This window comes from Maylandia zebra, linkage group LG4 (genome assembly GCF_041146795.1).
Source record: "Maylandia zebra isolate NMK-2024a linkage group LG4, Mzebra_GT3a, whole genome shotgun sequence".
In the NCBI taxonomy this organism is placed as follows: Eukaryota; Metazoa; Chordata; class Actinopteri; order Cichliformes; family Cichlidae; genus Maylandia; species Maylandia zebra.
In genome coordinates this window covers 15,182,921-15,327,099 of record NC_135170.1, presented here as the reverse complement: position 1 = coordinate 15,327,099, position 144,179 = coordinate 15,182,921, and the positions used below count along the sequence as shown (strand labels likewise).

General features: G+C 41.0%; 5 protein-coding genes and 1 long non-coding RNA gene across 14 annotated transcripts; 2 read left to right on the top strand and 4 right to left on the bottom strand.

The window, feature by feature from the left end:
- Positions 1-42,464: 42,464 nt before the first annotated feature.
- On the bottom strand, positions 42,465-52,354 carry LOC101486144 (NACHT, LRR and PYD domains-containing protein 3). Of its 4 annotated transcripts, none has more exons than XM_012921701.3 (12): positions 52,287-52,354; positions 51,807-52,173; positions 51,585-51,607; positions 51,256-51,492; positions 47,790-49,659; positions 47,004-47,186; positions 46,217-46,384; positions 45,920-46,093; positions 45,022-45,183; positions 44,307-44,480; positions 44,169-44,218; positions 42,465-43,573 (listed from the first exon to the last, which is right to left on the bottom strand). In XM_012921701.3, the coding sequence occupies exons 2-12, from the start codon at positions 52,067-52,069 to the stop codon at positions 43,062-43,064; spliced, it is 3,816 nt and encodes a 1,271-aa protein (XP_012777155.3). In that variant the 5' UTR covers positions 52,070-52,173; positions 52,287-52,354; the 3' UTR covers positions 42,465-43,061. The 4 variants fall into 4 exon arrangements, with proteins under 4 accessions (XP_012777155.3, XP_076739154.1, XP_076739155.1 ...); XM_076883039.1 differs by having other exon boundaries at positions 47,790-49,656; XM_076883040.1 differs by lacking the exon at positions 45,920-46,093.
- A 21,425-nt stretch (positions 52,355-73,779) lies between these two features.
- LOC101486435 (NACHT, LRR and PYD domains-containing protein 3) lies at positions 73,780-126,606 on the bottom strand. 3 transcript variants are annotated; one of them, XM_024802171.2, is made up of 12 exons: positions 126,466-126,606; positions 125,968-126,336; positions 125,805-125,842; positions 125,451-125,687; positions 123,112-124,981; positions 122,315-122,497; positions 122,063-122,230; positions 121,318-121,491; positions 84,237-84,410; positions 82,461-82,634; positions 82,296-82,345; positions 73,780-74,821 (listed from the first exon to the last, which is right to left on the bottom strand). In XM_024802171.2, the coding sequence occupies exons 2-12, from the start codon at positions 126,207-126,209 to the stop codon at positions 74,289-74,291; spliced, it is 3,843 nt and encodes a 1,280-aa protein (XP_024657939.2). In that variant the 5' UTR covers positions 126,210-126,336; positions 126,466-126,606; the 3' UTR covers positions 73,780-74,288. The 3 variants fall into 3 exon arrangements, with proteins under 3 accessions (XP_024657939.2, XP_024657938.2, XP_076739153.1); XM_024802170.2 differs by having other exon boundaries at positions 125,968-126,254; XM_076883038.1 differs by lacking the exon at positions 122,063-122,230.
- On the top strand, positions 92,039-108,138 carry LOC143418344 (N-lysine methyltransferase KMT5A-A-like). 2 transcript variants are annotated; one of them, XM_076883037.1, is made up of 5 exons: positions 92,039-92,128; positions 92,895-93,038; positions 94,070-94,232; positions 94,320-94,512; positions 107,827-108,138. In XM_076883037.1, the coding sequence occupies exons 2-5, from the start codon at positions 92,930-92,932 to the stop codon at positions 107,941-107,943; spliced, it is 582 nt and encodes a 193-aa protein (XP_076739152.1). In that variant the 5' UTR covers positions 92,039-92,128; positions 92,895-92,929; the 3' UTR covers positions 107,944-108,138. The 2 variants fall into 2 exon arrangements, with proteins under 2 accessions (XP_076739152.1, XP_076739151.1); XM_076883036.1 differs by having other exon boundaries at positions 92,125-92,263; positions 107,827-108,136.
- Positions 101,941-105,357, bottom strand: LOC143418343 (uncharacterized). Its single transcript, XM_076883035.1, has one exon. It carries the CDS (start codon positions 104,152-104,154, stop codon positions 101,941-101,943), a length of 2,214 nt encoding a protein of 737 aa, XP_076739150.1. The 5' UTR covers positions 104,155-105,357.
- Positions 109,788-116,567, top strand: LOC101480133 (uncharacterized). 3 transcript variants are annotated; one of them, XM_076883032.1, is made up of 7 exons: positions 109,788-110,151; positions 110,823-110,867; positions 111,783-111,836; positions 112,015-114,004; positions 114,121-114,186; positions 114,635-114,949; positions 115,445-116,567. In XM_076883032.1, the coding sequence occupies exons 1-7, from the start codon at positions 110,038-110,040 to the stop codon at positions 115,657-115,659; spliced, it is 2,799 nt and encodes a 932-aa protein (XP_076739147.1). In that variant the 5' UTR covers positions 109,788-110,037; the 3' UTR covers positions 115,660-116,567. The 3 variants fall into 3 exon arrangements, with proteins under 3 accessions (XP_076739147.1, XP_076739149.1, XP_076739148.1); XM_076883034.1 differs by having other exon boundaries at positions 109,789-110,118; XM_076883033.1 differs by having other exon boundaries at positions 109,789-110,151; positions 114,635-114,943.
- A 2,119-nt stretch (positions 126,607-128,725) lies between the features above and the next one.
- On the bottom strand, positions 128,726-130,673 carry LOC105941139 (uncharacterized). Its single transcript, XR_001167763.3, has 5 exons — positions 130,622-130,673; positions 130,430-130,500; positions 130,140-130,271; positions 129,863-130,018; positions 128,726-129,032 (listed from the first exon to the last, which is right to left on the bottom strand). It is a non-coding gene; the product is annotated as an uncharacterized LOC105941139 (long non-coding RNA).
- Between the last annotated feature and the right edge of the window lie 13,506 nt (positions 130,674-144,179).

Here is a 144,179-nt window from a genome sequence, read left to right as displayed (position 1 = left end):
TGCTCTAAAAGAACGTACGTACCTGGGCCCGCCTACTACGCTTGCAAAGGTAAAATGATTGGCTAAAATCCAAAGTGTATGACATCTCAGGAAAAATAAAGCACCGAAATGTGCACTGCTTTTCAGTCTGGTTACTACCGTTTATGTCAGAACCGGTACCCATCCCTATTCTTGAATGCGTTCACATGCCTCGTCAATAAAACTAATATTGATTCGCGCCATGTTAGTAGACGTCTTTAGATACTGCACGTATGTTGGTGCAAAAAAACTACAATTACTAAAACAAATTCTTAACACACATTTAAAGCACTGTTGCAAGATTGTTTCATCAATTCTTAGTCAGCCAAATCTAGAATTGGAAAACATTCTCGATTTCTGTTCCTCAGTAGATTTTCCTTTTCTCATAACATTGTCATATCCCAGTGCTAGCCTTATTATTGTGTCATTATTATTGTATGGGTTCTTTAGTAATGGCTGTAAAAAAAAAAAAAAAAGTGGGAAAAGTAACAAAGACATTGACCTTTGATCACCAACGTGCAATCAGTCTATCCTTGAATCAAAGTAGCAAAATTTCCATCCATCCATCATTACCTTTGAAAAGGGAGAAGCAGGAGGAATCAGAAGTTTATGCAGCAGAAGAGTGCAGAAAGTTGGGGAGTTGGTGACCAAAATAGAGAGAAAAAGGGAAGGGAGTCAGGTAAGGATAAGAAATAGATGAGATGCAGATGTCTTAGCTAGGAGACTATTAGCATTCACACCCTGATGCCTTCCCCTGATTCTACCATCGCTCCCTCTATCTTGTCCATCAGTTTCCATCTAAGCCTTCAGGGCAAAAGATGCACTTTCACACATGCATGCACACACACACACACGCACACATAGTGAGCAGTATACTAATTTTGTATAACAGGAAATCTCCTCCTGGAATTTCCTAAGTGGAATTGTGCTATCGTTTTCTATATATCGGTTTTGATTCTTAATCATAAATAGCCCTCGTGACTAGCCTGGAGTGTTTTTATTTGTTTACCAAAATATACTGTCAATCTCAAAACTCCAGTGTGTTCCACTGAAATACTTCATGTGCCTCTTTTACAATGTTGTATTATATTTATTATTTACCTTTGAGACTCAATCTCTCATTGAGCAATAGACCATATTAAAGATTTGTATTTAATCAAAACAAAATGTTCCCTGGCATGAATTTAAATTGTACAGTTGTTTTCTTTTTTGCTTCGCTGAAGTTTTTCCTCTGATGGACGAACACATTTTCTGTTAATATGAAGCCTAAACACGCTCAGGCACAGTCTTATCTCACGTGTTTGTGGCAATTACACCAATATCTCAAAATAGAAGCAGTGACAATTTATTAATTACCACCTCACCTGTACTTACTGTATCAGTAGCAGCTCATTACACTGACACTACGTAAAGACTATGAGATGACCAAGCAAATCTTTTGCAGTTGTCAGCTTCTCCATTAAACTTTTATACTTCACTACTGTAAGATTACTGGGCTTCAGCTGGACAGCTGATGAGTGATGAAGCAGTATAGTGTAAATTTCACACAGTGAAAAAATAATGGAACTGTTGGAATTACCTTTTAGTTCTGCTCATGCATGGCAGATAGTAGGACACAATGATCAAATGGGTTAGTCCCTGAAACCTCAGTGTGGAAGGTAAAAATCTCTGCTTCTCTAAGGCAACAGTCACACGGGCATAGAGGCTAGTCATTGGCCCCCTGGCAACCTCTTTTGGCAAGTTTCTGGAGACTGCCGCCAGATGTGAAAAAGTTTCCTTGTCATTGCTTTGCTCATTGTTGCAGTTGTTACTTCAAAAAATGCAATGTATTATGCATTTCTCATTGCTTTGTTTAAAAGTAATACAATATGTTACTTAATTACTCAACTGAAATGCATTGTCACATCGTTACCATTTAACAATATAAACTGTAGGCTACAATTCCACGGAGGCTACTAGCCTGACTGCTCATCACTGCCTGGCTGTCAGGTTCTGCCTGCTGGGCTGGGGTCAGCATACACTCATCTTTATCATCAGTCTGACTCCTTTGCTAGCTTTGTGTTAGCATCCTGTCTGCAAAACCCCAAAGTTATGTTAGCAGCATAAGCAGTTGTTTCTGTTCTGGATACAGTTTGCACTTTACCACCATTTTCTTCCACACAAAAACTGAAATCAGCTGATTTGCTGCATAAGCGCATTGGTAGAAAGAAACAATGTTTGATTGATTTTTTTTCTTTCTACCAAATCTGCTTGCAGATGACTGAAGAACCTTTAAAACACAACTGTAACATATATTGCATTACTGTGGTACTGATAATTTCTAAGTAATTATAATAATGTGTTGCTTTCTAACAGATTACACCTTACGCGGCCTATGGTTGCATGGAAGATGCCAACTTGTTAGCGAATCCTCCCTCACTACTAACTGAGCTGAAACTTGGAAACATTTGACAAAACTGGAAGTGAAGAGCTTTTACCTTCAAAGTAAAAGCCGTGCCTTATCACTCCATCTAACATATTTCAAAATATGAAGGTGAACAGTTTCCATTTACTGTTTCTGGCCTTAAATAAAAAATTTATAAGTAAATGAAATCTAAATGTAGCATGCATCGCCAGCTTCTCTGCCACATTACCCACAATATCAGCATTATATCAGCAAATATTGTTTGAGTGTAATAGTGCCACTATTACACTCAAACAATATTTGTCTCACTGCATGGGGCAATAAACACGCACATCTTTTGCCTTTGGTTCAAATTTTAATCTTTAGTTAAAATCATACACACAAACACACCTACAAGATGTAATAACTATAACTGGTAATGACTGTTAATTGAATAATCGGATCAGTGTAATTAAAGAGGAGTGATAACAAGGTTACATATTAATTTCATTGCTGGCACTTTTACAGCCAGACTGCTGATTTCAGCCAGCTGTGAACATGAAGCTCTTGATGCTGGCTAAATGCATTTGCGTGTGTTCCCGTTTGTGTGTGATTTGTTTCTGAAGGAGGAGAGGAGAGGAGAGGAAAGGAGAGGCAAGGAGACGAGAGATCAAACAACAGAAGGCTAAAAAGGGTGTAAGTGAAAAGGTTAGAGGGAGAGTCTGCGGAGAAATCAATACACCAAATGTTGACATAACCTTCTACTCATCCTACATTAACCACACCCTTGTGGCCTGTATTTGGGGCAACACACACATGCTCAAATGGTCGAGTGCACTCTGTAATGTATCATCCTGGAGTTCACAAGGGACTGCTAGAGGTTAAGAGGAAACATATGTTGCAGCTTGGTGACTGCTGTGTGTGTGTGTGTGTGTGTGTGTTTGCATGTGCATCCTCCTTTGCAAAATGCAAATATATATTGCAGTAATTAAAGCTTTTCTGTTTATTTCAGCCCCCACCCCTCCATTTACACATGGCCTTGCCTTAACCTTCATATGTACACGGATCCTGAAAACTCCACAGCCATTGTTCAAACAGTACTCATTATGCCTCATACTTAGAGGCAGTATGTGAACCTCAGAGTGCATGACTAATGCATATTGTGTATGTCTCCATTATATTGGAGGTGCATAATTTAAGAGAGGCGTGCAAGCTTAAATCACAAGTGACGAAACAAGAAAATCTTTCCTTTAGGCATGTCCCCGGACATCATACTGTTGCAAAATATATACACACATAACATATGTTCCTCTAAACCAGTGGTTCCCAAACGTTTTTTGCTAGGCCCCCTTTGTTTTACAAGAAACATGTTCGCGCCCCCGCGCACGTGCACACGCACAAACACATCCTCCAACCACACACACCCATATTTTGTTTTCAAACTCCATTGCAGTTTATTTCACACCTTAAACATTAAGTAAACAATTTAGCAAACACAAGTAATCTGGAATAAATTACAGGTAGTAATAAAATAAACTACTAACTCTTTTATGCTACGTCCACACCTACATGGGTATTTTTGAAAACGCAGCTGTTTCGTCCACACGTAAACTGCGTTTAAAATCGCGGAAAACAGAGATTTTTAAAACTCCTTTTTTGCGTTTACGTGTGGATGAGGAATACAGAGTTCGTCACGCAACGTCAAAAGTATGTGCCTTTTTTCACGTCACACTGTGCAAATGTTATTGTTTACATGAAAAGAATTGCAGAATGGCAGATAGAGACAGACAGTTACTGTCCCTCCATTTAGAAAGACATGGTGTGATTATTTTACGTGTAGTTGTTTTTTCCTGTGTAATAATATTCAACATTGCTATCAATACATTTTTCAAAAAATGCCTCTCTGTGCAAAATGGATTCAAAAACATAAACAACTGTGGGATCCTGTTTGTCCGGGATTTGAACCGGGGGAACAAATCGTGGCAGGATCAGCCTGATATTATTTGTATCCCGCTGTAACTTTACTGTATAAAGAGCTAACATCTCCAAAATGTCATGTAATGGAGTCATTACAACAAGTGTTTGTGAACTAAGATGTGCTTCACCATATTTTCTGGTCTTTGGCTTAGAATGAGGTTGGTTTAAAAACATATACAGCTATGCCTCATCTCCTGCTTTGCGTTTGTGTGGGTGGGTTTTTTTCCTTTTCATACTGCCCCCCCGCAATGGCTCCATGCCCCCCCCCCCCCCCCCCCCCCCAAGGGGTGGGCCCCACACTTTGGGAAGCTCTGCTCCAAACAAACGCAGAGCGTTAGTTGCTGAGACATTTAACTTTGAATGCATACAACTAGAATCAAAGGTTCTAGATAAGGTATCAGTTAGCTTATGTCTCTTTAAACCGCTGACATCTGGGTTTTGTAGTTGTCTTTCATTTAAAAAAAAGAGGTTGTTCATACTGACAAGTGTGGCAAGGAATGTAAAAGATCTCTTTATCATCTGAAATTCCACTGTGAGTTTTATATCTCCTATTTGTGAAAGAGTGTCCGCTGCAGCCAATTAAAGCAGGATTTCATGCCAAAAGCAGTCTGAAAGAACTGCCACAACTTTATCAGTGGACCTGTTTGTAGCTTTTGCAGCAGTCAGAAAGTACATCTTTTGCTGATATTTTAACAACTTCCTGTCTTGGGGCATCATATAATACCATAGTTGTTGGGATTCAGCTGATTGGGCTTTGAGTTTCTCTGACCCTTCTGCTGTTTGTCCCAGGTGGAGTTGCCGGGCTGACTCCTTTCACTGGGTTCACCCTTGGGAGTAATTACCCCATAGTTCCATCCTTGCTCCACGTGTGATAATGAAGTGTTGGGTATATCAAGGCTGGAGGTTGCAGTAGTCCTTTGCCAGACTGTCATCACAATTATTGTGAACATTAGCCCACCTTTGTTACCTGTTGTTTGCAATCGCCTGTCTGTAGCAATCCGGTCTCTCCTCGCCTCTCCTAGTTACCTGCTCCGAGCTCTCTCAGAAACCTTGTCACCTTGGAAACACACTCACCTGCTGTTTGTGGAAACCTAAGCTTGTCCTCTTCATCACCCATTCTGTTTAACCAGCCAGCCTATTCAATCTCTGCCATCTTTTGGTTTGCCACCAGCCACCCACAGACCCCTTACTTGATTACACTCTCCTACAAAACAGGTAAAACTGACACTGTTTATCTTGAGGACTTCTGTCTTATCTCCTTCCTGGCAGAGCTACCGTGGGTGACACTGTTGTGCTGCACAACCTCCAATCCTCTAGATTTTTCTCAGGTTTTTCCACTTTTTGTCAATAAAATTCTTACACTTGCTAATGTTACGTTTTTAGTCTAGGCAAGTAATTAAACGCAACAAGAAGTTTGCCCATTCACACCCCACCCAAGCAAGAACACCAACAACGATACCTTTTAAAGTGCTAAGCAGCCATTTATTTACTTTGGCAGTGAGCAATGCCAAAAATAACAAACAAAACTCCCTAGTGGTCCCTACGCTTCCCTACACAAAAATGAAAAAAAAACCAAACAAAAGACAATTCACTTACCTAGCTTTCTAATGAAAAAACAGGAGAAAACTTATTCAACAAAAATGGCTTCTCACGCCTACTACGCTGCTGCAGTGAAGGATATATACAAAGTGAACAAAGCGTACGATCGCTACTTGACAAATCTATTTACAACTATTTACAAAATGGACATAATAACGCCAGACATACACACGAAAACTCTACACTGCAATAAATCAACACACAGGTTCTTGGTTAAGTGGTGGCGGTTCGGGGAGAGGGGCCAGGTGGCTGTCATCCGGTAGTTAAGTACTGGAGGTGATCCATCAATTATCCAATCCGAGGATAGGCAGAGATTCCACCCAGATACCTAGCAGCCACGCCCAGGTGTCCACCTCCTAGGAGAGAAAAGGGGAAAGATACCCACAGCTATCCTCTGGTGGGAGGAGTAACACAAAACAAACACATCACTGGATCATAACACTAAGTGTTGTATAAGTCCGATCTTTGGGCCCACTGTTTGTCCAATTACAGGATATTTCATCCAAGTTTTTTTTTTACAAAAACATATCTGCGTCATCTTCACCCTCCTAGCACTGACTTATTTAAGGAAAAGCAGAGCCCTGGATTTTGTATCGGTTCTCGGGATTTGGGGCAAAATACTGTGTCTATTTACAGTTAGACCTGCTGTAGCAATTTAGAGACAAGAACCTCCACTATCTGCCAGGATTAATAAATATATAGTTTGCTGGTGACATTGCTGCAGGAAAAAACATGACAAGTCCCAGTGACATTACTGACACACTTTAACAAAACAAGAGAACTTTGCATCCAGTGGATGGAAACAGCAGACTATAAATATCAACCTACATTTTTATATTGAACAAATTGTCATCATGTGTATTCATGCAGTGTGCCATAACTATAGCAGATTCTTCATCTAGAAAAACACAGTTTTAAAGACATCTAGGCTTTTTTCCTCTGGAGATAAAGTCAAATTCACCTTTGTTTCTTTGGATAAATTAATGAACTAGCTTAATGTAATAAAAACTACAGATAGCATAATAACTTCTAATAACTTCATAATAAAGTCACACTTGTAAGCATTTCTAAGGTAATGGCAAGTGCTTAATTCATCATATATACAATATAAATTAATCAATACATAACATATTCTTATGACCATGATTATGATTATAATTGATCATTATGATTATTACTAGCAGTGATAGCTGTGAAATTTTGTAACAGTGACCAATGGATGAACATATTTATTTATATGTATTTATACATGGCATGCTAAGGAGGAGTAATGGTATATATGATTAATTAAGCACTATCTAGTACCTTACTAATGCTTAATAGTATAACATTTTAATATAAAATGCTACCAAACTACATTGCAGGCTATTCCTGTATTTTATTGATATCAGGTTTTTTTTTCCCTGACTGGTTTAAAACAACTGTCTCATTACTGTATACCACTGTATAATATTGGGGTTTTCCGGATAGCAACAGAAAGAAGATAAGCTGCAAGTTCAGTATAGCTTGCTACAAGCACATTATACGATGCTAGCAATGCTGTGGTTGGTGCATTTTCCTAATACACCTGTGAAGATATATTAAAGTCATTTAAATGCTCTTAAATTATGCTGTCAAATGCAACTTATGTAACATAAAAGTAACTTATTTGCAATGTTCTTTTCTAATTATTTAATTAATTCATGCCATTATATGACAGTGTATTAGTTTTGTTATACATTGTGCAGTGAGAAGGATTAATTCATCCATTCATTAATTTATTAATTCATGCATTCATTCCCCAAAATCTCATTAGGAGTTTGTGTTTCATGGTGTTAAAATTGCAGGTGGTACTGCTCATGTAATCTTCAGAGATAATAAAGTTAAACAGGATTCCAGGAAAGATGTGAAAGATTCCCCCTCACTGTACTCAGAGATAAACAGCAAGAGAGTGATTTGTAGCATTACTGTTGCATGGTAGTTTCTGGAAGGCTGCTGCTTTTCAATAAATAACAGCTGCAAGAGCCTTTTATAATGAGGGGCTCTCTCACACATAATTACTTGCTTTACTGTTGCACATACAAGAAGGCACACACATATGCACACACATCTTCCAACTTCAGGCCAATTAGAGATTCAACATTTAGCCCCTCTTTCTCCATCCCCAACTCTCTTACTTCCTCTTCCCTCCTCTCTTGCATTTTTCTTCTAATTGGTCGTCTTGGGTTCTGCGTCCGTCTGTGAAAATCTGCCATTTATTCTGGTTTCTAATGTTGAACTTTTAGCTTTTATTGCTTATTTACATGGCGCCTTGTCATACCCCGCGGGCTCTAACACAAAACGCTGTCTAACGCTTATGACTCACCCAGTATGTGATGTATTATTCGGCTTCCAAACCAGCAATCAAGCTGGTAGAACTCACTTCACTGAGATCAGCTTCCCATCAACTGTGCTGTTCATGAATGTGCTAAAAGTGTGCATGCTTGTATTTGACTCACAAAAAACAGCTTAGGAGAATAAAAACTGAACACTTTCAGTATGCTTAGTAAGAATCCCATTTGTAAATCTTAAATCAACTTGAATGGTGCCAGTGCAAATGAGGGTCTAAAAAAGGCTCTCAAAGAAAAAAACAAACTCTTGAAGACAACCTCACAGCAGTCATAGAGGAGACTGAAGTTGGGGCAATTAATAGTGGGTTGACATGAAAGCTAACAACCAGATTGGGAATGTGCTGCCTGTGTGTGGAAGCAGGTGAGGCAGAACGCATGTGAGTGATGTGTGTCCCAGTTCCAAAAAAGACAACAGAATATTCTCTTACACAAAGTCTAGATCTTACTTAAAGATTTATAAATTCTTCTTTCACACAAATTTGAACATAAATTTAAAGATATACTTCAAAATGATTGCAAATGTGTTCTTAAGGCCCCAATCATGTGGCATGATATGAGGGGGAGGTTGTGCCTAAGGAGGTAGAGCATGTCATCCACTAGGAAGGCTCGAAGTTTGCTGCTCCAGTCCTTACACTGAAGGCTGGGGAAGATACTAAACCACAAAATTGCCATGAGGCATAGATATAAAAACAACTCTCAGTTCAGTCAGCAAACCTTTTGCTGCACAACAATATGCAGGAATTACTTTTGTTGGTTTTTGTTATAATAAAAGGTTTCCTCCTGTGGCCTGGATTCAACATTACAGAAATGCATACAGCCAATACACATGAGACCAGCCAAAAAAGCCATTTCATATATAAAACCTTAACATTTGTTCATTGTATCTGTTTTCTTCTAAAGGCTCGAGAGTTTCTGAGTTGGAGCTTTTATGGCAGGCATTGAGTCACTGATTTGTTTATACATGTTGAAGGTCATTTCATTCATACTTGTGCATAAATAGGGCCCTTGAAAGTCTTTCTTAGGTCTCTGATATTTAAGGCCCTAATGGACTGTTTCACTCGGACACTTGTGCTGTGCGGCAGACTGCTGTGTTTGACCTTTCACAATTAATATAAAAACATGGAGAGAGGTAAAAATATTCACCTGGAAATGAAGAAACAAACTAGAGAACACTTTAATAATGTCAATGAAATTTAAAACATTGCCTTAAAAATATGTTTTTAAAGCCAGCTACAAGCAGAACTCTGGTTTTTAGGAATTTGATAATGCACTGGCTATGGTTTTCTCAGTCTCAATGTATCTGTGTAAGTTTTCTCCAGGTCCTCCAGTTTCCCCCGACAGTTCACAGATGGATAATATTTGATCGTAGTTGTGAAGGTGAGCACCAAGAGTTGTGTCCCTGCGCTCTGTGTTAGCTTTGTGATGGACTGGCAAGCTGTTCCCCACCTCTCGCATCATACTACAAACTTGGTTAGCCACCCCAGACCCCAGCAACACTTATCACCAGTGTGGTGCTGTGCTTTAGCCTATCTGCCTCAAAGTTCAACCTGTTTTGTATTTAGAGATGATCTTCTGTACGTCTTGGTTGTAAAGAGTAGTTATTTAACCTTTGGCATAAGCAAAATCATTTTCACTCAGAAAACAGCAGCTCTCTTTTTCAGTCTGTTCTCTCTGAACCTTAGACATGCTTGTCCAAAGCAATCTCAGCAGATCAGCAGTTTCTGAAATACTCAGATCGGACCACCTGGCAACAACAATCAAGTTACATTCAAAATCACCTAAATTACCTTTTCCCCAATTTTAGCATTAGAATCAGACTAATTTATTACAAGTGACTGGCCAGCACATCATGGAATGGGTGGGAGGTATTGTGCAGCATTGTCCTTAACTTAAGACAGTATCCATCTATCCAACACCACCTTCAGAGAGCCCAGTTCCATCCTCACAACGTTACTAGCCTAGCAAATCAGTTTATTGCTGTGCAATTGGCTCACTAGCTATTTAGATTAGCAAGCAGCTGAACTTATGTGTAACTTATAAAGTTCACATTTAACATGTTGACAATTTCTGTTTGTAAAAGCTGTGCATTGTGACAGTGTAGAAGGAGTTGTAGAGCCATAAGAAAGAAATGCATTAAATGAATTAAATGCATTTCTCCGTAAAATGCCACCATTCATCTATCCAGCCATTTTCTGACATTTATCCAGGTTTAGGTTGCATTGACAGCAGTTTGAGCTGAAAAGCCCAGACTTTTCTCACCCTGGCCACCTCTTTCAGGTTATCCAAGAGGACGCCAAGATCTTTCCAAGCCAGCTGAGAGATGTAATCAGCCCAGCAAGCCCTGGGTTCGAACCAGCTCAACTGGTTCCATTCGATAAGTAGGAGCGTTCTGCATGGCCCATCACCCAGGATCAATTTACCATCGGAAACCCTACGGCAGCATAGCTCCTGGGATCACTGGAATGCACAAACCCTCCAACGTGATAAGGTGGCAGTTCTTGGAAATGCCTATAGACTTAAATTGTTTTTTCATGGCAATCTGCTGACCTACATTGACATGTATCTGCATTTAAACACAGTCTTGAATAATCTCAATATTCCAAATTAAATGTTAGCCGATGACAGTGCACTCCACAGCTTGTTTTAACACAGTTGTTCTTATTGTACTGTTGCACTTTGGAGAACTTTTAATTCACCTTCACGCAAACTGAGTCAGCCCCCCCAAAAAAACAAACAAACAAACAAAACACACACACACAGCCACTTCTTTCCACTATCGATTGTCTTTCGTCAGCTCTGCATTGCATTTAAGCCACACTTTAGGCAACTAAATGGTTCAGAAAGCTCACTTCTGTGGGCTGTGGTTTTAAGTTGAAAAAAAAAAATCTGACTCTGCAATCTGCTATGGCCTCGGGAGTGGGATGAGAAATATCCCAATTAATCAGTAAGGGGGGATGGGGAGAAAAATACAGCCTTGAGTCAGGTCCACTCCGTGTCCCCTTTAATCAAATCCACCCCAACCTCACTTTAATCAGGGCACTTTTTTCCAAAGCTAAATACTAAAAAAAAGCCTGGAGGGCACGAGGGGCAGAGACAGTGGAAAAAACCCCTGGAGATGGTCTGTCATCAGATGAGCTTGTTACTGGAGTGGAAAATTAACCTCTTCAAAGACACCTGACACAGTAACACGTGAAACAGTAACAGGCATGTCCATTGAGTACACATAGTACATAATGTTATATGAATGCATTCAACATATTCCCAGTTAAGAATCAACAATCTGTACAAGTGTGGTTTTTGTTGTTTTTGAAAACCCGAATCAAAAAATGACATATTAAGTGTTCAGATACTCAAGTCTTTGGTTTTCTGTAAGGCTCAATCTTATTGATGAAAGCTCGAGCTCTGGCTATCGGCTCTTCGTAGCGAGTGCTCTCTCTGTCCCTATCTCTCTATCCTACACACCCACATGGACACACACTTGCCACCAGTGTCCTCATTAGGGCTTCCTGCCATTTCAGCACTTTGCATCCTGTCTGGTTTCAGCACAGCCAATTTAAATGATTTGAGTGTAGATGTGAATCATTTATGTAAACCATTGCAGGATTTTCCACGTAATGAAAAAGTTTATCAAACTTTTCTTGATTCTGTTTCCTGCTTCTGTGTCTTCAAATAAATGTGATACTAAACTTCTGCTGTGAGAAGACTTCAAAGCTATAACTGATACTTTAAGCATAATGAATAGTCCCATCAGGCTTTGTCATCTCTTGTGATGTCGATGATGATGCCTAGCATTGGGGGTGATATGATCCAACCACATGGGTCCTAGTAATAGGAAAAAAACAAAAACAAGGCCTTAGGCACATAAGCTTAAAGACTGGTGAGTGACCCCATGGCAACCTCCTGTCACTTAGCAAAATCATGTATTCACCAACCAGTTGGCCAAGTGGTTGTTGGAGCTTGTTGGCAACTAACATGGGAAGCTGATTGTGAAAAACGTGCTGGACAAAAATCTCCATGTAATTAACTAAAGCAAGATTCTTTGGTGGCCTGTACCACCTACTCACCAAGTAGTAGTGAAACTTCAAAAAGTAAAGTAAAAAGTAGAGTTCAAAACACAAATGGAGGACATTCAGCTTTGTGAAGTTGTACCTTAGTTCTGAAATCAACACCTTAGAAAATGTGCAACCTTTACTTTGAAGGCCAGTAGTCTCTTTTTCTGGTTTGCAGTTGAATTAAATTGAATTCAACTCAATTCAGTTTATTTATACTGTATATCCCCAAATCAGAGCAACAGTCACCTCAAGGCATACTGTAAGGTACAGACCCTACAATAATACCGCAAAACCACAACAATCAGACAATCCCCTATTCGCAAACACTTTGACAACAGTGGGAAGGAAAAACTCCCTTTTAACAGGAAGAAACCTCCAGCAGAACCACACTCAGGGTAAGGCAGCCGCCTGCCACAACCAATTGGAGGTAAGAGGAGGAAGACAGGACAAAAGACATGAGGGCAAGTATACATCTTCTATGCAAAATGACCACAGCAACCTGCTAGCAAGTAATCACTTGGTGGTTGTCAGTGAAGCACCATATACCACTTTGCATCTAGAGACTTCCAACACCCTCCAGCAGGAACTTGCCAGCTGGTCAGGGAATACACTTGTTTTGTGTCACTGACCAGTTCCCAGGCTTGCGTCACTTGGGCTTTAGTGATCAGCTTCACAGAAAGCCGGCAATCTTCACTACCACTTGCTAACCAGTTTGGGAATACAAATTTTATAATACACACTAAAAACTGTTGGTTCTATCACTTTTAATTTGAAATGTACATGAAAAACCTCAATTTGCTAAGAGTTATACTTCACTGTCTAAAAGATGTCTGGACGAGAGGTTCCCTGTACTTTTTAGACTTTTTAGACTTCTGAATTTCTCTGCTTTAAAGAAACTATTGCTATTGCTCTGTCATCCCCCCCCCCCCCCCCCCCCCCCTTCTCTCTACTGCAATATGAAACTCTGCCCAATTTTAAGATGTTTTTATTAATGTTTATACAAACATCTGGTAATTTATGCTCATATATGTTAGTCTACAAGTACAATTTCCCTCAGGATGAATAAAGTATTATCAATCAATCAACACATTGCAAACAAACCAACAACTAGGTGACATTAAAACCTGCCACACCTGACCACACTTTTAATTTTTTTTTATTCATAAATTTGTCTTAATAAAATTTAAGCATGTATTATATTTTAATCTCAACATATATGCTGTAAAAGTGTGAACATCGGTCACAACTGTACAGTATGTGGACTAACACACTGGTGAAGCTAGTCAAGTATCCCTATGAGGAACAGCAGCATTTACTGTAAGATTTCTGAATTGTCTTCATTTTCAGCCACAGAGGGTGGATCTCAATGATGACTCACACGCTGCATACACAAAAAAATAATCCCGATAATATATGCAGACAACCAGATAATTTCATCTATACCCTACTTGTCATAAAAAATGTGTGTCCTGTGCGTCTGTGTAAAAATCAGCCTGTCATTATGGATTCTCTGTGTTGACATGTGTGATACAGTAAATTTGCAGAGTGCAGCTTTAATTTTGTCTTCCTGCTGTGAACATGTCACACAGGTTTTTCTGACGCTGTTTGGGTCTCTGTCGGAGACTGTGTGAGAGTATGTGTATGAACGGGGCTTGTTTAATCTGATGAAGCAAATTATGTTTGACATTAATGAAATGTTTAATGAAGCCACGGCCAGAGGGCCGCTGCAGGGAGCCACTTGCACATAAGCACACACCTATGTGCACGAATACAAGTGTTTGCATGCATAACAATACAAAAACGGGCATGTTCTAACATCCATATGCACATTTACAAACAAAGTGAATGCATGTGCGGACGTGCATGTGCATGCACTTGTGTTAAATTTAACAGAGGGACACACTAAGGTGTTATAAAAGGTCCAATGAATCTAACTTTAATTTCACCTATACATCGCCACGATGATGTCAGGTGAGCATCATCGTGGCTCAAGAGTTGGGAGTTCGCCTTGTAATCGGAAGGTTGCCAGTTCAAGCCCCAGCTTGGACAATCTCGGTCGCTGTGTCCTTGGGCAAGACACTTCACCCTTTGCCTGCTGGTGGTGGTCAGAGGGCCGGTGGCGCCAGTGTCCGGCAGCCTCGCCTCTGTCAGTGCGCCCCAGGGTGGCTGTGACTACAATGTAGTTTGCCATCACCATTGTGTGAATGTGTGTGTGGATGGCTGGATGTGTAAAGAGCTTTAGGGTTCTTAGGGACTAGTAAAGCGCTATACAAATACAGGCCATTTATACCTCCATCTTGGGACCATCCCTCTGAGAAAAACAACAGCATTTGTTGTTTGTTCATGAACTATGATCAAACAATGTCACCCCTGCTAACATATTTACATTACTTGGGGATATTGGACTTAAATGCAAAGTTATTTTACTAATATTTACTTACTTCGGCAAAAAATGCAGTTAATACAGTTAAGTCATGTTCTGCTTTACTACAATTTTTTTTTAATAGGTGTCAAGTTGTCAAGCATACACGTTACAGTCTGTTGTGTAAAATCTACAAACAAGAAAACTCTGTAAGATTTTAAGCAAGATTAGGTATGCACAACGGGAGTTGCAGTATGGTCAGAAGACCCTTTATTTACACATAGCGGGAAAGGTCTGAAGTTTAGCTTTTTCTGGTTCCTGTGAAAATGTTACTTTTTAGAACATTCAAAATATTTTAAGCAAAATCAGTGCAACAATGGATAATTATTAACATAAGCTGATGCACTGTAACAATTGTAGGGCCTGTGTGCACCTTCAACAGACTTTTCAGTGTTTTGTAATGTTATTTTGATGGCTATTCTTACCCTGCAATCTGCAGATATACAACATGTGCCTCGTTTTCTCATACTGCCCTTTCTTCTGTTTCTTTTTCTATATTTTTCTCTTTGTGTTTCTCGCTTTTCTATTCATGATTTCAGCCTGTCTCATTTGAATATGTTCTGTTAGCTTGTTATATTTATCACCATTTTAACCTTTCACACTGCCTGGGTTTGCAGGTTAGAGTTCTGTGATTTGCAAAGACCTGAACAGCTGGAGAGCAGCCAGGGCTCCCTAGGCAAACCACCTTTATTTTTTCTGAGTCACAAGCCTGTAGAATAGGTCCTCAAGGTCACAGTGCTGCTGGGCTTTTATTCTGCTGAGTTTTATTCATTTCGGTTGTCTAATTAGGCGCTGTTTACACTGGACTGCCAGAACACATGAATGGAATTAGCCATGTATCACAACAGAGAGCTCAGAAAACACCACAAAGAGAATTAGTCACAGGTTCTAATGACTATGGCTAGTTTTTACTTTTGCATTCTTAAATCAACTCTATGCTCTTGATTTAAGAGTTTGCTTTTTCAAATTGAACTATTCTTTACCTACTTGGTGAGATATGCATAGGAAGTAACAGTACTGAATGGGCCAGTCATAGCAGTCCACTGACATGTAGTTACATTTTTTAGGAAGGTGTTTCCAATTTGACTTAAGTTGTGGTGTAGATTTAACACAGAGGCATAATGTAACCGATCACGTTGAAATTGATCTTTAAAGCATTATTATTGAGTTAAGTAAAAATAAAAGTGTTTTACAGTGGGGCAAAAAAGTATTTAGTCAGCCACCGATTGTGCAAGTTCCCCCACTTAAAATGATGACAGAGGTCAGTAATTTGCACCAGAGGTACACTGCAACTGTGAGAGACAGAATGTGAAAAAAAAATCCATGAATTCACATGGTAGGATTTGTAAAGAATTTATTCGTAAATCAGGGTGGAAAATAAGTATTTGGTCACCTCAAACAAGGAAAATCTCTGCTCTCACAGACCTGTAACGTCTTCTGTAAGAAGCTTTTCTGTCCCCCACTCGTTACCTGTATGAATGGCACCTGTTTGAACTCATCATCTGTATAAAAGACACCTGTCCACAGCCTCAAACAGTCAGACTCCAAACTCCGCCATGGCCAAGACCAAAGAGCTTTCGAAGGACACCAGGAAAAGTATTGTAGACCTGCACCAGACTGGGAAGAGTGAATCTACAATAGGCAAGCAGCTTGGTGTGAAAAAAATCAACTGTGGGAGCAATCATCAGAAAATGGAAGACATACAAGACCACTGATAATCTCCCTCGATCTGGGGCTCCACGCAAGATCTCATCCCGTGGGGTCAAAATGATCATGAGAACGGTGAGCAAAGATCCCAGAACCACACGGGGGGACCTGGTGAATGACCTGCAGAGAGCTGGGACCAAAGTAACAAAAGTCACCATCAGTAACACACTACAACGGCAGGGAATCAAATCCCGCAGTGCCAGACGTGTTCCGCTGCTGAAGCCAGTGCATGTCCAGGCCCGTCTGAAGTTTGCCAGAGAGCACATGGATGATACAGCAGAGGATTGGGAGAATGTCATGTGGTCAGATGAAACCAAAGTAGAACTTTTTGGTATAAACTCAACTCGTCGTGTTTGGAGGAAGAAGAATACTGAGTCGCATCCCAAGAACACCATACCTACTGTGAAGCATGGGGGTGGAAACATCATGCTATGGGGCTGTTTTTCTGCCAAGGGGACAGGACGACTGATCCGTGTTAAGGACAGAATGAATGGGGCCATGTATCGTGAGATTTTGAGCCAAAACCTCCTTCCATCAGTGAGAACTTTGAAGATGAAACGAGGCTGGGTCTTCCAACATGACAATGATCCAAAACACACCGCCCGGGCAACAAAGGAGTGGCTCCGTAAGAAGCATTTGAAAGTCCTGGAGTGGCCTAGCCAGTCTCCAGACCTCAACCCCATAGAAAATCTGTGGCGGGAGTTGAAAGTCCGTGTTGCTCGGCAACAGCCCCAAAACATCACTGCTCTCGAGAAGATCTGCATGGAGGAATGGGCCAAAATACCAGCTACTGTGTGTGCAAACCTGGTAAAGACCTATAGTAAACGTTTGACCTCTGTTATTGCCAACAAAGGTTATGTTACAAAGTATTGAGTTGTATTTTTGTTATTGACCAAATACTTATTTTCCACCCTGATTTACAAATAAATTCTTTACAAATCCTACCATGTGGATTCATGGATTTTTTTTTTCACATTCTGTCTCTCACAGTTGAAGTGTACCTCTGGTGCAAATTACTGACCTCTGTCATCATTTTAGGTGGGGGAACTTGCACAATCGGTGGCTGACTAAATACTTTTTTGCCCCACTGTATATATATTTTGTACTCTAAACAAGCTAAGAGAAGAGAAAGTTACCTTTTTGGCTATTCAAATTCAACCAGACTATTCAAAACAAATTACTATTGTTATTCATTTTGATTCAGCAAAAGCTTCTGGTCTGTTTTTAGGCCAGGCTATAACACAGATGATGTGCCCCATCGCTAGAATCCTCAAGTGTGTCAAATCCACCCTTTACAAAATTCCACATTTACATATCCAAGAGTAACTTCCAACGATTGCAATAAATACTTTCCAGCACCAGCTGAGGCAAAAATCTTTGATGGCAGTGAGGAAGGGTTAGAGGTAGAAGATAGAAGGAAAAACATGCATAAAATTTCGTTAACAAAAAAATCAGACAATGTACGACAATGTGATCTATTATCTATTTTCAAATAAAATAAAGCTGTTGCTTTTCCTCTGCTCTCGCCTTTTAAATCAGCTGCACCGTCTTTCAGTGCTAATCTTTCTCTTTTATTGTTCCGCTCCATTAATCAATGAAAGTTGAACTCAAAAACGCCACTTGGAGTTGCACAGCTTTTTTTCCCCTAATCCTATTTATTGATTGGTTTTAGCGCATCACATGATTAGATGCATGCGTTAGCAATCGTGAGCCATTGTGTTGATGACAACGACGCAGTGGTTATTTTTAGTTATTTTTAACCATTGTTGCATGCAAGCGACACTTTGCAAGTGAGTCACAAAGCAGAAGGTGTTTTAGCAGCTCAGAATGTGTTTCGAGTTTTGCACAAAGGATGAAATAATAATCTGGAAATCGTGCTAAGCTAGTTCATCAACTCCTGAATGCTGTTCCAAAAGTGACTGGTTTAATCAATAAGCACTGTGGATTATTATTATATAGTGGTCTCTTCTTGTCACTGTCTTGTAGCCAGGATTTTGTAATCACATGTGGTCTCTACGGAGGAAAGGGCTATGTGTGTGTGTGTGTGTGTATGTGCGCACGTGCAAGCAACGCAAAAAAACGTAAAAAACTGTTGCTCATCTGCTGTTTAGGAGCAGTCTGATGGTATTATGCGACCACTACTACATCTTAGATCTAAATTTGCTCGACACATTCCTGCCGTTTGTGTCTCCTTTAAATGAGTTTTCATATTTGTTATTGGGTTAAGTTTCGTGCCTCATCATATTCTCGCACAGTTAATGGAGTTACACAGCAAAAATGGATTTCCCATCATTAGGAACAAGGATATTGAGAGGAGGGAGTATTTTATGAGCAAAAGCTTCTTCTGTGCAATCAGGACGGTTTGAAGAGCACTACACATTATTGCTTCACTGAATAAAACTCATCAATCATGATGCATAAATGATAATAGATGATAACAATTTAAGAGGCCTCACGGCTGTTTTCACAAAGCAGAGTGCAACGTATGATTATAGGTGTGCACTGCTAGCTTGAATCAGGTATCAAGTATGTAAAATATAGCCCAGTCGCTGTATCTTTTCACAGCTTCTCCTTTTAGGAGTCAACACAGTGGATTATCCTCCTCTTTAACACCAACCCTCTGAACATCCTCAGTGTTGTTAATATATTCGTTAATATTAGCTGTTTGCCAGTATTTCAGTATTGGCTTGTATAACATCTGATAAAAATTTTAAAAGTAAAGAATAAATGTGACAACATCCATCCGCTATGGTACAAGGGTTAATGTTGCATAGTTTGTCCATCAGAGGGCACTCTGCAACTTCCCCGTGTTATAAAATCTTTGGCACAATGACAAAAAAAGGGTATAGAATTTATCTTACGGTAATCTTATCAACATAAACTCTCAAATCTTGTATAACCATGACCTGGATGACTAAGAATCTTCACAAGAAAAACTCACATCTCTGTGTCACTGTACGACTTTGACGCACACTCGCACAAAACAGCAAGCACCATCCAAAGACAATGAGTGTGAAGTGACAGGCAGTAAGAATGTGCTGGGAGAGCACAAAAAAGAGCGAGCGAGATAGCAAAGCGTGGCGGTAGAAGAAGAAAGATAAGACGAGCAGAACAAAAAGTAGTAAAATGCATGCAGAGAGAAGTCATTAATCTGGGATGCCCGCTCCTCTCTTGTTCTAAATTGCCTGCTATTTATAGGCTTTCTTCAGAACTGCACCCAGGCGTCTGGGATGTTCTCATAGGTCCAGAAAGAGGTCAAAGGTCAAGTGATTTAACTCCAATCACAGACTCTGTGTCCCCTCTGCATGAGTGTGTGTGTGTGTGTGTGTGTGTGTGTGTGTGTGTGTGTGTGTGTGTGTGTGTGTGTGTGTGTGTGTGTATGTGTGTGAGATAGAGAGAGAGAGAGAGAGAAATGATTTAACTCTGCTATGAATGTTGGTCTCTGGCGGCTTCATTATCCAAGTTGGAGAATCATACACTGAGGCAACAGAATCACCTTTTAATGGGACTTTTTTCAGCAAAATGGAAAAGAATGAGATGAGGCAATACACACAAACATGAAATAAGATATTTGCAATCAGCAATAATGTGATATTCAACAAAGAGTGAGTATACTCTGAGGAACCAACTAGTGGATGGTGGAAATTCATTTTTTCGACAACTTTAGCCCCAAACTGGACAGGAATTGAGAGGACTTTGGGACATTGAAAGAAATCAGAAGCTTTAAATCTTCCAGATTTCTGTTTTTGGAACACTTTCTAAAAGCCTTTGTGGACAAATGGTAAATTAACAGCTGATTAAATTATAATTAAATGGAAATCCTCACGGAAGCTCAAAAAGTTTCCATCTCCCTCATCAGTGTCATGGCTCAGTTCCACGTCGAGCTCAGGCTGCCACTATCCTGCAGGGACAGCCGTTGTCACGATAACCAGAGTGCATGTGACAGCCAATCAGATGAAAACCCCCGGCCCACGTCAGGTCCCATGATGTCTCCTTTTTGCTCGCAATAAATTGTTCCTGAGTGTGTGTTTGTTGGGTAGCAATATGCCTGCTAGCTGTGGTGTCCATCTTGGCTGTGTCATCGTATGCTGACCTGTCTATGGTGATGGTATGTGACACCGCTCTGCCCTCTGCATGTGTCTGTATGTCTTCTGTGCTTTCTCTGACAGTTTTATATTTCACGTGCATTAAATTGTCATGGTGCATGGTTCTCAAGATTTGAATGTGTGTGTGTGTCGTATGTGTGTGTGTCTGTGTATTTTCCCATTCCTGCAGGACCCATGGATACTGGCTGTCTCTTTGCCTTGTGTATGTTAGTGATTATGTGGATGATAGTACTGCTTTAATTGCATCTATGGAAGTGTATAATGACAGCATGACCAACATGTACTAAGAATTATTGTTTTCATCCATGTTCACATGTGAGTGTGTGAGCGTGTGCATGTAGCAACACATGCATATGTGTGTGTACTGTGCCTGTGGGAGGGATTCTTCTTTACATGATGCAGAAAGTTTGCTCCTTATTTGACCTCAAAGACTGCCAGGCAAAAACTAGGACACCACAGGAAGTACACATTAGCACAGACACACACACACGCATACACACAGAGTCAGCGGATTCTTATTAACCCACCCAAGCACACTGAAATATGTTTTCTAAATGTTTTATGTTGTTCATATGGTTAATAAGTGATGTTTGATGCTTGCTGTCAAGGTTTCAGTTGCTTGGTGTTCACATGTAAAAGAAATCTTATTATGATGTAAAAGTCTGCGCACTTTTAAGGCTCCTCACTGAAACTTAATGCTACATGTTCCCCATGCAAGAGGTCAGAAATGAGATTTCTTGAGGAACGCTAGCAGCGGCATTTGGCTGCTATATAAATCCACACCAAGTTCCCTCCATTTAATCCTGTCCCCTGCCACATACTGAGCTTGCCCCCAGGTGTAGCCCATCTCCTGTAGCTGCACTTAAAGCATCACCATTACTCAACCAGCTGCAGTACTCCACCATTCCAACAGCCCCACTAACCAGCATCTTTACACCCTATAAGAAGAGTAAGGCACACCAGCCACTCTTCTTGCATCCATCATCAGCTGTATATATAAATATAAGATGCAGATAAGATATTCACTTGTCATACTTAGAAGCTACGTCCATCTTTTATTTACAGTTGATGAGTCCACTGTGTTGAAAACATATAAAGAACGGGAAAACCTGTAAAAGCTAAATATCAATGACATCAGTAATTTGACTTTATAAAGAACAAAAACACCAGACTATCCTGATGTGTGTAGAGGTATGTATTTATATTGTCCTACTGCTATTTATTTAATACATAAACAAAAATAACAACATAACATTTGTTCAGCAGCTGGAACTTGAAACTTGTCTATTGGCATGACTGCTGCTCGAGATATCTTTATTAAAAAGAGGTGAAAAAGTCAGATGATATGAACTAAGTTAGTAAATCTGTTCCAGCAGCAAAGCTCCCTTTATTCTAAACTCAGCTCCCACAGTCCAAAGACACGTTGTTAGTGGCGTCTGTGATTCTAAAGTGGCAGTGGGTGTGAAAGGTCTGTCTGTCTGTCTCTCTCTGTGACAGACTGGCAGCCTGTCCAGGGTGTAGCCCGGCTCTCACCCTACGGCAGCAGGAAGAAAGTGGATGGATGGATATTTGGGATATAAAATTAAAATTGTAATCATTAATACAGGAAGCTTTGAAGATTTGTCTTTTGCTGCTTAAATTAATTGCTGTAAAATCTTAAAACATCTGTTAGGTGTGACTTCAGTTTTACGGTTATGTGTAAACAGCTGTGCAAGGAGACTGTGAAGATGTTCTGGGGGGAAGAGTACTGTCTAAAGATTAGGTTTACATACAAGGCCCAGCAGTCTTTCACTGCATTAGCACAGTCCCGTGACACAAGCACACACACACCAACACACACACATACACACAAAGTGAAAAGAAGTAGTTAAAAGCTAAAATCACTGCCTCTGTAGAGGCATTATGAGTGGCAAATATCATAATGTTACATATTCCAAATATACAGGTGAGATTTTTGTTGGTGGGATATGAGATTCTGATACACAATAGAAAGTACCTTGTGTACTGATCAGAGATGGGCAGTAACGCGTTAAGTAACGCGTTACTGTAATCGGATTACTTTTTTCAAGTAACGAGTAATGTAAGGGATTACTATTGCAAAAACGGTAATTAGATTACCTTTACTTTCCCGTAGGAACGCTGCGTTACTGCGTTACTAAAACCGTGAACTTTTTGCGAGAATGTCTCATGACAATGACGCAAGCGAGTGCGACGGCTATGGTAGCTCGTGTGTCAACAATAGAAAACATGGAGCGAGGGATAGAGTACGATCGTGCAGCATTTACTACTTGGAAATACCGACATTATTTTGAATTTGACTCTTTAAAAAGCGACAAAAACATAAGCGTACGTTGTACACTCTGCATCGGAAGAAAACTTCTTTCTACGTCGAAAAATTCCACTTCCAACCTGAGCAAGCACCTAGCACGCTGCCACAAGAATGTTAAATTGACAGAAAACCCCCAGGATCCCCTCACTGACGTGACCGCTGTGGCTACCACATCTACTTCCACCGGGCAAACCTCAGATGGACCCACTCCTGCTAAACAGGTTAAACTAGACGTAAGAGCGACAGGACTTAGTGCCGCTGAACTGAAGAAGCTTGTCGCTGCCTATATCGTCGAGGACATGTTGCCGATTTCCACTGTTGACTCTGAATCATTCCGACGCATCGTAGAAAAAATACCAACTAAAAGTGGTGTCAAGCTGCCCCAGAGAAAGTCATTTGTAGGATACCTTGAGAGAGAATATGACAAAATGAATTCTAACTTGAAGGCTACACTCGAAGAGGCAGAGTTTGTTTCCACCACTGCTGACATCTGGACGGTAAATAATAAAAGTTTTATGGGTGTAACAGTTCACTGGATTAATTCCACATTACAACACAACAAGGCCGCTCTAGCATGCAAGAGAATTAGAGGCAGCCATACCTATGATGTAATTGGAGCAGAGATTGAAGAAATCCATTCATCATATGGACTACAAGGCAAAGTTGTTGCCACTGTAACGGATAATGCATCCAATTTTGCCAAAGCATTCAGAGTATGTCAGCCCTGTCATTTGGAGTCTGAATCTGAAAATGAAGAAGGTGATGACGAGGAACCGACCTTTACTGATGTCATAGAAGCTCTTTCAGCTGCATCTGGTGATGCACAGTTCAGCCTCCCTCCACACTACAGATGTGCATCGCACACAATTAACTTGATTTCAACAAGCGATGTTGACAAACATCTAAATTCCTGTGCAGACACCAAGGCTCTATATAGGAGTAGCATTGCAAAATGTTCTGCTCTTTGGACTAAAGCAAGTCGATCAACATTAGCCTCTGAACAGGTGGAGGAAGTCAGTCGGAGGAAACTAATGGTACCGACATCCACAAGGTGGAATTCCCTGTATGAGGCCATTTCTAGAATCATCACAATTCCCTTGAATGAACTTAATCCCCTGTGTGTAAAACTGGGAATCAAGTGCCTTAATGAAAGGGAGTACCAGTTCTTGAAAGAGTACTGTACTGTGATGAAGCCCCTGACAGTGGCTCTGGACATCTTACAAGGGGATGAGTGCACCTACGGGGCTTTACTGCCAACACTCACAAGCCTGATGTCAAAGACCCTTGCCCTGAAAGATGACCTCTCTAGAATGACAGCCAGCCTTCCAGATGTCATTGTAAAGGTAAGATTATTATTAATTGCTTTGGGTGGATTTGTTAAATTTATTATACCATTCACAGTGGGTGGATGTTATACTTTGTTTTAAGCAGTGGGTACAATTATTAAAATGATAGAATAAAAGACCAAGTATTCACCCCTTGTTAAATATCAGGGACATTGATCATCATTAATCATGAATATTAATCATAATATCAACAAAAGCCTCAGCCAAAATTAAATCTCATACAGTATTGATAATAGAAAATATAGATGGTTTAGAGCTGTAAAGCCCACAAAATATTGACAATAGGTAATTAAACAGTAAAATAATTTTATTCTTAGTTGCATCATATTGTATGTTACAGGCCATCAAGACTCGTTTTGATGCTGTTCTGGACAGCCAAGAAGGACTTCTCGCAGCGGCCACTTGTCCCAAGTTTAAACTTCGTTGGCTGAGAGATGAGCGTAGGAGAGAGTATGTGAAGGAGCTCCTGATAACAGAGTGTCGTAAAGCTGCTCCTGCAACTGAGAACACTAATGTGTCCCAAATCCCAGCCAGCCCAGCCGAAATGGACTTTTTTGAATTTCAGAATCAGCCCACAGAAAGCTTCTCAGCAGAAAAAGAAATAACTGACTTTTTAAGGTCAGGCTATGAGCTTGAGATTCTGAATCAGTTCCCAAATCTCAAAAAGATGTACATGAAATACAACAGTCCAACTCCATCCAGTGCACCAGTGGAACGGCTGTTCAGTTTAGGTGGATTGGTGCTTTCCCCAAAAAGGAACAGAATGTCTGATAGAAGGTTTGAGAAGCTTCTGCTGATGCGATATAACCACTGTTTCAGTCCAAAAGAAAACAATAAAACATAGGTCTTTTTCAGGGTTGCCACAAACTGAGACTGGATTAACAGCCTGAATGTAGCATGCAATAGCATTTTCTGTTTTTGTAATCTCAATATTATGCCTCTCTGCACTTTACCAACTGTTAAAAGATGTTTTTGTTAATTTTATTAATTTTATTTATTTATTTTTTGCTTTATTTATATGAAAAGATGTGTGTATACACAAAAATAATTTATGTTATATGCTGGAGTATGCAGAAATACAGTTTAAGCCTTTATTTTCTTAAAATATGGTGTAATGTGCAGAAATATGTTCAAATGTTAAACAAATTTATTAAAGTCAAAGACTGTTGAATTTAATTTAATTTTTGTTTGATGCACTGTTTATAAAGTTAAGATTAAAAGTAATAAACAATTTTTTAAAAAGACACTTTTCCATTTGATTCACTTTTATATGATGGATTATGCAGAAAAAATAGCATTGGCCCAAAAGGTCTATTGCTTTATCAAGCATTCAGGTAGTGTATCATGTTTTTTAAAAGTAACTAAGTAACTAAGTAATTAATTACTTTTGAAAACAAGTAATCAGTAAAGTAACGGGATTACTTTTTTTGAGAAGTAATCAGTAATCAGTAACTAATTACTTTTTTCAAGTAACTTGACCAACACTGGTACTGATCGTGCTTATATGTCGCATTTTCATCTTGTAACTTGACAATATCTTCTGCTGTGCTTCCTAGATATGGGGATCTTCACAAACCAAGTCAATGTTAGTCTGTCCTTTGTGGAAGCCGTTTCTGAATGCCCTCATTGTGCAGCCCACACACAAGCCTGTCACTTGTGCATCTGACAGCTTCTCCCCTCACTGACAATGCTCCACTAATCTAAGGAGCTCTGCCACGTGCTCAGGTATAGATTCAATCTTTGATTCATTCCTTGTGTGAAACCTGACACGTTCCACTATCACTGGTATCAGATATAAATGCGTCTTTAGTATTTCCTTGATCTCATCAAAACTGTTATCAGCTGGTTTGGTTGGGGCAATGAGACTGCAGAGTAAAATGTAAGTGTTAGCAACTATAACACTGAGTAACACAACAACTTGACTGTCATCCTTTAATTTGCTTGGCAAACAATACTGCTCACCTTTTTTTCTTTACTCTGCTGTCACTATCAGCGCTGCCCAGCTTTTTAGATAGTTTTGCTTATGCAGAATATCATTTTTTTCCCTTGGCTTTTGTTTAAAATACACATATTTTCACTTCCTGTTACATTCAGTTTGTTTATCGGTGTAGCATGTGGAGTCCCTGTTCTCCTTACTCCTCACTCATCCTTTTTAATGTTTTCCTTGTACGTTTATATGTCCTCCCTGTTTCAAGTGCGTATTAAAGTCATACAGGTAAGTTAGCAGTTAGTGATATGTTAGGAAAGTTATGCTAACCATTGTATAAGTAAAGAAAGAGTATTTGCTTTTTCAATTCATTTCATTCATTCTCATAAGTACATCACAACATATATCTACTCTTGTATAGTTATGCATGGGGCCTTGCATTACTTTTTTCTTGTCTCGTAAGAGCTAAGCGCTCTGTTCTTTGAAGCAAGCATTACTAACACCATTTTCCAAAAGCATACCACCACCACACCTGATCCTAACTGTCACTCCTCCAAAATCCCAACTGCACTGTACGCTGACTGGCTGACAAGTGGGCCAGAACAGTGCAGGGGGTGACGGCAGAGTTCACCAGGAATAGCAGAAGCAGAACAAACAAAAACATTAAAGATAAAAATAAAAAATAAAAAAACAATACAGGTTTCTAACATTTGATTAGACTTCAGCTATTCACTTCACTCTTCTCTGAAAGACCACAGTATGATTTTACAAGTTTTGACACTCCCCCCCATCCAATAACAGACATTCTCTGCAGGTAGATGGCCAGTCTGAAACTGCCCACAGATGCTAATCCACCAGCGTTGTTAAACCATAATTTACCTGTAAGTCTTTGCTATAAACCAACCAATATTTTCATGTGACTTTTAAGGCTTGAGTCTAAATGTAATTTCTGTATGTCCTTATGTTGGAGGTTAGAGCTGATAAATGTTATCCTACAAGGTGCGTGCTAGTCAGGTATATGTAAGTTTTATCATTCAGCAATGTTACTTTGTTTCCTTGCATATGATTTTTCATCGTGATCCACTTCAATTTGTTGCTTTAATCTCAAAAGGTGGTGTTGCATAACAGGATTCTGAAAACTCTGATGTTAAAAGTGAAGAAATAAAGGGTTTCTTTCTACTGAAATGCTTAAGGACTTCAAAATTATAATGTAAAAAGAAAGTTTTGTCTTTGCATTCACAGAAGTGATGTAACTGGGCAGTGGAAAGAGATCTTGAAGTTTGGATATCTAGAGATAATAATGTGAGAATCAGATGTCATTTTAGCAGGTAAATATGCAGTATAATTGGCTAAGAATAAGAACTTTATCCATAAAGCTTACAATATAGATTTCTATCTTTTCTTCCTATCCTTTGTCCTCTTCTTGTGACTTTTTTCTTTTTTTCCCCCCCCCATCTTCCCTCTGCAATCTTCACCTTATACTGAGCTTTCTCTCTCCTTCAAAGACCAAACACAATAATAAAATGTGTGGAACACAAAATCTTAATGTGTGTACTCACACACACTGCTTTAGGAGGAACAGCAAAGACTGCTTAAGTCATTCTGCCCTCTTCACTATCTCCTCTTAAGCTTTTATGTTATTATCTAGCTTCTGCTGCAGAGCTTTTCTTACCTCATGTTCCTTAATTTTCTCAGTGTATGTATATGTGGTGTGTGTGAGTGTGTGGTGTGTGGATCACAACTTGCATGTGCTTTTTGCTATACTCTTCAATTTCATATTTCAGTTTTTTTCAAATTTAGCTTTTTATTTTTTTCACAAAAGGCTAACTAGCAAGAAAATTCAACAATATTACGTAACACCGAAAAATCTCTGTGAGGCTATACGGTGATTGGGCGCATGTTCCCATATTGGTTGCTGCTGTTGTAGTTGTTGTCGATGCTGTTTTAGCTTTCATTTGGAAAGAACCTTCTGGGGATGGTGAGCTGGATTAAATATTCATGAAAGCAAAGAAAGGAAACATCAAACTCTACAGGCCTACTTCTACCACCACGGTGTTCACACAAACGTACTGTTGTTCAGAAACAGAGAAAGAAAAGTAAAGGATCCTTAAATATATGTGTGTTAGCCATGTTTTAACCCCTATAAGTGACGGTTTCCAATGGGAAAGGTTTTTACTCATCAGAACTACTGAACTCAATCACTGCTTCCTCCACTGTGTATTATCTGTCAAGAAACCCAGCGTGACCTTTTGTTTTCCAAGCCAATCTGCTCAGGGAGCCTGACAAAATGAGGCATTTACATGTAACATTTACCTTTGAAAGCTTGCTTCCTGAAATATTAAGGCAAGATCTTGTCAAACAAGGATGTTGCATTAACATTCTTAACAGAGCCATCTTACGCCGCTGCAGCCCACCGGTACTGCTTTTTCAAAGTACTGTACGGAACGAGTAAAAATGGACCGCCAAATGATTCCCCGTGGCACCTGAAGAGCTTCATTTCAGAACTAAGACACAGGCCAAAAACAGGGTGGAAAAACACTCAGAAGAGGGGTTTAAATTATTTGTAAGATTTACAAAAGTAAACAGAAAACAGTAACAGTGTGAAACTCAAGTAGTTAGCAAAGTAAATCCAGCAGAAAAGGGGGGTAAAGACAATATAATGAGAGAAAATGCATGCTTGGTTTGTACAGGCTCATTATAACATACTGTGTAGTGTTATTAATGTCATGTTTCAGACTGATGGCCATCCTCTTTGCCTTATCTGTCTTTTCCTTTGAATCAGCAGCTGTCAGTGCTTCTTCTGTGTGTTGTTATCTTCTTAGTTCCACTGGCTGAAATAAGAGCTGCAAGGCTCTGTGATAAATGCACCTGTGGAGGAACATAATACTGTATATAGCCTCAGTCTCACTACTGGATAATCTGTCCCTTTTTCTTTTCCACATGTGGATGTAATTCATTATCACCAGTTATGTTCGGTTTGTGTTGTACACACAGCCGTGCCAGTCACACGTAATCTTAAACTGGCAAGTCATAAACGGTTTCTCCAGCAAGACAGGAGTGTTTCTTATGCATTTGTCTGTCCCTTTGACTTTGTGTCTGATTATTGTTTAGGTTCTGTTGATTTTATAGCAAGATTATGAGAAAACTACCAAATCCATGACACTTGGTAAGGAGTTATGCAAAGAAAGAATCCATTAAAGCTTGCATTGCTTTGACTTGAGCTCTCTGAGCACTCTCCATTTGTGATTATTTATTGGCCCGTCTGACAGCGAGATTAGGCAAAAACTATTCCATGAAACATGGTGGAATAATGAAGCCTGAGCAACAGGAGAAATTTTTCAATTTTAAGGCAGATCCACATCATTTGCTTTGAAATTCTGGCACATAGCATTAGCCTTGGCCCCCTTTTATCATTAATCTCAGTATGTGGAGGGAAAGTAGAATACATAAGTAGAAATATATTTGCTACATCCATCCATTTCCATAACCGCGTATCTATTTCCGGGTGACAGTGAGGCTGAAGACTAACCCAGCTGTCATTGTGTCATGGTTCCTGGGTTGTTGACTCTTGGATTGTTAAGGTGTTTTGTATTATCTGATATGTTCTGCATTGTTTAGATTTATTCATTTTGGGGATTGTGTGATTCTAATATTCATTTTTGAGTATTAATTTGTTTACCCAACTCGTTGAGTTTCGTTCCCCTTTCTGTCCCGTTTTTCTTGGTTGCTTCTGTGTGTCCTCCCCACCATCACCAGTGTGTAGTCAGTTGTGTATGGTTTCTGTCTCTAGCTTGTCTCCATGTCTTATTTTGGGTTCTAATCCTGCCTCCCTCACACATGACAACTCATCACTTTATCAATGGTGTAACAAACATAAAAACTATCCAGATCTAATTCATTACCTATGTAAAAATAAATAAACACTATTTAGACAACTGGCAATTTAGCCATGGTCCCTTTTGAAGCTCTTGTATAAGCTATAAGCCATTCAACTTTTACATGTAAAAGAAATGTGTGGTTTAATTTCAGTAAGATCCAATACAGCCTAGAGCGTACACCTGCTCATTTTTTCCCCTTAGAGTTGTGAGTAAAGATTTAGAAGTTGAATCTAGGCCTTGATTTATTTGAGGGAAATAAATCAAACATACAGTCTTGCTCTTAAGTTCTGGGTTATGATGTAGTCTTTTGAGAGGTAGACTTTTTTCAGGGTTTCATGGATTTTGCATCAGGACCGAATTTCATGACAAAAAAAATTGCTATGGACCCATCTAGTCACTGAAACATTCATTTCTGTGTGACTTTATCAGTCTCTGTCACTTTGGAATGGTTGCAAAGATAAAGCTTCTTCTCTTTAAAAAGAACACGGGAGCAGGTTGCATCTGAACAAACAACAAGACCTCTGGAACAATGTCCTTTGGTCAGATGAGACCATAATTGAGATGTTTGGCCATAATGCACAGTACCATGTTAGGAGAAAACCAAACACAGCATATTGGTACAAACACCGTCAGAGGGTGGTGGAGGGTCAATGATTTGGGCTTGTTTTGCAGCCACAGGACCTGGTAACCTTATGGTCATTGAGTTGATCATGAACTCTTGTGTTTACCAAACTATTCTAAATCAAATGTGAGGCCATCTGTCAATTTTGGCCTAAACCTTGGCCCAAAGTGGGCCATGCAAAAGGACAATGATCCTAAACACAGCAGCAAATCTACAATAGAGCAGTTGAAAAAAAAATCAAGTTGTTGCAATGACCAAGTCAAAGTTCAGAACTCAACCGACTGTAATGCTGTAGCAGGACCTTAGGAAAGCTGTGCAAAAACCTGTCCACAAACCTCAATGAACTCCAGCAATGTTGTAAAGAGTGGGCCAAAATCCCACCATAATGATGCGAGAGATTGATAAAATCAGACATCAACTTCTTGCTGCTAAAAACTATTAAGTCATGGGGTGTACTTAGTTTTTCACACAATGCTTCTGTTGTAGATGTTCTATTTATTTAATTTTTTTAACTCGTTATGAACCAGATAATTTTGTTATGTTCTCATTCCTAAACCATCAGCACACAAAAACATACCTCTCTTTCTTGTGCAGTAGATTGGTATGACCCCCAATGCTGCATGACTATGTAGAGCAGGTAACAAATGTGTGTGAGTTACCTATCCTCATTCCTAATTATGAATATTGTTTTTATTACAGCCTAATGCTGTAGCAGTGAATTAACTACAGCAATGAAAATCACATTTGTACTGCCAACAACCCATATGACTCACTGGGTGGCTGTGAAAACGTATAAAAAATTCAGAGTCCCGATGCATGCTCAGGAAAATGACAATTACCTATTTTACACACGCACCAGCGTACATTAACACATGTGCAAAAATAACATTAATCACCTCCCTACACTCTGATTGCTTTTTGCAGATCAGATAACAGATGATGATTTTTCATTTGTTCCAGGGTTTGAATGGTGGGGATCAACAATAACAGGGCAAAAAGAAATAAAAATTAAAATTAATTAGACATGACTTCTTCACTAAACTGAAGAAAAAAAATCTGTTGACAGAATAATAACCCTAACTTCAAATTAGTACGTAAATTTGCCCAGGTGGTGTGTGTATGTGTGCATTTTCACCATTTAACTGTTTGACAATTGACAGGAAAGAATGGAGAGTTTGGGGAGTGGTACCATGAAAATGGCATGGAGTGGACTAGAAACCAGACTCCTGCATGACTCCTTGATATGGGTTGCATGCTTAACAAAGTCAGTTACTATATCACCCACTTGCGTGTATAACTGAGAGATTCTATAGACAGGTTGTGTTGACAATGTTGTGTTTTAAATGGTCCTTCAAATTAATTAGTTTCCACATCTCCTAAGATGTGTGCATAAGACGGCTGGTGATCAAATCAGCTAGCCCCTCCGGCCTAAAAGAGACAGAGAGATAACAGTGAGATAGGAACTGTAAAACAACATCCATAAAAGATTGATGTGCTCCTAATTTAGCTGCCAGCAGCTCCTCTGGCTGCTCTAAACCAATTTCTGACTGCACATACAAAAGGCAGATGCACAAAAAGTCACGTTCATAGACCATTTTTAAGCTCTTAATAACAAAGAGAATTAGTCTGTGGAAATATAAAAGGGATTAACGGGTAAAAGGTGCAGTAACGTTATGGGTTTTTAGGTGTTTGTTTTGGGGGTTTTTTCAGCTGATTGTGAGTGCTAGCCTACAGGAAGCTAGCTAGTTGTCACATGCTAACCATGTATAAGCAGCAAAATATAATAGACTATTCAAGACACATTTAAAGTATTGTGTTTTAATACAGCTTAAGACTATAAAACGCATACCTTCACATATGTATAGTCTTTCCACTAAGCTAACTGCTAGCTGTGGTTTAATATTGTATCTCGTGGACTGGTAGCTAGCCAAAAACTAATGATTTAAGTAGGCTGTCTAAAACATGAGCTTCATGTGCTGGATTAATGTGCAGACCTAAAAAGTTTATTGTAAGTATTATACTAGATACCGTGGCATGCTAAAAGAGAAACCACATGAGAATCAGCTCGTTATCCTATTTATCATTGTGGGGGGTTTGGCTCTTACAGGCTACAGCACACTTTGACATGCAGCCTGTTTGAGCTACAAAAAAACAAAAAAAAAAAAAACTATACAATTTGGTGGCATACACAGAGTGTCTTAATGATTTTGGCCCTCCACTAACTTTTTAACCTTCTAAAACAGTAATAGCACCCTGACCTTTAAAACATATGGGTAAGTCAAGATGAGAATATGAATAAATAATATGCATACATAATCTCAAACAGAAGGTGACTCAAGCGTGAAGGATTTGGTCTTGTCTTTTCTAAAAGGGTGTTTAATTCCATTTACTGCTTCAGTTTGTGTGTGTGTGTGTGTGTGTGTGTGTGTGTGTGTGTGTGTGTGTGTGTGTGTGTGTGTGTGTGTCCATGTGCTACTGTGTGTTCTTAAAGTATTGATAGAAGAAAAAATGATTGCACACAGAAAGATTTCTCAGGAAATAACCCTGAAACCTTCACAGATGGAATTTTTTATAGGATATGTTTCCTTATAATCAGCATACAAATATGCAGCAAATATGCCTTCAAGTGCTTTAATTTTTACACAGACACACACATATGCTGGTCTACACACATACATCTGGCATGCCATATCCTGTTATGCATCACCCTCTAGTGTCATATTATTAGACTGCAGTGGAAGAAAATCAGAGTGCAGTAAGGCTATCCAACAAGGCCCTATACTACAAAACAAGTTTAATATGCCCACGGTACCGTTCCATTATATTTATTAACATATCATTTTATTTTTTTCCAATAGCAAAATCAGGAGGTATTGTTCTGGCTCCATAGGGTATTCAGGTGACAGGGCTGCTGTTGGCAGTATCTGAACAGTCACAGATAGTCCTGTTATATAATAATAGTGCTTATAGAGGAATACAATTATTATACAATCAAAAATCGTTGTTTGTAGCCAAAATTTAAAAAAATAAAATACCTGCTGATCTCTAATCTAGAACAAATCCTACCCTGGAGCAGGTTAATTTCAAGTTACTTGGATAAGCTACAATCATAGTTGGCTTCATAGTTAAGGCCATATTCTCTCAATCAATGTGTTTGTATTTGTTCATAATGCAAGATTACATCGGTTTAATATATCTGTGTTGATACATTTCATTTCTCTGGAAAAAGTATGAAAGTTGCAAAACTGTGAAAAACCTGTGAATATTTGCAACTGTATACAACAACTTTATTTATTCGGGTATACAATCACAGTATTAGGATACTGAATGCTTCGTTTGTGGTAAGTACATTATCTGTGAGTAACTGAAAACACAGCAGATGATTTACTATTTTATTCTTTTATAATGTTGTCTCTAAAAAAACTGTTGATACCACACAGTAACCAGGCATTTTTAAGGTTATATATTTGTTTGATAATGCAGAAATAAGGGGAAGGGGTGGGCTGGGAGGGGATTTATGTGTGTTTGCATAAACAGATTCTCTTAGCTTAGCTTAGCTTAGTGCAACCACCTGCAACAGAGACAAGCAGTTGGTTGTGTATATGTGTACAGATTGTGTTTCCATCTCCAAAACTTAAAAAGCACTCACTTCTCCTAACACCTCTGAAGATCCCTTTTACATATACATCCCTTTTACATTACATATACATATACATAAAACATAATATTTTCTTGATTAAAGTCGATAAAAGTAAAAAAGGTTTGCAGTTTTACAGGTGTTTAGTGCATGTACCGCAAAATGTCTTGCACCAGAGCAGATACCTTCTGCCTGCAAACATGAACCAACAAGGGAGATATTCTGTTAATTTTGCACAAAGCCACATTAATGTTTTTTAAATTGGTCATAACTGTATACTTACCAAACGAACAAGCATGCATGAAAGCATAAGTGTATTTATTTCTCAATATCTTCTGACTAATCTTTAATGTTACTGTGCATACATTCACAATAGGTGCCTAAGTATAAGATGAAGTATGCCTCACTATGTTGTGATACTGTGGTTGTCAAACCAAATAACTTGGAAAACTTTTGTAAACCTGAGGGTTCATACCAGTATGTGTGTGTGTGTGTGTGTGTGTGTGTGTGTGTGTGTGTGTGTGTGTGTGTGTGTGTATCTGTTGGTGCTGAGGTGTGTGTGTCAGTGAAACTCAGAGGGAGCTACGCTAACAAGGCTGCTGCTCTGCTGACAACTGAAAGGAACCATGGGAGAAACAAAGTGACAAAACAAACAGCAGACGGGACAATCCCCATGTGTGTCACACAGCTGACAGAAGGCTGCACATACTGCTTTAATGTTGTCAAATCAAGTTTTAAAGAGACAGATCACACCCTCAAACTGCACATCCCACCCAGGCTAACCCAACAACATTTGAACTCAGCAGAAAGAAATCCCCTCTTATATATTTGGATTCCACTAAAGATAAGGGAGACTAGCAAAGCACAGAAGATGTGGAAACCTGAGCAATATACACATATTTATACAAATGTCCACTATATAAGGTACACTTTCATAACTAATGTTATTCAGAAGGGCTTTCATCACAGTGCTGGAAACATTCTTTAGAGATTTTGGTTGATACTGACAAAATAGCATCACACACTTGGTGCAGACTTGCTGGATGCACATCCATGATATGGATCTTCACTCCACCATGTTCCCAAAGGTACTTTATTAAATTGAGATCTGATGGATTGTGAAGCCCATTCGAACACAATGAAGTCATTGTCATGTTTAAGAAACCAGTTTGAGATGATCTGAGCCTCATCAGAACATAGGTGTTTTGATAAGGGTATAGAGATGGACAGCAACTCTTCTAGGGTAAGCTGTTGCATTTAAAACAGCCATCAGGTTGTACATGACATTACACCACCATCACCACTAGAAGGAGCCATGGATACAAGTCTGGATGGATCCATGCTTTTGTGTTGTTTACACAAAATTCTAACCTAACATTTAAATGTTGTTGTAGGACTTGACTCATCATACGAGGGAAAATTTTTTCCAATTTTATTGTCACATTTTGGTGAGTCCATGTGGATAGCAGCCTCAATTTCCAGTTCTTAGCTGGCAGGAGAGGCCCCTGATACAGGCAATCTACTTCAAGCTTTGAAGTTATTGATATGAGGGAAATATTTTATTGCTATTGTTCATGGTCATCGTCACTACCATTGCATTAATAATATAATCTACAGCATTGATATTGTATTCAGATGTTTAAACTTATTGGCACCCAATTAGCCTTTATTACAGGTGCAGTTATAACCACTTTAAACTGTTGAGTTAAATCTATAATCTTAAATGCTTTTGAATACTTTTCATAATCTTAAATGTTTATATGCAGATTATATTGCATTATAAAAGAAAGGCCTAACTCTGAGTACACTCTGTGCCAAAATAGACAGGAAGTGCAGGCTTTTGCAGAGTGTGCTTGTGAAAGTGAAACTAAAGCAGAGTCTAAGTATAAGTTACTTTGAGGAGCTGTTGGGAGGATGCTATTTGAATAACCAGGTTATTCATTATTGTCTTTTATTCATTTATATCTTTTGATTAAGCTTTTAGTAGAGGTTCTTGATTAAAACATTTATTCAACATATTACAGATATAGATGAGAATTGGCCTCTCTTCTCATAAGACAAAGTTCGTGTGAGGTCGAGACACACACACACACACACATACACATACAGAGTAAGTGAACTTAGGTCTAGGTGAGAGTTCAGACATATTTTTCTTGTGACTGCAAAATTGTGCCTGCAAAAGAACAGTTTGTTGCAGAATGTGGGCCTGATGTTTCAGAAGATAAGCGCGGGCAGGACGAGCGACAGGAAGACACCTGGGATGGAGACATGGCGATGTTCTTTTCTAATTGTGTTAAATGTCACTGTGGTTTTGAAACTTATGCATGTGATGACGCATGAGGGGTCGTCAAGAAAATATACCCTGATGTTATAAAACCATTCCTGTGTAGTTTTGGGGCGGAGATCTACAGCTGATGTTGTGCAGTGTACATCTCCCCATGCGTGTTCATTAAAATCATCGTTTGACTTAACCCAGCCGGACCAGTGTTGTTATTTTGGAATTCCTCCTGTATCCTTCCTCAATATTTGAACCCTAACAAAGTGTTGTGTGTTCAGAGATGCTTGTCTGCCTTCGTTGTACCACATAGGTATTTGAGTTACCTTTGCTTTTCTATCATTTGGAAGCAGTCTGGTCATTTTCATCTGACCTCTTGCATCAACAAGGCAATTTCACGCAGAGAACTGCTGCTCACTGGATGTTTTCCCTTTTGTGGACCATTCTCTGTAAACCCTGGAAAATTTCAGCAGTTTCTGAACCAGTCAGATCGAAAACCATGCCAAATTCAAGATCACTTAAATAACTTTTCTGATGCTTGGTTTGGACTTAAGCAGGTTGTCTTGATGATGACTGGCTGATTATATACTGGTAATTGCGACGAACAGGCCTAAAAAAAGTTGCTGGTGAGTGTATACAATGCACAGCTGTACTCTAGTAGGTATTATTGCTTTCTTAAAAATAATCTGTACATATTATCCAAACTGGCTGGAGATTTAAAGATTTTAAACTCATTAAAATCTTCTCATCTCACAGAAAAGTCATATGAAGTCTTTTTATTGTTAAAATTGTGGAAAAATATTGCTGTTGTATCCTTTCACATTATTTTTTTGTCATCTCCTGTATGCACTGTGTCATAGGTTTTATTTGATTGACTAGTTGTCTTGTTTTTCATTTTTAATTCTTCATTTTTAACTGTATCTGGCAATGATAAAAAAAAATGATATGACAGCTACATCATTATATGTGAGTTTGAAGTTTTCTGCAGTGGGATATGAATCCTGTACGAGGCAGAAAATTGCACTCTGGTTATCTCAGCGCAGCAGCAGCAGCTGAGATGATATCTTTGAGTAAATCAGTATGCACACATAAAACAAACAATAATGAAGAAGAGGACTCCTTTCAACAAACTCACACCCTGCAATTATCCTTCTGTTTGAACTAACATTTTAAATGAATATCAAAGGTGGAAACAAAAATATCATATTTTAGTAAATGAACTGTTTTCTGTTTGTTTTTTCTGAGCTATCAAAATGACCAGAAAGTTCATTCAAGCAGGTAATGAGAAAAATATCAAACACTGCAGGTATCTCAGTTAGAAAAGTACACGGGAAGGAGCGGATTATGATGAATAATTCGAACCTGTCTGTACATGCTGCATGGTGGTAGGTTGACTCCTTTCCAGAAAACCAGGTGTCAACCTGTGGGAAGAATTTACTGAGAACTTGTCATATAAAACAATGTGTCTAACCTGTGTGTTAGTTCAGCAGCAAAGACATGACTTTTTACCACTTGGCCAAATTAACCTGAAAATTAACCTGCCCTTCTGCATTTTCAGCTGCTTAGCTGTTTGGTAATAACAAGCAAAGAAAGACTACCATATAGACACAGTTGGCACATGACCAGTGCACTGAAGCCAAAGGGAGCAATGGCCTTAAGATCTATTTTTAAATCGTCTGTATTTCTCAAATTTTGGTGTAAAATTATTCCAAGATTGTAGCATGATTGTAAAAGAGGTAAATATTTTGGTAGTGAGGCCAATAAAATTACGTCATGATAATGTAAAATGTTAGTCTAGTTGTCAATGTAACAAAGGCACAGATAGTCTATAGGAGAATGGTGCAGCTATGCCAGGGCTAGCCCAAAATCAGAGGAGGACGCCAGCATTTAAAGTATTTGATACTTCTTGTTAGCATCTGCCAATCAGGATGCGCCTTTTAATTGTTCAGGATGCCATAAATGAACTTGAAGAGCCCGTCACTTTTACCAGATGTTCTTTGAAGGCTGAGATTTTAAATTGATCAGTTACTTTTCTGCAATGGAAAAATTCAGTACTCTGAACTTTTTTTTATTGAGGGTGTATTTAAATTAAAGTTGATTGATTTGCAAGTATAACCAAGTACAATGTTTTTGTGTGTGTGTGTCTGGCAATAGAACCTTAATCTTGTAAATAGATTTGTAAAGTAGCAATTGTGTATTTTTTTTACCTTGTATATATTGTTCACTGCAGCAGCCTAGTAGGCGTGAGAAGCCATTTTTGATGATTAAGTATTCTCCTGTTTTTTGTTAGAAAGTTAGGTTAGTGAATTGTCTTTTGGTTGGTTTTCATTTGTGTATGAAAGCATTTGGCTTCCTGGCTGAACTGATTTTTGGTAAACAGCCCAGTCCAGCCCACCAATCAGGAGATTCATCTGGTTATTGCCAGATCAATAATCACACATCTATCACAACTTCCACTTTCTTTTTTTTTTTTTTTTTTTTTTGTGTCCCGTTTGGATCTATAGCCATCAGAATTGTTGTCTTAAGGCCAAGAAAGATGCCAAGCGGATTTATTTTACCAAGTGGATCATCATGGCCTTGCCATATTGGTCCATTTGATTGACCTTTATTATAATTATGAATTTATTTTATTTTCAGTTGCTACAAACGGGACAGACATGACTGGAGGATAGGACAGGGAGAAAGAATGAAAGAAAGAGAGGGAGAGAAAGAAAACCAAATGGGAGAAGAGACGGTGAGAAGGGGGGGAAGAAAGAAAAAAAAAAAAAAAGAACAAAACTCCTGGGTCACCTGTATGGAGAAAAAAAAACAGAAGAGAAAGCAAACAACAAAGAGCAACATAATAAATAAAATAAAAAAAACGGCACCATCACAATAAACTAGCTAGCAGTAGATATCAGTAGATACTAAATAATAAACGATATTGTGCAGCACGCAAGATAGACAGCGCACAATGTGCTTTGAGGCAGCAGCCAAGAAAGCTGTAGTCCGCGTCTGTGAATACCCGTGTGTACACCTGTGTGCATACCTGTGTGGATCAGCATGCTTGCATTCCAAAGGTTTCTCCATGTAACGATCTGCTAGGGAGTGTGGGGAGCCACAGCCCCGTCCTCCAGGGCATGAAGCAGGTATGGAGGAGATCAAAACTCCAGACATCCAGAGGCCCCCAGAACACAAGAGACCAAGGAAGACCAACAGAGGGGCAGCCGCGCCACTGTCCCAGTAAGAGCTGAGGAGAGTCCCAGATGAGGGCTCACTCAGCAGCCGCGGAGCAGAAGCCAGGGGGAGTTGCAGTGACGCGCCCGTGAGCTCCGCTGGCAGCCAGCTGTGCCTGAGTGACCGAGCCCCAGGCCGAGAGGCCGGGGGCACCCCACCTCCGAAGTGGCCCGAGCGAGCCCCAGGCTCCAGGCCCCGATAAGCGGCCGCCAAGGAGTGAGCCGGTGTGTACCCGGACGCCCACCCCCAGACACAAAGAACCACCAACGCACCGACACCTGAGGGAGTCCGCCACTGGCAGGGGAAGTGGTGATGGGTGGAGATAGGTCTCCAAACCTTGGAGGGCCTGAGATGTCCCCAGAGAGGTGGCGTCTGATACCCAACCTGACATATAGACACAGACATACAGGCACACACAGACACAAACATCCATTCCCACCCTCATGCTCTCATATGCACTTACTCCACACTCAACCAACATGGAGACAGACATAAAGAGACGCTGTACACACGATCACACTCCCCAAGCGTACTCTACGAACCGGGTCTAGGTACCCTTGCCCCTGGAGGGGGGAACTGCACCCAGACCCAGGTGGTGTTACCCTTTTCCCTGCGGTGGGGAGAGGCAGACCACCCCGACTCCGCAGCAGCAGGGAGGCCCCACACCCCAGACCGCAGTCGGACGGCCAACTCCTCCTCCTAGCCCCCCCGCTCCAGCAGGCCGCAGAGAACGGGGGTGAGAGAAGACTCCAAACCTCCCTCCACTCGCTCATTGTAGTGTTGATGCATGTGTGTTCTAAGGTGCAATTAAAACCCAGGAGGGCATGGAGCTACCTGCCAGAGAGCAGCAGGTAAGCGCATGGTCCCTCCTGCTAGCCCTCAATGTCTACGTGTATTTAACATTGAGAAGTGGGCAACGACACCAGGGGTGGGGTGTACACCCTGATGGTAATTTGGACTCCGTGTATCGTGCCCACCCCCAAGATCCTATATGTATGCGTAATGAGAGTGTGAGTAATATGAATGTCTAAGTTGTGGGATAAAATTGAGGCAGAGGCAGCCGGGGGGGGGGGGGGGGTAGCCTCCTCTGCACCCTGGTGACATACCCCTACTCCAAGGCCCTACATGTGTGGGTGGTTGTGGTGGAGCGGGAAGAGGGAGGCAGCTGGAGATGGGGAGGGAAGGAAGGGAGGGGCAGGTGACCCCTCCCTGGGGCCAGCTCCCCCGCTGACCCCAGTAGGCACTCCCATACTCCGCGATCCGCCAGGGAAAGGGGGCCCAGGCCCATCCAGACCGGGGCCCAGCACAACTTCCACTTTCCCAAACCATCAAGCTCAGGTCGAGTCCAATCATCTTTCAACTTGCCACTTTCAAGCCAATCAGCCTCCACTTCACATACTTTAAATCTCACGGTTCCTCTGACTACTTCCCGCAACCCACCTCCTCTCCATCTCTGCTTCAACCCACCTTACTCAGAGCTCTATCCAAGTCTCTATCTTCATCACCATCACAAGCATCTCGACTCCGGGCGGGGTCCTGCCCTATAAACGATCTGGATCTATTTAGCCATCAGAGTCCAATCACCAGACGGCTTGTTTCAATTCTGTTTATCAATAAATTATGTTAAATTTATCCTAAAGATCTCCTCTTATTAAAATTTCACTCAGTGACATGGTCTTGGATTTAATGTGAGCAGTCACCCCTTTGTGCCTCTTGTCTGAAATTCCTTTTTAGTTTGTGAACAGACAGACATTTGGAGAATGTACGACTATGATAATGTTGTAGAGACCCACCCTTTGGCACATCCCAGCACACCCACTCACTTCACCAGATGCACCTTATTTAGTTCTCTCACCTTTGATTGGGTGTGGTGCTTGTCCTCGATTGCAATCACCTGTCACACATTATATGTCACACATTATATAAGGACTGCATTCACTTTTGGCTCACTTTTTCTTCACTTCCACACGGGGCGGCAGCTGAGGTGAGGTTCTATTTGGGTTTTATTTTATGTATTGTTTAAGGGAATGAGTAACTTAAATCTGTTTTCCTGTTTTCTTTCAGCTGTGGCAGTCCATGTGTGTCTTTGTTTCCTTCCTTCTTTGCCTTATTTATTTGAGAATAAAAGGAGAACCCTGAGAATAATTCTGAATTAGATGGCTGCTTTTTCTTATTCTAACCGGATGAGCCCATGATGCTGATTGCTTCAGCCCTGAACCAACCTTCCTTCAAAACAGATAAAGTCTAAAAGGTTGAGCTCAGGTACAAAGCAGAGTTAATTGTGTCACTGCCTGGGGCTGGGACAGGTTTAGAAACACAGTCACGCAACCTCGAATCGCACTACAAATTCTTTATATCACCTTTTATTTAGACACATAGCTGTCACTATTCTGTACTTTAGTTTAGGCAGGAAGTTATTTGCATTCAGATTTTCCATTGTACTTTAGTAACCAAAGAGAAACACAGTGATTGAATGATTTAGTTTAGAATTTGAATTGGCAACACTGATAAAACCAGCATTTTGCTTCTATTAGTCTTAAGTCAGTTTGTGATTCTTGGTAAATGTTTGTGATTCTTATATCTTGTGTTTGAGCAATAAATATTCTTCCTAAAACCAACAACATCTGATATGTCTTTTCCCTTCACCCTAGTCAGTCAAAGTAGATAAGTAAAGAGGAGTGTCACAAGGAATGCAGTCCAACCAATAAAAGCCTTTAGGGTGAGGTTCACCTATTTCCAGGGAAATCGAATCATGAAGTGTGCAAAGAATAACAATACTTTTTTTTGGCAGTTCTGCATCGCTATCATTCCCAATTCTGGGGTGATCCAGCCATAGTGTATGAGGTGCAAGAAAATAAAATGAACAAACGCGATTTTTATTTTTTTTAATTAAGTACAGCACCTTTCCAGACATTGCTTGTGGTGTCAAAAAAAGGGAGAGCTAAATACAAAAAAAGTACAGTTAACTAATGCTGACACTGACAATACAAAGAGTCTTTCTCCATCAGTTTTGTGTGTATATATTGCTACTCTTGGTATGTCTGGATAAGACCCTGACAAACATTAAAAAAATAATCAAAGCCACGATCACATAGCCAACCGGCTTACTTGTTCCATGTGTGACAGGGCTGTAGTATACTGTAATGCAATGTATGGTAAACTGTATAGGGTCCCTTTCCTTTCATCCAAAATGTCTACCTACTTAATTTTACAGAGGTAAACTGATCCATTATCCAGACTGAAACCAGCATGGAGTGGTTCAGTGAAGGTTGTATTCACGGTGTACAGGTGGGTAACTGTATCAGGAGAGACTTTAAAGAAGGACAAAATCCCTGCCGGCCAGTCCAGGTAAACTCCTATGATAGGACTATAAAGTGCTGCAAAGTTTATACAGGAATTGTTATGATAAAAACAACCATCATTCATCCAGCACCAAGACTTTTCATTCTTTCCCAATGAATAGTCAGAGGCAAAGTCTCCCTCCCGGTCAATGCTTTTATATGCCACTCCAACGTTAGCATGAGAACACTTAGCCTCCCAGTAATGGCGACCTGTCAGACCTTCTTCACAGAGAACCTGGAGGGTATTAAATCTGTCTGGATGATCAGGATATGGTTGCTTTTCTGGGGCATATTCTGCCATTCTGTTCTCCTTGGTTAAAATAATATTCACACCTGCTGTGTTTGGGTCAAGTGTTAGGTCACAGGCAACTGGAATCAGAGCATGCAAAAACAATTAATTACTTGTAATAGTAATATTATGTAAGTATGGTTCTTCATCTCTGGTTATTGTATCATCAAACTTTAAAAAAAAGCTAGGTTACTTAGTATTTATACATTTCCCCAAGTCCCTGTTCATACAATTGACATGCTGTGTAAACTGTTTACGTGAACATTCATTTTGCATAGTTCTTTCCTGGTTGTTATTCTTGTTGTTTTACATTAAATGTTTTAACTTTGATGCATGAGGAATGTGGATTGTATCTGATTGCCCTTATACCAGTTGAGTTAACAGATCTGGAATAAATGAAAGCCACTTTTATACAGAACATTGTCCCTTGGCCACAGAAAAAGCTCTAATTTGGATATGACTTTAAACTATAGACTATCATTGATTAAGCACAAGGACTTTACACTTTCGTGATGTAGAAAATATTATTTATAATAAATCACCATTGTTCATTTTTGTATATTCATCCTGATTTGGAAAATGTTTAGGGACTTGTAAACACTTGCAAATATAACTGCATGGATACAAATCACATGTAGCATGTAACATTTCAGGAACAAGAAAAGGTTTTCTTACACTGTCTCAGCAGCTTCAGGTCAACCCAGCATTCTGCGTTTTGGTCCACACTGATGGGAATAATGATAAAAATCAACTTGCAAACATTATTATAATATTATCAAGTATAAAACTGTGTTTGTTATTGGTTTTCCATACTTGAGTTTTTCCAGACTGCAGCATGAATCCCTCTGTTTTTCCTTCAGCATCTGGACTATGTCATCAGTGAGATTATTAAAGCTGAGGTCCAGATCTTTGAGACTGCAGGGTTTCAAGTTTAGAGCTGAGACCAAAGAGGAGCCTCCATCATCTGTCACTTTACAAAATGATAGCCTACAGAAAGCAAACAATGAGTGGTAGATGCTCTCATCAGTGCCAAGTTTGACTTTCTGTCATAACACAAGTGCCATTTCATAGCTTTTTCTCAGTGTCCCTTTGGACAGCACTTTGTGCCTCTCACTTTTTTTGAGTGATATCAAATGATTAGATTGCAAAAATTATTGCAAAAAAGTGTTATGCTTAAGTTCAATAAGGAAGACCTGCAGTCACACATCTGTCTGCTTCCCATGCGTTTGGTGGCTAATCTAAGCTTACGTCACTTTCACTTTCCCACGCTGTCAAGCTCATTGCGACATTACAGACTAGTCCGATCATGTTTCTGCGCACCTTCTTGAGGCCAATCAGCCTCAAATCCACGTACTTAACTGAGCAAATTTAACTGAACGTTAAATTAGCTGATTTCTGTATATCAGTAAATCATGTTCAGTTCCTTCTAATTATCTCTCATTTTTGAAATGCAACTCAACTGTACCGTATATTCAGTTTCTCTTTTTAAAAAGCATGACCTTTTGTCTGAGTTATTTTTTGTACTAACCTGAGTGTTTTTAAACCTGTCAGTGCATTGCACAGTGCCAGCACCCCCGAGTCTTGTAGGTCATTGTAGCTCAGGTCCAACTCTTTCAGGTGGGGAGGTCTGGAGCTGAGTGCTGAGGCCAGCATTTCACAGCCTTTCTCTGTGACTTTGTTGTGAGTGAGACTGGATGGAAAATGTTGCGATACAATAATTACCAAAATATTTGAAATAAATGAAAGAAAACATTACTGTGACAATAATTCTCATTTTTCCTCATATACAGTTCTTAACACATTTATTAGACTGTGTGAGAGGTTTATGCCACAGCTGCAGTGGTAACTATATCTTTATTAAAAATTATAATCATATCTTTTTTAATGCTTGTGTAATGGTGTAATCCACCAGTATGCAAAAGCACTTTAATCAAAATGACATTTTAATGCTAATATACAATCATTGCTATTATCCATGAATTTAAAAACGACCTTATTTTATTTTTTTTCTAATTATTGTGCCATGTTACAATTATTACTTGCATTTCTGAACAGAAAAATTGTTTTAGTTATATGTCGATATTATTTATTGTTTTATGACAGGTAGTCTAATAAATTTGCCAAGTGCTGTTCAATTCAACAGCACAAGATTAGAATGACAATCTTTGTTTTTCATTCTAATCTTGTGTTGTTGAATGATAAATAAATTATATTTATGATATTTATAATAAATAAACAGATTTTTCCTAAATAGTAACACTAGAAAAAACAAGTTAAATTTCCCCACTGAGAATCTGTTCACCAGCATCACAACCATGATACTCCATGTCAAAAGTACTTAGAGTTAAAATATTTCAAACTGAGCTTTCTTCCTGTTGACTAAACTTTAATAATACCAATAATTACTTTTTAGTAAAGAATTTTACCTTAATGCCTCCAGTTTACATTTCGTGCTCATCAGCTCTGCTGACAGTTTCTTCATTTCTGAGTCTTTAAAATTGACGTAGTTCAGTTGCAGCTCTCTCAGATAACAGGTGCTGGATTTAAACGCTGCCACTAACTCTTCACAGATTTTCTCAGGCTTTGGATTTCGGTTCAGTCTTTTGTTGCAGAGAATAAAATTGGATTGTTGTTTTTATCTGGCTGAAATTTTTCAGAGCAACTGAATTTCTGACATATGAGAAAGCCAAAAAATTAGATGAAGAATAACATATAAAACGGACCTGAGCTTCTCCAGTTTCTGGGATCTTAATCCAACTGACAGCACAGAACATAGTGAGTCCCTCAGGATGTTGCCACTCAACTCCAGTTCTCTTAGATTTGAGATTACTGATTGGATGGCTGATGCCAAATCTTCAGCCTGTTGTTCTGTGAGTTCTTCACCAGAAAGACTGCAAGGGTAAAGGACAATAGGTGAAAAGATCCACATGATAACATTCACCACTATGTCAGCTATACCTGTTCACAAATCTAGTCAACCAGTCACACAGCAGCAACCCAGTGCAATTAGGCATGTAGAAACAAGATGTCCCACTGAACTTCAAACCGAGAGTCACAATGGAAAAGAAAGGTGATTTAAGTGACTGGGAATGTGTCATGTTTGTTTGACAAGACACTCAGATTCTCTGTTAGTACTAACTACTGATTAGTTAATACTAATAGAGAATCATTTAAACACCACAGTCTACCTGACCATGTCAATTCCTTTGTAACCATAGTATACACATGTGTATGGTTACAGGGGGATTGTCTGGAAACAACAGTTTCAAGCAGGAAACCATACAAAGCTCTCTGAAGAATGTTCCCAGAACCTTGTTGAATCTATGTCATGAAGAAGTTAAGAAGACATCTGAAGTTAAAAGGTACAGCCCACTGCTAGCCAGGTACACCTAACAAAGTTTCCAGTGAATATATAAGCACACTGTTCAAAAAGCACAAAATCATAATAAGAAATGACAGATCGTACAAAAAAAAGAAAGAAAAAACCCTCAAAATGATAATTTTACCAACCTTAGAGCCTCTAGTTTACACTGAGAATATTTTAGTCTGTCAGCCAAGATTTCTGCACCTTCATAGTCCCTGCTTAGAAATGTGTTATTGACTAGGTGCAGCTCAGTTAACACAGAGTGTGGTATGCAAAGAGCTGAAGAGATCGTTTTATATTCCGAAACACTAAGATCCAAGCCTGAGATTCTGCAAAAAAAATTTGATTAAATTAAATAAATTTTTTTAAAAAGATCATTGTGCAATGTAGAGTTTTAGAGGCATGTAGATCATTTGCTAGCATATATATATATATATATATATATATATATATATATATATATATATATATATACATATATATATATACGGTGAAAATACGGTATTTGTTGTCTAATCTGAAGAATTTTTACAGTAAAAATGATATAATTTTTTCCAACTCAGCACTAGAAACCTGTGCTCAGTTAAATGGTTTTGATTAATTTTATTTATTCTATATGGGACAGTAACATGGTATGTGCACAGTTATTCCCACTAATCACCCATAGCACTGAGCATGTAATTCTAAGGCCTCAATTCCGCTGTGTTTTCTTTCTGTTTCTTTTTAAACAGCTTTTTTTATTTCACAGTGCCAGACAAAGCAGCAAAGACTGCAAAGACTCCATTGATCATAACCGTAAACTATATTTCACACTGTAGTCTTGTTATGACTCTTCTGAACTGGCATACCAATATATCAAAGTACACTGACATATGTTAGACCTACAGTTTCACTGGTGTTTGTCTGATAGATTTGCTTCACTATAGACTTACCTTGCCTTTTTGCAGTTCCTCACAGCTGGAAGAAGTCTAAAGATACCTTTTCCTGATGGTCTGTATTTCTTGAGATTGAATTCATCCAGAGGTGTGTTTGACATCAGAATCAAGTCAGCCAAAGCTGAACACTCAACAGGAGAGAGCGGTGATTCAGGAAAACAATTTGGTTTCAGATACTTACGTACTGAATCATGTAGGGAATTGTCTTTCAACTCAGTCAGGCAGTGGACAAGGTTTAGACATCTTTCAGCTGAGCAGTCAAACAAATCTATTTCTAATAGACTTGACCGAATTTCCTCAATATTTGTTGAATGCTCTTCAGTCTGCTGAATCAGGCTTTGAAGTGGTTCTTCTGATGATTGTAGCGAAAAGCCAATAAGGAACCTGAGGAACATGTCCAGTTCTCCGGTCGTTCTAAGAGCCGAATTAGCTATTGTAATTTCAATCAGTTCATTCAAAGGTAGATCCACTGGATCACTTTCCAAGATAGTCTTGAGCTCTTCATCAGACCCTTTTAGCATGAAATCCTTGAGACTTTCAGAATCGATTTTTTTGTTTGCAAAACTGTGATATACAAAGAGAGCAGCAAAATACTCTTGAACTGTCAGATGCACAAAGCAGTAAAGTTTCTTTGTTAGGAACACACGCTCTTCTTTGAATATTGCTGTACACAACCCGCAGTAAACTCCAGCTTTCGTTATATCTATGTCATACTTCTTCAGATCTCCAGCAGTGAATATGATCCGGCCTTTTTCCAGTTGTTCAAAAGCCAACCTGCCTAATTTCAAAATGAACTCTTCATTTGACTTAAAAAGCTCTGCTGTATCAGGCTCTTCCTGCTCTTCCTGGTTGCCATATTTTTCATTAGCTATCGTCATCTGAATAAGAAGGAAGTGTGTGTACATCCCAGTAAGAGTTGTGGGTATTTTTTGGTTTCCATCTTTGGTGTTTCCCATTTTATGCATCAAATACTCAAAAACATGTACAGCAATCCAACAGAAGATAGGTATGTGACACATAATGTACAGGCTCCGTGACATTGTTATGTGTTCAATTATTTTTTCAGCGACTGCTTTGTCCTCAACTCTCTTTCTGAAGTACTCTATTTTTTGTGGATCATCAAATCCTCTGACCTCGGTCCACTGGTAAACATACTCACGAGGAATGCGTTGAACTGCTCCTGGTCTTGAGGTAATCCAAACAAGTGCAGAGGGAAGAAGATGTTTCCTGATAAGGTTGGTCACCAGAGTGTCCACTGAGGACACCTTCGTAGCATCATCCAGTATTGTGGTCGTTTTGAATTTCAGCTGAAGTTGACTTTCATCGAGACCATCAAAGATGAACAAAACTTTACGATCAGCCAAAGCTTTCGCAACTGCTATGGTTTTAAGTTCTGGATGGAATGTTTTCACAAGGTTCTCAAAGCTAATCTGATCATCTTGGACCAAATTTAGCTCCCTGAATGGAAACATAAAGATGAAGTCCAAGTCCTGATTGGCTTTTCCATCTGCCCAGTCAAGGATGAACTTCTTCACAGAGACAGTTTTTCCAATGCCAGCGATTCCCTTTGTCATCACAGTCCTGATTGCTTTCACTTCTTTGTCGTCTTGCTCATGTTTAAAGATGTCATTACAGTTGATTCTAGTACCCTCAACAGTTTGATTCCTTGCTTTATCTTCAATCTCCCAGATCTCATGTTGTTCATTGACATGTTCACTCTCCCCTTTTATAATGTGAAGCTCTGTGTAAATTTTATCCAATGATTTTTCCTCAATAGTAGTCTTTTCAGTGCCTTCTCGCTGCCGCTGACACTTCTGCCTCAGATATTCTTTGTTCTTTTTGATGACCTCCTTGATGACATCTTCTGCTGTAGGTGAAGAGGAAAAAGAACAATCTTATAACTATCATTATCCCTGGTCTAGTTCCAGCATTAGATTCTTTTTAAATTTCTTGTTTCTTCCAACAAGTCTGTTTGTTGTCTGTGTGGACTCTATTACTCAACTATTTATATATGTATATATGTACAGTGTTGAGTTCTTTAAAGTAATGCAGCATGTTATTTAATTACTAACCAGAGGACTTAGTTAGTTACACAACTGTATGCAAATGTACTGTTTACAAGGTCAGGGAAACCTGAAGACTGAAGAAGTTACGGGTGATGAAATGTTTCTCCCGCTGAAAACGCTTGGTTCAGATGAACAGAATCAACTTTCAGTCCATAGACAATTCCAATTGATCGCCACTATTTCTCTAGACACTTCAAGCCTGACTGCTCATCACTGCCTTTGTTACCTGTTGAAGATCAGACTTTGGGTGCTGGGCTGGGGTTGGATTCAGTTTAAAATTACTCTGGGTTTTTGACTAGTTGGGTGTTAGCATGCTGTCCTTGTAAAGAACCAAAGTTGTGTTACCAATTATGCATTTTTTTAGTCCGAATTATAGTTTCGACTTTACCGTTGCACTTTTGTCCTTTTGGGCAATACAAATTAGTAATGTCCATATCGCCACTTCTCAAAAGCTGCATTGATATACTTCTTCAGCATTTTCCTCCCCACGCATACAAACACAAATCAGCTGATTGTAGCGCAGGAAGGACGCAGGAAAATAAACATCTGATTTTTTTTCCTCTCTACTGTAACTGTTGTGTAATTACTGAATTTAGTATAGTAACACGTTAACTTACTCCATTACTGAAAAATCCAAAGTAATTACAGCAATGCATTACTTTATAACTCGTTACACCCAACAATGTGTATCCACGTGTTCAGCGTTCAGGCCATTACACACCGAACACGTGTTTTTGCATAATATTTGCCATCTGAGAACCTGTGAAACTAATTAAGTCCGTCCTGTTGTTTCTAAACAAAAAACAAAGAAATTATGGGTTCATCCATTTTTTCTGAAAAGGCAGTAGCAGGGGCAAATTCATGGTTTGATCGAGCACTTGAATTTTCATTACACCACTATCATACATATATTCGGTGTCGCTGTTTGAGCTCTTGTTAACAGAGTTGGGACCACATCTTAGAAAGCAGAGAAATCATTTCAGAAAGCTGAGTGACCCGGAGCAGCTTGTAGCTGTGTGTTGGAGGTACTGGTGTGCGTTTTGTGCTACAACCACACCTATAGCCAAATGCAGTGATCTACTTGTTGAGATCAGTTTACTTGGATCTGAAAAAGTGAGCTTGGTTCCAAATATGCACTAAAGTATCTGAGTCTAAAACATTTTTTTAACACAGAAAATATTTCCACAGATTTTATGTGCTTAGATTTTATGCAAAAATCTTACTAGCTAGCCTTTAGTTATGTATTATCCTTTAACGTGGCAAAGTATAGAAAGCCTTCTCAACAACTTTTGCAGAATTATCTGCATGTCATAACTATCTTATATTTTATGCATTAAATGAAAAACAAAAGAGATAACAGGGCAGTTGAAAATGTTTCACCCAAACACCTTACATACTTTCACATGTCTCCGGCTGAATTTCTTGGAGGCTTCTGAAGAAAGCAGATTTGACTTCTTGAGTAGTCAGGGCGTTGTAGAGTTCCCTCATCTTGTCCTGGCTTGTTGTTGCAGCATCAATTTTGTTGTAGGTCTCTTTATGGATCATTTTTTGCTGTCTCGTTTCATCTGCTATTGGCATCACTAAAGTGACGCTTTGAATGAGCTTAGACCTGTTGCTGTCCACCCAGTCAGCTTCTTTAAAAAAACACAAATTAATTGTAAGAGACTGCATTTTAATGGGTATTTTATGACCAGAGTTTGTCTTAAAATTATTAACTTTAACTCACCATTTTTGTTGCTGAAGCAAGGACTGACAAAGGACAGAAACAAAGTTACTGTAAGTGGTTAATGTGTAAACCATATTATGTTTTAAAAGAAAAGGGTAAGAGTTGCATCTTATATTTATGTTGTTACACTGATTGTATATTCGGGGTTTTTTTTTAATAAAATCAGTGTGATAATAAAAGACTAAACAGTTTTTTTATGAATGAAAAATAATGAAATCTCACCTGAAGGTGTTACCTTCAGCAGTAGCACAGTCATGTGCACTGCTGTTCTCACTACAGTTGTTTTTTCCAGATGTTTCTTCTGCATGTCTGGATAAATGCTCTTCTGCTTCCTTCAATGCAGTCCCCAGCCCCTGCACAGACGGCCGTCTTAGGAGGGAGGAATTTGCTCCACTTTCCTCTGTGCTGCAAACAACCTTTTTCTTTTGGTCAGATTTGTTGTTTTGCCTTTGACCCCTCCTGTGCGTAGAGCATTGGCTGCCCATGTTTGTTCTTCTGTGTCAGCTCAATGACTCAAAGCGTTTAAGTGCGATCTAGGCTACCACGCTCTATCGCATTAGTGCTGTGGCTTTACAACCGCATCCGGTGTCTGTAAAAGTAAAAGTAAGAAAAAAAAATGAAGCATTCAGAGAATTAATGATCATTGACATCTAAGATATTTGATTGGGTGAATGTGATATGTGGTTAATATATTTATCTTACCTTTGTGTTCGATGTCCTGTAGTAGCTGCAGTAAATATGAGAGTTGGCTGGGTGAATCTCTCTCTGTTCACTTGATCGTTTTCACTCTCTCTATCTCTCTATCTCTTGCGCTCTCTTTTTCTCTCTCTCCCTCTCTTGCTTTGTACATTGTGTAAAGAATCAGATACAATGTAACACCACCGGTTTGGTGAGTTATTTTTTCTATGTTCAGATAGTAATAGCAAACACGTTATTAATTTGTTAAGGTAAACCCATTCACGGTAGACTACTGCCAGTTTTAAAATGTTTAATTTACCTTTATTAGTGTCCCTTGCGTTTTATATGTGAAGAGTAACGTGCCATTGAAATAAACATTAAAGCCATTTTTGCAGCTGTGCTTCTAAAATGTGCATGATTTCAGTGTGGCCTTTTGTCTTAAATGTTATTTGTACAAAATAATAATAATCCACTCATTCACAAAGCTTTTGTAACCTATAAATTTAAAGTGTCAAATACTTAATTTGTGCAAGTGTAGCTTCTCATGTTGCTATTTAATGAGAATCTTAATCAAGGTAGTAATAAAACCAAATGTTGGCTGTTATGTGCCAAGAGATGTGGCTTTGCTTTTGTGTTCTATTTATCTTTCAGGTGTCAAGCCGCCACCTATTGGCCAATTCGAAGTTGATTGGCATGTGTCTGTTGGCTGGTCTGGGCCCAGTTGGCCAATCACACGCCGAGGATTACTACAAATGAGCAGCCCCTGGCCGGCTGGTGACTGCTGGCGGCTGCTTTGACAAACATTCGTGAACAGGCTTCTTTATATTGTGTGTGGTGGGAGGCTGGACAGGTAAGCTGGGGTACCCTATACACTGGTTGTAGGTTTTACTCTGTTAGTCACACTAGGTTATGCGGTTGATGCCACTCTTGTATGTTTTCACTGACCTTTTTTTTCGAGTAGCTAGGTAGGCCTTTTGTTTTGCACTTTTTCTTTCAGTTAGGCCCTGGAAGCTATCGACCTCTTTTTGTTTTATTAATTTCTTTGATTTGGATCAACCGCCCAGTAGGGCTGCTCGATTATGGCAAAAATGATAATCACGATTATTTTCACTGAAATTGAGATCACGATTATTTGACGATATTTATTTAACCCTTTAAGACCTACTATAGAACCAAGTCCACCAGAGCTTATATTATTTTTTTTACATGCTGTAGTGCCATTTGTGGGAGCATTTTAAGTTGCTATACATCAATACAACTGTTATAGCCCATATTTTAATAATATGTATGCATTAAGTCCATAGTAATTACATAAATTGCAAAAAAGTGCAATAAACTACAAAACAAATTGAAAATCGCTTTTGTTTTGTTTACATATATTTCTACTTGGAGAAATTTAAGAGGCTTATCCCTCAAAACTTTAAATACAATAAAGTTGCAAAAAATAGTTTCCCACCACAGGAAATTTATTTTGAGTGTCTTCATAGTTTTATTTTGGAGATACAGCAATTTTTATATACTGCAGGAAAAACAAAAAACAATCCTATGATGCAAATTTGCAAAGAAAACAGCATGTGCATCATTTCACTGTGGGAAGTGTTACGAACAGCTGATAGGAATGGCAAAGCGTGTTTCTGGAATATTATGTTTTTGTTCCTGCAAGCGCTTTTTATGCAATTTTTGCAAAGCTATATGTGGAACGAAACCATGACCGAGGACAAGCTGATGCCATCAGATGTAAGTACAACTCCTCTGGTTTCATATGCAAAACAAATTATTGCGCTAGCTTACACGGTTCAGGTTCTACAGGGATTTAAAAATAGTTACGCAAAACGGAGCGTGCTGCTCTGACCGGCTTTAAAGGGTTAACAATGACTTTAAAAAAATAATATAAAATAGTGTGCAACACCACTGAAGTTTTTTTTTTTAAACTCTCTTTTCAACCAACGGCAGTCACTCTCCAAATAACTTCTGCTTAGCTTTCCGAGCTTCCCTCGGGTCCTCTTAATCAGCGGTCTCCAACCTTTTTTGCGCCACGGACCGGTTTATGCCCGACAATATTTTCACGGACCGGCCTTTAAGGTGTCGTGGATAAATGAGGGAGGGGCTAATAATCGGCTCAGTCATTTTTAATGATCGTTGAAAGCCCAGATCGTAATCGTGATTAAAATTCGATTAATTGAGCAGCCCTACCGCCCAGTCCTCCTCCCCCACCTCTTTTCTGTTGTTAAGTTTGACTATCCAGGCAAGCAACCAATAAATCCTGCCTGATACTTAACTGTTCTGTGGTCTTCCTCCTTCATTGATTGTGGTTGTCCAGTGTTGCTGTCTCCTTCCTACCTTTGCCTCCACCATGGTGGGGGGGACGTAACATGGCTAAGACAGACTGTCTTAGCCAACAGACTCCAGCTATTTTTTAAAGAGAAGCAACCTCTAGTGGCCAGGGGACTAACTGCATGGAAAGTGTGCAGTGGTGTTACTGTTTTTAGATGAGGTACAACTCTTTAACCTGGAGATCCAGATAACTGAGCAATGTTTACATGGCTTTAAATAATTCTTTAAATTGTTCTTTTCTTTAAACCATAAAACATAAGTGCCTCTAACCCACCTAACACCACAGATAATCCACACATTCTGCACAAATTCAAAGACTCACAGCTCAAGACACAAAACTCCTCCTGCTAGAGTAGGGACATAACAATATAAAATATGTCATATAAAATAAATACATTAATTTGGGGTATAGAGTATAAATTTGGGGGCAGCACAAAGTTGGGTGGTTAGCCTTTTTCCTCACAGCAAAAAGATGCTGAGTTCTTACCTTTTGGGTAGGCCTGGCCCTTCTGCATGGAGTTTGCATGTTGTCCCTGTGTTTGTGTGGGTTCTCTCTGAGTGAAAGAGAATGGATGGATGGATGGATGGATGGATGGAGTATAAATTTGTAAACAACTTAGGATGGAATCAGAATCAGAATCAGAATACTTTATTGATCCCTGGGGGAAATTATTTTTTGTTACAGTGCTCCATTATAAACCAACATTAAGACAAGACAGACAATACACTAACTAAGAATAGTACAATATATACATATATATACATACATACATACATAAGTCACTCATAAATAAATAGCTGAAAAAGAAAGAAAAAGAAACATGTGTAGTTGTAGCAGCAAACAGTGTGTTAAGTATGTTATGTAGACCTTTTTCTTCAAGCACATATTTATGAAACTCTTTAATATTACACACACACACACACACACACACAGGCATCCTTCATTACAGGAGCAAACGTGGGTGGGACATCATTTTAGAATAGAATAGAATAGAATTCAACTTTATTGTCATGTCAGGTACAGGGCAACGAAATGCAGTTTGCATCCATCCAGAAGTGCTTTAGTGATATAGATATATTACAATATATATTAGCAATAATATAGATATGTAAGTATATTACAGAAATGGGTCTATTATGGTATGTTATAAGGTACATGGTATGAAGTATGTTGTGAATATTCTATAACTATAGGTATGTACAGGCTGTAGTGAGTACAAGCTATGTACAGGATATGAACAGGATATAAATCAGAATCAGAATCAGAATCAGAATACTTTATTGATCCCTGGGGGAAATTATTTTTTGTTACAGTGCTCCATTTTAAACCAACATTAAGACAAGACAGACAATACGCTAACTAAGAATAGTACAATATATACATATATATACATACATACATACATAAGTCACTTATAAATAAATATTTGGAAAAGAAACATGTGTAGTTGTAGCAGCAAACAGTGTGTTAAGTGGATGCGTTGTACAGGGAGATGGCCACAGGCAGGAATGATTTCCTGTGTCGTTCAGTGGTGCTTTTCGGTAATCTCAGTCTCTCACTGAACGAGCTCCTGTGACTGACCAACATGTCATGGAGTGGGTGGGAGGTGTTATCCAACATTGTCTTTATCTTGGACAGCATCCGCCTCTCCGACACCACCTTGAGGGAGTCCAGCTCCATCCCCACAACATTGCTGGCCTTACGGATCAGTTTATTAAGTCTGTTGGCATCTGCGACCCTCAGCCTGCTCCCCCAGCATGCAACAGCATAGAGGATCGCACTGGCCACCACAGACTCATAGAAAATCCTGAGCATTTTCTGGCAGATGTTGAAGGACCTCAGTCGCCTCAAAAAATAGAGACGACTCTGGCCCTTCCTGTAAAGTGCTGTGGTGTTTTTAGCCCAGTCCAGTTTATTGTCAATGTGTACTCCAAGGTATTTATAGTCCTCCACAATGTCAACACTGACCCCCTGGATTGAAACAGGGGTCAAGTGTTTCCTGGTCTTCCTGAAGTCCACGATCAGTTCCTTGGTCTTTGCCACGTTGAGCTGCAGATGATTCTGCTCACACCACGTGACAAAGGAGTCGACCACAGCCCGGTACTCTGTCTCATCATCCCTGCTGATGCATCCAACCACCGCAGAGTCATCAGAAAACTTCTGAAGATGGCAGGTCTCTGTGCAGTGGCTGAAGTCTGTGGTGTAGAGGGTGAAGAGGAAGGGGGAGAGGACAGTCCCCTGTGGTGCCCCTGTGTTGCTAATCACCTTGTCAGACACACACTGTGGGAGACGTACATATTGTGGTCTTCCTGTCAGGTAATCAACAATCCAGGACACCAGAGAAGCATCCACCTGCATCGCTGCTAACTTATCACCCAGGAGGGTCGGCCTGATGGTGTTGAAAGCACTGGAAAAGTCAAAAAACATGACCCTCACAGTGCTCGCCGGCTGGTCCAGATGGGTGTAGACACGATTGAGCAGGTAGATGATGGCGTCCTCTGTTCCGAGACGAGGCTGATAAGCGAACTGAAGGGGATCCAGATGTGGTCTTACTATGGGTCGCAGCTGGTCCAGGATGAGCCTTTCCAGGGTCTTCATGATGTGGGAGGTCAGTGCCACGGGCCTGTAATCCTGGGGGCCACTGGGACGAGGCGTCTTTGGTACAGGGACGAGGCATGATGTCTTCCACATCACCGGGACCCTCTGCAGACTCAGACTCAGCATAAACAGTTTATGAAAGACTCCACACAGCTGGGGGGCACAGGCCTTGAGGACAAGGGGACTCACTCCGTCTGGTCCAGCAGACTTGCCTGAGTGAAGTCTCCTCATTTGCATCTCAACCTGGTATTGAGTGAAGGTGATGGGTGGGGGAGGGGTGTCAGGAATCTCACAGGAGGCAACATGTGAAGAGAGAGGCTGGCACAGTGGTGTGGCTCTGGATTCCAGGCTGACTGCAGGTGAGGTTGTGGGGGTGGGAGCAGACACTGTGGTGTCGAATCTATTGAAAAACAGATTCAACTCGTTGGCTCTATTCTCACCTCCCTCAGCTCCCCTGCTGTTGGTTGGCCTGAATCCAGTGATGGTCTTCATGCCCCTCCACACCTCTCTCATGCTGTTCTGCTGGAGTTTCCACTCCAGCTTCCTCCTGTAATTGTCCTTAGCCTCTCTGATCTTGTCCTTTAGTAACACCTGGACCTTCCTCACCTCCTCTTTGTTGCCCCCTCTGAAAGCCCTCTTCTTGTTGTTGAGGAGGGCTTTGATGTCCTTAGTCACCCACGGCTTGTTATTTGGGTAACAATGAACAGTCTGAGCTGGAACAATGGAGTCGGTGCAGAAAGTTATGTAGTCTGTGATACACTCAGTAAGCCCATTGATGTCCTCGGCGTGAGGCTCACAGAGTGTTTCCCAGTCGGTCACCTCGAAACAGCCCTGTAGTTCTGCTATTGCCTCCTCTGACCACCTCCTAACAGTCCTGGTGGTCACAGGTTCCCTCCTCACAATTGGCACATAGCGGGGGGTGAGGTGAATCAGGTTATGATCTGACCTACCAAGTGGGGGGAGGGAGGAGGAGCTGTATGCATCCTTGACGTTAGCATACAGTAAGTCTAAAGTTTTCTCTCCCCTGGTGGGACAGTCCACATATTGTTTGAATGTTGGTAGTGTATTGTCCAGTGATACATGGTTGAAGTCACCCGAGATCACAATAAAGGCACTCGGGTGCTGAGTCTGTAGCCGAGCTATGGCAGAGTGGATAGTGTCACATGCAGCTGTGGGGTTAGCAGAGGGGGGAACATAAACAGCCACCAAGATGACGTGAGAGAATTCCCTGGGTAAATAATACGGCCTGAGTCCAACAGCACACAGTTCAGTGTCCGGGCAACAAATCCTTTCTTTGATTGTTATGTTGGCAGGGTTACACCACCGGTTGTTAACTAAAACAGCAAGCCCACCTCCTTTACGCTTACCGCTAGCGATGCTGTCCCTGTCCGCCCGAACAGTGTGGAAGCCTTCCACGGAAGCATTCTCATCAGGAATGACCTGGTGCAGCCATGATTCGGTGAAACACATCAGGCTACACTCTCGGTATTCCCTCTGACTCCGTACCAGTGCTGAGAGCTCGTCGATTTTACTTGCCAACGATCGCACATTTCCCATCACGATAGACGGCAGACACGGTTTAAACCTCCTCCTCGCTTCGAGCCTCCGCTGTCTCACCGTCACCTTTTTTCTTCTCTTCTGTCCTTGACCTCTGCATCCCCGATGTGTTTTCCTCCAAATTTCAGCTGGTACTTCTGCGGGCACTTCTAGGGTTAAAAATTATCGTATGTACAGAATGATTATTTACACAGAGCTATACAGTAGTGCAGTTAAGATAAGTGAGGGTGTGGATAATTTCTACAGAGGCTATATAAAGTGCTAGTGGTTGTGAGTGGTGGTTCACTCCATGTTATTATTGTGTGTTTGAGGGTACAGTTGTCCATTGTGTGTGTGTGTGTATGTTCAGTCCATGAGTTTAACGTGGGTCAGATGTCAGGAGGCAGAGTTCAGGAGTCTGACAGCTGTGGGGAAGAAGCTGTTCCGGTACCTGGTGGTCTTAGTCCGGAGGCTCCTGTAGCGCCTCCCAGAGGGCAGGAGGGTGAAGAGTCTTTGTGATGGGTGACTGGGGTCTCTGATGATTTTCCCAGCCCTTTTCAGACACCGCTTCCTGTAGATGTCTTTTATGGCAGGAAGTGGTGCTCCGGATCCATTTTGCCGAACCTTCACTTTAAAGAAAACATTTACTCTTTAATAACTTCCTGTGCATCACCTCTGCTTTTTCTACATTTTTTTTCTCCTTTTTCTCGCCCTCTTTACATAAGCTCTCCCTCATTTGTTGTCAACTCTAATGAAGCCACTGTGTGTGCCAGGATGCAAGTGGGCGTGTGTTTTAGTAAGTAAAAAAAAAGTAAGTAAAATTTTATTTATATAGCACATTTCTAGATAAAAGATCACAAAGTGCTTCGCAAGGTATAAAACAAAAACAAACAAAAGTAAACAAAATGCAATTCTAAAAAGATGTGTTTTTAGTTGTTTTTGTTTTTTTTAAGTGATCACTGAGTCCGCAGATCTTAAGTTCTGAGGAAGAGAGTTCCACAGTCTGGCGGCCACAGTGGCAAAAGCTCTATCTCCCTTGGTTTTCAGCCTTGTATGCTGAATAACAAGTAGGCCCTGATCACAAGACCTCAGGAATCTACTAGGGACATAGGGCTGTAAAAGTTCAATGATGTAGGCTGGTGCTTGTCCTTGAAGAGCTTTAAATGTCAGAACCAGTATCTTAAAATGGACTCTGAATTCAACGGGGAGCCAGTGCAACTGTATAAGCAATGGTTTTACATGAGAGTACTTGCTGCAGCATTTTGGACAATCTGCAGACGCTCCAGGGAGTTTTTGTTTAGACATGTAAACAGTGAATTACAGTAGTCCAATCATGATGAAATGAATGCATGAATAACAATCTCCAGTTCAGTATGAGACACTATAGGGCTCAATTTAGAAATGTTTCTTAAATGATAGAAGCAGGACCGAACCAGAGATTTAACATGGACATCCAGGGTAAGAGCAGAATCAAAGGTTACCCCTAGGTTCCTGATAGACGATTTCACAAATGTTGAAAGAGGACCAAAAGCATTCATTATGTTAGGTACATGTCTGTCTGGAGTACATACAAGGACTTCAGTCTTTTCTTCATTAAGTTGGAGGAAGTTGTCAGCCATCCAACCTTTGATGGATTCTAAGCACTCATTTAGAATCAGCAGCTTAGAAACATCTTCAGGTTTAAAAGATGTATGTAGCTGGATGTCGTCTGCGTAGCAGTGGTAGCGAATGTCCTCAAAGGGGCTCAAAATATGCTGGAGAAAAAGTAGATATATTAAAAACAATAAGGGCCCCAGCACAGAACCTTGTGGCACACCATAGGACAGGGACGTGGAAGATGACCTGTTCTTAGAGAACGCCACAGAAAAGTATCATTCATAGAGATACAAGGAGAACCACTCTAAGGCAGACCCAGATACACCAAGCCAGTATTTCAGCCTTTCAAGCAAAATGTAATGGTCAACGGTGTCAAAGGCTGACGTGAGGTCCAACATTAGGAGTACAGAACATTTTCCTGAATCTTTCTGCATCAGAATGTCACTGGAAACTCTAAGAAGGGCTGTCTCAGTAGAATGAGCTCTAAGAAAGCCAGACTGAAATTTGTCAAAGATATTATGTTTGTCTAAAACTATTAACTATTTTTTCGAGCTCTGCTAGTGAGATGGGTAAAAAGTCTTCTAAGATGACAGGCTGAGCTGGCGTAGGAACTGACAATGCAGATGCTGATGGGACAATTTTTTCCTTACATTAGAATTTTTTTCTAGAAAGAAGGAAAGAAATGTTTCACAGACATAATGGCAGTAGGTGGAGCAGGAGTAATAATATCAGTAATAGTGTCAAACAACACCTTATGATTACCTCTGCTCTTTGCAACCAGATGAGAAAAATAAGCAGCCCTCGCATCTCTTATTGCATTGTTAAAAGAGGCTAAAAGATCCTTTAAATAAAGGAGATGAAAATTTAAATGAATTTTCCTCCATAAGCGCTCAGCTTTACAACAATCACGTTTTATGGAGCGGATGTTGTCATTTAGCCAGGGTCAGGACTTGGAAACAGAAACTGGTCTCATTTTAACCGGACAGATTTCATCTAAGATCGAAAAACCATGGTTATTAAATAGATTTGTTAAGAAACCAACACCGTTTTGCGGGGATAGAGTTAAATTAAAAGCATCTGAGAAATTCTCCGCTGTGGAGGAATTTATAAGATAAGATAAGATAAGATAAGATAACCTTTATTAGTCCCACACGTGGGAAATTTGTTTTGTCACAGCAGGAAGTGGACAGTGCAAAAGTTATGACGCAAAAATTAGAATACAATAAGAATAAATACAGTACACAACTGTACAGAATAGAATAAAATAATATACTATATACAGTAGAATAAAATAGAATAAAAATATACAATAAGATAAAAATAGAATACGAATGCTATATACAACTGAGTAAAAATACAACGATGCCAGAAAAGATTATTGCACTTAGTGTTATTGCACATGTGTGGATGTGTGTGTTTGTTCAGTTAAAGTCTTTGTTGTGGAGTCTGACAGCAGTGGGGAGGAAAGACCTGCGAAATCTCTCCGTCCCACACCGTGGGTGCCGCAGTCTCCCACTGAAGGAGCTGCTCAGTGCTGTCACAGTCTGCTGCATGGGGTGGGAGATGTTGTCCATCAGGGATGACAGCTTAGCCGCCATTCTCCTGTCACTCACCACCTCCACTGGGTCCAGAGGGCATCCTAGAACAGAGCTGGCCCTTCGGATCACCCTGTTCAGTCTCTTCCTGTCCCCAGCAGAGATGCTGCCGCCCCAGCAGACCACACCATAAAAGATAGCAGAAGCCACCACAGAGTCATAGAAGGTCTTCAGGAGTGGGCCCTCCACCCCAAACGACCTGAGTCTCCGCTGCAGGTACAACCTGCTCTGCCCTTTCCTGTAGAGGGCGTCTGAGTTATGAGTCCAGTCCAGTCTGTTGTTCAGATGAACACCAAGGTACCTGTAGCTGTCCACAGCCTCAATGTCCATACCCTGGATGTTCAGTGGTTGCAGTGGAGAATGCTTGTGCCTGCGGAAGTCTACCACCAGCTCCTTGGTTTTACTGGCGTTGATCTGGAGGTAGTTCAGCTGGCACCAGTCCACAAAGTCTTGAGTCAGTCCTCTGTACTCCTTGTCGTCCCCATCAGTGATGAGGCCGACTATTGCAGAGTCATCAGAGAACTTCTGCAGGAAGCACTGGGTGGAATTGTGGGAGAAGTCTGCAGTGTAGATGGTGAAGAGGAACGGAGCCAGAACCGTTCCCTGTGGGGCCCCCGTACTGCAGACGACCCTGTCCGACACACAGCCCTGAGTCCTCACATACTGTGGTCGGTCGGTGAGGTAGTCCAAAATCCAGGTAGTGAGGTGATGGTCCACTCCAGAGTTCTCCAGCTTGTCCTTCAGAACCGAGGGAAGAATAGTGTTGAAGGCACTGGAGAAATCAAAGAACATGATTCTCACAGTGCTTCCAGCGGTCTCCAGGTGAGCGAGGGAACGATGTAGGAGGTGAATGACGGCATCATCCGCTCCAATGCCAGGCTGGTAGGCAAACTGAAGTGGGTCCAGTGATGAGCTTGTTAGGCGCCGAAGCTGAGCCAGGACCAACCGCTCCAGGGTCTTCATCAGGTGGGATGTCAGAGCCACCGGCCTGTAGCTGTTGAGGTCCTTGGGGCGTGAAGTCTTTGGCACTGGTACAACACAGGAGGTTTTCCAGAGCTGTGGGACTCTTCCCAACCTCAGGCTTAGGTTGAAGAGGTGCTCCATCACCCCACACAGTTGGTCCGCGCAGGACCTGACGACCCTCGAGCTCATGCCATCTGGGCCCGCTGCCTTCTTCCCATTAATCCTCCTCAGTTCCCTCCTAACCTGGGTGGTTGAGAGAGACAGGCTGGAGCCTTGTGTTGAGTGTGTATTGGATGCTGTTGTTGGGGGTGGGGAGGAGTGAGCAGGGTGAATAGAGGAGGTGTGAAGTGTCTGAGGTGTCAGAGGTGGAACAGCAGCAGTGGGGGTGGGTGAGTCTGCAGCCGATGTTGTAGACTGTCTCATGGTTGAATCAAATCTGTTGAAGAAATGATTCAGTTCATTTGCCCACCTCACATCCCTCCCAGGCAGAGAGTTCTGCTGTTTGTGGCCTGAGATGGTTCTGAGGCCTCTCCAGACTTCACCAACGTTGTTTTGCTGAAGCTGGTTCTCCATCTTCTGCCTGTAGCTGTCCTTCCCATTCCTTATCAGTCCCCTCAACTCTCTCAACGCATCTTATGATGCGTGAGATAATTGTCCGGTGAACAGGAGACAAAGGCTTGTGAGAAGACATGTTAAAAAGAATACAGCGATGATCAGAGATAAAAATGTCCTCAGAACAAATAGAATCAATATTCAAACCCAAAGTAAAAACAAGGTCCAGTGTGTGTCCTTTGTTATGTGTGGGGCCTGACACATGCTGGGTAAAATGAAAAAAAAATCATAATGTTGATAAAACCTCTGGCAAAGAGGTCGGAGTCATCATCAACATGTAGGTTAAAATCCCCAACTAAAAGCAGTCTGGACAATCTCATAGTAGAGGACAGGAAGTCGCTAAACTCCGATAAAAACAAGCTATTTGGGCCAGGTGGACGATACACCACAGCACAATAAAAAGGATCCTTACGTCCGATTTTAATCAGCTGTAGTTCAAACGAAAGAAAGTGTCCAACTTTCACTGAGTGGCAGGAGAAACGGCCCTGAAATGCCACATCGAGACCTCCTCCACGACCAGATCCCCGAGGCTGGCTGATGACGGAATAGCCGTTCGGGCACAGTTCAATGAGGGGCGAATAGTCCAAGTCCCGCTGCCAGGTCTCAGTTAGAAATAACAAGTCCAGTTTTTTAGAAGATATAAAAATAAAAATTTAAAGTGGTCTTAGGAGGCTCATCACTCTAGTGTGCACCGCCACTGGATCCCCCTGGTTATACACATACATACACGCACAGTATTGTTGATGCTTGAAGCAGGTGTTCAGTGCGGTTCTAATAACTCCCTTTACTACACTCCAACTCCTTTATACACAGCATGTTATAACAACTAGCTATTGCGTAAGCTAGCTATTGTGACAAATACAAGCGTATGGTCACAATTAACCCAACAAATTTTCATGATTTCTTAACCCTCTGGGTCCAAAATATAATTGGCCATTTTTGAAGACTTTTGATATTACCTTTGTAGTTCACCTTTATTTTCATTATTTACATCACATTATTTACTCACATGTCTGAAGCTACAGTTATTTTTTTCATCTGTATTAACACAATTCATCTGAAATCACATAAAAACAAAACATATAGTTATAGTAGGTATATTTGTTTTTACTGTAAAAAGCACAGGTATGTTTAGTTAATTATCTTCATAACCATGAAATGCATATAGAAATTGTAAATGTAAGAAAACCTATGCACAAATTTGTAAACAAATATATACAATTATTTATCTAAAAATGCAGACAATGCATCCGGTGTTTTTTTTAGTACAACCATTTAAACCTAATACTAAAAGAAAAATTAGAGAACGATCAGGTTTCACAGTAAGGTGCCCAACAAATTATTTGTGCCAGTGAAAAAAAATGTTTATCTGCCACAAGACAGGAGAACAGCACAGGTATAAAACCTGCAGACCTGATAGCAGGAGTTGTATCACTCGTCCTGTTTTCCACCTGCGATCTGCCTTTGTGACATTCACTAGTGCCCGCACTGACAGACAAAACAAAACAACAACTACACAACACACTAACTATACACTCCACACTAAACGTCACAAATCTCTCACAACTCAAAAATCAATCTCTCTCTCTCTCTCGATCAAAAACAATGAAATCACATGTCAAATCAATAATGTTTCTCTGCTTCACCATCCTCAATTTGGATAAGAAATTTCATAGAACAAATTTGGACAAATGTAATGATAACTGTGAAATTTGAGTTCCATTTATCAAATGGTTTGTTTGTTTGTTTTGGAAAAACAGTCCATCCACCCACTTTTGACAAGTTAAAATATTTAAGAAAATTCAAACAATCCAACAAAGTCACATACTTGAGTACATGCTAATATAAATTGCACAGAACACATTTATTTTTATAATTTATTATAATAATTATAATTTTTTGATTATATAACTATAATTTTTTGCAAATTGCAGATGATTTAAAATAAAATTTGATGATTTGAGAAGGACTGACTCAGGTCTTAAAACAAAAGGACATAGTTAACAAAATTATTTTCTGACTTATAGTTAGAGTACCATCTAGAAAGCAATAACATACCATAACATTTTGTGCAAATTTGAGCAAAAAGTGCACTAATAACTTCATTATTTGACATGGAATAAAACTGTTATTTTTTCTATGATAGTGTGACAGGTTGAATGACTATTGCATATAAAACTGTTCAGTTAATACTAATTCATATCAGTTGATATAAGGACGAAAATAATGTAAATATGGTAAGAAAATGGTTAAGAGTTTATTATTTTTCATGTTATATTAATGGCTTTCATGTTACTTAAGAGAACTGCAATCTATACATCAGTGATCGGCTAGTAAGCCTTTTCTGGGATCGATTAGTAGTGTCTCTATTCTCCACTAGGGGGCTTTCGCGCGTTCTCCTCACTGCAATAAACTACTGCATGAGAGACGCAAGTCATAATCACTCTCGTGATTCTTTTCCCCCTGTTTTCAGGTAAAAGTGTTTAAAAGTTGATATATTTCCAATGTGTACACTGTTAAGATATTTAAGAGGTAATCCTTCATTGTTTTGTAAGCGTTAGAAGCATTACATTGCAGTTTTGTGCACATATACGTGGCGGTTTTGAGCTGTGTTTTGTACTGTGTAATGGCCATTGTGATAACGGCAGGAGCTAAGAACGCCGCGGTTGTCAGCCATTTTATCAGGAGGCCTGCTCAAGTATATGTATGATAAGCACTTTGGTGTTTCGGTTTATTATTTAGTGTTTTTCTTCCACCATGTGACATGTAGCAGTACAGAATGTGAAACGTTTCTGCTCATTTTCACTGCAATAAACTACTGCATGAGAGACGCAAGTCATAATCACTCTCGTGATTCTTTTCCCCCTGTTTTCAGGGGTGTAACATTTGGAGGCACCGCTGGGATAGCTGCTTAGATGTCCGGTGTCCACAATCTGCACATCGTAGTCCAAGCCAGCTAAATCCCCCCCACTACAACCCAGGCAGACTGCAGTGAGGAAAGTGTTGCTGTCGAGGCGAACTGGTAGCTGTGTTTTAGCGCATGTTTCCTGAGGCCAGCCAGAGATCATCAGGGGCTGCAAAAGCGACTCAGCTCAGCGTCACCCGTACATGCAAAATTCTTCCAGCCAACTGCCACAATGTCTTCGGTGGAAGAGCTGCGAGAAGAGGTTGTGCGTGAAATGCACACTCTGTCCAAAGACCAACTAGTGTCAATCTGCGAGTTCCTTGGCATTGCAGAGAAAATAGATGTTAGCAGAAAAACACGACTGTCACTGCTAACACACATCCAAATACACATTGAGAGAGAAGGTATAACAGTACTTGAGGATGAAGGAATGTCAGAACTGTTGTTGCTTAATGATAAGATTGCTGAAATAATGAAAGAGACAATTGTTGAGACTGAACCAAATGCAAATGAAGAGGGTGATTCAGGACACAGAGAGCAACCAAATACTGCAACCTCACTGGTAACAGAGACAGCTAATGCAGTTAACACAGCAATTATTTCTCACTCCCAAGGTAATCGCTTTGTCCCTAACTCATCTGTGTCAAGTACCCCCCAACGACCAAGCCCTTACTGGCAGAAAGATTTCAAAATATCAGGCCAGATTGGCGAACCAGGTCAAAAAGACAAACTGACATTTTCCAGTCTTGCTCACCAGATCGAAAATGGACTGAGCAGAGGTTACTCAGAGCTTGACACTGTAGATGCTGTCATCAGAGCTATCTTGCCAGGTCTACAACTACGCAGCTATTTGGAGGGAAAAGCTCAACTCACCCTTCCGACTCTACGCCGCATACTGCGCTCCCATTTCCAGGAGAAGAGCGCCACCGAACTGTATAAACAACTTGCCTCTGAGGTACAGACCCCAAAAGAGACTGCTCAAAGCTTCCTGATGAGAGTTTTAGATCTAAAGCAGAAAGTCTTATTTGCTTCCCAAGAATCTGAGTCAGGACTCAAATACGACCCAGCTTTAGTTCAGCGTATGTGTTTGCACACCATACTCACAGGCTTCCAGAGTGACAGTGTCAGGATAGATATGCAGCCACTCCTGTTAGACTCTAAGACACCTGATGAACTCCTGTTAGAGAGGTTAAATATGGCTTGTGCCAATGAGGCAGAAAGGAAAAACAAGAAGAGATGTTTAGCATCACAGACTGCTACAAGTGTGAGTGCAGTGCAGTCAGATGATGTGTCACCAGCTAAGAACCCTGTGAAAGAAGTTAAAGCTAAGATACCACCCGAGCTTTTAACTGAGTTAGCGGAGCTTAAGACAGGTGTAGCCTCCCTGAAAGGTCTCAGTGCAGAGATAGCTCAGATTAAAGAGACTCTACAGCAGCCGGTGGCTGGTCCTCAGTCATATGCCCCACCACCAGTTATGCAGTATGATAGGGACCAGCAGTATTATAGCTTCCAGGGCCCCCGTCAAAGGCCACCACCCCCTCAGTATCCTGTACAGCACTACACAGGTAGTCCAGCCCGCCGTGAGAGGAGGTGCCACATCTGCCAGCAGAATGGAGTCAATGAGCGCTGCACCCACTGCTACCTCTGTGGGAGTAGAGAACACTTTCAGGCTGGATGTAGAAGCAGAGGTATGAGACCATATAAAGAGAAACATTTAAACCAGCAATGGTTACCACCGAGGGACGAGTGTTAACCATGCCCATCATCCACAAGTCCCAACATTGCTCCAACTGTAAACAAGAAAAGTCAGGCATGAGACAGTGTTCAGCATGTAAAAACGCACTTTATTGTTCAAGAACATGCCAGAAACAACACTGGAGACAACATAAGAGACAATGCACTGGCTTAAAGACTAAGAAAGAAAATGAGACTGTCCAGGTACCACTGTCGCCAGCTTATGTAAATTCCCCTCACAAAGTCACATCTCTGGTGGGCAGGCAATGTCTGGTTGAGTGTTTTCTGGACGGCCACAGGCTTCAAGCTCTATGGGACTCAGGCTCACAGGTCAATCAATCATCGATGAGAAGTGGAAAAAGGACTATCTGCCACACACAGAGCTGAGAGATGTAGCAGATATCATGGACACATCTGAACTCACCCTGACCGCAGCAAATGGGACCAACATGCCATATCTTGGGTGGGTTGAGACAACCTTCCAACTTGTTTCCGGAACTGAACAAACTGAGAAATTGACCATCCCCATGTTGGTAATGAAAGGCTTTCAGCTCACATGCCCTATTATAGGCTACAATGTAATTGAATACATTGTGAATAAGACTGACCAAGCTAAACTGTACAGCACAGTGAGAAAAGCATTTCCCAGCCTCAAAAGACACAAGGTGAAAGCTTTTATACAGGCTGTTAGTGCAGATGCAGTTGACGAGTACAAAGTGATGACAAAGAAAGACTGTATTACTGTACCAAAAAAAAGCCACATGCATGTTGAGGGTCGTATAGCAGCAGGGCCATTTAAACAAGATATGGTCATGATATTTGAGCCAGACTTAAACCCCCAGTGGCCAGACAATCTTGAGTTTTTTGACACTTTGGTTAAAGTTAAGAAGGGTACTTTACCTGTCATAACACTAGGTGTCTCTAACCCAACTGACCATGAAATTGTCATTCCAGGCCGTACATTAGTTGGCTCGGTTCAGACTATTACAGCTGTTTTACCTGCCCAGGTGTTTGAAAAAGCCACATCTGTAGCTACTGTTAACCAGACAAATACACAAGCCCAGTGTAGCGCTAGCGAAGAGTGGGACCCACCTGTAGATCTTAGCCACCTGGGTGAAGAGCAGAGAGTATTAGCAAAACAGATGCTCAGAGAGGAATGCCAGTCTTTCTCTAAAACAGAAAATGATATAGGCTGTATTGAAAAACTGAAAATGACCATATCACTCAAGGACAACGAACCAGTCAAACGAACATACCTGTCTGTGCCACGGCCGCTCTACCAAGAGATGAAAAGTTACCTGCATGATTTAATAGCACAAGGCTGGGTCAGGAAGTCAGACTCGTCATACTCCTCACCAGTTGTTTGTGTTAGAAAAAAAGATGGTACTTTAAGACTGTGCATAGACTACAGAGACCTGAATCGGAAAACCCATCCTGATCGCCAGCCCATCCCACGCGTCCAGGACATTATGGACAGTTTGGGTGGAAACTCCTGGTTTTCGCTTTTAGATCAGGGGAAAGCGTACCACCAGGGGTTCATGTCAGAAGAAAGTCGTCCACTCACTGCTTTTGTGACCCCCTGGGGATTATATGAGTGGATTCGCATCCCCTTTGGACTTATGAATGCCCCTGCAGCATTTCAGCGCTGTATGGAAGAGTGCCTGGATGGGCTGCGCGACAACATCTGCATCCCCTATCTGGATGACACATTAGTTTACAGCAAAACGTTCAAAGATCACTTGGAGGACGTGAGAAAAGTGCTCCAGAGATTGAGAGGCTTTGGTATAAAGCTTAAGCCAAGTAAGTGTGACATGTTTAAGTCTGAGGTGCGCTATTTGGGCAGAATAGTGTCTGCAGAGGGCAGTAAAGTGGATCCTGCAGATTTTGAAGCAGTCAAAGCACTCAAAGGTATAAAACCACAAAATGTTGGTCAGCTCAGAAAAATGTTAGGCCTTCTCTCCTACTACAGACAATACATAAAAGACTTCTCCAGAAAAGCAGGTTGTTTGTATGAACTGTTAAAAGCTGACAAAACCACAGAGAACTCAGACACCACAAAAGGGACAAGGGCAAGACCAAAGAGAGCCAGTCAAGTTGTGCCCTCCTCAAAACAAATCGTGTGGACTGACCAGCATCAACGTGCGCTTGAGGAACTAATAGACTGTTTGCTCCACCCACCAGTGCTGGGGTTCCCAGATTTCACACAGCCGTTCATCGTACACACAGACGCCTCACACAAAGGGCTAGGCGCAGTGTTGTACCAGAGACAAGATGGTAAGCTGCGAGTTATTGCTTATGGCTCCCGTACTCTAACAGCGGCTGAAAAAAACTACCACTTCCATGCAGGAAAACTAGAATTTTTAGCATTGAAGTGGGCTATCACTGACAAATTCAGAGACTATTTGTACTATGCCCCAACATTTACTGTCTATAGCGATAACAACCCGCTAACGTACATTCTGTCAACAGCCAAACTGAATGCCACCACATCAAGATGGGTCGCTGAGCTCGCTGATTTTCACTTCACCATTAAGTACAAACCAGGGAAGGAAAACAGTGATGCAGATGCTTTATCAAGAATGCCACTTGATGTCGAAACCTTGATGAGAGACTGCTCTGAGGAAGTGCCACCGGACACTATTGCAGCTGCTATCCAGGCCATTGAGGTACAGAAAGACACACCTGCCGCATGGACACTCTCAGCTGCAGCAATGTCAGTCACAGCAGACGGTGAGCCAGCAGAAGCAACATTCACACCCATACCAAAAGAACAGCTTAATGAAGCGCAAAAGTCTGATCCTGTTATAAGCCCTGTATTACAGTGTAAACAGACAGATTCAAAACCACTGCCCAAAGAGCTAAGAACATTTGACCCTAAGACAAAATGCTTGTTCAGAGAGTGGGGCAAGTTAAGACTAGATAACAATGGCATCTTGTACAGGCTCACTTCTGCCCGGAAACAGCTAGTCCTGCCAGATCAGTTCAAAAAGACTGTACTTGAAGAGCTGCACAATAATATGGGCCATCAAGGTGTTGATCGCACAGTGTCTTTGATACGTGAACGCTTCTTTTGGCCACACATGCAGGCAGACATCGAGCATTATGTGACCAACGTTTGTTCCTGTGTAAAGCAGAAAAAGCCCAGCCATGAAACAAGAGCTCCTTTAACAAACATTGTAACTACGCAGCCCTTTGAGCTGGTGTGTATAGACTTTCTCCATCTTGAAAAATGCAAAAGCGGTTATGAATATATTCTAGTGATAACTGACCACTTCACACGTTTTGCCCAAGCCTATGCCACCACCTCAAAGTCAGGCAAAACTGCTGCAAACCTGATATTCAATGACTATGCCCTAAAGTTTGGCTTCCCCTGTCGCATTCACCATGACCAAGGAGGTGAATTTGAAAATCAGCTATTCAGTCAGCTCAAGAAACTGTGTGGCATGGCCGGTTCTAGGACAACACCCTATCACCCAATGGGGAACGGTCAAGTTGAACGTATGAACAGGACATTGTTGCAAATGCTTAGAACGCTAACTGAAACACAAAAGTCAAACTGGAAGGAATCTATCAACAAGTTAATGTATGCATATAATTGCACACGTTGTGAAGTCACTGGCTACTCCCCATTTTACCTACTGTTTGGACGGTCACCCAGGCTACCAGTAGATATGCTCTTTGGACTGTACTCAGAAACAGATTTTAGTGACCACAGAGACTATGTTGAAAAATGGAGAAAGGGCATGGAACAAGCATACTCTATAGCAAATGAGAATGCAAAGAAAGCTGCTGAAAAGGGCAAAAGACACTATGACACAAAAGTAAGGAGTTCTGTGTTACAACCTGGCGAGAGAGTTCTGGTCAAAAACCTGACACCTAGAGGAGGCCCAGGGAAACTGAGAGACTATTGGGAGGACACTGTTCACACAGTAGTCAGACAAATGGGGCCTGACCTCCCTATCTATGAGGTAAGACCGGAGAGAGGCAGAGGGCGCTCTAGAGTGCTTCACAGAAACTTGCTTATGTCATGTGACCACTTACCTTTTGAAAAAGTGCCTGAAAAAGATAATCGTACAAGACATGAACAGAAAAAGACTGATAAACCTGTCGCTGTTGTGCCAGACTCTGATGATGAGGGCAGTGTTGATGAATACCGCTGTCATTACGCACCACCTCAACCTGTGTCCCAGCCATCAGAACAAGAACTTCTCACAGCAACTTCTCAGCCCGCAGCTTCAGTCCCTGCTCTTGCACCAACACCAGAGCCTCTTGCTGGAGACCATCTGGAGGCGCCTGACCCAGCTGCCGTGGAGACAACTTGTGAGGAGGCAGAGCCCGCTGCAGGTGACATACCTGCCCCTCCTCCACCTGTGGTACTCGAGAGACTTGAGGAGGAGACACCTCAGCGGCCACAGCGAGAGAGACACCCGCCAAGACGGATGACGTATGACCAACTGGGCACCCCATCTTGCTACAGTGTTCAGCCAGCACCGCAACTGCTTCCTGTGTACCCGGGCCTGGTTCCATGGTTTCCAGCTGTGCAGTCATACTGCACCCAGCCCATTGGTTTGTATGGACTCCAGCAAATGTAAGTTGACACTTTTCCACTGATGACTTGAGAACTGTACTTAAAGACTGTCATCAAGAAAAAGACATGAACTTTTCCCCATCTGTGGATTATAACCATAGACAATAGACTTTGTGAAGACTCACATATGGACTGGTTATAGACTTTGTCTTCAGTCACCAGTGATGGACTGTGGTGAAACAGGTGTTAAACCCACAGAATTAAGGACATTGGTTCACTCTACTGTTGATGTCCTGACTACAAGAGAATATAGACTGAAAAGCATCTTGTTGGTATAATGTCGGGACGACATTTTTTGAGTGGGGGAGAGTGTGACAGGTTGAATGACTATTGCATATAAAACTGTTCAGTTAATACTAATTCATATCAGTTGATATAAGGACGAAAATAATGTAAATATGGTAAGAAAATGGTTAAGAGTTTATTATTTTTCATGTTATATTAATGGCTTTCATGTTACTTAAGAGAACTGCAATCTATACATCAGTGATCGGCTAGTAAGCCTTTTCTGGGATCGATTAGTAGTGTCTCTATTCTCCACTAGGGGGCTTTCGCGCGTTCTCCTCACTGCAATAAACTACTGCATGAGAGACGCAAGTCATAATCACTCTCGTGATTCTTTTCCCCCTGTTTTCAGGTAAAAGTGTTTAAAAGTTGATATATTTCCAATGTGTACACTGTTAAGATATTTAAGAGGTAATCCTTCATTGTTTTGTAAGCGTTAGAAGCATTACATTGCAGTTTTGTGCACATATACGTGGCGGTTTTGAGCTGTGTTTTGTACTGTGTAATGGCCATTGTGATAACGGCAGGAGCTAAGAACGCCGCGGTTGTCAGCCATTTTATCAGGAGGCCTGCTCAAGTATATGTATGATAAGCACTTTGGTGTTTCGGTTTATTATTTAGTGTTTTTCTTCCACCATGTGACATGTAGCAGTACAGAATGTGAAACGTTTCTGCTCATTTTCACTGCAATAAACTACTGCATGAGAGACGCAAGTCATAATCACTCTCGTGATTCTTTTCCCCCTGTTTTCAGGGGTGTAACAATAGCTGCTGTTTTTTAGTTAAAACAAGGGGCACTGCAATCATGTATGAGGTGAGTATAAAGTGCATGAATACTGGAATCATAAATGCATTCATACAGGACCTTTCAAATGTTACAAAAGAAAAAATGAAACTATTTAATTTTACAGTTTAATAAAGTTCAGAAGCTAAAGGTGCAGAAATGTAAAGTACAGTAAAGTAGTATATCAATCGAATGAACACATAAAAAATTGAGGTATACGAAACAGCATTTTTACATTTTTCGGAAACACAGGAAGCCCATACACATGCACACCTACACACATATAAGTGTAAAGCACTACACTTAAGTCAGTGCTGACAATACTTACTGCCACAAATGCAACACGTCTTTTTTTTGAAAATGTAATGCATGAGATATGGGACTGTTCAAAACTGTTTTGAAGTCTAGGACAACTAAATATATTTTTATAAGGATGTTGTGTGCAATCTTTGGTGCTTAAAATAATTTTTCTTTCCTTTCATCCAAGTTGTCTAATTACTTTATTTTACAGAGGGAAACTGATCCATTAAAATAAACAGCAAAACCAGGGTGGAGTGGTTCAGTAAATGTTGTGTGCACGGTGTACAAGTGGGTAACTGTATCAGGAGAGATTTCAAAAAAGGACAAAATGCCTGCTGGCCAGTCCAGATATACTCCCATGACACCAGCGGAGTTTCTACTTCTAATAAAGTTTACAAATGATTTGTTATGAGCAAAATTGTCCGGATTTTTAAAGCACCAAGACTTTTCATTGTCACCAAAACCATAGTCAGAAGAAGAATAAGAGGAAAACTCAGGCATCCTGTTGATACTTTTATATGCCACTGCAATATCTGCAGAAAAATACTCAACCTCCCAATAATGGCGACCTGTCAGACCTTCTTCACACAGAACCTGATCTTCATGAAATCTTTCCGGATGATCAGGATATGGTTGGTTCTCTGGAACAGCCTCTGCCTTTCTGTTCTCCTCGGTTAAACGAATGCTCACAGATGCTGTGTTTGGGTCAAGTGTCAGGTCACAGGCATCTGTAATCAGTGCAGGAAAAACAGTGAATCATTTGTAACAGCATTATCATGTCAGTGTGGTTTCTGTCTGAGTTTATATTAGCTAAGTTCTGCTCTGTTCTGTTTCATCATAATTACTGAGTTATTATGAGGCTTATCTCTAAATATTCAGGATGTGAAATAAGCGGCGAGCTACAAAATAAAGTCAAAATTATGGTATTGGGGCCACAACTTTAAGAATTACTACCAATTACACACTTGTTCAGATCAGAACAAAACTAGAAGCAACTATTAAACTTAATCAGGTAGATAATTCAAAAAGGTTTTGGTAAACATTTGCATTTACTGTTTAGAAATTACAGCCACTTTTATACAGTCTTCCAGTTTCAGAAGCTCAAAATGAATTAGACAGCCTGACATAATCGGAGAAATAAGAGGGCGGAACCGGCTGTTCAAACCTCCCCAAGGCTGCCCGCTGGAATCGAAGCGATGGGACGAGGCGCGACCTCTCACAACGAACGTAATATGGTCAACACCTTGGAGACGCTTGCATCGGCTGTGAAGGCTCAAAGCAACAACATTGAGCGTATGGGGGGATACATCAGAGAGAGGCCTGCTCAAAATGGGACCCATGAGCGACAGTTGGAAGACATCGCGGAACGGATCACTGCAGCTGTGAGGTCTCAGAATCAAAAGAATGACAACACCATGGAACAGAAGTTTGATACCATCATGGGGAGGCTCGCGGCTCTCCAACGGGAGATCGAGAGGCCAGTGTCGGAGTGTTAGGGCAGCCTGAAAATTCTCCTGGCTGCTCGCATGGAAATTTACAAAATCAATATCGAGATTGCGGACCCCCATAAAGGCGCCAGCTGCAGGCCCAAGGCTGGAGCCGAACAATCACTCCCTGATAACGACTGTGTTACGGCTATTCTTCCCGCCCCATGCAAGGACACCTGGATTGGCTGGAGGACTGTTTACTTAGCCTGATAGGCCGAAGGACACTGTCTCAGCTGAACTATGGACACGCACACACATACACTTACACTGATAAGCACTCACTCATCCCCCCTCCCTTTCCAACGCCTCCGATGCTTGTGCCCTACCGGGGAAGATGGCAGTCAACTGGACCAGCGCAGATATGCTGCAGGACCGGATGCGCTGTCTACACCGGCTCTCTCTTACCCTTTACCCGCCCCTGTTGCTTGTCTTGTGTTTCTATGGTGTATTGATAGTCATGTGCTTTTGTGCTGAGGTGTTTTTTCTGTTATCAAACTGTTCTCCCACTAGGAGCTCAGTCTGAGTGGAGTTTTTTTTCTCCTCCTCTTACCTCGTGTAGTGTATTTTCGTTGTTTTCTCCTATCAGCCTACCTTTCTGACATGTCTGCCCAATGTGATGTTTGTGTAAAGTTGGTCAGAAGGTTCCTTTGTAAGTGCGCATGCGCCATTAGCGTGCTGCCTGCTGTAACCCTAATTTCCCTCAGGATTAATAAAGTATTCTGATTCTGATTCTGATGATTCTGATAATTTTAAATGGAAGAATTTTTTTTAATCATTTTAGGATGAAAATTCTCTGCAGTCAGTTGAAACCTAAAGTCTACAAGCCACAGACATCACCAAATGCTGTGCTTACACTTTTGAGATGCCCTGCCAGGCTTTTACTGTAGCCACCTTAAGTTGCTGCTCATTTGCTCAGTTTTGCATCTATAATCTGAAAAGCATAGTGCATTGTTTTCTGGCAATGTCTAATTTGACTTTCCTGTTATTGAGTGTAACCATTGGTTGCACTTTGTTGTAAACCCTGTATTTCCATTTATGAAGGCATCTCTTGATTGTAGAATTACATTACGACTCTCTGCCACTGGTACCTAGTTGGCTTGGCCCATGACGACTTGACTCTGCTTTTAGAGTTTGCAATTTGGCGGTAATACCTGGTACTAGGCCCTTCTATATATAATTTTTAGAAGCCTGACAAAAAGAGAAATGGCTACACGGAAAAAAACACTGTGGTGTCTGACAAAGAGCTGTAGGCCAAGCAGCTTCCCCTCAATGCCCTTCATTATAGTGTTGTGTTTTTGTCACACTCAAATGATGTCTAAAGACTTTCAGCCAATTCAAGTCAACTCAGCCAAGTCAAGTGAAGTTGGTTTTCTTAACTAAGGAAATAATTCTGTCATCATCCACTGTCAGGTGCTGGGTCTGTGACTGAGCATTGTGAGTTATTGTTATATTTTTGTGATTTCTTAGGTATATTGAAGGTATGTTAAGTTCTTGTTGTGGCTGTTGGATTTGAGTTACCTTGTATTTTGTTATTCATTGTTTTTGGTTAAGTCCATCCAGTCAGAAGGTCCTAGGTTGCCTAGTTATAGCTCCTTGTTTATTTAAAATTTGTTGTGTCATCACCTCCTGTGTTAAGTCTCCCTTTTTGGTTAGTGTGTCTTACTTGTCATGTTTCATGTCAGTGTGGTTCATGCTGTCAACATTGTGTCATGTCTGCGTACCGTCATCTTTCCTGGTTATTATGAAGGTCTTGTTTCTATGTTCTATGTGCTTAGTTTACACATTCCCTGTGGTGTCATTATGATTTATTGGGTCAGCTATCTCCTCATGTGTTTCCACTTCCCCTGATCACCCCTTGTGTGCATTTAGCCTGTGTGTTTCCGTTCAGTCATCCTCAGGTCATCTGTGTATTTACCCTCCACATCACGTCAGAATTAAACCGTTCACGGTTCTGCTCAGATTATGTTCATGTTTCTGTTCCGTTATTCACAGTTTCTCACATACACCAGTGCAGAATCGTGTTCATTTCACAGTTTCATAGTCAGTCATAGTTTCTTCCAGTTTAGGCTTTAGTTTAGTTTTTTCCCCCATTCACTTTTCCTTGCTTTGTGTATCCCTGTAATCAGCCACAAATATAGGCTCGCTTTCTGTTAATCCAAGTTGATTTCCACATCCATTGTTGTCTGGTTTTGGGTTCATCATTCACGCAACACACAGTCAGCTCCCGCTGGCCATGACATCCACTTTAATTGTCTTCTGTGGTCTTTCAAGCATTTTGGTGTTGCTTAGCTGGCTAGTTCATTTATTTCTTTTAAAGTATGAATCAATTTGTCTAATTTGGATATTCCTAAAGTTTTAATATGTTTATTTTATTTTATTTTTTATGGTGGCCTCTTTCACTTGCACTGAAATCTTTTTGGGCCTCATAACTTTCGTTATGGTGAAAAACCATGGCTTTTCTGGTAATTGTCCAATGAGACTCTTAAAACTGGGGGACTAGAAAACTGTCTACTTCATTGTTCATTAAAAATATTTTTTTCTAAAAATTCTTTAACTAAAGTCTGAACTTCAGACATGTGGCAATTGTTCAAAAACTATAAAGAAAAGGAAAATATTTAAATTAAGTGAATGTCTCTATTTAAAAACAAACAAACAAACAAAAAACTCATGATGTGATATTCTAGTATATAGTATATCAGAAATCTGTTCAGTATTTTTATTACAAATTATATCAGTAAGGAAGCTGACTAAATATTAACTGATAATTTATGGCAAAGGGGTGGGATTAAATAAGTGTATACTTCTTCCCACTCCCTTTCAACATGTAAATTAATCAGAATGTTTTTTTGTATGTAATTTGTGTAGTATTTTTTGTCTCTCTTATTTTCTTTTCTAAATGTACTTGTATATTGTTTACATGTTGAAATAAATTACCAATCAATCAATCAATCAAAAATACACCGTGATGGTGTACAAAGGCAAATCTGCAAAAACTTTGTCTTTTTCAGACAAATTATAGACTCAACTGTATGCACTGAGGCCCACAACAGGATGCTTTTTCAAGATGCGTATATACTGAAATCCTGATTTGAAAGATATCTCAGGACATCCAAAAATATGCATTTACACTAAAACACATGCAAATCAGAAGAATATAAATGATAGCTGTAAAAAAGCAAAACCACCTGTTTAGCTTTTGCGAGGATTTTTTTATCTGTAAAACATCTGTAAAACTTATCATGAAAACAAAGGTGTCATTGACAACAAATTAGTAGATCCACAAATTATGGATACAGACTCTTTTCAGAGTTAGAGGTACACTTAATGTACTTATTAACATACAGTTCAATGGACTACATTAGGGTGCACTGGTGCACGCTTTGCTTGAGATTCTTTCATATGTTTGACATCCAGCTAAAACCTTGAAAATATGTATACATTTTTAAATCAGCGACATTGCATTGGACAACAAGTAACTCACATTTTAAACAAGGTTTGAGAAATCAGATCTAACGGGCAGATATTTATGAAGGGCAGGCTATAACAGACATGCTCATCAAGGACCGCAGGTGTCTTGGAGCAGAGGAACACATTGGATTGTTGTAATTCTCTTTTGCATATGCAATGCCCATTCACTTCATTAGTTTGATTTGCAGTTGCTTCACTAATATAATTCATTAATGTTTTTGCTTAAACCTAATACTGATATTATGAGGCGCGCACATAATAGCATTGTGTGGTTTTTCTAAAAATGTTTTCTGTTATATTAATTAGGTTTCTTTCTTTGCTTTACCTGGTTTGCAGAGGTGGCTGTTTCCTGTCTGGGCAAAAGGTGTGGCTAAGGCCTTTGAAAACAAAATGCCTACTCAACAGGAACAACCAAGTGCTTATCAGAAACAGGGATGTTTTAGGTTTACTTATGTTATTCTGTGCTTAGTTAGTATGGTTAGGTGTTTGTTTTTGTTTTCACCTGTTGTGTGTAAATGGTTTGGCCAAACCACTATAAAAACTACCCTCCTGTGTTTGTGATTAGGTCAGTTTGTGAGTTAAGTTGGGTTCACTTTGTTTGGTTAAGTTTCTGGAAATTACTTTTTGTAGAGTTATATTTAGTTGACCTCTTTTGTGGGCCTGCTAATTATATTTTTGAACTGTCTTTCTGAACTTTTTTTTGAGGGTTAAAATAAAGAAAACTCATTTTGAAGACATTTTTACCTGTCCTGCCTTGGCTGCTTGGTCCCTCACTCTGGACCATCAGCTTCCACGCTGGGATCTGCTGCACAAATTCTCACTCACCCCAGGGGCAGAACAAAACTTGTAAGCCCTAATCTGTGTCTTCATTTCTCCAAGAGAATTGCCAATCGAAGAAAGGGATCCAACACGAAACTCAAATCAAGGGGTACACTAATTTTCCACAATCACGTTCAGTTGCACAAATAAACTAAAAACTTCCACCAGCCACACTGCTCATAGCCACAGGAGGGAAAATTGACTGCTCTACGCCATTTTGGAAAAGTTCAGAACCTTTATACATAGCATATCACAAGCAGATTCAGTGGGAGATAAATAAAGTAGCCTAGAATAAGCATCTACAATCTAAAGAGACACATAGTTGAGTACATCGCTATTTTCTCTGAACATTTAGATCCATAAAATATTAAGTTTCACTAACAACGGACGGGCAAAACTGAGAGTTCTGGAGGGTAGTGCATGCTCTCATTTCACAAGTTGTCCTGCGTTTTCCCAGAAAGACAGACCACACAGTTTAAACCTGTGAAAAAGCTTTTTTAAGAGAAGAAAGATTCACACTATGTTTCTCTAAGTTAAAAACAAATCAAATTTACCTTTCAGAGCAGAGTCTAAAAAAACAACATTAAATAATTTGATTCTGCGTCTATAAAAGTAATTTCTGTTTGTATTAATTCACACTGAAATCTGAAATACTTGCCACGCTTGATAAAACAAAATTAAATAATATATTGCCTGTTAATTACACATCTACGTTTTAAAGATGGCATCAAAGTCAGTATACTGTATTTGTCTTACATTTTGAAATTTAGATCCCAAAAACACTTGGTTTTACACGGACAAGTAAACGTGACAGCTGGGTGGGGGCAGTTGAGGGCACACACGAACACGTGCATAGGTGTCCGGCTTCTCAGGAAACAAATGCTTTTGATGAAAGGACATACTGAAGGTTTAGACTGCGTTTTCTCAGACATAAAGACTACACATGACAGGCAAAGGGCAATAAAAGCTCTCAAAGCAAAACAGGTGAAATAAACAACCACAGAGGACACTTGAGGAAAACACCCTGCTGTTAAAACAAGTAAAAAGAGTCGCACAAACAAACCCCAAATACAGTAAGATTGCTTCTAACAAAACCAAATAGGTCTTCCACTCCACATAAGGCTTTATTCTCCATTCAGATCGCTGACTAAAAAGCAAATAGGTCTTCCTATAAGGCTCCTCCATAGTGTTAGAATAAAGCGACATTAAATAATTGGTTCCTCCATAGGGATGGGTATCGCCAAACCGGTACTTTTGAAATGGTGCCAGTGCTTAAACGGTGCTCAAACCGGTGCTTAAAGAATGGAGAACAAAAAATTGGTCCAAAAACCTCTCATGTTCAGCTGTTTTTTTGTAAAAAGATAACAATGTTAGCCTTTTCTGCAGCTATGGGGCATATATGGTATCACTCTTGGCTGGAAGCAGTGCTTAAACAATGGAAAAAACAAACTTTGTCCAAAAACCTCTCATGTTTAACTGTTTTCCACTTTTTCTTTGGTCATTTTAGCCTTTTTGGCCAGGGTGAAGGGAGTATCTGCCATCAAACAAGAAGACAGCCGCATGTAACTATGACAGTGTTTGCTAGTTCACCTTACATGCATTAATGTAATAACGTGGTTAGCCTACTCAACGTAAATTATACACGAACAACATTAAGCGACTCATGCAGAGAAGTACGGCTGCTGCTGCCTTCATCATCCGTCATCATTTCTGCTACACTGGCAGGGCTAGGGGCCAGGACTCTCCTCTTCGTGTTTTTGGGTTATGTTGCTAACTCCCGCAGTAGATGTGCACGGTGTGAGGTCTCGCAGCAAGCTATCAAATACGGCGCATTTCTCGGCTTTTAAAAAAAAACGCTATGCGTCGCCAGGTGTTTCATCGGATTTGAGGTGTTACCTCCTTTGACAGTATCACAGTATCACCTTAAAGCACTTGTTGCATGCTGCTGAGTTTGCATCTTTTGCTGTGAAGTACAGCCAGACTTTTGACCGCTTCGCCTTGGGCATTTTTAATCTGTAGCTCTGCTCTAACTGAACGTACGTACCTGGACCCGCCTACTATCCTCGGAAACGTAAAATGATTGGCTAGAATCTAAAGTGTATCACAGCTCAGGAAAAAAAAGCACCGAAATAAAGCACCGAAATGTGCGCTGCTTTTCGGTCTGGTTACTACCGTTTATGTCAGAACCGGTGCCATGATACCGGTACCCATCCCTATTCCTCCATCTATAAAAAGTCATTCCTGCTTGTAAAAATTTACACTGAAAATTAAATTAAATTAATTAAAACACACGCCAGGAGGAGACAGTTCTGGACGGTGCGTGTGCATGCGCATTTACGTGTGCATGAACGTGCATGCATGCATGGGCGCATTCTTCTCCAATCACATCACAGATGTAGAATATCATGAAGAAAAAATATTTTCTTACACTGTCTCAGTAGCTTCAGATCAACCCAACATTCTTCATTGTGGTCCACACTGATGGACAAACAAACATTGTTGATTATGAAAAACAATAAAAGTGAATCAGAAATCAGTATAAAGTGTTATAAAAATATAAAACTGTTCTAAACAGAACAGTTTTTTTTCATACTTGAGATTTTCCAGACTGCAGCACAAATCCTTCTGTTTTTCAGTCAGCAGTTCCACAACTTCTTTGGTGAGGTTATTGAAGCTGAGGTCCAGATCTTTGAGGCTGCAGTGGTCTGAGTTTAGAGCCAAGACCAAAGAATAGCCTCCATCTCCCGTCATTTTACAAAATGACAGCCTACAAAAATCGAACAGCAGATGTGTGTTAAATGATCAGGGCACATTTTCACTTCCTGTCATGGCCTGAGCATAGAGCTGGGCGATATAAGATTTTTTCATATCACGATATGCTTTTTTCATTTCAGGCGATAATGATATATATCACGATATAAGCCAAATAACTATATATGTAAGATTTAAATGTGCTGTTGCTCACAAGTAAAATGTGAAATAATCAGCAGCTTGTTTTGATTTAAATATTTATTTCCCATAATAAGTTCAACAGGGCAGATGTACTTAAAATGAGGCTTCAGTTTAGGCAAAATAAAGGCAAATATTACAAACTACACAAAAGGTAGCCGCTAAAGCATTTCAGTTTCAAAATAGAATAAACAAAACAGACTACTAAATTGTCAGTTCCACTTAGAAACAAAATATTAATTCTAAAAATAAATCTTAGTTTATTTTACAGAAGAAGAGACAAAATTGACTAACTTATATAATATTGCTTTGGAAGCGCTGTCTGAGAGAAATGTTTATGTCCAGGGAGTTGGTAACGAGGATCCATTACCTTAATTAGCTGCTTGAATCCTTCATTTTTGTGTTTTGTTTATTGGTAGCATGTCTTTAGCAAGACAGTAAGCTATGGCACTCGTTATGTTGCTATGTCTCTTAGCTTTTTTCTCATATGGTAAGACACCCCTTTGCCATATGCTTCACAGGGATTCCCCTGGTTGTTTTCGATGACGAATTAGCGCTTTCAGTCAGAGATTGAGCGTGCTCTAGTGGGTGGCACTGCTTCAGGTGATAAAAAAGGTTTGTTGTATTTCCAGACTTTGTGGGAACATGCTTTCGGCACAATTTACAGTGCACATTACTCTGTTTTTTGTCAGATTTCAAATAGCCGAAATACCTCCACACTACGGAACTTCTCTGACCTTTCCTTTCGACAATCTCTCCGGCATTGGAACCGTCATCTGTGTTCTCTTCGGTAACCTGGTCACCTAAGCTCTCGGTTGATTTTTCTCTAGTCAGCACACTCATTTCCTTCATTACCTGGCTGCATGGCGGCTGGCTGCTTCCCAAACAAATACACATGTGCGGCTTGGCACTTGAGCTGTACGTAACAGGTTACATGACGTGACACTGCGGCTGTGATTGGTTCGGCTCTGTGCTACTTAATTTGTATTGGCTATTCATTTTTTATAAGAGAGGAAGAGAGAGAGAGATGAGGTCTATCGCAATAGTTTCATTTTTCTATCGAGAAAGTTATTTCGCAATACATATCGTTATCGTTCTATCGCCCAGCTCTACCTGAGCACCATTTTATTAGTCTTTTTTCAATCTCCCTTTGGACATCTAGCATCATGTGTGTGTCATGGTCCCACGTAGAGTGCCTTTTGCTGTGCTCTAGCTTTAGATAGATAGATAGATAGATAGATAGATAGATAGATAGATAGATAGATAGATAGATAGATAGATAGATAGATAGATAGATAGATAGATAGATAGATAGATAGATCATTTTACAAATGCAGACTTAATCCTTTTTTTGCAATTGCTAAATCTAGATATACTGTGATAACATGGTTTGAAGTTAAATGAGATTTATTATATTAACCTGAGTGTTTTTAAACCACAGTTTGGGTTCCTCGATGCTTGAGATAGTTCCATCACTCCCTGGTCCAGCAGATCATTGTAACTCAGGTCCAGCTCTTTCAGGTGCGAGGCTGTAAAGCTGATTGCTGAGGCGAGTATCTTACAGCCTTTCTCAGTGAGTCTGTTATGACTGAGGCTGACAGAAAAATATAGGAATATAATCATTAACCAAATTTTTAAAAATATTAGCAATTACATTTTTTTCAGTAATTCTAATCTTATCACTCACATACACACAGATATACATTTATACACACAAACACACATGTATATGTGTGTGTGTGTGTGTGTGTGTGTGTGTGTGTGTGTGTGTGTGTGTGTGTGTGTGTGTGTACTTGTTTTCATGACATCTTAGGACAATTTTATGATAACACACTCACAAAATGAGGACGCTCAGAAAAATGAGGACATTTTTGAGGTCCTCATTTTTCTGAGCCTTCTAAAGTGTTCTAGAGGCTCCCAACATGCTCCCAAACCAAAAATCTCGGAAGTCCTGAAACATCACAATTTTATGAAAAAGTGTGTTTAAGTGTGTTTAGCGTTTTTGCTCACTTTCAGTTTCACCGCCTACTGGCCAGTTTTGGAACTTAACACACTTTAAACACACTTTCAGTGACGTCACTCTGCGAGTCCTCATATTGTAGGTGTGTCAGACACAATAACACATTTGACCCAGGTTATACCCTTCTGGGGCTTAGCGGACACATGCGTGGACAGCATCTTTTAGCTCTTATGTCCACAGTCGTATTCAATGTTGAAATGGAGGTGAAATTTATTTGAAACATTCGTGGAATAGTAACAGATGAATTTTGAGGCTTCTGAAAATTGTTCGTTCAAACCTTGCCAATTAAACAATCATTCTAACACACATCAAAATCTTTTCACATTTTTATACATATTAAGGTGAACTCTAAACAAGGGTAACAACAGTTAAATCAGGCAAATCTTGACAAAAATGAAGGTCTTTAGGTTCAGTTATCAGTGCCTGCACAGCTTGGTTTCTTTTGTTGTTGACAAAATGTATCGAAATATAAAGTTTCAACATTTGTCTAATTATATTACTATTAATTAATGAGTCTTACTTCTCAAGATCAATGCACAAATTGTCTGACCTTCACTATGCAGAATGATGTGTGTGCAGATTTTGACCCTTGAAGAGTTTATATTAATCTGAATTAATATAATTGCATCTGCAATCCGCAGTTGAACTTGGAGATTCCTGCCGCTGTCATCTGATTCAGTATGATCATCAGGCTCAGTCTCGACTCTGTGTATCTACAAGAATTGATGAAAAAAGTCAACACTTTATTAATTATATTTTAAATTCAACTTACCTTATACTTTTTACAATATGGTATAAAATGCATATTGTTTCTTTAAAAACTAATAACACACTATTAAAAACTGCAGAATGCACAATTCCAGCTTCATTTAGTAATTCAATTAGTAAATAAAAGTGAGTAATTAAGTCACTTAATTAACTAAGCAACTGTAAATGTCACAGTATACAGAAGTACAATTCAATTTCAATTCAATTTTATTTATATAGCACCAAATAACAAAAAAAGTCGCCTCAAGGCGCTTCATAGGTACAGAGAAAAACCCAACAATCATACTGTATGACCCCCTATGAGCAAGCGCTTTGGCAACAGTGGAAAGGAAAAACTCCCTTTTAACAGGAAGAAACCTCTGGCAGAACCAGGCTCAGGGAGGGGCGGCCATCTGTTGCGACTGGTTGGGGTGAGAGAAGGAAAACAGGATGAAAGACATGCTGTGGAAGAGAGACAGAGGTTAATAACAGATATGATTCAATGCAGAGAGGTCTATTAACACATACTGAGTTATAAAGGTGACTGGAAAGGAAAAACTCAATGCATCATGGGAATCCCCCGGCAGCCTACATCTATTGCAGCATAACTAAGGGAGGATTCATGGTCACCTGGTCCAGCCCTAACTATATGCTTCAGCTAAAAGGAACGTTTTAAGCCTAATCTTGAAAGTAGAGATAGTGTCTGTCTCCCAAATCCAAACTGGAAGCTGGTTCCACAGAAAAGGGGCCTGAAAACTGAAGGCTCTGCCTCCCATTCTACTTTTAAATACTCTAGGAACAACAAGTAGGCCTGCAGAGTGAGAGCGAAGTGCTCTAATAGGGTGATATGGTACTACAAGGTCATTAAGATAAGATGGGGCCTGGTTATTTAAGACCTTGTATGTGAGGAGTAGAATTTTGAATTTAATTCTGGATTTAACAGGAAGCCAATGAAGGGAAGCCAAAACAGGAGAAATCTGCTCTCTCTTTCTAGTCCCTGTCAGTACTCTTGCTGCAGCATTTTGGATTAGCTGAAGGCTTTTCAGGGAGTTTTTAGGACATTCTGATAATAATGAATTACAGTAGTCCAGCCTGGAAGTAATAAATGCATGAACTAGTTTTTCAGCGTCACTAAGAGACAGGATATTTCTAACTTTAGAGATGTTGCACAAATGAAAGAAAGCAGGCTTACATATTTGTTTAATATGTGCATTGAAGGACATGTCTTGGTCAAAAATGACTCCAAGGTTCCTCACAGTATAACTGGAGGCCAAGGTAATGCCATCCAGGGTAAGAATCTGCTTAGATACCATATTTCTAAGATTTTCAGGGCCGAGTACAATAACCTCAGTTTGATCTGAATTAAGAAGCAGAAAGTTAGCGGCCATCCAGGTCTTTATGTCTTTAAGACATTCCTGCACTTTAACTAATTGGTGTGTGTTATCTGGCTTCATGGACAGAGCTGCGTGTCATCTGCATAGCAGTGAAAATGTATGCTATGTCTTCTAATGATACTGCCTAGGGGAAGCATGTATAATGTAAACAGAATTGGTCCTAGCACTGAACCCTGTGGAACCCCATAATTGACCTTAGTGGGTGAAGAGGACTCTCCATTTACATGAACAAATTGTAGTCTATTAGATAGATATGATACAAACCACTGGAGTGCAGTACCTGTAATACCTACAGCATGCTCTAATCGCTCTAATAGGATATTATGGTTAACAGTATCGAACGCTGCACTAAGGCCTAGCAGGACAAGCACAGAGATGAGTCCACTGTCAGAGGCCATAAGAAGATCATTTGTAACCTTCACTAAAGCTGTTTCTGTGCTGTGATAAGCTCTGAAACCTGACTGAAACTCTTCAAATAAACCATTCCTCTGCAGATGATCTGTTAGCTGTTTGACAACTACTCTTTCAAGGATTTTTGATATGAAAGGAAGGTTGGAGATTGGCCTATAATTAGCTAAGACTGCTGGGTCTAGAGATGGCTTTTTGAGTAAAGGTTTAACTACAGCCAGCTTGAAGGCCTGTGGTACATAGCCGATTATTAGAGATAGGTTGATCATATTTAAGATTGAAGCATTAATTAATGGCAGGACTTCTTTGAGCAGTTTTGTAGGAATGGGGTCTAAAAGACACGGAGGTTTGGAGGAAATAATTATAGAAGTTAACTCAGAAAGATCAATTGGAGAAAAAGAGTAACTTAACATCAACGGTACTAAAAGTAGCTGTAGATAATACTACATCTGTGGGATGATTATTGGTAATTTTTTCTCTAATGATAAGAATTTTATTTGTGAAGAAGTTCATGAAGTCATTACTAGTTAACGATGGTTGGCTCAAAAGTGCTCTGATTGTTTGTCAGCCTGGCTACAGTGCTGAAGAGAAACCTGGGGTTGTTCTTATTTTCTTCAATCAGTGATGAATAGTAAGATGTTCTGGCTTTGGGGGGGCTTTCTTATAAATCAGCAAAATATTTCTCCAATTATGATGATCCTCTAAATTTGTGACACGCCATTTCCTCTCCAGATTACGAGTCATCTGCTTTAGGCTACGTGTTTGAGAATTATACCACAGAGTCAGGTACTTCTGATCTGAAACCTTAGTTTTCACAGGAGCTACAGTATCCAGAGTCATATGTAGTGAGGAGGTAAAATTATTATTAACAAGATAATTGACCTCTGTTGGGGTAGCGTTCAGATAGCTGCTCTGCTCTGTGTTGGTACAGGTCATTGAAGATGATAACAGTGGGTGGATTACATTCTTAAACATAGTTACAGCGCTTTCAGAAAGACATCTGTGATAAAGTCTACTCTCCACTGCTGTGTAATCAATTATTGTAAATGTAAATGTTATCAGGAAATGATCAGACAGGAGAGGGTTTTCAGGAAACACTGTTAAATGTTCAGTTTCTATGCCATATGTTAAAAACAAGATCTAGAGTGTGATTAAAGTGGTGGGTGGGTTCTTTTACATTTTGAGAGAAGCCAATTGAGTCTAATAACAGATTAAATGCCATGTTGAGGCTGTCATTCTTAGCATCTACATGGATGTTAAAATCACCCACAATAATTATTTTATTTGAGCTGAGCACTAAATCAGATAAAAAGTCTGAGAAATCAGAGAGAAACTCTGTGTAAGGCCCAGGTGGACAATAGATGATAACAAATAAGACTGGTTTCTAAAATTTTTCAGCTGGGGTGGACAATGTTAAGCATCAGGCTTTCAAATGAATTAAAAGTCTGTCTTGGTCTTTCATTAATTAATAGGCTGGTGTGAAAAATTGCTGCCACACCGCCCCCTCGGCCTGTGCTTCGAGGTTTCTGGTAGTTAGAATGACTCGGGGGTGTTGATTCATTTAAACTAACATAATCATCCTGCTGCAACCAGGTTTCTGTAAGGCAAATCGATTGTTCTTTCTTTGTAATTGTTTATGTTTAAGTTGTTTGTTGCTGGTTTTTATTTTGTTTTTTGTCTGTTTTGGAGCTGACACAGTCTCAAAGGAGATGTTTTTTTTTTGGGGGGGGGGGGGGGGGGGGGGGGGGTAACAGGAGAAGAGAAGCTGCAGAGAGGCGTGTAAGACTGCAACTCTGCTTCCTGGTCCCAACTCTGGATAGTCATATTATGGGGGGTTTAATTAATTTGTCCATATTTCTAGAAATGAGAGCTGCTCCATCCAAAGTGGGATGGATGCCGTCTCTCCTTACAAGACCAGGTTTCCTTCAGAAGGTTTGCCAATTATCTATGAAGCCCACATCGTTTCTGGGACACCACTCAGACAGCCAGCAATTTAAGGAGAACATGCGGCTAAACATGTCACTCCTGGTCTGATTGGGGAGGGGACCAGAGAAAACTACAGAGTCCGACATTGTTTTGGCAAAGTTACACACCGATTCAATATTGATTTTAGTGACCTCCGATTGGCGTAACCGGGTGTCATTACTGCCGACGTGAATTATGATTTTACTGAATTTACGTTTACCCTTAGCCAGCAGTTTTAAATTTCCTTCAATGTCGCCTGCTCTGGCCCCTGGAAGACAATTGACTATGGTTGCCGGTGTCTCTAGCTTCACATGTCTGAGAACAGAATTACCAGAGTTTGACCCCCGACGGGTGTGTCGCCGAGTGGGGAAAAACGGTTAGACATATGTATGAATTTGAGGAGTGGAACCAAAATGCAGACACAAAGGAACGTGAAAGAAAATTTGAATATTAACAGAAAGCAAGCCGTTTATTAATCTCTACTTTTAAGATTAGGCTTCAAACTTTCCTTTTTGCTAAAGCATATAGTTAGGGCTGGATCAGATGACCCTGGATCCTCCCTTAGTTGTGCTGCAGTAGATGTAGGCTGCCGGGGGATTCCCATGAAGCACTGAGTTTTTTCCTTTCCAGTCACCTTTCTCACTCACTGTGTGTTAATAGACCTCTCTGCACTGAATCATACTTGTTATTAATCCACAGCATGTCTTTGTCCTGTCTTCCTTTTCTCACCCCAACTAGTCACAGCAGATGCCCGCCGCTCCCTGAGCCTGGTTCTGCCAGAGGTTTCTTCCTGTTAAAAGGGAGTTTTTCCTTCCCACTGTCGCCAAAGCGCTTGCTCATAGGTGGTCCTATGATTGTTGGGTTTTTCCTCTGTATCTATTATTGTGCGATCTACTGTACAATATAAAGCGCCTTCAGGCGATTGTTGTTGTGATTTGGCGCTATATAAATAAAATTTAATTTAATTAAAAGATTACAAAACAGAAGGCAGAGGTGAAGATAAACAATAACCTAACCTGGGGAAAATATTTTTTATTAAAAAAAAAAAACAAAAAAACCATGAAACCTGACATGGATACAAAGATACCTGGAACATGGAAACGTGGCACCAAAGACAACAGATGACCTGACACTGAACAAATTAGGACAGGACTTACAGTGGCTTGCAAAAGTATTCGGCCCCCTTTAACTTTCCCACATTTTGTCACATTACAGCCACAAACATGAATCAATTTTATTGGAATTCCACGTGAAAGACCAATACAAAGTGGTGTACACGTGAGAAGTGGAACAAAAATCATACATGATTCCAAACATTTTTTACAAATAAATAACTGAAAAGTGGGGTGTGCGCAATTATTCAGCCCCCTGAGTCAATACTTTGTAGAACCACCTTTTGCTGCAATTGGATTCCATTAAAATTGATTTGTGTCACGGCTGGGAAGGCGAGCCGTGTGGTGTGGAGGAAGGAGGACCCGAGATGCAAGCAGTGGATGAAAATGCTAGTGAAGTTTATTTACAAGGTGTAGTGGCAAACAAGCAGTGGGGCATGACAAATAACTGAAGACACCTAAACTGGGAAGAACTAAAATAACAGACCTGGGAGCATACGACAAAGGGCTGAGAGGCCGAGACGACGACCAGCAGGACACCGAGTAACACAGACTGACACGGAGGAACACAGACAAACCGGCAACAGGCAGGAGAACACACAGGGCTTAAATACACACACCAGTAATCAGGGGATGAGAGACAGGAGGGCAACACGGCTGGGAGGAATCAGAGCTGACGGGACAGGGGAAACGTAAAGTGAACACACTCACATCAGACAGAGACCTTCACAATAAAACAGGAAACTCAGACACGGGGAACCAAACAAGACACAGAACTAAACAGACAGATTCACAAACATACGGGGTGACACCATAGACAGAGACACAGACTCAGAGGCAGACCAAATATAAGACATAGAACTCAAACAATAATAATAATCATCATCATAATAATAATAAACTAGAAAATGATAATAAACTAAAAGCGCTAGGTCACCGACCCAGGACCATGACAATTTGTGTTTGTGGCAGTAATGTGACAAAATGTGGAAAAGAGGGACGAATACTTTTGCAAGCCACTGTAAGTACACAGAGAGATAATGAGGGGATGAGGAACAGCTGGGACAAGGGGAAACAAAACTAGACTCATTGCATATAGGACAAGGACTTTCCCAATAAAACAGACATCACAAGGGTAATCTAATAAACAAATGAACTTAGCAAACCTAAAGAACTTATAAACAAACATCGACATCCAAACAAACTAAAACTTAAAACGCTGGGTCAACAGACCCAGGAAAGTGACAGTAAAATCATTTATTATATACATTATACTTATTTTCTTAAATTGCTTATCTATTATCTGTATTTTAACTTGGGGGTCTAGGGGTGCTGCATGTTTATGATAACACACTGACAATATCAGGACAATTTTGGCCTTACTCTCAGTGAACAGCATGCCCATGCTAACTTAAACTAGACCAGCAAGCTAACCACATGTGTATTAAGTGTTACTTAAGAATAGGAACCAAACAAATTAACGGAACGAAATTAACTGTAACAGCAGTTTGCAAAACATTGTGACAGTTCTCAAGTGTTCCTACCTCAAATCCAGCACGTGTTGCTGTGTTTTTGTTGTTAAATGGACGAGGAGAGACCGTGGCTGGTGAGAGGATGCAGCATTTCGTCAGTGGAGCATAGAACGACGTCTCTGATTGGTCAACAAGTGAGTAAAGATGCATCTGATTGTTCGAAAGCCTCAACCAAAGAGCTGCTGGTCACGGCAAGATACAAACTCGCCGGAGCTCTGCGTGAACGGCACATCCGGGACCTTCAGCACTCAGGAGAGATTTATCTTGACGTATGTATTTACCTTTGATATCCATGATTTCACGCACGCTTTGAGGTAAAGTTGTATGTTTAACAAGCTAATTAATGTTAGCTAAATGGAATGGAAACAACACACAATCGATTTGAATAAAGTTAAAATGGTGCATGATGATAAATGGTAATAAATATACTTTAGCTTTATCTTCAGCAACAGATATTAGAAGTTAAATTTAGTTGTTTTTAAATTTCCACTGGAGTTAAAGGGCCTGCGGCCCTCTCTGCATCTGCAACTGCAGAGACAGTCAGTCTAAGCTCTTTTTAAGTGTAGGCTACTGCAACACGCATTTTATTTCAAGATATGTTTTCTGGGATTTAAATGATAATATTAATGTTTTCCTGTTTAGCACAAATCAATGACATTAGTGTTTCAGTAATGGTAGTAAAGTGCACAGTTTACAGTATTTGTCCGTGTATTGGCATGTTAAAATTATTCGTGAAGGTAATTTAATGTCACATTACATTTGCAAAGTGTTTGCACTGGTATATTAGTCTGATTAGCAAATGCATTGTGATTTAAGGCAGAAAAATACTATTTAAAATACCATGTAAAGAAAGTACTGGTTGGTTTTGTCTTGCTGACTTTTCGTCATTTTCTCATGAAGATGTGTACAGGTTGAGCAGATTGAGAGTGAAGAACATGTCAAAAAGAAGACTCAGACTTCGTCCTGAAGCAGAGGCTGCTCACTTTATTTTATCTGGAAGTGACAAGACTTGTTTAAAGGCCCAATGGATCAATGACTATAAAGGTATGTTATATGTTGTTCCTTATGGCTACTGCATGAATATTACCAGAGCTGCAACTAATGTTTATTATAATATTTAATAATATTGTCATGGCCCTGCGACCATGACTCGGTGACTTTGTGTTTATGTTCTTTATTGTTATTACTTTCATTATTATTCATGGCTGTTTTGGGATGGTTTGTGTTTGGGATTTTAGACACTGGGTTCTGGGTTTGTGCTCCCTCTGTTGGTCCCTGGTGTTAGTGTTCCCCTGTCTCATCAGGTTAATCAGGTCCAGCTGTGTCTCCCACCTGTGTGTGACTTCCCAGTGTCTCTCTGTGTATTTATAGTGTGTGTTTGCCTCTGTTCCTCGTCGCGTCGTCTGTGTTCATACCTGGTGTAATCCTCTGCGTGCTCTCCCTGCTGTTCTCCCTTCATGTTCAGGTTTCCCACTCCTCTGTGTAGTTTATCCCAGTTTAGTTTCGTCCTTAGTTCTGTTTGCCATCTCCACTTTGTGTTTGATATTATCAATAAATCACCCTCACACCTGAATAAGTGCTGCGTTTTGGGTCCTCCTTCCACTCTCCACACGGCCGCTGCCCCGGACCGTGACAAATATATAACAATTGCTTCAGTTTCCCTGAGGGAACCTCCCAAAGCTAGCTAGCTATCTATCTATCATCTAGATTAAAAAATGTTTTATATTTTCATGTATTTGAAATTTGTTGCCAACTATTTTAATAATTGTTTTTTTTATTATTAGCATTTATTTATTGTATCAACTCATTTGTTGCAGCCCTGAACGTAAGCATCTAGATCAGGGGTGCCCAATCCCGGTCCTCGAGAGCTGTGTGGAACAAGGATGCATCTAAAAGCTGCAGGACAGTAGCTCTCGAGGACCGGGATTGGGCACCCCTGATCTAGATGTTCCCCTCACAATTAAAACATTTTGTGATTGTTTGTTCTGCATATGTTTTGTCAGTGGCTGATCAGCTGCAGTAAACCTGATTTGGATTGTATTACTTAACGCTACTTATTGAACATCTTGTATTAGGACGTGGTGTATTTGCCTCTGAACCAATTGAAAAGGGATCCTTTGTGGTCGAGTACCGTGGGGAGCTTATCTCAGAACATGAACGGGACAAGCGGCAGAAAAAGTACACAGAAAAGCAAACTGCTTTCCTATTTGATTTTAAATGGAAAAATAGCACATGGTGGTAAGTAAAGGCATATACAATATCAGTTGTTCTTTACAACATTATGTTTTTAGTGAACAAAACATATGTTCTTTTCTTCACTTTTAGCATTGATGCCTCCCGTGAAGACGACTCACTTGGCCGGCTGGTTAATGATGACCACAAGTACCCAAACTGCAAGATGAAACAGCTGGCAGTCCAGGATAAACCTCATCTCTGCTTGTTTGCTATTGAAAATATCCAAGCGGAGAGTGAAATCACCTATGACTATGGAGAATCTATGTGGCCATGGCGAGCTCTGGTAAGTAAATCCTCTTCATAGATTGTGCAGTACAGGGAATGTTAAATATTAGTAGATGAAAAGATAGATATTATTCTAGTTATGAAGACCAGAGTAGATCAGTGCAGGGTTTTATTGACAAAATTTGATATTTTTGTCCTTTTACACATGTTTTTGTCCATTTAACCTGAAGCTGATCAGTTTACATGATTGGATTTCTGGGGAAATAGATGGCTTTACATCAGTGTTGGGTTTAGAGCTTTTATTGCCAACAGCAGGACAAGTTAGAAGTCAGGAACATGAACTCTACATGTGTTCAGTCGTCATGTCCTCATATTGTTTCAAGCTGTGAAGAACATGAGTGTGTTTCAGAATATATATATCTTTGCAGCAGTTACGATAATAATGTGCTGTTTGCACGATGAGCACTGCTGCTCTTTCTCAGCAAGAGCCTCCCCGAAATTGACCGTGCGCTTTGTGTTGTCCGTGCGCGCGTCTGTGCATTTCGTGGCGTCTGTGCAGAAATGACTCGCAAGACAAGGCTGCAAACTATTCTCACAGACTTCAAATGTGCACTTGAATCCAAGAAGATAGAAAAGGATCTCTCTCTGTCTCTCCCCCAGCTCTGCTGACTTGCCACTGAGAGAGTAACAACTGCCCCTCCCCCCTCTGCTCTGCAAACAGGTGGCTGTTTTTGCACCCCTCCCCCCTCTGCTCTGCAAACACGTGGCTGCTTTTGCACCCCTCCACTCACTTGCTCAGAGCCAGTGTGTGCAAAGTGGAGCAACATAACACTGACAGAGGTTCAGAGAAGGGAAAAAAAACAAAAAACGGAGCAGGCTGCCGTTGTTCACTTCAAGAAGGCGGCTCTATAGGCTGTTTTGTTTGCGACCGACACACAGTATAAATATATTCTCAATCACATTCACACCACTCTGTTATATCAGTTCCACTACATCAAGACTATTTTATGGTGGTGAGCTGTTTTATTGTCATGTATTTTGCATAGTAAGATAACCATGTCCTGCATTCAAAACCACTGAAAATGTCTATGGTGGTGCTGTACCTAATATTGTGCTCATTTGATCCAAAACCTATTTTTCCTTTATTTTGAAGGCTGAGGCTTAGATCCATTAGGTATTGAAGGATATAAAAAAACAACAACAGCAATAGAATAATATTAAACACAAAGTGAACCGTCTTCCTTCATTAAATAGGTTCTTTTAGATGTTAAGGAGGAATTGACTTAACCAGGCTGGCGGAGAATGAAGACAACCGGACACCTGCTGCAGATGGGGAATCAGTGAACTTTTATTGAGACAGAGACAACTTCTCAACACAGCTCACATCAAGAGATTCCTAATATTTGCTGTGAGGATGGGTATATATTCTCTAAAACTTACAGGAGGGGGTTGTGAGGAAAGTGCTGCATTAGCAGAAAAACAACTCCATAAAAGGAAAGCGGCCTTGGGTGTTCTAGCCTCTTCGCTTGCAGATATCTTTCGCCTGCAGGATGAGGCGATCGCTTCTTATCGCTCTCAAGGCCAAAGTCGTGAGCACATTTTTATTACACAGTTGCACAGTAACTTTAAAGCTGAACAATATTTAAAGCTGAATAATGTTTGATCAGATTATATTTTCTTCAAATCCCCCTTTTGACCCATCTTAAATGGGTCAACACACAAAAATAAGTAACATTCAAAGGAACACAGAGACGTGTCGAAGCCTGGCTCGAAAAACTCCTCGGGTCTTATCATTTGTCTTTATCTGTCATTGCAGATGAGGAGAAAAGAGTCCAGGCACCACCCTGCCCAGGGGTCGGCTGCAAGCAGTCTCGGTTCCCGATGAAAGCAGTAACAGCTGTCCTGCACACACGGATACAACGAGTTAGTGCAACCAGGGTAGTGACACAAAATTAACAGTTCCTGTAACTCAACAACCAAAAAACATAAGTAATGATAAAAATGTGGAGAGTACAGAGTATACTATAATAATGAAAGATATAAACGTGAAAATGTGAAAGAATAAATCAACCGTAAAATAAACTCAGAATGGTAACTGCTAAGGACATTGAAAAGTAAATATGGTAAAACGTGAGGAAGGGGTGTGAAAAAAAAAAAAATTTATATCCAGTGGTGGGAGTACACATTCGCTCAGGCTTAAGTCCGGAGACCCTGAGCACATCGCTTAACCCTCACAACCCGACCAGACACAGTTCAACCAGATATATCCTTCAAGAGGAAGTGGGTGAGGGAAACAATTAATAACAAGCCTAATACAAAACACCACAGAGAAACAACCATTCTAGAAGAATTTAAACAAGAGAAAGACGATAATGTTCGTCACCCTCACGATCAGAGTTTTCATCATCCGTTGGCGAGGAGGTCAAGGCCAGATCCTTTAGGGTAAAAATTAAGCCTGAAAGATCCGGTTTTTTTGCTATTCTGAGCATATTTTGGTTTCTCCAGTGCAAAGCCTGACCCCTAGAGTGCTTGGACCAATCGAGGTCCGTTTCTGACACTAAACTGGACCACTTCCACTGATGCCAACCTCCCAGGGTTATATACCACACTGAGGAGGAGAGATGTACTGCCAGGTTAAAAAGATCCCCCCCTTGGTCTTTGGTGACGGGAGTGACTGGGAAGCTAGCGAAATCTATTTCAACTACCCAACTTTTATTGTTGGGGACACAAAGAGTAATCATTCTAGTCGTGCTTGGGGTACAGGAGGTAACCGTGTCTCGTTTCTTTCTAACTGGATCGGGCGTGGGCAAAACTGGAGAGGAAGTGGTGGGCAAGACCCTAGGGGCTACATTTGTCAGATTGGGACTGTCAGAAAGGGGCGAAGCTTTTGAACTTGAAGGTGTCAGAAGTGTCGGGGGCCCTTCACAGATCAGGATTATGCCAATGGGAATGAGACCCAGGGCCAGGAAGGAAACAAAGACGCAACATCTTTGCCTGCCTGTCATTTCAGGGGGAAAGGGCCAAGACATGTTTACTTAGCTTGGATGTCGTCTAATAGAGGATGATGGGGCACAGAAAGGTGGTCCAGTTCCCCCCACCTCGCCAAGGGCGTGTTCTAGGAGTTAAAGAGCAACAAAAAGTATCAGTGACACAACTTTAAATGAGCTTTCAGCGGTTAAAACTATTGCAATGTAAAATGTAAATCTTAAAAACTCAAGCCAATATAAAAGCAAAGTCATAAAAGATGTTAAAAATAAAAAAAATAAAAATGTTTAGTTCAGTGTGAAGAACACCCCCTTTTGTAACCAGCCGGCTTGTAGGTTGAGTTTTGGCTCCCTCAAGTGGTTGGTGATGCTGTTGCAGCTCCTTCTGACAGGTCCTTTTGCACCTCTCTCAAGGTTCTTCCTGGTTCGGTGGCAGCAGCGCACTGTGTGTAATGAAACCAGGTGTCACCTTTACCTTCGAGCCTGACAGCGTGGGAGGTCCGCTCTGTTATGCGGTAAGGGCCTGTCCAGCGAGGCTCAGCCCACTTTCTCTTTGTGACTTTCAGGAGGACGTAGTCCATTCCAGGTGTAGCCGCCTCTTTCAGCTCTTGCTGGTTTCTTTCAGCGACCTGTGAGGAATACTGGGCAACAAAACTGCGGAGCATGTTATAATATGTCCTCGGATCGAGGTCTGAATCAGCTTCATCCGACATTAACAGGCGAGAGGGGGGGCCAGGAAAAGGCCTGCCATGCTCCAACTCAAATGGAGTGTAACCAGAGGTTTGATTTACTGAGCATCTTATGGACATTAATGCAAGAGGCAATGCCTTAACCCAATCTAATTTGGTCTGTGCACAGATTTTAGCCAATTTAGTTTTTAGAGTTTGATTCATCCTTTCCACTTTCCCCTGGGACTGGGGGTGGTAAACTGAGCCAAACTTATGTTTCAAACCTAATGCGGCTTCAACCCTCTGCAGATCGTGGTTCCTGAAATGTGAACCATTGTCCGACCTTATGACCTCGGGAAACCCATGCTGTGGTATATAATGATTAATCAGACACTTCACCACAGTTCTACTGTTTTCACTTGCTGTCGGCCAGGCTTCTGGCCAACCTGAAAATGCATCCACAGCCACCAGCAGGTACCTGTAACCACCCACTCTGTCCACCATGTCTGTGTAATCAATGATTATTTCTTTCCCTGGGCAAAGTGGGATGGGGAAGTACCCTGCTACTGGCTTGAAGGCGGGCTTGATTCCAAATTGGTTGCACTCCTTACAGGTTTTAACCATGTATTTTGTCATGTCTTTTAGATAAGGGTGCCACCAGACGGCTAAATTTCTCATCATTTGTGCAGGTCCCACATGCCCCACTCCATGTGCCTCTTCCATTGCTGTCTGTCTGACCCCTGGCGGTAGAATGGGCCTTCCATCTGGGCCACGCCAGACATCTGTGTTTGTGGCCCCTCTTGTTACCCATAATGATTTTTCCTGGGGGCTGGCTTTGTCCTGTAACTCTCTGATTGTGGCTAGGCCTAGTTGTATGGGTGGTCTTTCTGGAGGGGGTGTGGCTTCTGGGTCCATTACCATAATCAGGGAGGGTAAGTAACCAGCTGTCTGCTTAGCTACTAAGTCGGCCTGTTTGTTACCTAATGCCACTAAATCCAATCCGGCACTGTGTCCTTTGCATTTTACCACTGCCACCTTAACAGGTAACAACAGTGCTTCCGCTAATTCCCTCATTTCTATCTCATGTTTAATAGGCTTTCCGCTGGCTGTCAAAAAACCAGCTCTTAGCCACTGCTTGAGCTCCACATGCACTGCTCCCACAGCATAAGCTGAATCACTGTATATATTCACTTTCTGTCCCTTTCCCATCCTTAAGGCTTCAATCACCGCTCTCAGTTCAGCTCTCTGTGCAGACTGTTGTCCTGTCAACTGCTCTGCCTTCACTGTTTTCCATCTCATGTCTGTCTGTTCCACTATTGCCCATGCAGCCTTCAACATTCCACTTTCAGTTCTGAAACAACATCCATCTGTGAACCAATCTTTTTCTGCATCCATTAGAGGTTCTGCCTGCAAATCTGGCCTGATTTTCTCCTGTACCTGCACAACCTCTTCACACATATGTGGTTCTCCTGATCCCATGTGATCAGCCATGTTTATGCCTTCATGTGAGTAGGTGATGTGTGGTGCTTCCAAAATGGTACTGAGGCGTCTCTGCCTGAGTGAAGTGAGTGTGAAGGCCTGTGAGGAGACGTAGGCCACCACACTGTGTGATGTCAAAATTTTTAGTGGGTGGTTCATCACTATGTGTGCTGTTTTCTGAATGATTTTTGCAAGTCCAGAAACGTGTTGTGTGCACGGTGGGTGGCGTTTTTCAGTGTTGTCAAGCATTACGCTTACATATGTCAACACTTTTCTCTCTCCCCCTTTTTTCTGGAACAGGATACCATTGATATGGGTTCCAGTTCCAGAAACATCAAGATGAAAAGGCAAAGCATAATCTGGCACAGCAAGGTCAGAGGCGACAGAAAGCTGTTGTTTTAACTTTATAAACGCCTGTTCTGTTTCTGTAGTCCATGAGAGGGGAGCAGAGAGGTTTCTCATGCCTTGTTCATTTACCAAAGCGCGCAAAGGGGAAGTAAGGCCAACATAGTCTGGGACATAGGTCCTGCTGTAACCAGTTAGGCCCAAAAATGACAACATGTCTTTTACAGTTAGAGGTTTTGGATGGTGCAAAATGGAGTTCCTGTGTTCTGGGGACAAGGAAATACCGGACTGTGAGACCATGCGGCCTAGAAAAGAAACCTGTTTTCTTGCAATCTGTAGTTTGTTTTTGCTCACTTTAAAACCTGTGTTGGCCAGGTGGTGAAGTACCACTCTGGTGGCCTCCAAACAGATGTCAGCCGTGGGAGCAGACAGTAAAAGGTCATCCACATATTGTATTAACATACAGTCAGATGGTAGTGGGCAGGTTTGTAAAAGTTCTTTCAAACACTGATTAAACAGTCCTGGGGAGAGGGCAAATCCCTGTGGTAAGCGAGTGTAACGCCATTGTCGGCCTCTAAATGTAAATGAGAAAATGTCACGCAGTGACTCACGAAGTGGGAGGCAGAAAAAGGCATTAGCCAAGTCAATGCAGGTGAACCAGGCATGAGATGGTGGGAGGTTGGTCAAGGCAACATAAGGATTAGGCACAGGCAAAGTAGGAGTGCCAAGTAAGGCATCAATCCTTCTCAAATCATGTGCCATTCTGAACTTCCCCGTGCCTTTTTTCTCAACGGGTAGGATGGGCGTGTTCCACTTAGAGCAGGAGGGCTCCAGGACACCGGCAGTGACCAAACCAGAAATTGTTTCTGCAATCCCAGCCTCAGCCTCCGGTTTGTGTGGGTACTGAGGCTGCCACAAAGGGGTAGCAGATGACAGTTGAAAAGAGACTGGCTCCACATCAACTAAACCTACATCTGTGGGTCCAAGGGACCACAAACAATCTGGAAGAGAGTCGAGTAAAGGCGCAGCATCACAGTGGTCTGTGTGTTCTCTGCCATGTGACCCGCTGACTACTCCATGTTGCAGTGTTGCGGAATTAAAGCAATCATTTAAAATTTGGTATGTGTTGGTAGATGGAGAAAACAAAACCTGTGGGAGTTTTGTAGGTGTCCAGTCAGTGGCCGCAAGGGAACGTTTAACCATTCCACCCAGCTCCCTAGCCTGGTGTCCAGGATGTAAGGCCAGTGACACATGGGGAGCTGCCTCATCAGACATCATGTACCACTGTAATTGATCTGTTGTAAAAGTAACCGCTGCTGCCACTCCCTCCGGTGCCGCAAAAATGCACGACATATTCAAAGACCAAGCCCGCCCCTCACACTGCTCTTGGAACATGTGCTGGTACCAGGTGGTGTCATGCCTGTCATAAAACAGTGTAACATGAGGTGGGTCAGGGGGAGGGACATAAGGATGCAGGAGTGAGAGCCACGGCCGCCATTGCTGAAAAGCAGTCCAAACTCCTGGTTCAGCAGGTGTTTCAACTTCCAATAATGCCCAGTAGATGTCAGCAGAGTCCGCTAAACAGGAGGAGGGTTGTAGCAGAAACTGACCACCTCCCTCTGGCCCATCAGAACAGGGAAGCACAACACCAGTAGGGAGAGTCACAGTTAGGCCTTGTGAAGAGCAGAGTATTGTGGCTCCTAATTTAATCAACAAGTCTCTTCCCAGTAAATTCACAGGCGCCTGTTTTGAACAAACATAGCTGTGTAACAAAGTCTGATCTCCAACCGTTGTGGGGAGGGGCACGGTGTAAGGCAGAGTTTTAGGTTCCCCAGATATGCCCACCACTGTAATCACTGTGTCAGTAAGTCTTCCACGAGCAACATCCTTAATGGTGGAGTACGTAGCTCCAGTGTCCACTAAAAAGCTGCTTCTTCTTTTATCTACAGTTATGGACAGCATAGGGTCCGCCGTTGTCCCTTCACTGTCCTGGGCAGTCTGTGGGGTGTCCTATAGCTGGGGACCACCCTCGTAGTACTCCCACCCCATCACAGGCATCTGTGGGGCCGGGGGCACTTCAACTAAAGCACCACGAGGTCCACCTCTGTGGCCAGGATGCTGATAGGGCCCACCACGGGCTCCCCTGCCTCTTCCAGCAGCCGGGTTCAAAGGGCACGCTTTAGCCCAGTGTCCAGGCTGTCCACACCGGAAACAAACATACATCTGGGCTCCCCTACCACCTCCCATCTGACCTCTTCCCCTGAAACCACCTCTGTTTCCTCCAAATGGGGAACCTCTCTGCCCATAAGGGGCCGGGGAGTGATAAGCACCATACTGCGGGGGCTGTGGATCAGCTGGCCACGGGTTCGGATACAAATCAGGGGCAACTGGACCAGGAGGGGGAGCCGCAGCGGCCACAAGCTGCTTTTTAGGCTTGTCACCTTTTCCACCCAGGTCGTTTTTCGCTTTCTGCAGCTGAACCTTCAACAGTTGCAACTGTAAATCTTCGACGCTCTCCGCTTTATCATCAGACTTAATCTGCACTTTGTTAAGATTAAAAATCAAATGTTTCTTCCAGATTGCAAAGTCACAGTCCTGCAAATCAGGATTATCCTCCATTTTCTGGCTTACTGACTCCGGAATGCCCCTCAGCACCGCCCTTCTAAACCACATGCTCTGTGAACAAGTCCTACTGGGGTGATGACCTGTATGGTTCACCCAGTCTTCAACAGCCTGATTTAGATAATGGGTGGGATTTTGCTTTCCCTCCCATTTAAATTTCTGTAAGGTGCCTTGATTTTTGGGTGGGAATTGTTTGCGCAGGGCCGGTCCAATAAACCTCAAGGCCTGCATTAGTGGCACCTCGTTCTCATGCGTGGTAGTACCCGCATTTTGTTCCAGGTCCGCTGCCTGAGATCGGGACGTGCACCTAGTTATAATAGCTCTAAAATCTCCCAGTGCGAGGTCCTGTCCAGCTGTGTATTTATCCAAACCAGCCAACCAGGCATTCCCTCCCTCCATTATGTCAGGGAGTTTGTCCACTAGGGCCTGGACATCTCCGAATGAATAAGGTTGATACACTGGTCTACGTTGCGCTTTAGTCTGGACCAGGGGAAACATGCCTGGAGGCTGAGGCACAGGGCCCTTAGATCTAGTCTGATATCCTAAACTGTGAGGGGTAGAGGGGGGTGTATTGTTAAGGTCACTGAGTTCATCATCAGTATCCTCAGTTTTTCCCCCGCCTGGTGGGGTAGCAGTGTCAGCAAAAACGTGGGCTAAACTCATCTGTGTTTCCGGATCCTGACGGCCCACCAAAGACATGGTAACTGTGACATTTGGTGAAGTGCCAGGCTCAGTTTTTGCAGTAGCGGTCAGATCTCCCTTAACAGCGACAGGAGTGCTGGCAAAGGGGTTGGACCGGGAAAGAGGGGCTGACGCAACACGATTATTCACCTGGACCACTGACCTATGTTCATTTAAGCAGCTGCGTAATGCTGCTTCTAGATCAGTTAATTGTTGTTCAGTGGGTTCCTGTCTGTTCATTCGAACCGCAAATGGTGCGCTCGCAAATGGGTCAGTTAGGCCCTCAGATCCGGTTCCAGAACAATGGGACATGGAAGAGGGGGCTCTACTACTAGCTGAGGGTGTCGCCGACAGAGAGGAGCTTCCTGGGCAAAAATGCTTGGTATCTATGGGAGTTGGAGCTACGGGCGGTTCTTCTCCAATAGTCATTATTCCACCAGAGATATTAAGTACCGGATATATGCCTGCTGAGGGAGGAGTCTGGACTGAGGCAGAATAGGGAGGTGGCTGAGACCTATTTTTCTTCATGTGTGGTTTTGCAGTTTCCCATAAACACACCCAGTGATTAAATTTAGCTTTGCGGCCTGCGTGCTTATCTGCTTCCTTTCTGTGTCTCACCCCGCTTATCACACCTGCACCTGCTGCTGCTGAGTTGGCTTCTTCCTCTTTCTCTTTTGCCTGCATAGCCTTATTCTGCCAAATTATTCCCCAATTACCACTACTCCCCTCATTCTTTCCCTTTTCTTTCATTAACCTTTCAGCTGTTTTCCTCAGTGACTCTTTCTGCTTTTTTGCTTCTTTAGGCTGGTGTGTGGAGTTGATGACTGTCTCAACACATGTTAATTGTTCTCCCAATGTGCTAAGAATAACACCGGGACCCCAACCATCATCATTAGTTTGTCGATCTAATTCTCCATCCATTTTACTGTCAATGGAGGAGTGTTCTTTTATTGATTTTAAAGGAGAATTTGGGCCAGCTGGGTTTCTGCCTCTGTTAGGCACTAATCAGCTGGGGCGCTGCTTTAAAGGTGAGTCAGCACTGAAATATCCCTTCAGGTGTTACCAAGCTTCTACCAAACCGGAGTCTGGCGGGTAACCTTGCCTAGAGCTTCCTGATAGGGGTGCTAGTTGGTTGTCACCTTGTTCACACGTCTCATTCACACTTCATACATTACCTGCAGTCACTCATTACCCTCCTTATGTATGTAATAAATGTGTAAAAAAATTCTATGTGTGGTGTATTATTTTAACCAAAAGAGGAACCTAGTTCCTTTAATTGTGTAATCTGTGAACAACGGAGAACAAACTGTCCTGCCCAGTGTTCCACAGCAAGCATTCAGCGTGTATTTATGTGTGTCCAATATCAAACAGAACATCAAAACATTTAAAACACTAAAATCATCGGGGTTTTAAGAAGAGATCCGTTTTCTCCTATTGATCAAAGGGACCCCTCCTTTGGACTCCAACCAGTACTTCTCCTTTTTAAGTTTTAGAGGATCTTTTCTAATAAAGTCCTCTGGGCCTTCCTAACCCTTCTGTAGTTTAGAGAATATTACTAAAAAATATTCTCAAGGCCTTTAACCTTTTAATTTGTTTAGAAAGGCGTTACTAATAAACCCTTTCAAGGTCCCAGACCTGCACTGAGGTATTTATCCGACACCGGAGAGCAACCCGTCGGCTGCAACCGTGGTCAGACCTCAGTTCACTCTTATCTTTATTCACTTATTCACTTATTTCTTATTCACTTATCTCTTATTCACTTGTCTGATTCTCAACAAGCCTTAAGTAAGCCAGACAATTTTGGTTATGAATTACTAGGAGTTTGGACACTAAGTATTTTTATAATGTTCAATATAGCAGAAATAAAAGGTCTGCTTACCTTGTTTTTGTGTGCACACAGCTTTTGTCCAAACTCCGTTCACTCAGACCACGGCTGATGTCCTCCCCCCCGTTCCAGTTTGGCCTGGAGCGGATCCTGTTCGTGACGCCAATTGAAGGATATAAAAAAACAACAACAGCAATAGAATAATATTAAACACAAAGTGAACCGTCTTCCTTCATTAAATAGGTTCTTTTAGATGTTAAGGAGGAATTGACTTAACCAGGCTGGCGGAGAATGAAGACAACCGGACACCTGCTGCAGATGGGGAATCAGTGAACTTTTATTGAGACAGAGACAACTTCTCAACACAGCTCACATCAAGAGATTCCTAATATTTGCTGTGAGGATGGGTATATATTCTCTAAAACTTACAGGAGGGGGTTGTGAGGAAAGTGCTGCATTAGCAGAAAAACAACTCCATAAAAGGAAAGCGGCCTTGGGTGTTCTAGCCTCTTCGCTTGCAGATATCTTTCGCCTGCAGGATGAGGCGATCGCTTCTTATCGCTCTCAAGGCCAAAGTCGTGAGCACATTTTTATTACACAGTTGCACAGTAACTTTAAAGCTGAACAATATTTAAAGCTGAATAATGTTTGATCAGATTATATTTTCTTCAGTATTCACGAGAAAGGCATCATCACATGTCAGGATTACAGTATATCGAAAATATGTGATTATAATGGGAGTCAATGGGACCCAAAATGGTACGAGGAACACAGGAGGTAACACTTATGTGAATCTCCTTTGCTATATACCACACCATAGAGGGGATCATTGAATTTTAAAAATAATCCTAAAATGCACCTCATGGCCAAGTTTCATGCAACTAGTCTTTAAAATGATTGATATATTGAGAATCAAAAATCCAAAGGGTCCCTATTTTGACTTAAACCCTGCGAGGGTTTTAAAGCATCAATTTGGTCTTTATTCCAATTAAATTTAATATTTTTGTCCTTTTACACATGTTTTTGTCCATTTAACCTGAAGCTGATCAGTTTACATGATTGGATTTCTGGGGAAATAGATGGCTTTACATCAGTGTTGGGTTTAGAGCTTTTATTGCCAACAGCAGGACAAGTTAGAAGTCAGGAACATGAACTCTACATGTGTTCAGTCGTCATGTCCTCATATTGTTTCAAGCTGTGAAGAACATGAGTGTGTTTCAGAATATATATATCTTTGCAGCAGTTACGATAATAATGTGCTGTTTGCACGATGAGCACTGCTGCTCTTTCTCAGCAAGAGCCTCCCCGAAATTGACCGTGCGCTTTGTGTTGTCCGTGCGCGCGTCTGTGCATTTCGTGGCGTCTGTGCAGAAATGACTCGCAAGACAAGGCTGCAAACTATTCTCACAGACTTCAAATGTGCACTTGAATCCAAGAAGATAGAAAAGGATCTCTCTCTGTCTCTCCCCCAGCTCTGCTGACTTGCCACTGAGAGAGTAACAACTGCCCCTCCCCCCTCTGCTCTGCAAACAGGTGGCTGTTTTTGCACCCCTCCCCCCTCTGCTCTGCAAACACGTGGCTGCTTTTGCACCCCTCCACTCACTTGCTCAGAGCCAGTGTGTGCAAAGTGGAGCAACATAACACTGACAGAGGTTCAGAGAAGGGAAAAAAAACAAAAAACGGAGCAGGCTGCCGTTGTTCACTTCAAGAAGGCGGCTCTATAGGCTGTTTTGTTTGCGACCGACACACAGTATAAATATATTCTCAATCACATTCACACCACTCTGTTATATCAGTTCCACTACATCAAGACTATTTTATGGTGGTGAGCTGTTTTATTGTCATGTATTTTGCATAGTAAGTTAACCATGTCCTGCATTCAAAACCACTGAAAATGTCTATGGTGGTGCTGTACCTAATATTTTGCTCATTTGATCCAAAACCTATTTTTCCTTTATTTTGAAGGCTGAGGCTTAGATCCATTAGGTATTCACGAGAAAGGCATCATCACATGTCAGGATTACAGTATATCGAAAATATGTGATTATAATGGGAGTCAATGGGACCCAAAATGGTACGAGGAACACAGGAGGTAACACTTATGTGAATCTCCTTTGCTATATACCACACCATAGAGGGGATCATTGAATTTTAAAAATAATCCTAAAATGCACCTCATGGCCAAGTTTCATGCAACTAGTCTTTAAAATGATTGATATATTGAGAATCAAAAATCCAAAGGGTCCCTATTTTGACTTAAACCCTGCGAGGGTTTTAAAGCATCAATTTGGTCTTTATTCCAATTAAATTTAATATTTTTGTCCTTTTACACATGTTTTTGTCCATTTAACCTGAAGCTGATCAGTTTACATGATTGGATTTCTGGGGAAATAGATGGCTTTACATCAGTGTTGGGTTTAGAGCTTTTATTGACAACAGCAGGACAAGTTAGAAGTCAGGAACATGAACTCTACATGTGTTCAGTCGTCATGTCCTCATATTGTTTCAAGCTGTGAAGAACATGAGTGTGTTTCAGAATACGTCCTCATATGGTTGGACCAACAACTCTAGTGTGTGTGTGTTACACTGTCCTCATATTGTTGGGTAGCAGAACTGTACTGTGTTAAGTTTCTATAGAATCTGGCATAAGGAAGTCAGATCCTTCTGTAATAATGTTCACTGAAACAAGTATGATCTGTAGTTAATGAGCTAGTCAGCATTTGTAGTACAGAATGTTTCTGACATTATATTGTTGTCTTTTGTTGCAGACACCAAGTGTTGAGACCCTGTCCCAACCTCCTACAGACCAAGAAGTGAGTGACAAATCCACTTCATTCCTCCAACAGGTTACGCATAAATTTTTGTATTTGGAATCAAGTATATGAGTCAGTTGGGCCTAGTGCATAAATGAAATGCACTTTGATTGTATTAAAACAATCAGTTTGAGTGAAAGTTTCCCAAAATCAACATTAGCATTAGGAGAAGGAAATTGGCTATACCAGTTGTTAGTCCAAACTTTCCCTTTAAAGCATCAATTTGGTCTTTATTCCAATTAAATTTAATATTTTTGTCCTTTTACGCATGTTTTTGTCCATTTAACCTGAAGCTGATCAGTTTACATGATTGGATTTCTGGGGAAATAGATGGCTTTACATCAGTGTTGGGTTTAGAGCTTTTATTGACAACAGCAGGACAAGTTGGAAGTCAGGAACATGAACTCTACATGTGTTCAGTCGTCATGTCCTCATATTGTTTCAAGCTGTGAAGAACATGAGTGTGTTTCAGAATACGTCCTCATATGGTTGGACCAACAACTCTAGTGTGTGTGTGTTACACTGTCCTCATATTGTTGGGTAGCAGAACTGTACTGTGTTAAGTTTCTATAGAATCTGGCATAAGGAAGTCAGATCCTTCTGTAATAATGTTCACTGAAACAAGTATGATCTGTAGTTAATGAGCTAGTCAGCATTTGTAGTACAGAATGTTTCTGACATTATATTGTTGTCTTTTGTTGCAGACACCAAGTGTTGAGACCCTGTCCCAACCTCCTACAGACCAAGAAGTGAGTGACAAATCCACTTCATTCCTCCAACAGGTTACGCATAAATTTTTGTATTTGGAATCAAGTATATGAGTCAGTTGGGCCTAGTGCATAAATGAAATGCACTTTGATTGTATTAAAACAATCAGTTTGAGTGAAAGTTTCCCAAAATCAACATTAGCATTAGGAGAAGGAAATTGGCTATACCAGTTGTTAGTCCAAACTTTCCCTTTAAAGCATCAATTTGGTCTTTATTCCAATTAAATTTAATATTTTTGTCCTTTTACGCATGTTTTTGTCCATTTAACCTGAAGCTGATCAGTTTACATGATTGGATTTCTGGGGAAATAGATGGCTTTACATCAGTGTTGGGTTTAGAGCTTTTATTGACAACAGCAGGACAAGTTGGAAGTCAGGAACATGAACTCTACATGTGTTCAGTCGTCATGTCCTCATATTGTTTCAAGCTGTGAAGAACATGAGTGTGTTTCAGAATACGTCCTCATATGGTTGGACCAACAACTCTAGTGTGTGTGTGTTACACTGTCCTCATATTGTTGGGTAGCAGAACTGTACTGTGTTAAGTTTCTATAGAATCTGGCATAAGGAAGTCAGATCCTTCTGTAATAATGTTCACTGAAACAAGTATGATCTGTAGTTAATGAGCTAGTCAGCATTTGTAGTACAGAATGTTTCTGACATTATATTGTTGTCTTTTGTTGCAGACACCAAGTGTTGAGACCCTGTCCCAACCTCCTACAGACCAAGAAGTGAGTGACAAATCCACTTCATTCCTCCAACAGGTTACGCATAAATTTTTGTATTTGGAATCAAGTATATGAGTCAGTTGGGCCTAGTGCATAAATGAAATGCACTTTGATTGTATTAAAACAATCAGTTTGAGTGAAAGTTTCCCAAAATCAACATTAGCATTAGGAGAAGGAAATTGGCTATACCAGTTGTTAGTCCAAACTTTCCCTTTAAAGCATCAATTTGGTCTTTATTCCAATTAAATTTAATATTTTTGTCCTTTTACACATGTTTTTGTCCATTTAACCTGAAGCTGATCAGTTTACATGATTGGATTTCTGGGGAAATAGATGGCTTTACATCAGTGTTGGGTTTAGAGCTTTTATTGACAACAGCAGGACAAGTTGGAAGTCAGGAACATGAACTCTACATGTGTTCAGTCGTCATGTCCTCATATTGTTTCAAGCTGTGAAGAACATGAGTGTGTTTCAGAATACGTCCTCATATGGTTGGACCAACAACTCTAGTGTGTGTGTGTTACACTGTCCTCATATTGTTGGGTAGCAGAACTGTACTGTGTTAAGTTTCTATAGAATCTGGCATAAGGAAGTCAGATCCTTCTGTAATAATGTTCACTGAAACAAGTATGATCTGTAGTTAATGAGCTAGTCAGCATTTGTAGTACAGAATGTTTCTGACATTATATTGTTGTCTTTTGTTGCAGACACCAAGTGTTGAGACCCTGTCCCAACCTCCTACAGACCAAGAAGTGAGTGACAAATCCACTTCATTCCTCCAACAGGTTACGCATAAATTTTTGTATTTGGAATCAAGTATATGAGTCAGTTGGGCCTAGTGCATAAATGAAATGCACTTTGATTGTATTAAAACAATCAGTTTGAGTGAAAGTTTCCCAAAATCAACATTAGCATTAGGAGAAGGAAATTGGCTATACCAGTTGTTAGTCCAAACTTTCCCTTTAAAGCATCAATTTGGTCTTTATTCCAATTAAATTTAATATTTTTGTCCTTTTACGCATGTTTTTGTCCATTTAACCTGAAGCTGATCAGTTTACATGATTGGATTTCTGGGGAAATAGATGGCTTTACATCAGTGTTGGGTTTAGAGCTTTTATTGACAACAGCAGGACAAGTTGGAAGTCAGGAACATGAACTCTACATGTGTTCAGTCGTCATGTCCTCATATTGTTTCAAGCTGTGAAGAACATGAGTGTGTTTCAGAATACGTCCTCATATGGTTGGACCAACAACTCTAGTGTGTGTGTGTTACACTGTCCTCATATTGTTGGGTAGCAGAACTGTACTGTGTTAAGTTTCTATAGAATCTGGCATAAGGAAGTCAGATCCTTCTGTAATAATGTTCACTGAAACAAGTATGATCTGTAGTTAATGAGCTAGTCAGCATTTGTAGTACAGAATGTTTCTGACATTATATTGTTGTCTTTTGTTGCAGACACCAAGTGTTGAGACCCTGTCCCAACCTCCTACAGACCAAGAAGTGAGTGACAAATCCACTTCATTCCTCCAACAGGTTACGCATAAATTTTTGTATTTGGAATCAAGTATATGAGTCAGTTGGGCCTAGTGCATAAATGAAATGCACTTTGATTGTATTAAAACAATCAGTTTGAGTGAAAGTTTCCCAAAATCAACATTAGCATTAGGAGAAGGAAATTGGCTATACCAGTTGTTAGTCCAAACTTTCCCTTTAAAGCATCAATTTGGTCTTTATTCCAATTAAATTTAATATTTTTGTCCTTTTACACATGTTTTTGTCCATTTAACCTGAAGCTGATCAGTTTACATGATTGGATTTCTGGGGAAATAGATGGCTTTACATCAGTGTTGGGTTTAGAGCTTTTATTGACAACAGCAGGACAAGTTGGAAGTCAGGAACATGAACTCTACATGTGTTCAGTCGTCATGTCCTCATATTGTTTCAAGCTGTGAAGAACATGAGTGTGTTTCAGAATACGTCCTCATATGGTTGGACCAACAACTCTAGTGTGTGTGTGTTACACTGTCCTCATATTGTTGGGTAGCAGAACTGTACTGTGTTAAGTTTCTATAGAATCTGGCATAAGGAACTCAGATCCTCCTGTCAATAATGTTCACTAATGTATCTGTGACATATATGTGAACTCAATGCAGCCTTTCATCTCAGCAAATATAATTAATGATTGACAGGGTTCACAAATTAATTTTCACCCAAGATTTTATGTCAAAATGACATGACACAAAGTGTGTGATATGTATGTTAAATCATTCTCACTATTAAGTTACAATGCATTGTTTTTCATTTCTTAACCTACTAGCAATGTTTTTTACAGTATACTGAATTGCATAATAATTTTGAGTTAGTTTTCAAATGAATTATAATTACAAACATTGAATTTGTTACGTTTCATGTAAGGCCAGACAAAAATCTCGAGTTCTCACCTTTCACCAGACAGCTACCTCAGAGCAGGTAAGCCAGCTGCCTTTTTCTTCTTCATTCAAATTGTTTATGCTATGTAATTATGCATATTTACTACATGAATGCATTTTCATCAAGTCATGGATTGCAGAATGTTCTGCTACTGGAGGGGGAATGACATTCTAGCTATTAATAAATACAAAGATGCTTTTTCTCCATTTTCGTTCAGATCTCTACTGATGAATTCTCAGATTGTACGGATTATGAAGATAAAGACTATTTCCCAGATTCATGTGGCAGTTCCTCTGACACAAGTCTCCATAGTGTGGACATGAAAATCACAGAATCTGTGGTTCCCCAAAATACGTTAAATGACATGGCATTGGAGACGGCTTCAGGACACAGTGGGAAGATCACCAGTTCAGAGAAACCTACAACATTTAATTTGTCACTGAGAAGTAGCAGTCACAGTACTTCGGTAACAAGCCGCAGTTTTGATTCATCAGGGGTCACATCACCTAAAAACAGCTCCATAAAAGTCCTACCTTTGCCAAACACGGAAAGACAAAGCAAGTACAACAAGAAGCAATACTGTCTATATTGTAAAAAGGCCATTGCTAAATTGGCAAGACACCTTGAATCTGCCCACGGTAATGTGCCGGAAGTTGCAAGCGCCTTCAGTTATGATAAAAGATCCTGCAAAAGAAGAGATTTGTTGCGCTCTATTAAGAAGAGGGGAAACTTTAACCATAATGCTACTGTGGCAACTTCTGGTGCTGGAGAAATGGTTGCTTGTCGAAGACCCAATACTGCAACAGGATCTGAGGACTACCGTCATTGTAAATTTTGTCAAGGACTATATGCAAGAAATTGCCTTTGGAGGCATGTGAGAAGGTGCCCTCAGAGGTTTAATGAGGAAGCTCCCTCTGGGCAAAGACGGATGCATCTGCAATTACCGAAACCTGATCAAGTTCATGAAGCTGTATGGAAGATTGCTTGTGAAATGAATCAGGATGACATTTCCTTTGTAGTAACGAGTGAAAGAGACATTCTTAGCCTTGGTGAGTCACTGTACAATGGCAGAAAACCAAATGAGAAAAGGAATGATTACATACGCCAAAAAATGAGAGAGATCGCAAGGTTATTGATAACCGCCAGAGCTATGACACCTTTGAAGAGCACAGAAGACCTTGTTATGCCTACTAACTTTCCCCATGTCATACAAGCAGTCAGAGCTGTTGCTGGTTATGAGCAGGAGAGCAACTCATATAAAACCCCATCCTTGGCTTTGAAATTGGGACACAGTTTGGCTAAAGTTGCAAGCATTGTGCAGTGTAAAGCCATCATTGCAAATCGCTATGATGTTGCAGAGTCAGCCAAGCAGTTTGCCACTCTGTATGAAAAAAAGTGGTCAGAGTCCATTTCAGCTGCTGCATTGGGCACACTTCAACAAGCCAAATGGAATAAACCACAGATTTTGCCATTTACACAGGATGTGTCACTGCTGCATACGTTTCTTGCTACCAAGTCCGCAATGTACATGAAGGACCTTGAGGAAAAACCCAACAGCACAACCTTCGGAAATCTTGCTCAAGTGACTTTGACGCAGGTAGTGCTATTTAACAGAAAAAGGCAAGGAGAAGTTTCAAAAATGGAGCTCCAGGTTTTTACATCCCGGAATCGCACAGAGTTGAATCCTGACATTATGATCGGCCTAACTGAGTTTGAAAGGAAACTTGCAAAGCACTTTGACAGAGTTGAGATTCGTGGTAAAAGATCAAGAATGGTACCTGTGCTTCTCACACCTGACATGATCACTGCAATGGAGCTCCTCGCAAAAGCCAGAAGTGAGTGTCAAGTCCACACAGAGAATGTGTACTTGTTTGCACGCCCAGGTGTCCTTTCCCATTACAGAGGCTCTGACTGCTTTCGCAAGTATGCAAATAAATGTGGTGCAAAGTACCCAGAGGCCCTTACCTCAACAAGATTGCGGAAACAAGTTGCCACTTTGTCCACAGTACTAAATCTAAAAGAAAATGAAATGGATCAACTTGCCACCTTTCTCGGACACGACATCCGTGTCCATCGAGAATTCTACCGGCTTCCAGAGAGTACCCTGCAGCTTGCAAAAGTCAGCAAACTGTTGATTGCAATGGAGAAAGGAAAACTGTCTGACCTGCAGGGGAAAGGGCTGGATGACATCGTGATCAATCCTGATGGTGAATTCTTTTTCTTTCTTTTTTTTTGAAACATAGTTATCTTTGAATATAACATTTGTGAATGTTCAGCAGATTCTAATATAAATATTTTGTCTTGATTATTTTTCCCCAACAAGATGAAGCAGTTACAAGTGATGATGATTCCAGTGGAGAAACCATCACTGACCCTCAACAACACAAAGGTATCTTGACTTGCCCAGTGTGTGATAATATCTTTAAGTTATGAGACTGGAGACAGTTAATAGGTTCATGTCATGTTAGATGGGCTTAAGGGACAGCAGTATATAAATTAGACAGAATGGCAGACACCATTCATTAATATGGTACTAAAAGATCTGGATACATTGAAGTCTGGCAAAATGCATAAATAAGCAATACAAAGGCAAATATTAAATATAAGGATTAGGAGGTCCACTTCTGTGAGATTAGGCACACAAGTTGAGAGGTAGTGCATGCAAGTAATGTGTTTCTAGGGAGATGCCTGAGTATTGATGAGTATTATTAGTAGATTATGTTCACATGTAAAATATTCATATCAAATGTAAAATTACACACTGCCCAATGCTGACTTTGCCTACAATGCAAACAAAAAATGCATTAATTCTCATATTTCACTGTTACTTTTCAAAGGCTCAAGGACCAAGAATTCTGGGAACCAAAGCCACACACTTTACTCAGCTTCCCTGGACAATATGGAGGGCGCTTCTGCCTCAACCACCCTGGACAATATGGAGGGCGCTTCTGCCTCAACCACCCTGGACAATATGGAGGGCGCTTCTGCCTCAACCACCCTGGACAATATGGAGGGCGCATCTGCCTCAACCACCCTGGACAACATGGAGGGCGCTTCTGCCTCAACCACCCTGGACAATATGGAGGGCGCTTCTGCCTCAACCACCCTGGACAGCAAAAACATCAGCAACACTGCACCAGGAAAGGGTAAAGGTACCCATATACAAAATGTTTTAAGTGAATATACTTGTTATCAATGGACATGTTTATTCTTTTCAGGCATGACACTATTAAGAGCTTTTATCATAATCCGTTTCATCTTCTTTGATTCCCAGCAGAACACAGCACTTCAAATGGTTCATCCCAAGCATCCTTGAAGGAGCATTAAGCAATATCTTTTCACTGCTAGGTGTGCTGTTTTGCACTGCCTGTAAACCAAACCAAAGTCTATGGCTGGAGATCAACACAGAGAGAGGGATTGTGACTTCATGCTGTACTCCAGATGAAATTACACCTCTAATTATTCACATAGCCATTTTTAATTCCTTCAACCTAAGTATGATGAATTGTGCTTATTGCTCCTTTAAAGTGCTCCAGTAGAAAGCAAGGTTTAAGAACATTTTGTATTCACATTAGAAACTAGAATATTTTCTCTCTTATCTTACATTCGCATTAAGATATATATTTTTTTGTTTCCATTTATGACAGCTGGGAAGGCAAGGTGCAAGTGGACAGATGATGAAGTAAAGGCTGTTGAGCGGCACTTACTTCATTTCATAACAAGCTGCAAAGTACCTGGCAAAAAGGAATGTGACTCCTGCATCCAAGCAGAGCCGGCAGCTCTGAAAGGCAGAGACTGGGTTGCCATAAAGTATTACATCCACAACAGGATCGTAGCATTGAAAAGAAAGATGAATAAATAAAATTACAAAATGCAGGTTCAGGAATGCTGCATCAGTTAAAATTAACTTGATTTTCATTTTTATTTTTTTTTAATTTTTGACTTTGTCTGTTGGGTTAGTAATGACTAAGTTACTCAGTCCTTTCTCCTGGTTTTTGCCATCATAAGTTAATACTCAAGGGAGATAGTTTGTTACTCTCAGTTATTTCAGTATTGCAGGTCACTCACAGTTATTTCAGTATTACAGGTCTCTGCATTGCATTGTTTATACCCATAAATCTGTTTATTATGGGTGCATTTTGTAATTAAAAAATAAGAAAGGCAGAAAATGTTCCATGTTTTTATTCACATAAACATTCACTGCAAAATTAATGCAATACAATATTAAGACTTAAAAAGTAGACTGACCACATTTTTGAGCTATGTCTCTTTTTAAGTCTCTATACAGCTCAGATTTACTGTGTTGTATTAACACATGAATGTCTGATATTTCTGTCAGAAGTTACCCGACTGGTGAGCATTACTATTGTGCATCCATGCCTATTATATTGTAATCTCAAAAGGAGCCAAGCTGAAAATACAGACCCTACCCTTACCTGGTCCTTATAAGTCATGTATACTTGAAAATTATGTGTGTATCCATGGGCTTCACAATTCACCTAAACATGAAATATCAGTGTGTGTGACCTTATGGTACTCATAAGTCACATAAACCTGACAGTGTCCTCATAAGTAGCAGTAAATTCAGGTTTGACCAAAATTTAACCCTAGCCAAAATCTCAACAGATGGGCGTGTTCCTGGAAGCATGGGTCAAATTTTTTGTGATTCCCATGCCTCTAGGACCTTCAGAAAGGCACGTTCCCATTTGTCACATTTTTGTCATAGGTACTGATATATCATGAAAACACGTATGTGTGTGTGTGTGTGTGTGTGTGTATGCTCATTCATTCATTCATCCATCTGAGAACTATAAGACAGACTGTTTCTGCTCTCAGAATATTGGGTCACTTAATGTAATTGCTGGTTCTTTGATAACAGAGTGAAGTGTTTCACTATGGGAATCACCCTGACCTAACCAACTACGGAAGCTTTAATGACACCACGTCTGTCTATGAAAGACTTGTTGAGCCGTGCTCAGGGCTCCACCCCCTCCTTCTAACACGACCGACCAGTCCCATTCCAAGCAGATTTCTGTGCCCAAGCAAGGGGGAAGTGTTGGCGAAATACCCCTCTCTGTTATCAAAGAACCAGGGATTACATTAAATAACCTAACATTCTTTTTTTAACTTAGCTCAGTGTTTCACTATGGGAGATATGGCACCCTCCCAGATTGCGCCAGCTTCCAAAGCTACGCTCCAGTACAACTCCAGGATCTCAGGTCAAACCTGGGGCACTACATCCAGCCTATAAAACCGGGCAAACGTGTGTGGTGTAGCCCAGCTTGCTGCAGCGCAAATATCCTGGACTAACACCTCTGAACAAAGCCCAGTATGTGGCCACACACCTAGTAGACTGAGCTCAGTGTCCCGGGGGGGGGGGGGCTGCGAGCCCTTACAGCTATAAGCCAGAGGTATGGCTTCTACAATGAGCTAGCCTCTGGCGTGGTAAGGGCCTGCCCTTGTGAGGGGAGGCCCAGGAAACAAACAGCTGATCTGCCTTCCTGAATCCAGCTTTCCTGTCAACATAAGTACAGGTGCTCTACTGTAGAGCACCTGTATGATCTTTCCATCACCTTAGGGACAAAGGCTGGGTTAGGCATGCTTTAGTGAGTACAGGAGCCAGCTGTAAACAAGAGGGGTGGATAGACAGAGCCTGCAATTCACTTACTTGCGTAGCTGTGGTTAGAGCTAACAGCAGAGCGGTCTTACGAGATAAACTACAACTCCCCTGCGCCAAAAGGCTCAAAGGGGTGGTGGGAGAGGGTGTCTAAACCAACTGACAGATCCCATAAAGGGACCAGTGGTCTAGAGACTGGGAGCGTTTGACACAGACCCCTCATGAAGCGTCATACAAGTAGGTGGTGACAGGAAGGTTTATCACCAAACCCCACATTGCAGGCTGAGATAGCTGCCAAACAGACCTTTATAGTGGAAAAAGCTCTCATTTTGTCCAGCATGTTCTGAAGAAAACACAACAGCTCCACCACTGAACACTGAAAAGGGATTGCCTGCTTTTCATGGCTATTAAAAATCAGCGACAGCCCCTGATCCCTCACTCTGATCAGTGTTGGGGAGATGAAGCTGAGGGGAAGGAAAGCATACAGTAGTGTGTTTGGCCAAGGATCAGCCAGCTCATCCACGCCCAGTGGGGCATCTGCGTCTGACAGGGAGAAAAACAGTGGACAATGTTTTCTCGCAAGGCAAAGAGATCTATCTATATCTGCTCCACCACCTGTGGGTGAAGTCTCCATTCTCCGAACAGTGGATTCCCTCTGGACAGGAGATCGGCCCCCCTATTTAGAATTCCTGGCACATGAGTTGCTCGAAGGGAGAGAAGCTGTGTGCTGCTCCACACAATTGCTTCCCTGGCTAACCTGTGTAGTTGCCGGTAACGGGTACCGCCCTGGCAGTTCTTAAAAGCAATTACCATGGAGTTGTCTGTTTTCACTAAAACATGTTGCCACCGGAGATATGACAGAAAATGCTGTAAAGCTAAGAGCACTGCGCTGCGCTCCAGCAGATTTATGTGATTCAGAGCCAGTCGCCGCGACCAAACGCCATTCACTGCTCTGCCCATCATAGTTGCACCCCAACCTGACAGGGACAGTCTATGGTCAGAGTCCCCCTGGATGATACTGCCCCCAGAGGTACCCCCGCAGCGAGAGCTGTCAGGCTCCTCCATGGCCGAGAGCCGCAATACAGGACTGTGTTATTTTTACACTGTGACCGAGATGTGGGTGAGGGCAGAGCCGCAGAGAGGCAATTCACTGCTGAAAATCCCTCATCATGAGCAGCTCCAAATGTACCACGATATCACCGAGACTATGAGGCCAAGGAGGCGGAGACAGTGTTGAAACTGCACAACTTTCCTCCACTGAAAGACGACGTCACCTTTGTCTCCTGGAAGGAGTTGGGGCTGTCCCCCTCACAAAGAGCGTAAGCTCCCCCAGCTGGGGACAAGGAGAAATGGCAGTGATTTTCTTTTGTTTTTATTTTCTTTCCAGAATGCTTGCCCCAAGGTCTTGGATTCTCAACTTTGACCTGGTGAGCAAGCGGATTGAGGGCCTCCCTTCTCCTCTCTCTATTCTGGCCCCACTCTGTCTCCCTCTCACAGCTACTGCTGCTGCCGCAAAGCAGCTCTTGGCACCTGCTGAGGTTGTGGGTTAGGGGTTCTGGGCAAGCAGAGATTGAATGCTTTTCCCTCCTGCTTTCTGTGGGTGCTTGTCTCTCTTATTTTCTCCAGGGTAGGGCCAAAGAGACCCTTGGTCGGGTCATAGGCTGCATCCATGACCTCAGCCTTCTGAGCATCATCTAAGCCTGACAGGTTTAGACACATGTCTCTCTCACCCGAGACTGCAAGGCCCATTACACGCCCACAACCTTGGACTGCTCTCCTGGAGGAGCGAAGGATGAGATCATTAACCATGCAGATTTCATCCCAGAGGGCTGGATTTAGGGAACCCGAATCCAGCTGACAGCCCATGTCTTCTAGAATTTCTGACTGAGGCTGGTGGGAGCCTCTTGCCATCATGCAGGTTGTGTCCTGCCCCTTCGATATCCTGGGCGGCTGGCCATGGGATACCAACAGCCCATTTGCAGACCTTGTATAAATTGCTGTACGCCGGGGGTGCAAATTCTGCCCCATTCAGTGACCTGGACTGCTGGGGAGGGTAGGTGGAGTCATGCTCCTCTTTATCATACATGTCCTCTAGGTTGAGTAGGTCGAAGTTGGCATCACCCTCTCCGTCCTCGCCACCCGACTCGCCCACGTTTTGATCAAGGAAGTCCTCGAACAATGGGGGCATGAGCAGGGACTATTCTTTCATCATGTCCGCCCAGCTCATGGAGGCTCGCCGATGACGGATGTCACTCGTAGCAATAGCAGCCGACAGGTGGGGGTCCAAAATGTTCATTGCTGCTACTCTCAGCCTCCTTTCCAGGACTTTCTCTGGCATAAACGCACAATGGGGGCATCCCTGAGGGTCCACCAGTGAAGCCTGAGCATGCTTGGCACCCATACAGATAATACACATTGTATGAGGGATGCAGCCTCTTTGGCCTTTGGTTCTGACCCCTTGGCGGGGGTAGGAGCCGTAGACATAGTTAGCGGAAAGGGGGTGAGACCAGGCTACACCAGGCTCATCGCAACACATTAGCCTGTTCGTAGTCAGAGCTAGCAGTGGGGATTAAATCCAAGCTAGTCGTAGCGGGAGTCAGGTCATTGTGATATGTTAGCTGCATTCTGCTAGCCAATATCGTTAGCAACTTAATGCTAACCGAACCCTGAGGTTGACTAACAAGCTAATGCTAGTGAGACACTAATACGGTTTGTGGCCTGCTAACAAGTTAAAGCTAGACGGACACTGAAAAGGCTCGCCGTAACGCGTTAGCCTAAGTTACACAAAGTCGGCTACCTTGCTAACTAAAACCAGGAACTGCCTGAACAGATCACCTAACACGATTACAGTTCACCAGAGTGTAACTATAAGTACGCTTCTTTCGAAGGACAACTTAAATTTCACCATAACCCTTACTGGGGAAAAGGTAGTTTAAGATTTAAAAGACATTACAATTGTTGTAATTACGTTAAAATCAGTGTTATTGACTTTAAGATCACAACCTGATTTAAAACAGAATCTAGTATAAAAATTCTTGCCTCTAGAAATAGCTATATGATATTAAGAGAATATGGCCGTGCAGTCTTTCAGTACAACTTTGTCCAGCCACTGGTAGGATTTCTGGATATCAGCCATCTCCTCTATCTGCCGGTGGTACATATTGTGCATGGGCCTGTCCTTCCATGATAGTTCCTCTTTTTCCTCCTCTTTCTTGGGTTTCTGCTGCCTGAGGTATTCACTGAGCATGCGTGACTGGTCAGGGCCATCTTCCTGATGTAGTAATGGATGTTCGTTGTCTCATCCTGGACTGTGGTGCTGACACTCACCAGTCCCCGGCCTCCTTCCTTCCGTGTAGCATACAGCCTCCAGGTGCTAGACTTGAGGTGAAACCGTCCATGGGGAAGAGCTTCCTTGTCTTGATGTCGATGGCTTCTATCTCCTCCATTGGCTAGCTTATTATCCCAGCAGGGTACCTGATCATGGGCAGGTTGTAGGTCTGGATAGCCCGGATCTTGTTCTTACCATCCAGCTGACTCCTCAGGAGTCGGCTACCTTGCTAACTAAAACCAGGAACTGCCTGAATAGATCACCTAAAACGCTATATATATATATATATATATATATATATATATATATATATATATATATATATATATATATATATATATATATATATATACATACACACACACATAGATAGATGGATAGATAGATAGATAGATAGATAGATAGATAGATAGATAGATAGATAGATAGATAGATAGATAGATAGATATGTACATATACACACACACACACACTATATATATATACATACAATTTTTTGCTATTTTAAACTCAAAAGTAAAAATTCTCAAGTATCTAAATCCTGCTTCAAATGTTTTTTTGATGCAGTGCTTTACCTCAGTACCTCCAGTCTACAGTTTTTGTTCTTCAGTCCATCTGAGAGGATCTTCATTTCCGAGTCTTTAAACTGGGTGTAGTTTAGTTCCAGTTCTCTCAGGTAAAAAGGTGTGGATGTGAATGCTGTCACCAGCATTTTGCAGATTTCCGCAGTCCTATAATGTCGGTTCATTCTTTTGGCACAGAGGATAAAAAACATTAGATTAGATATAAACATAGATTATACTATCCAAGTTTTAGCAAACGTCCTTCTAATCTAAGAAAACAAGACACTAAGTTGTGAATTTTAGTGACTGTGGGGGGAGACACTTTTACATAGAAGATTTTGACTAATTGTTAATCTTTTAAACACTGTTTACAATTAGAGTTACTGTATGGTGTCACCTCACATGTATCCACTTAAATCAGCAAAGGCTGTTTCTCCTCTGCCAAACAGGACCCACTACTGCAGATTAGTGCTCCTATTCTGAGCCAAAGCACTTTACATGAACACAAAATTCATTCATCCCCAGAAAACTTGGTGATCCACAATCTTCTCCTTTAGCTACAGGGAAGAAGAAGCTCTAATTCTGACCACTGGGTATTTTTAGAAGGTTCAATTCAATTTCACTATCTACACCCAGGCCTGGTTACTTCCGGACCTGTTGAATCAAGACTTCCTTTAACTAGAACCTGTCCGACAAAGTAAAGTAGGCTAAAAGATTTCAAAAAGCAACACATCATACCACGATATCTTAAACTGACCTGAGCTTCTCAAGTTTAGGGCAGCCTAGACCAACAGACAGTACAGAGAACAATGAGTCCTCAAGTATGTCACCACTCAACTCTAGTTCTCTTAGATTTGAGATGACTGATTTTATGGCTGATGCAAAATCTTCCATCTCTCTTTCTGCAAGCCCTTTGCCAGAAAGACTGCAAGACCAAAGGACACAAAATCAAAAGAAATCAGTACAAGATGTTACAAAACAATCATATAAATATGATAATTTTACTAACCTTAGAGCTTCTAGTTTACACTGAGAATTTTTCAGTCCATCAGCCAAGGTTTCTGCACATTTATCCGCCCTACTGCCAAAAGTACTATTCACTATGTGCAGTTCAGTTAACACAGAGTGTGGCATGCAAAGAGCTGAAGAGATAGTTTTATATTCCCAAACACCAACATTTACACCTGAGATTCTGTAGAATTAATAAAAGGACAATTGTTTAAATATCAGATACAGTTTTTAAAAGCATACATTATTTCTTAACTTAATAGAAAATTGTGAACTCAATAAACCCCTTTTCCATCTGCACCCTGACACAGTCCAATATTACGGGATTTCCATAGGGGAAAGGATTTAGTTTTCCCTAATTGAACATTTAAAAAAAAAAAAGATCAATTAGATCTTACAATTTCATTTTACTTATATAGAACCAGTCCACAACAACATACCAAATCAAAATAAGCATTAGATGTTTCAAATATTCCTTTTGTGGCACACAAAATGGTAAAGGCGCTAATTAGCTAACTGTAACACCTCCTGCAGCATGAAAAGAACAATATTTTAAACAGATGACTGATGTCAAAATGCCAGATAAATCAGTTAACATGAATGTATGGATTAAAAAGTTCGGTCCTAGGTAAAACTGCATAGGACAAGGTATTCAGGAACTGAGCGTAAAAGTCACATAGTTGGTATCTGGTTCTGTTCAATAACAATAATTGTAAAAAACAAAACAAAACAACAACATACAATTATAGATAAAGTGCGGTAAACTGAATAACATTCTTGTATAAAGCACCAACTCACCTTGCTTTTCTGCAGTTTCTCACAGCTGGAAGAAGTCTAAAGATACCTTTTCCTGATGGTCTGTATTTCTTGAGATTGAATTCATCCAGAGGTGTGTTTGACATCAGAATCAAGTCAGCCAGAGCTGAACACTCAACAGGAGAGAGCGGTGATTCAGGAAAACAATTTGGTTTCAGATACTTTCGTACTGAATCATGTAGGGAATTGTCTTTCAACTCAGTCAGGCAGTGGACAAGGTTTAGACATCTTTCAGCTGAGCAGTAAAATACATCTATATCTAAAAGACTTGACCGAATTTCCTCAATATTTGTTGAGTGTTCTTCAGTCTGTTTAATCAGGCCTTGAAGCAGGTCTTGTGTTGATTGTAGAGACAAGCCAATAAGGAACCTGAGGAACATGTCCAGTTCTCCGGTCATTCTAGGAGCCGAATTAGCTATTGTAATTTCAATCAGTTCATTCAAAGGTAGATCCACTGGAACTGTTTCCAAGATAGACTTGAGCTCTTCATCAGACCCTTTTAGCATGAAATCCTTGAGACTTTCAGAATCAATTTTTTTGTTTGCAAAACTGTGATATACAAAGAGAGCAGCAAAATACTCTTGAACTGTCAGATGCACAAAGCAGTAAAGTTTCTTTGTTAGGAACACACTCTCTTCTTTGAATATTGCTGTACACAACCCGCAGTAAACTCCAGCTTTCGTTATATCTATGTCATACTTCTTCAGGTCTTCAGTAGTGAATATGATCCGGCCTTTTTCTAGTTGCTCAAAAGCCAACCTGCCTAATTTCAAAATGAACTCTTCATTTGACTTAAAAAGCTCTGCTGTATCAGGCTCTTCCTGCTCTTCCTGGTCGCCATATTTTTCATTAGCTATCATCATCTGAATAAGAAGGAAGTGTGTGTACATCCCAGTAAGAGTTGTGGGTATTTTTTGGTTTTCATCTTTGGTGTTTCCCATTTTACGCATCAAGTACTCAAAAACATCCACAGCAATCCAACAGAAGATAGGTATGTGACACATAATGTACAGGCTCCGTGACATTGTTATGTGTTCAATTATTTTTTCAGCGACTGCTTTGTCCTCAACTCTCTTTCTGAAGTACTCTATTTTTTGTGGATCATCAAATCCTCTGACCTCGGTCCACTGGTCGACATAATTAATAGGGATGCGTCGAACTGCTCCTGGTCTTGAGGTAATCCAAACAAGTGCAGAGGGAAGAAGATGTTTCCTGATAAGGTTGGTCACCAGAGTGTCCACTGAGGACACCTTCGTAGCATCATCCAGTATTGTGGTCGTTTTGAATTTCAGCTGAAGTTGACTTTCATCGAGACCATCAAAGATGAACAAAACTTCACGATCAGCCAAAGCTTTCGCAACTGCTATGGTTTTAAGTTCTGGATGGAATGTTTTCACAAGGTTCTCAAAGCTAATCTGATCATCTTGGACCAAATTTAGCTCCCTAAATGAAAACATAAGGATGAAGTCCAAGTCCTGATTGGCTTTTCCATCTGCCCAGTCAAGGATGAACTTCTTCACAGAGACAGTTTTTCCAATGCCAGCGACCCCCTTTGTCATCACAGTCCTAATTGCTTTCACTTCTTTGTCATCTTTCTCATGTTTAAAGATGTCATTAGAGTTGATTTTTGTACACTCAACAGTTTGATTTCTCGCTTTATCTTCAATCTCCCAGATCTCATGTTGTTTATTGACATGTTCACTCTCTCCTTGTATAATGTGAAGCTCTGTGTAAATTTTATCCAATGATTTTTCATCCTTACGAGACTTCCCAGTGCCTTCCAACTCCCATTGACACTTCTGCCTCAGATATTCTTTGTTCTTTTTGATGACCTCCTTGATGACATCTTCTGCTGTAGGTAAAGAGGAAAACCACCAATTTCAAAAATAAAGCATGTGTTTTCTATTATCTTCTATTGTCTAAATAAAATGTGGATATGAGATTCAAAAACCATTGCATTTTGTGTTTATTTGCAGTTTACGCAAATTTGTAACATTATATTAATTGTATTTAATAATTGTACAGTGCACCCGAAAAGTATTCACAGCAGTTCACGTGTTCCACATTTCGTCCTATTCCAAAATAGATAATTTTTTTTACTTTAAAATAAATTCTACACAGAGAAGGATACATAAAGTGAAAACTGTTTGGTTCACATTCACATGAATGTATTAGAAATTTGGAAAAAAAATTATTGTTTTTTAAGGTGAAAAATGACTTTAATCCATTTTGGATTAAGACTGTAACATGACAAAATGTCAAATGCTGTAAATGCTTTCCCTATGCACTGTAAACATAGTTACCAAACAACTGAAACATACTTTCACATGCCTGTGGCTCAATTTCTTTGAGGATTTTGTAGAAGGCAAATTTGACTTCTCTAGTAGTCAGTGAATTGTAGAGCTCCCTCATCTGATCCTGGCTAGTCCCAGCAGCTTTGATTTTGTTGTATATCTCCGGATGGATCATACCCCGCTGTCTCAATTCATCAGCTATAGCCATCACCAAAGTGACGCTTTGAATGAGCTTAGTGCGGTTCTTGTCCACCAAGGCTGCATCTATGAAAAGGTTAAAAAAAATGTAAGACATGTTGTTTAGGACTTTAGAAGACAAAGAATGAAAGCATGTGCATTTTATGATCAGAGTTAATCATAAAATTATAATTATTAACTTACCTTTCATTTCTGTTACTGCTGAAGCAGACAGACAAGGACTAGAAAAAGGCAAAACTGCTTTAGCGATACATGGTTTATAAATCTACGCTAATAATTTATTTCATCTTTTACCTTAGAAATACTGATTGTATATTTACTTATAAGAAGATAATAAAGGTCTCACCCGAGGGCACTGAGTTCAACAGTATCATTGCTGTTCTCACTGCAGTCATTTTCCCCAGAAGTTTCTTGAGCATGTGTGCATGCAGGCTCCTCCCTTCTTTCCTTCACTGTATTTCCCCCCCTCTGCTGTCCAACAGGGAGGAGTGAACTTTCTTCACTCTTCTCAGCAGTAGAAATGTTGTCTTGCTCACAACTGTTTTCTTTCGTTTTTGCACAGCAATGTGCAGACCATAGGCTCCCCATGATGTTATTTCTTCACAGTCAGCTCAGTGACTCTGTCATTTGCATCTAAATATGAGTATTATTACATAGAAGTTCTGTTGTATTGCTACTGTCTTGAGAACAGCCAGACTTTCTTTTCCCTTTTCACCTAATGCAGAATTTATCATAGATATTTCAGTTTAACTAGAAACATTTATTTTGCTATATTCTTAATCGTCACTATGTAAAATATCTGACCGAACTACTCGCTGTTCAAAATATGTTTATTTTTTCTTACCTTTGTGTCTGATTTCCAGTAGCTGCTGCAGTAAAACAAAGATGTATGTTGCTGGATCCAAACGATAGCAAGACAGGAAGTGAACCGTTGGCAGGATGGGCGGAAATTGAATTCTCTCTCTCTCTCTCTCTCTCTCTCTCTCTCTCTCTCTCTCTCTCTCTCTCTCTCTCACTGTTTGTGAATACTGCAACAACAAAAAAAAAGTACTGAAAACGCTTTTTGATGGTTAGTGCTTTATGCTATTACACCATTACACTACAGATGCTCTGAAAATGATTTTTTATTAATCAACTGATATATTTCAAAATGCTTAACTTTGTACAGACATGACAAGAATAACACCAAGGCTGTTCTTTTTGGGAGGTTAGACTGTTAATTAGTAACTTGTTACGGTAAAGTGAAAGTATTCAGGACAGACTAGCGCCTGCTCTTTTTTTAGATAAATTTTATCAAAACTCTTTAACTTTTGTACACAGAGAGGAAATGTGCAGCTAAATAAAAGCATTTAAACCATTTTCGCAGCTGCTTATCTAAGGTTTGCACAATATCAGTGTAGCTGTACCTCTTGCAAATCTTCTGTACATATACAAAAAAACCAAACTCATTCACAAAGTTTTTGCAACTTCCTAATGCAAAGTGCCAAATACTTACTTCGTATAAGTGCATTTTCAGCTGTTCAAAAAGAATCTTAGTCAGTTTAGCAATAAATCCAAATGTTATCCAAGGCAGACTACTTTATAGACTGCAATAAACGTTTATTATGACTTAGCTTTTTGTTAAAGAGAAGCATGGTAAATGGTAAATGGCCTGTATTTGTATAGCGCTTTTCTAGTCCCTAAGGACCCCAAAGCGCTTTACACAACCTGTCATCCACCCATTCACACACACATTCACACACTGGTGATGGCAAGCTACATTGTAGCCACAGAAGCAGTTTGTAGTGGGCGGGTAAATAATTGCATAACATGTGCTGTGGTGTGACTACTTTTAAATGGGGTGTAACTCTCTAATCCTGAAACCTGGGGAAAATGAATAATGTTTCCATTACTTTAAACAATGCTTTAACATGAGTGCTGCACACAGATCTCAAGCCCACCCAGCACCATAGATGATTTAAACATTCTGCACAGTTTCAAGGGCAGACATCTCAAGGCACATAATTCCTCTTACTACTCTAACAAACTTTTGTGAAAGAATAGGTTGTTCTGAAACAGTCACTGAACTTTTCACAGACAACTCAGTTTGTAATATTTCTTCCCTCCTAGATATTCCACAATCAACTGTAAGCAGCGGAAGCATTTAGGAACCACAGCAACTTGGATAGCAAGCACAGACTACATAAAGTTACAGAGCAGGATTCCCAAGTGTTGAGACACATAATGTGTAAAAGACACAGACGATCTGCTGACTTGGTAACTGCAAAGCGCCAAAGCTCCTCTGGCATTAAAATCAGCACAAAAACCATCCACCTGGAGCATCCATGGCCGAGCAGCTCCTGAAGGTGTCCCAGTGCTTTTGTCCCTCAAGTGTGGGTATTCGGCGACAGTCTGCAAATGCAACACCGAAGAGGGAGAGACTACACAAATATTTGAAAACCTTGGTAACCAACATCCCTTGAGTTTGCTTTTGCTGTAGCAGAACTAGAGGAAAAATTCAATTGTCCAAGCTTCACACTCATGCAGAGGTTTCATTTTGTTGATACTATAAGTTTTCGGTTGCGCAAAAAGAAAAAGAGCCTTACGTTTTTTGGTTTGTTTGTTTGTTTTTTTGAGCGATGTTTTTAATCGGGAAAGAAACATTGAATCCCTTCACGCTTAGTCTGCCATCACAGAAATCACTTCACACAAACCTGTGTATATTTGCATTTATTGAAAGTTTTCCTGAAACTCACTTCTTGAACACACCTTTGTGATGTGTGCAGCTTTAGAGTAATCTAAATCCAAAGTATTCATGAAAGAAACCGAAGTATTAGTCATAAAGAATAAAACCCCACAAAGAGCACAATAACGTTTTATTAACAACAATAATAATAATGCATCAATTGAATCATGGTGACCTTAACAGTGATATGCAACACTGTCCTTAACAATCTGAAGGCAGATAAAGAAAGAAGAGCTTGAAACATAAAAGTTCACCGTTTTCCATCTGAACCGAAAATATTGATGAAAGGCACAAGTTACAAAGTGCAGCTTCTTTAGCTTTATGTGACCATTAAGGTTTATGGTACTTAAAAACTATGTGAGCAAAACACTGGCCCCAAAACAACATCAGCACAAGGACTGTCCATGCTGTCCAGCACAAACTCAAGATTGAGTACCTGGAAATTTAAATAGGCGGCTCCATGCCCTCTTCCCGACTACTCGGGTATGACTGAAGTAGCGACTGCACTATAAGGTCCATACCGGCCAAATACATCTTTGCCCACCACAGCCGCACACACCCTGTGGCCAGGCTTGTACTTTCTGACCAGCACACACATGGGCAAATTCTAGGCTTTCACCTCACTGAGGATATTCCAGTCTGGGAAAGCGCCACTGCCCTTAACCTTTTCCATAGTTAGGAAGATCCTGCAACAGGGACAAAGAACAGAAAAAAAACAATATCATCAGTGAGTAACTTAAAGTCAAGATTACTAGTAAAGCCTAAGAACTGACTGACTGCTTCCATCAGGTGTAGGGCTCCTCAATTAATCGAATTTTAATCACGATTATGATCTGGGCTTTCAATGATCATTAAAAATGACTGAGCCGATTATTAGCCCCTCCCTCATGCTTTACTCTCACGCTGCTCCGTGTGGCAAATCGAGCGCACCTCTCTGCATTTCGAACATGCATCACAACAATTAAGAGGACCCGAGGGAAGCTCGGAAAGCTAAGCAGAAGTTATTTGGAGAGGAGAGTGACTGCCGTTGGCTGAAAGGAGAGGTAAAAAAAACTTCAGTGGTGTGGAAACATTATGGGTTCGCGGAGTCAGACGTGGATCAAGTAGACACAGTGTGTAAACTTTGCTACAGTGTCGTAGCTGCACCACAGAGCAACACTGCAAAGTTCACTAAACACAGATGTTTACATTTTTCATTTATTTTTTATATTACAAAAATTTGCACTGTTATCAGTATTTGCACACTGTTTTATATTATTTTTGACAATCTTTGAAGTCATTATTCAATACATTGTTATTGTTAAATAAATATCAAATAATTGAGATCTCAATTTCAGTGAAAATAATCGTGATTATCATTTTTGCCATAATCGAGCAGCCCTAATCAGGTGGTTACAAAAACTGGCAGCAGCGTCACAGTGAGATCCTCATGAGGACCTTTTGTTTTTCATATTGGTCGTAGGGCTGAGAAACTACACGCTCGACACACAGTGATGAGTTCAACACTGCTTCTTACGTGTAACTGTCCATGGGTGGAGCAGATGGGTCTTCCTCCACCACTTTCCAGAGGATAGAGAGGCCGCTGGGGTTTCTGATGAGGGCCAGATTTACTTCAAGTTTCTGAGGGATGCTATACGAGGCCGCTTCCATGTTCAGGACGGAGGGGAAGGGTCTAGAAGAAAGAGGAGGTAACGAGAGTCCGTTATGAGGAAGGAAGGAAACTTAAGTGAGTGGGTGTGATGTACCTCAAAGAGTGGAGTGAACCAAATGTATTTTCAGCATGGGTGTATTACCTGCTCTGAGTCAGTGTGACTGGGACTCCTCATGGCGACAGAAGAGACACATTCTGTTTTCACCTTTCGATGCTTCGGCTCTTCAAACTCTTCTTCACTGTTTTCTTTTTCTTGCTTAGCTGTGTACTCATGCTGATTTTACACATGCCAAAATGGAAGATGTCAGTAATGATAAAAAAAAATGAAAAGACATTTAAAAGAACTATTTTTTGCTTGCCCAAATAGCCTCCACACATTCATTTGTGGCAAAATAAATAAAATAAAAGAGAGCGCATAGTAAAGCATCCCACCTTAAGCTGAAAAGGCCATTGAGGAGTCAGAACTGGAGGCAGCCGCTCCTCATTTGAATCAGTCGTGGCAGCTGTCATAATTTAATACAGATTATTTAAAATGAGAAGGAGGAGAAGGGAAGAAACAGGAGGAAGTAGGAAAAGGGGGATTTTTGTTATAAAAATTAAAAATGGTTGACTTTTCTTCATTACCTTCATGCGTTGTCTTTACTCCTCTTCTTGTGGTTTCCTGGGCAGAAAGAAAGCCACTAAATTAGAGGTGAAATTATTACAAAGTGTTTTAAAATATAAAGTATTAATATTGACCTCAAATTAAAATTATGCAAAATTTAATTTATGTATTGTTATTATTATTATCGTTATTATTATCATCATCATCATCATCATCATTATTATTGTTATACACTACCAGTCAAAAGTTTGGACACACCTTCTCATTGTACAGCTTTTATTTTTACTACTTTCTACATTGTAGATACAAACTAAAGACATTAAAATATATATATAGCAAGATATCTGGAATTATTTAGCAAAGAAAAATGGATAAATAATAAGTTTTATATTTTAGATTCCTTTGATTTGTTGTCAGCGCTGCAAACCCTTGGCCTTATCTCAATGAGCTTCCTGATGCAGTCACCTAAAATGGTTTTCACTTCACAGGTGTGTCAGGGTTCATTTGTGGAATTTCTTGCCTTCTTAATGGGGTTGTGCAGAAGTCAGGTTGGTACACAGCTGACTATTTCACAACTGTTAAAATCTATATTAGGGCAAGAACCAATAGGCTAAGAAACGAGAAATGAGAGTCCATCATTACTTTAAGAACTGGAGCTCAGTCAGTCTAAAAAATTGTTTTTTTGCAGTCGCAAAAACCATCACGCCAAACTTTTGACTGGTATTAGCATAGCTTAAAATATTAATATGGGCTACTAATTCAACTGAATTTTTGATCAAAAGATTTAACTGTTTATTAAACACTGACTGAAAAATAAAGAATAAAAAATATGTTTTCTGTTATTTAACAGCAATATCTACTATGATCTTAAATATGTCCCTAACATCTCCATTTATATTACCGTTGTTAAGGGTTCAATATTGAGGAAGGGTACAAGAGGTGATCGAAGAATAACCACACTGATCCGGCCGGGTGAAGTCAAACGATGATTTTAATACACGCGTGGGAAGATCACTACAGACAGCAATTGATCTTCGACTTATTCAAAGCATAAACAGATATTTTATACCATCAGGGCTTAAATTTAATGACGCCCCTTCAACGTCACAGATACATTTTATACATAGATCAGATCAAAACCACAATGACTTTTAACACAGTTTAAAAAGAACATTGTCTCCTATCTTCATAGCAGGTATTTTCCTGTCAACCTTTTGACTTCCAATTCTAGTCACAAGACACTCATCCTGCAAGACACTGTTCCTATTTTTTGCAGAGATAACAAGAAACTGTTCCTCTTTTTAGCAGAGACAATTTCACAGTTACAAGCAGACATGGCTAACCTCTCACCTATAAATAAGTCTAACTTAATGTGTGTGTGTGTGTGTGTGTGTGTGTGTGTGTGTGTGTGTGTGTGTGTGTGTGTGTGTGTGTGTGTGTATATGTCACGACCTCACTTAGCCTCTATGTCACCTCTCACCTACTAACGCTCACCGTCAAACAGAGGTCCCTGCCAAATGTGTCACAATGTACTTAAACTAAAGATAGAATATAAACTAAATAAATGTTTTCAACCAACTAATACTACTTAAAACTCAATACAAGAACATGAACATATAAAAGATAATAGAAATGACCTGATATAAGTGTTTTGTAAGCCTGTATTGCAATTCCTTCTATGTTCTAGTTTCCCTCAGCATGTATCACCTGGACAGTCACGCCAGTGAAGCTTAAGACCCTTAATGAACCGAACATCAACTCAAAATAAGCACAGATATGCAATATGTATAAAATAGTTATAATTGCATCTGAAATACAAGGTTAATATGATAACATTTATGCATAAACATCTTAAGGCCATCTTAAAGCTATCTGTTACCTTGTTAAAGCAATGATCATACTGCAGATTACATTGTGCTGGTAAAATACTGTTTTCATCCCCACAATTCCCCCTTTCAACCAGAGGTCGATACATACGTCCTTGCTCATTCCTCGGCCCACTCAGCTACTTCCATATCCATCAATGGCATCATGGACATTGGGGCCACCGCCCCAGGGTCCACTGCCTTTGCAATTACCTTTTCTAACAATCTTCGGGCACAAGGAATGAGACAACAACCACAGGTCACCAAAATACCCACTAAAACAGCTAGAGAAAACATAATCGAAAGTGCAAACCCCTTCCACTGTCCGAACACTGAGGTCATCCAGCTCTCCAGCGGGTTGTCAATTCCCGAGTGGTCATGCATGGTCCTAGAGAGACTCTTCAGCCCTTCCAAAGCTCGCGTCACCGAGCCATCTGGAGCGGTGTTATTCGGGATAAAAGTACAACACTGGTCACCGAACATAGCACAAACGCCCCCTTTTTCCACCAACAACATATCAATGGCCATTCTATTTTGCACCCCCACTAATGAGGTCGGACCCATCTGCTCCGCTAACCCTTCCATCCCGTCTCTGGTAAGGTTAGAGAGCCTCAACAAATTATAGTGAACATAATTAATTCTGTCTACATTTTTGTTCGGGGTCACTGGAAAGAGAGCAGAAATTATTGGAAGATTCTCAAAACCGGCTGCTATTTGATCTACCAGTTTATATTCACTTGGAACTCCCCTGGGGACCCCTATTGAGTAAATCCAGGTCGGCGAGTTCAGCCTAGGGTCATAAGCATGTGTTCCCTCAGTCCCGCTCTTGGACAGGATATGTCTCTTCCGCCTAGCTGCCAATGTGCGTGTGTTGTGTTGTGGAATGGTTTTTACCTGATTTCCAATTAGCATAAGAGGTGCTCCTAATCTCACCATCGCACACGTCCCCACACTTCCCAGAGGAACACGAGCCAAGAGAGTCTTGTGCCCACAGTAATAATAAAGTCCACTTCTAGCCCAAGTCCCAATTAAAGTGGTGGCATCACTTATATTGTTTGTGGTCCTTCCCGTCTGGGTAACAGCACACCAACTTGGGTCGATTTCTCCCACGTTATATGCTACTTTATCTGTGGAGAACTTAAAACATGTATAGTTATCTGTTTTCGGCAAAAATGGTCCTACCTTTGTCCGCTTATCAATTGGGGGAAATAAACTGGACAACACAGTGCAGTTTCCAGTACTCACCGCTTCTCTAGTCATTCGCAACATGCAATCATAGCCCCACTTGTCCTCCGGATGGAGTGGAGTGGGCTCTGTGAACAAATGTGGTCTAGCAGAGGCACAAGCAACACAATTAGATACCTCTTGTTCCCTAGCATTTAGAGCCACCCAGTCCAGCCAGAGATTACTGTCACTGAACCAAGTGGCGCACTCAATTAAATCTTGGGGTTTCAGTCTAGTATAGTCCACTGCCAGGACTCGTCTATCCTTTGGTTCCTTTTCCTCTGGTACCACATATGACGACCCGTTTCCCCTTTTTCCTGTAAAATTTGCAACAGAATTTATTGGGTTGTTAATCATGTGTATCTCCTTTTCTTCTCTAACTGGCTCTACGGGATTTACGGGATTGGCCTTTTCAAGAAAATTAACTTTAATCAACCCCTTCGGATCAGTTCCCACAGTCTCCACACCCAGAACTAAATACACAGAGTTTTTACGCCGCCAGTTGCCCAGCGACATAGTCAAAGGATTCTTAGATGGACTATAATCTCTTTGAAGTTTTAGCACGTTCTCTGATCCTTGTTCTGACGCTCCCCAATTTTCCCCAGTGTAGCCCTTTACCTGATTCCAGTTCCGACACCAGTTTGCAAAGGGCCGACTTCCTCTTTCACAATGTGTACTCACTGCATAATCCCAGCAAACCCACACATTATATCCTCTCCAACTACTATCTGCTCCTTTACACTTAAAAACATCGCATAAATCAAATGTGAATGAAGTTGTAGACCCATTAACATAGTTCAACTCTACCCACCATATGTACTGAGGCACTCATCCCTTTTACCCGAGACCTCGCGCTTTGATCTCCTCTTTAGCCCTGTTTCAATAAACGGTTTCTCTTTTGGTGCTGGTCTGAACTGGCCTCTGTGTTCAGACAGTTCGCGTTGGCTTTTCTGCAAAATATAGACAAGCAAACATAGGGCCATTATTAATATCATCACAGACATCAAACTGACAATCACAAGCAACATTTTAATCAGTACTCTCTCCTCACGAGTCTCCGGTTCACGGGGTGGCATTTTGTGATGTGTATTTTGTACTTAGCATAAATTTTGAAGCTTTGTTTCTGTTTTCCTCTTTTTCCTTTTTCTCTTTTTATTTAAACCACCCCTTTTCAAACTCTCAGTTTGTTACCACTCCTTTCTGTAGACGCGGCGATTTCTTCCTAGGCTGCTCTTCTTTCTTCGGCCTTCCAGGTTGACTACTGGTTGGCCCGTTGCACAGGTGAGAGGGTTTATTCTGCCTCTGTTTGTTGACACCTGTGTTTTTTGAAGACGAGTTTTCCTCTACCAAGCTCTCGTGTGCGGGTGGACACTGCGACCAGTGGTACCAGGTGTCGCCTTTCCCTTTCAGCTGGACTGCTGTGGCCGTCCGGGCAGTCACCTCATACGGACCAGTCCAATGGGGCTCCTTCCACTTTCGCTTAATGACCTTTAGCCACACCGCCTTTGCGTCCGGGACCTCTCCTTTCCCCGTGGGTCTCTCACAAGTGACCTGTTTTGTAAAGCTGGACACAAGAGCTTTCAACTCATTAAAATATTCTGCATGAGACCTGTTGCTTGTCCTGGGCTGCTCCACCGGGACCACTGTCCAGGGTGCTGGAAACTGTCTCCCAGTCAGCAGCTCGTAAGGTGTGAAACCTGTGGATTGGTTAACAGAACATCTTATGGTCATCAAAGCGATGGGCAGGGCTGCGACCCAATTTAGCCCTGTTTGCGCGCAGATTTTAGCCAACTTGTTTTTCAAATTTAGGTTCATTCTCTCTACTTTCCCCTGAGATTGGGGATGATAAACTGTCCCAAACTTACGTTGCGTAGCGTAGGCCCCGCTAGCTGTTCCCCGGCAGGTCCCAAGCAGCTGGGGAAACAGGGAGGCTGGGTCACGGTGAGGAGGAAGCATAGTCCTAAACAGAAGCCCCAGGTACACCACCAACCCGTTCATGTGTCTAACTGTTTTTCCCCACTCGGCGACACACCCGCCGGGGGTCAAACTCTGGTAATTGGCGATTCTGTTCTCAGACATGTGAAGCTAGAGACACCGGCAACCATAGTCAATTGTCTTCCAGGGGCCAGAGCAGGCGACATTGAAGGAAATTTAAAACTGCTGGCTAAGGGTAAACGTAAATTCAGTAAAATCATAATTCACGTCGGCAGTAATGACACCCGGTTACGCCAATCGGAGGTCACTAAAATCAATATTGAATCGGTGTGCAACTTTGCCAAAACAATGTCGGACTCTGTAGTTTTCTCTGGTCCCCTCCCCAATCAGACCAGGAGTGACATGTTTAGCCGCATGTTCTCCTTAAATTGCTGGCTGTCTGAGTGGTGTCCCAGAAACGATGTGTGCTTCATAGATAATTGGCAAACCTTCTGGAGGAAACCTGGTCTTGTTAGGAGAGACGGCATCCATCCCACTTTGGATGGAGCAGCTCTCATTTCTAGAAATATGGACAAATTTATTAAACCCCCCAAAATATGACTATCCAGAGTTGGGACCAGGAAGCAGAGTTGCAGTCTTACACGCCTCTCTGCAGCTTCTCTCCTCCTGCTACCCCCCCAAAAACCCATCTCCATAGAGACTGTGTCAGCTTCCAAAAAGACAAAAAACAAACTAAAAACCAGCAACAAACAACTTAAACATAAACAATTACAAAGAAAGAACAATACAGTATCCACATCTGAACCAAAGAGTAAAACAGTGAAATGTGGATTATTAAATATTAGGTCTCTCTCCTCCAAGTCTCTGTTAGTACATGACTTAATAATTGATCAACAAATCGATTTACTCTGCCTTACAGAAACCTGGTTGCAGCAGGTTGATTATGTTAGTTTAAATGAATCAACACCCCCGAGTCATTCTAACTACCAGAAATCTCGAAGCACAGGCCGAGGGGGCGGTGTGGCAGCAATTTTTCACACCAGCCTATTAATTAATGAAAGACCAAGACAGACTTTTAATTCATTTGAAAGCCTGATGCTTAACATTGTCCACCCCAGCTGTAAAACTCAGAAACCAGTCTTACTTGTTATCATCTATCGTCCACCTGGGCCTTACACAGAGTTTCTGTCTGATTTCTCAGACTTTTTATCTGATTTAGTTCTGAGCTCAGATAAAATAATTATTGTGGGTGATTTTAACATCCATGTAGATGCTAAAAATGACAGCCTCAACATGGCATTTAATCTGTTATTAGACTCAATTGGCTTCTCTCAAAATGTAAAGGAACCCACCCACCACTTTAATGACACACTAGATCTTGTTTTAACATATGGCATAGAACCTGAACATTGAACAGTGTCTCCTGAAAACCCTCTCCTGTCTGATCATTTCCTGATAACATTTACTTTTACAATAATTGATTACACAGCGGTGAAGAGTAGACTTTATCAAAGTAGATGTCTTTCTGAAAGCGCTGTAACTAAGTTTAAGAATATAATCCACCCACTGTTATCATCTCCAATGCCCTGTACCAACATAGAGCAGAGCAGCTATCTGAACGCTACCCCAACAGAGGTCGATTTTCTTGTTAATAATTTCACCTCCTCACTACGTACGACTCTGGATACTGTAGCTCCTGTGAAAACTAAGGCCTCAAATCAGAAGTACCTGACTCCGTGGTATAATTCTCAAACACGTACCCTAAAGCAGATGACTCGTAATCTGGAGAGGAAATGGCGTGTCACAAATCTAGAGGATCATCATTTAGCCTGGAGAAATAGTTTGCTGCTTTATAAGAAAGCCCTCCGCAAAGCCAGAACATCTTACTATTCATCACTGATTGAAGAAAATAAGAACAACCCCAGGTTTCTCTTCAGCACTGTAGCCAGGCTGACAAAAAGTCAGAGCTCTTTTGAGCCAACCATCCCTTTAACGTTAACTAGTAATGACTTCATGAACTTCTTCACAAATAAAATTTTTATCATTAGAGAAAAAATTACCAATAATCATCCCACAGATGTAATATTATCTACAGTTACTCTTAGTACCATTGATGTTAAGTTAGACTCTTTTTCTCCAATTGATCTTTCTGAGTTAACTTCAATAATTACTTCCTCCAAACCATCAACGTGTCTTTTAGACCCCATTCCTACAAAACTGCTCAAAGAAGTCCTGCCATTAATTAATTCTTCGATCTTAAATATGATCAACCTATCTCTAATAATCGGCTATGTACCACAGGCCTTCAAGCTGGCTGTAGTTAAACCTTTACTCAAAAAGCCATCTCTAGACCCAGCAGTCTTAGCTAATTATAGGCCAATCTCCAACCTTCCTTTCATATCAAAAATCCTTGAAAGAGTAGTTGTCAAACAGCTAACAGATCACCTGCAGAGGAATGGTTTATTTGAAGAGTTTCAGTCAGGTTTCAGAGCTCAGCACAGCACAGAAACAGCTTTAGTGAAGGTTACAAATGATCTTCTTATGGCCTCTGACAGTGGACTCATCTCTGTGCTTGTCCTGCTAGACCTCAGTGCAGCGTTCGATACTGTTGACCATAATATCCTATTAGAGCGATTAGAACATGCTGTAGGTATTACAGGTACCGCGCTGCAGTGGTTTGTATCATATCTATCTAATAGACTCCAATTTGTGCATGTAAATGGAGAGTCCTCTTCACACACTGAGGTTAATTATGGAGTTCCACAGGGTTCAGTGCTAGGACCAATTCTGTTTACATTATACATGCTTCCCTTAGGCAGCATCATTAGAAGACATAGCATACATTTTCACTGCTATGCAGATGACACCCAGCTCTATCTGTCCATGAAGCCAGATAACACACACCAATTAGTTAAACTGCAGGAATGTCTTAAAGACATAAAGACCTGGATGGCCGCTAATTTTCTGCTTCTTAATTCAGATAAAACTGAGGTTATTGTACTCGGCCCTGAAAATCTTAGAAATATGGTATCTAACCAGATTCTTACTCTGGATGGCATTAGGAACCTTGAAGTCATTTTTGACCAGGACATTTCCTTCAACGCACATATTAAACAAATATGTAAGACTGCTTTCTTCCATTTGCGCAACATCTCTAAAATTAGAAATATCCTGTCTCAGAGTGACGCTGAAAAACTAGTTCATGCATTTATTACTTCCAGGCTGGACTACTGTAATTCATTATTATCAGGATGTCCAAAAAACTCGCTGAAAAGCCTTCAACTAATCCAAAATGCTGCAGCAAGAGTCCTGACAGGGACTAGAAAGAGAGAGCATATTTCTCCTGTTTTGGCTTCCCTTCATTGGCTTCCTGTTAAATCCAGAATTGAATTCAAAATCCTGCTCCTCACATACAAGGTCTTAAATAATCAGGCCCCATCTTATCTTAATGACCTTGTAGTACCATATCACCCTATTAGAGCGCTTCGCTCTCGCTCTGCAGGCCTACTTGTTGTTCCTAGAGTATTTAAAAGTAGAATGGGAGGGAGAGCCTTCAGTTTTCAGGCCCCTCTTCTGTGGAACCAGCTTCCAGTTTGGATTCGCGAGACAGACACTATCTCTACTTTCAAGATTAGGCTTAAAACTTTCCTTTTTGCTAAAGCATATAGTTAGGGCTGGACCAGGTGACCCTGAATCCTCCCTTAGTTATGCTGCAATAGATGTAGGCTGCCGGGGGATTCCCATGATGCATTGAGCTTTTCCTTTCCAGTCACCTTTCTCACTCACTATGTATTAACAGACCTCTCTGCATTGAATCATATCTGTTATTAACCTCTGTCTCTCTTCCACAGCATGTCTTTATCCTGTCTTCCTTCTCTCACCCCAACCGGTCGCAGCAGATGGCCGCCCCTCCCTGAGCCTGGTTCTGCCGGAGGTTTCTTCCTGTTAAAAGGGAGTTTTTCCTTCCCACTGTCGCCAAAGTGCTTGCTCATAGGTCATATGATTGTTGGGTTTTTCTCTGTATCTATGAAGCGCCTTGAGGCGACTTTTGTTGTGATTTGGCGCTATATAAATAAAATTGAATTGAATTGAATTGAATTGAATTATGTTGCACTCCCAACATCTTCTCTACCTCTTGCAAATCTTTGTTCTTAAAGTGAGTGCCATTGTCCGATCTAATTCTCTTGGGAAACCCGTGCCTTGGAATGTAATGATTGATTAAGCACTTAATCACACTTTTCGCGTCTTCACGTTTGGTCGCCCATGCTTCGGGCCATCCGGTCAGAGCATCCATACACACCAACAAGCTAAACTGTCAAGAAGTGTCTCCATACTGAGTAAAGTTAAATATTTTTTGCCTTCCAAATCACTCCGGGTACTTTACTGTTCACTTATATTGCCATATTTGGAATACTGTGCGGAAATTTGGGGAAACACATATAAAACGTCACTTCAACCAATATGTAAAATTCAAAAAAAAGCAATCAGGATGATTAGTAAAGCTGGATATAGAGACCATACTAACACCATGTTTTTGAAATTAAAAATATTGAAGTTTATGGATCTTATAAAATACAAAACGGCAAAAATTATGTATGTATAAAGCTAGATATAATATGTTACCAGGAAATATACAGAGGATGTTCTATGACAGAGAAGGAGACTATGAACTAAGGGGTAAGTTAAATCTGAAGATCCTTAAAGCACGGTCAAATGTTAAAACTTTTTGTGTAACTATTTATGGAGTAAAACTGTGGAATAGCTTTACTGCAGAATTACCTACTGAGCCTGTCTGACTTCTTCCATGCTGTTAGTGCTGGCTTCCTCTTCTGCGGTTACCTGCACCATTTGTCTCTGTCCTTTGTAGCCTGCTGCTTCCTTTGCGGCTTCATCAGCTTTCTGATTTCCTTTCGCCACCATACTGTTTGCTTGTGAGTGGCCTTTGCATTTTATGATACTCACCTCGTCTGGATCCTCCAGGGCCTTTTCCAGTTCCTCCATTTCCTTCTTGTGACAGATTGGTGCATTAGTAGCCGTTCTGAACCCGGCTCTCTTCCACTGAGCCAGTTCCACATGAGCTGCTCCAAACGCATATGCTGAGTCAGTGTAGATGTTCACTCTCATGTTCTTGGCCAACCTCAGGGCTAGAGTTAGGGCTATCACTTCAGCTCTCTGGGCCGACTGTTGTCCCTCAATTTTTCCTGCTTCTTTCACCTGAAACTCAGTTCCTACTCTACAGACTACAGCATAGCCGGCTTTCAGTCCTTCTTCATCTCTGTGGCAGCATCCATCTGTGAACCAGTCCTCAGCCCCCAGTATGGGCTCTCCCTTTAGATCTTCCCTGATTTTCTCTTCAGCTTGGGCTTTCTTAACACAGTCATGTGGTTCTCCTGACCCCATTAAATCTGCCATATTGATTCCTTCATGTGTGAATGTCAAATTTGGCGCATCTAAGATTTTGCTCAATCTCTGTTGCGTCAGTGGGGTCATTGTGAATGCCTGTGAGTTTACATATGCCACTACACTGTGTGTGGTAAGCACTTTCAGTGGGTGTTCCCTCACTATGTGTGCTGTTTTCTGAATTATTTTTGCTACTCCTGCTGCATGTTGTGTGCATGTGGGATGCCTTGCTTCCGTTGGATTTAATCTTATACTGACATACATAAGCACATCTCTACCTCCCCCTTTTTCTGAAACAATGCACCATTTACAACTCCATTTGTTTCTGAAACATCAAGGTAAAAGGCCTCATCGTAGTTAGGTATGGCCAGATCTGTGGCTCTTGACAAATCTTGTTTTAATGAAATGAACGCTGTCTCTGTGCCCGGCGTCCAAGGCAATTAAGTCTTAAGATTTCGAACGCCGACTTTCTTGATCAGGTCCCTTAAAGGGGCGGTTTTGCCAGCACAGTTCGGGATGAACTGCCTGCTGTAACCTGTCAAGCCAAGAAAAGAAAGCAACTCCTTCACAGTTCTTGGTTTTGGATGTGTCAGAATTTGATCTCTGTGTGTGTGTTCATTAATCCCACTGATTTGTGTGCGATCACCCGGCCCAGAAATGTTACCCACTGATTTGTGTGCGATCACCCGGCCCAGAAATGTTACCTCTGGTCGGACCAACTGCAGTTTTTCTTTACTTACTTTGAAGCCACACTCCGCCAATCTGTTCAACACCACGAGCGATGCTGCCGTACAGGCCGCTGCTGACGGGGCTGCAATAAGAAGATCATCAACATACAACAGTGTACAACCCTCCGGCAGTTGACATGGGGACAGTGCCTCTTTCAACACCTGATTGAAAATGCCTGGTGAGAGTGCAAAGCCTTGTGGCAGGCGTGTGTACCTGAATTTCTGGCCTCTGTATGTGAATGAGAAAATGTCTCTAAGTGACTCATGCAGTGGGAGACAAAAGAATGCATTTGCTAGGTCAATACAGGTGAACCACTTTTGGTCCCAGGTAATTTCCGTCAGAGCTGTGTATGGATTTGGTACAGGTGCAATGTCAGTCCTCAGAATGGCATTAATCGCTCTCAAATCATGTGCCATACGGTTCTTCCCTGTCCCATGTTTTTCCACTGGCAAAATAGGTGTGTTCCAAAATGAACATGAGGGCTCAAGCACTCCTGCCTTCCACAGCCCTTCAATGGTTTCAGCTATGCCTTCCTCTGCTTCACTTTTGTGCTTGTATTGTGGTCTGTTAATTGGTGTGTCAGATTTCATCTGGAACAGGACAGGCGAACAGTTAGCCAAGCCCACATCCAAGTGTCAGGCAATTTTGAGAGCTCAGCTACTGCATCAGGATGATCCGTTCTTTCCCTGCCATGTATTCTGGAAATTTTTTTATGTTATAAGATCACTGCATCGTTGGACAAACAAGTTATGCGATATATTTTACATTTTGGTGCATACCAGACATTTGGAATTTGGGTGCTTTGCCAGCACGCGTTGTCCAGTGCCCGCTTGACCATCGGTCCCAGATCTCTTGCCTCATGACCTTCGTGAACCGCCAATGTAATGTGAGGGGCTGAATCCTCTCCCACATTGTACCAAGGCAGTTGTTCATCTGTAAATTTCACAGCCGCGGCCACACCTTCTGGTCCAACATAAATGTTATGTGTTCGCACATTCCAAGTCTAACCTTCAAGATCAGACTGGAACTGTTCCCGATAGGTGTCGTTATCTTCCCTATCATAAAAGAGAGTGACGTGGAAAAGATCTCGTGGCGGGGAATAGACGGCCAGGCTCATTATCCAGGGTCTCCACTGCTGATAATGTCTCAGAATGCCTTCTTCCACTAGCCTCCCCCAGTAGATTTCGGCAGTGGCTTGTTCAGAGTTCTGGACTAGATATTGAGTCTTTGAAGGTGATCCCAGGCACGGGAATTCTTTTCCTCCAGGCAGAGTAACAGTCAGTCCATCTGCAGAGCACATGATTGTGGCTCCCAGCTTCACGAGCAGGTCCCTGCCCATGAGATTTACAGGCACCTGTGAGGAAACCACATATTGGTGTTTCAAAGTCTGTTTTCCCAGCTTTGTCAATGCTGGATCTGTCAATGGCAGAGTCATTGGAACCCCGGAAAAACCCACCACATTAACTGTGTGACAGGAGAGTGTTGCACTGTCTGGTGAGGCTCTCAGTGTTGAGTATGTTGCTCCAGTGTCCACCAGGAAAGACAATTCAGTGCCTTCCACGGTCATTGACAGCATGGGTTCTGCCGTCCCCACGCTGTTTGGTCTCTCCGGGCTCCGTCAGTATTGCTCCCCCTCCCAGCCCCAGTCAGCTACTGGGTACTGGGCGACTGGTGCTGCATTTGGGTTTGGAGCTTGATGTGCTCCCCTGTAAGCAGCTCCTCGTCTTGGGCCTCCTCGTGCCTGGGGTTGATTGCCACGCCCTTGCCATTGTTGGGGCGGTTCAGGGCAATGTCGAGCCCAGTGTCCTTCTGCTCCACATCTCAGACACGCAGTCCAAGACACACTGCCGGGATTCCCTGCATTCCGAGCCCTTTGTCCTCCCCTTGCGGATCCACCACGCCCTCTCTGCGGTCCACCGGTCCCCCAATTCCCTGCGGGTTGACACTGCCTTGGTGCATTGACGGGCCACCGGTCATCAGGGTAGAGATTCGGGTCCAGATCTGGCCATTCAGGCACGGGATCAGGCTGTGGTCTTGCCATCATTATTTTCCTGGCGCTCTCCTTATCCTCTTTCTTTCTCTCTCCTGCCTTGTTTCTCGCCTCTGTCAGCTGTAGCTTAACCAGCTGCGCCTGTGCCTCCTCTAACTCTTTTGTTTGTTCACAAGATCCTGTTAGTGTTGAAGTCTGTGTGTCACGTGTCTCTCCCACTGTACGGAGTCTGCAACGGCAAAATCTGGGTTCTTTTCTAAGTCAATTGCAACTTGGTTGGACAGCCCTGCCAGCACAGCCGAACGGAACCACGCTCTACTTTCTCCCTCCTTCCCCGGATGTATTCCTGTTTCTGACAGCCATTGTTCCTTTGCTTTAGCTAAAAACTCCCTGGGTGTGTTTTTGGGATCCCAAATAATTTTTGGAATAGCTCCA

Coding starts and splice junctions, on each gene's coding strand:
- LOC101480133 (XM_076883032.1), top strand. CDS start 110,038: ATGTTTCTGACATTATATTGTTGTCTTTTGTTGCAGACACCAAGTGTT. Junction 110,868..111,782: donor AACCTCCTACAGACCAAGAA/GTGAGTGACAAA, acceptor GTTTCATGTAAG/GCCAGACAAAAATCTCGAGT. Junction 111,837..112,014: donor AGACAGCTACCTCAGAGCAG/GTAAGCCAGCTG, acceptor ATTTTCGTTCAG/ATCTCTACTGATGAATTCTC.
- LOC101486144 (XM_012921701.3), bottom strand. CDS start 52,069: ATGGGCAGCCAATGCTCTACGCACAGGAGGGGTCAAAGGCAAAACAAC. Junction 49,660..51,255: donor TCAGCCGGAGACATGTGAAA/GTATGTAAGGTG, acceptor CTTCACCTACAG/CAGAAGATGTCATCAAGGAG. Junction 45,184..45,919: donor TGTAAACTGGAGGCATTAAG/GTAAAATTCTTT, acceptor TTTTCCATCCAG/TCTCACTCACAACAAAGTCA.
- LOC143418344 (XM_076883037.1), top strand. CDS start 92,930: ATGTCAAAAAGAAGACTCAGACTTCGTCCTGAAGCAGAGGCTGCTCAC. Junction 93,039..94,069: donor ATGGATCAATGACTATAAAG/GTATGTTATATG, acceptor ATCTTGTATTAG/GACGTGGTGTATTTGCCTCT. Junction 94,513..107,826: donor TGTGGCCATGGCGAGCTCTG/GTAAGTAAATCC, acceptor CTTTTGTTGCAG/ACACCAAGTGTTGAGACCCT.
- LOC101486435 (XM_024802171.2), bottom strand. CDS start 126,209: ATGGGGAGCCTATGGTCTGCACATTGCTGTGCAAAAACGAAAGAAAAC. Junction 122,231..122,314: donor TGTAAACTAGAAGCTCTAAG/GTTAGTAAAATT, acceptor TTGGTCTTGCAG/TCTTTCTGGCAAAGGGCTTG. Junction 82,635..84,236: donor TGTGGTTTAAAAACACTCAG/GTTAATATAATA, acceptor CGATTTTTGTAG/GCTGTCATTTTGTAAAATGA.
- LOC143418343 (XM_076883035.1), bottom strand. CDS start 104,154: ATGGATGGAGAATTAGATCGACAAACTAATGATGATGGTTGGGGTCCC.